General features: G+C 47.5%; 6 protein-coding genes and 2 non-coding genes across 13 annotated transcripts; 3 read left to right on the top strand and 5 right to left on the bottom strand.

Moving 5' to 3' along the window:
• Positions 1–16,757: 16,757 nt before the first annotated feature.
• On the bottom strand, positions 16,758–46,154 carry Rnf41 (ring finger protein 41). Of its 2 annotated transcripts, XM_021174484.3 has the most exons (8): positions 45,973–46,154; positions 42,514–42,696; positions 29,731–29,843; positions 22,569–22,840; positions 21,548–21,683; positions 20,961–21,064; positions 19,910–20,286; positions 16,758–17,136 (listed from the first exon to the last, which is right to left on the bottom strand). In XM_021174484.3, the coding sequence occupies exons 3-7, from the start codon at positions 29,818–29,820 to the stop codon at positions 19,935–19,937; spliced, it is 954 nt and encodes a 317-aa protein (XP_021030143.1). In that variant the 5' UTR covers positions 29,821–29,843; positions 42,514–42,696; positions 45,973–46,154; the 3' UTR covers positions 16,758–17,136; positions 19,910–19,934. The 2 variants fall into 2 exon arrangements, with proteins under 2 accessions (XP_021030143.1, XP_021030141.1); XM_021174482.2 differs by lacking the exon at positions 16,758–17,136 and having other exon boundaries at positions 18,945–20,286.
• Positions 22,113–22,211, bottom strand: LOC115032257 (small Cajal body-specific RNA 11). Its single transcript, XR_003837903.1, has one exon.
• Positions 46,155–47,932: 1,778 nt separating the features above from the next.
• Nabp2 (nucleic acid binding protein 2) lies at positions 47,933–56,025 on the top strand. Its single transcript, XM_021174387.3, has 7 exons — positions 47,933–48,062; positions 48,450–48,551; positions 48,962–49,100; positions 49,192–49,263; positions 49,401–49,482; positions 49,578–49,644; positions 55,495–56,025. The coding sequence occupies exons 2-7, from the start codon at positions 48,473–48,475 to the stop codon at positions 55,692–55,694; spliced, it is 639 nt and encodes a 212-aa protein (XP_021030046.1). The 5' UTR covers positions 47,933–48,062; positions 48,450–48,472; the 3' UTR covers positions 55,695–56,025.
• Positions 56,026–56,193: 168 nt separating this feature from the next.
• On the top strand, positions 56,194–61,560 carry Slc39a5 (solute carrier family 39 member 5). 4 transcript variants are annotated; one of them, XM_021174804.3, is made up of 12 exons: positions 56,194–56,250; positions 56,893–56,986; positions 57,267–57,619; positions 57,971–58,151; positions 58,872–59,034; positions 59,201–59,370; positions 59,604–59,744; positions 60,111–60,204; positions 60,288–60,446; positions 60,602–60,682; positions 60,777–60,967; positions 61,244–61,560. In XM_021174804.3, the coding sequence occupies exons 3-12, from the start codon at positions 57,336–57,338 to the stop codon at positions 61,385–61,387; spliced, it is 1,608 nt and encodes a 535-aa protein (XP_021030463.1). In that variant the 5' UTR covers positions 56,194–56,250; positions 56,893–56,986; positions 57,267–57,335; the 3' UTR covers positions 61,388–61,560. The 4 variants fall into 4 exon arrangements, with proteins under 4 accessions (XP_021030463.1, XP_021030465.1, XP_029338158.1 ...); XM_021174806.2 differs by having other exon boundaries at positions 56,893–57,013; XM_085843270.1 differs by lacking the exon at positions 56,194–56,250 and adding an exon at positions 56,480–56,620.
• Positions 61,561–64,184: 2,624 nt separating this feature from the next.
• Positions 64,185–79,988, bottom strand: Ankrd52 (ankyrin repeat domain 52). Its single transcript, XM_021173927.3, has 28 exons — positions 79,857–79,988; positions 79,454–79,537; positions 78,935–79,013; positions 78,678–78,748; positions 77,510–77,710; positions 76,391–76,478; positions 75,995–76,137; positions 75,530–75,742; positions 75,198–75,276; positions 74,847–74,961; positions 74,610–74,692; positions 74,416–74,533; positions 74,170–74,238; positions 73,884–74,024; positions 73,721–73,801; positions 71,198–71,309; positions 70,930–71,001; positions 70,257–70,458; positions 69,949–70,036; positions 69,704–69,821; positions 68,660–68,879; positions 68,430–68,517; positions 68,247–68,330; positions 68,024–68,169; positions 67,854–67,936; positions 67,565–67,647; positions 67,294–67,385; positions 64,185–66,947 (listed from the first exon to the last, which is right to left on the bottom strand). The coding sequence occupies exons 1-28, from the start codon at positions 79,881–79,883 to the stop codon at positions 66,697–66,699; spliced, it is 3,231 nt and encodes a 1,076-aa protein (XP_021029586.1). The 5' UTR covers positions 79,884–79,988; the 3' UTR covers positions 64,185–66,696.
• Positions 79,989–86,410: 6,422 nt separating this feature from the next.
• Coq10a (coenzyme Q10A) lies at positions 86,411–92,491 on the top strand. Of its 2 annotated transcripts, none has more exons than XM_085843268.1 (5): positions 86,411–86,893; positions 87,438–87,584; positions 90,320–90,512; positions 91,046–91,147; positions 91,791–92,491. In XM_085843268.1, exons 1-5 carry the CDS (start codon positions 86,754–86,756, stop codon positions 91,956–91,958), a joined length of 750 nt encoding a protein of 249 aa, XP_085699394.1. In that variant the 5' UTR covers positions 86,411–86,753; the 3' UTR covers positions 91,959–92,491. The 2 variants fall into 2 exon arrangements, with proteins under 2 accessions (XP_085699394.1, XP_085699395.1); XM_085843269.1 differs by lacking the exon at positions 86,411–86,893 and adding an exon at positions 86,917–87,072.
• A 1,861-nt stretch (positions 92,492–94,352) lies between these two features.
• On the bottom strand, positions 94,353–117,635 carry Cs (citrate synthase). The gene is made up of 11 exons (XM_021173680.3): positions 117,421–117,635; positions 106,003–106,053; positions 105,272–105,379; positions 104,524–104,589; positions 102,818–102,949; positions 102,422–102,610; positions 97,021–97,220; positions 96,259–96,388; positions 96,023–96,124; positions 95,416–95,625; positions 94,353–94,599 (listed from the first exon to the last, which is right to left on the bottom strand). Exons 1-11 carry the CDS (start codon positions 117,460–117,462, stop codon positions 94,435–94,437), a joined length of 1,395 nt encoding a protein of 464 aa, XP_021029339.1. The 5' UTR covers positions 117,463–117,635; the 3' UTR covers positions 94,353–94,434.
• Positions 106,442–106,579, bottom strand: LOC115032192 (U8 small nucleolar RNA). Its single transcript, XR_003837850.1, has one exon. It is a non-coding gene; the product is annotated as a U8 small nucleolar RNA (small nucleolar RNA).
• Positions 117,636–127,019: the final 9,384 nt, after the last annotated feature.

Here is a 127,019-nt window from a genome sequence, read left to right as displayed (position 1 = left end):
GACAGGGTTTCTCTGTGTAGTACTGGCTGTCCTGGAACTCACTCTGTAGACCAGGCTGGCCTCGAACTCAGAAATCCACCTGCCTCTGCCTCCCGAGTGCTGGGATTAAAGGCGTGCACCACCACGCCTGGCTTTGTTTTGTTTTTTAAGACAGGGTTTTTCTGTATAGCTCTGGCCATCCTGGAACTCAGAAATCTGCCGGCCTCTGCCTCCCAAGTGCTGGGATTAAAGGCGTTGCACCACCACCATCCGGCTCTGTTTTTGGTTTTTGTTTTTGTTTATTTTTACCTTATTTCCCACCTTCATATGACTGCTTATGGCTTCCTGAGAGTCCTTCCTACCCTCTGTGCAGCCACCATCACTAAGGAATCCTATGCATTCCCCAAGCTATTCCTCTTTAAGGTGCTTGATCACTGTCACGCCAGCTGGAACCTGTCACCCTTCCATGACCATTCAGTGAGTTTCCTGCAAGGAGTCCTCTCGTTTGTCTGCTGTCTTAGTTAGGATTGCACTGCTGTGAACATCCACCGTGACCAAGGCAACTCTTAGAAGGACAGCATTTAATTAGGGCTGGCTTACAGGTTCAGAGGTTCATTCCATTATCATCAAGGTGGGAACATGGCAGCATCTGGGCAGGCCTGGTGCAGGAGGAGCTGAGAGTTCTACATCTTCATCTGAGGACTGCTAGCAGAATACTGGCTTCCAAGCAGCTAGAATGAGGGTCTTAAAGCCCACACCCACAGTGACATACTTCCTCCAACAGGGCCACACCTTCTAATCCTGCCAATTCCTGGGTAGAGTATACACAAACCATCACATCTCCTTTCTGAGACAGTTTCACTGTAGCCCAGGGTGGCCTGCTCAGCTCATGGCAATCCCTCTGTCTCTGTCCCCGAGTGCTGAGATTACATGGATGGGCCACCACACCCACTTTGCAAGGAATCTCTTCCTCCATTAAAAAAAAAAAAAGTTCTATCCATTCTGCCTTCTGCCTTCTAAATATGTTTTAAAACATACCATGATTTAAAGGGGATGAGTGTGTAGTGGACCTACCACTTGTCAGAGAGAGCCTTTTTTGTTTTGGTTTTGTTTTCGAGACAGGGTTTCTCTGTATAGCCCTGGCTGTCCTGGAACTCACTTTGGAGACCAGGCTGGTCTCGAACTCAGAAATTCTCTGCCTCCCGAGTGCTGGGATTAAAGGCGTGCGCCACCATGCCCGGCCAGAGAGAGCTTTTATCTGAAAAGCTGCAGTAGGCTTGGTCAGGTGGTACCTGTCTTTAATGCCACACTCAGGAGATGGAGGCAGGTGAATCTCTGGGATTTCAAGACCAGCCTCTCTACTTATATAGTGTTTTCAAACAGCCAGGGCTACCTGTGAGGATTACACGAATTCATATATGTTTGGATGTACTGAGGCAGCCATACAACCAACCACAAACCCTAAGCCCTACGAAGGCTGTGTGTGTGGACGACCTGAGTCTCAGCCAGTTTTCACAACATTCCATCTCGGGGTTATCTGACCTTGTCTGGGCTGTTCCTCCGAGGCTGACAGGACCTCTCTCATCCTTACCTCCTCAGCTCCATGTAAACGTTGTGCAGTCTCCTGTGGCTGGATGCGATGTCCCATGTCTACAACCCCAGCCCTTGGGAAGCTGCAGCAGAAGCACTGCTATTAGTTCCAGTTAAGGCTGAGAGCTTAACAGCGACAGCTTCTTTGAGAAAGGACTGGAGATGCAGCGCAGCTGCTGGAGTGTTCCTGTATACGAAACCTTGGGCTCAATCCCTAGAACTGGGTCTGACGGGTGCACGCACACCTCTAATCCCAGCAGTTGGAAGCAGGACGATCAGAAATTCAAAATCTTGTGCTGCTACTGCTACGTGGTGAGTTTAAGCTAGCCTGTGCTACATGAAGCCCTGTCTCAAAAAGAAAAAGAAAAAAATCTGATCACCTGTTGCCCTAATCTTACGGGAAGTCATTGTTAACACAGACAAGCCACTCAAATCTTTTACCTTGCTATGTGAATGCACACACATGGGGTTGTGTGTGTGTGTGTGCACGCACACGCGCGTGTTTTGGCATCTTTTCAAGGCTTTAAAATCAGTTGTGATCAAAGATGTATTACAGTAACTAACAGAATCCCTTTTTTTTTTTTTTTTTTTGGCTTCCAATTAAACTATCTGAAGAACCAGGAATCAACCAGCAGAGGGCAGTCAACAACCATGTTGTGAAGAAAAGAAGCGTGCCCTTCCATCCCCCAACACACACACACACACACACACACACACACACACACGCCCACGCACGTTTACAAAATGGAGGCTGCAGACGGTGGGGACACTGACAAGCCTGAAGATCATTCCTTCCACTCTTAGATGCTTACGTGTGAAACACCAAACTTCCCATCCCATAGATACTCTGCATGCTGGCACATTCTTGTGATCCCAGGAAGGACAAGGCTGAGGCAGGAGGACCATGAGTTAGAGGTCAACTTGGGCTATATATCAAGTTCAAAGCCAGTCTGGGCTGTAATGAGACCCTGTCTCAAAATCAATTTTAAAAGAATTATATATCAATCCCCACCATCACCTTCACCGCCACCACCGCCATCGTCGTCATCGTCATTTTGCCTCTCTAGGCTTCCTCTAACTCCTTAGTTTGTTTTCCACCTCGGCAGATGGCATCTGTCCCTTTGACCTCGTGTTGCATGAGCTGTTGTCCTGTTCCACTCAGGAGTTTTGGTTCTCCCTCTGGTATTTGGCCTTGCTCACCCTCCCTGATCCTGCTAATTCCAGCTTCCCCTGTAATCTATCCTTTCTTTGTCTTGGTTAAGGTTACTATAGCTGTGACGAAACTCCAAAGTATGAGGAAAGGGTTTACTTGGCTTACACTTCCACACTGTAGTCCACTGAAGGAGGTCAGGACAGGGCAGGAACCTGGAGGCGGGAGCTGATGCAGAGGCCGTGGAGGGCGCTGCTTACTGGCTTGCTCAGCCTGCTTTCTTATAGAACTCTAGCTCACCAGCCCAGGGATGGCACCACCCACAATGGGCTGGGCCCTTCCCCATCAATCACTAATTAAGAAAATGTCCCACAAGCTTACCTATAGCCTGATCTCATGGAGGCATTGTTTTAAATTACAGTTCCCTCCTCTCAGATGACCCTAGCCTGTGTCGAGTTAACATAAAATTAGCCAGCACAACCTTGGACTTCTCCTGTTCCTCTGAGTCAGCACTTCATGAATTCAGGAAGGACAAAGCCACACACCTTCACTTGACAATCCCTAGCCACTATTTTCTTATTTTAGACAGGGTCTTGTTTTTGTTTTTCGAGTCAGTGTTTCTCTATGTAGCCCTAGCTGCCCTAGAACTCACTCTGTAGATCAGGCTGACCAGACTGGATCTTACTAGGTACTGGCCTAGAATTGGCTATGCAACCCAGCCTAGTCAAACCTCTTGTCTTTCCTCAACCTCTTCAGTGCTGGAATTATAGGCAAGCTCTACCATTCCTGGGTGTTTTGTATTTTCAAGATAGGGCTTCTCTGTGTAGCCCTGGCTGTCGTGGAACTAACTTGCTCTGTAGGCCATGCTGGCCTCTGTCTCCTGAGTGCTGGCATTAAAGATGAGCACTACCATACCCAGCCTGTTATGATTTACAGCGTCTTACTATATAGTCAGGCTGGCCTGGAACTTGCTGAGTAGTCTAAGATGGACTCCAACTCCTGTCCCATCTTGGTACTGGGGTACTGAACCTGGGACGCTGGCTTGCAAGTCCACTGAACTCCACCTTTAGCCTGGACTTGAGTTCTCAGTCTTCTTGCTTCAGCCTTCTAGTACGTGGGCGTACAGAGGAGGGACACCGCCGTGTCCTTGAACAGCTTCAGAGACAGACCTGACTGGGGCATTCAGGAATGAAGAAATGACAATTCTTATGGACAGAAACACGGACACAGGAGAGTTGGGATCAGGTGGTCCAGGGCTCTCTGATGAGGAAGCTACACCACCCGGAAGGAAGCTCAGTGTGTTCACCCTGCTCAGTCACACAGAGGTGAGAAGCAGATTATTACAGACATCTGAACAAGGAGCCAGGATTCTTATATACAGCTGAAAAGGAGGTAGGTTTAGTTGTTCTCAGTAGAGGCAATTAATGAGGAACGAGGGAGAAAGCTAGGCTGGACACCAGCTTCTGCACGTGGATGAGAGGAAGGCTTTGCCGTCCTGAGCCTCCTGGGGGCAAGGGGCTTTGCCCGTTTCCCATGGGTCTGAAGTTATGATACTTGACAATGCTGTGTCCAGGTCACGGCACACATTCACGCAGGACTTCCTGCACTTCCCACGCATTAAAGGTTTAGTGTGTGTCCTTCCACCATGTGGCCTGGACTGAGAGATCAAACTCAGACCTTTAGGACTGGTGGCAAGTGCCTTTAATTGTTGAACCATCTCACTATTGCTGGCTTTCATTTTTGTTTTTCCAAATAAAATGTTTGTCTTTCTGCCTCTAGTTTCCTACCACCTAGATACTTTTTGGTCTGGTTACATTTAAATTTCATATATGTGTGCTGTATTTACAACATTTTCCCCTTTCTCTCAGCAGCTCAACCCATGTTTCCCCCAACCCCCAAATTCATGGCTTTTTTTTGTTTTTGGTTGGTTGGTTGGTTGGTTTTTCGAGACAGGGTTTCTCTGTATAGCTCTGGCTGTCCTGGAACTCACCTTGTAGACCAGGCTGGCCTTGAACTCAGAAATCCGCCTGCCTCTGCCTCCCGAGTGCTGGGATTAAAGGCCTGCGCCACCACACCTGGCTCTTTTCTTTGTTTTTTGAGGCATGGTTTCACTATGCAGCCAGGCTGGCCTTGAACTTGCAGAGATTCAAGGGGGCTCAATCCTGAGACTAACCCTTCCTCTCTCAGGTGTCATTACTTGCTTGTAGCTTTCCATCGAGAGGTGGGGCTCCATGAGGTTTCCCTCATCCACACTGGCCTGTCAGCTGGTGCTAGAACCGTTCACATCTTCTTCGATGATGTTGCTGGAGATTTGTGGGTGCAGTTCCCTGCTGTATATAGAAAACAGTCTCACCGCAAATGTGCTCTGGCCCTTCCAATCTTTCTGCCCCCTCTTCCTCGACGTACCCTGAAACTTAGATGTAGGGATTGTGATGGAGATGGATCAGTTGGTACTGGACATCCCGTCGTCAGTTGCCTCTGCATTTTTGGTCAGCCGTGGCTTTCTGTAATGGTCTCATGTCTGCATCAAAATGAAGCTTCTCTTGTGAGGGGTGAAAGCTACACTTCTCCATGGGTATTAGGATAAGTATTTAGGATGTTATTGCACTGGTTCAAGAAAGTGGCACTAAGACTCGAGACCGCACTAGCTACAACAGTCGGCTAGGTTTACCAGGCATGCATTCTACTGAGTGGTCCTTATATCCAGTTGAAGCCGCTATTGCATGCTTAGGGTTATCTTGCCATGCTGGCTGTCCTTTTGGTTCACAGACTTTATGGGCACATAGGATTCTTGATTAGTTTTCTCCTGTTGAAGATGCACAAGGCCTCCAGGCACGATGGCAGCCTGTCCTTGGAAGAAACTTCCTGGTGAGATCCAGCTTAATTCCTCTGAGTTCTGTCAGACCCGTTCCTTCTAACATTCTGTTCTTCCCAGGAGATATCAGACATCTAAACAGATTGATCATCTCCATATGATGGCCTAATTCCTGCTTGTTATCACTGTTCTTGTTATAAACAGCAGCGGACTAATACCACTCTGTAATGACCTCAGCTACAAAAATCTTAGATTTTCATCAAAATAGTTTTACATATATGTGTGTGTGTGTGTGTATGTATATAAATGTATATTTATATATGTAATTTTTTTAAAAAGGTTTATTTATTTATTATATGTAAGTACACTGTAGCTGTCCTCAGACACTCCAGAAGAGGGAGTCAGATTTCGTTACGGATGGTTGTGAGCCACCATGTGGTTGCTGGGATTTGAACTCCTGACCTTTGGAAGAGCAGTCAGGTGCTCCTACCCACTGAGCCATCTCACCAGCTCTATATGTAAGTTTTTTTGAGGCAGGGTTTCCATGTCTAAGAGCCCTGGCAGTCCTGGGAACTTGCTGTGTAGACTAGGCTGGCCCTTCACTCACAGAGATTCACTTGCCTCTGCCTCCTCCATGCTGGGATTAAGTTCGTTCATATGTATATATGTATGTATGTGTCAGGACCCATAGAGGTAAGGAATCGGATCTCCTGGGCTGGAATCATAGTCAGTCTTGAGCTATGATGGGTCCTGAGAACTGAACTCAGATGCTATACAAAAACAGCAAATGCTCTTAACCCACTGAATCATACTCCTGCTCTAATTTCACACACACACACACACACACACACACACACACACACACACACACACGAGGTAGGGGGACTATAGGAAGAACCCAACACTTCATAGCATAATACCCTCTTCCAAATTAATGACTTGATCCACAATTTAAAAGGCTTGGTTAAGCTTCAGGCTTGGGCAAAACCTACCTTAACCTAAAACTGTTAGAAAGGATGTTTCTCTCTCACAAACACTTCAGGGATTCCTTACAGCCGGTTTATGAGCCACTTTCAAATGACTACTTCAGAATTACTTGAAAAAAAGTCAACTATATCATGTCTTCTCTTTTTTTTTTTTTTTTTTTTTTTTTTTTTTTGGTTTTTCGAGACAGGGTTTCTCTGTATAGCCTTGGCTGTCCTGGAACTCACTTTGTAGACCAGGCTGGCCTCGAACTCAGAAATCCGCCTGCCTCTGCCTCCCGAGTGCTGGGATTAAAGGCGTGCGCCACCACGCCCGGCTTCATGTCTTCTCTTTTGTTATTTCCTCTGTAACTTACCTAGGTCCTATTCATTGTCTTCCGTTTCTTTGTGTGTCTTCTCTATGTGCAGTTTTTTGAGACAAGTTTCATGCAGCTTCAGAATGCAGTATATTGCAAGATGTTAATTTCCTATCCCTCTTGCATTTACCGCCCACAAACTGGGATTATAGGTATGTGTCACCACACGTAGTTTTATTATTCATGAGACGGCTTGGTACTTAATATACAGTCTGTGCTTGCCTTGTACACATGGCAGGCTTCCTCCTGCCAATCCCTGAGTGCTAGGATTGCAGGCACGCACCACCTCACCAAATGATTTGCAGTAATTCCTAGAATTTCTTGATCACCCTGAATAAATAGCCCCCGAATCCATCTTTTCTGAAAAATTCCTTTCATTTGTGTCTGTGTGCATGTGTACATGTGAGCAGGTGCCAAAGAAGCTGTAAGACAGCAGTGGATCTTCTGAGCTGGTGTCATAGGTGAACTCTGTGACATGGGTGTTGAACTCAGGTCCTCTGGTAGAGCAGGCAAGTGCTCTTAACTGTTGAGCTATCTCTCCTGCCCCAAATCCATTCATCCACCCACCTACACACACACACACACACACACACACACACACACACACACACACACATGCCCGCACACATTACTTTGTGTTTGTAAGGAAAAAAAAATATAGAAGTCAAAGGACAATCTTTAGTTCTTCTTCCCTCCTTCATGTTGGTCCGGAGGATCGAACCAGGCCATCAAGCTCAGGAGCAGGAACCTTTACCTCCTAAACAATGGTCCCAGCCCTGTCTTTTTGTTTTGTCTCATATTATGCAGCCCTGACTGTCCTAGAACTCACTATGTAGGCTAGGAAAGCCTTGAATTCAGAGATCTGCCTGCCCCTGCCTCCCCAGCACTGGGATTAAAGGGGGCACCACTTGGCTCAGCTTATCCTTTATTTATTTTGGTTTTTCAAGACAGGGTTTCCCTGTGTCGCCCTGGCTGTCCTGGCCACTGCAGACCAGGTTGACTTCAAACTCACATAGATCTTCCTGCCTTTGCCTCCTCCCAAGAGCTTGGATTAAAGGCGTGCACCACCCCCACCTGATCTTATGTTGTATATTTTTAATATTTAAAAGAATATTTATATATTTTATGTATATAAGTACACTGTAGGTTTAAATTATTTAACCTATTTAAAAGAATATTAATATTTAAAAGAATATTTATATATTTTATGTATATGAGTACACTGTAGGTGTCTTCAGACACACGAGAAGAGGGCATCAGATCCCATTACAGATGGTTGTGAGCCACCATGTGGTTGCTGGGAATTGAACTCAAGACCTCTGGAAGAGCAGTCACTGCTCTCAACTACTGAGCCATCTCTCCAGCCCCCACCCCTTTGTTGTATTATTTATTTATTTTCATGAGTGTTGTTGCCTGTGTGTATGAATAGGAAGCCCTTGCATGCCTGATGCCTGTGGATGTCAAAAGGAGTCAGATTCTCTGGAACTGGAATTGAAGATGGTTGTGAGCCAATGTGTAGGTGCTGGGAGTCACATCTAGGTCCTCCGCAAGAACAAGAAGTGTTCTTAAACCCCAATCCATCTCTTCAAAGGTATCTTTTAAAAAGTCTTCTAAGGGACTGGTGAGATGGCTCAGTAGGTAAGAGCACCCAACTGCTCTTCCGAAGGCAGGCAGTCCTCTTGAGTTTGAGGCCGGCCTGCTCTACGGACTGAGCTCTAGGACAGCAAGGCTACACAGAGAAATGTGTATGCATGACTGTTTTGTCTGCATGAATGTGTGCACCATGTGCCTACCTTTTGGGTTCCCTAGAACTGGGGTTACAGATGGTTGTGAACCGCCATGTGGGAGCTGAGTCTGGAACCTGAGTCCTCTGCAAGAGCAGTAAGTGCTCTTAACCACTGCGCCATCTCTCTAGCTCCCTTTATGTGTGTAGTTGAACATACATGTGAATATGTATGGGGGTACCCACGGATCCTCTGGAACTGGAATTACAGGCAGTTGTGAGCTGCCCACGGTGAATTCTGGCTCAGGTTCTCTGGAAGAACATGGAGTGCTATTAACCACTGAATCATCTCTACAACCCCCCAGCCCCCACTCTTTCAGACTTGCTGTGTAGTCAGGTTGGCCTTACAGTCGTGTGTCAGCCTACAAAATGCTAGGATTGTAGGTGTGGGGCAGTGAGTTGTGGGTGATAGCCAGGGCTTTCAGAACTGGGTGAGCACCTTACCTATCCAGCTGCACCTCTAGCCGTCCAAACCCATGGTTTTGGTTTTGTTCTTTTTGGGGGGCGGGGGGACAGACAGAATCTCACTATGTAGACCAGGGGGCATCTGCTGGGATTGGAGGAGTACACACCACCACACCTGGCTGACATCATTTTCTTGCTTTCTTTCCATGGCCACCAAAGTTGGAAGTTACTCAAAACTCATCAATAGAAACCCATTCACTAAAAGGATGGACCATCTAGAGACTGCCGTATCCAGGGATCCATCCCATAATCAGCTTCCAAACGCTGACACCATTGCATACACTAGCAAGATTTTGCTGATAGGACCCTGATATAGCTGTCTCTTGTGACACTACGCCAGGGCCTAGCAAACACATAAGTGGATGCTCACAGTCAGCTAGTGGATGAATCACAGGGCCCCCAATGGAGGAGCTAGAGAAAATACCCAAGGAGCTAAAGGGGTCTGCAACCCTATAGGAGAAACAACATTATGAACTAACCAGTACCTCCCGGAGCTCTTGACTCTAGCTGCATATATATCAAAAGATGGCCTAGTCGGCCATCACTGGAAAGAGAGGCCCATTGGACATGCAAACTTTATATGCCCCAGTACAGGGGAACGCCAGGGCCAAAAAGTGGGAGTAGGGGGGAGGGTATGGGGGACTTTTGGGATAGCATTGGAAATGTAAATGAGGAAAATACCTAATTAAAAAAAAAACATATTGAAAAAAAAAAAAAACATTCACTATCATGACTTCCAAGACTGGTCCTCTACTTCTAGCTCTTCATTAGCTCCTTCAATAAACTATTCAGCAGTCAGTCCCCGAGACAGGAAGAGGCTGGAACAGGAAGATCACATGAGAAGAGAGAAAAAAGGTTTTGTTTTTTTTTTTTTTTTTTTTAATCTAGGCAATTTAAAAAGAGGAGGGAGAGGGAGAGAGAGATTGGTGTAGTGGTGGGACAGTTGAGCATATACTGATGTCCCCAAAATGAAGCTCTCTCCTGATGTTTTCTATTCTCAGAACTCGTTAACCTCAATCAAAACTCTTGCTTAGTAAAACAGAACTAGTTAAAGGACACTACTGGGCCAGGCCTCCTCAGAGGCTAAAGGGGTGGGTGGGATCACAAGTTCAAGGCCTGCCCAGGTAACTTTTAAAGGGGGCCCAGGGACACAGCTCAGTTGTGAAGCTGCTTTCCCAATATGTGCAAGGCCTAGCCTCCACTCCCACCACTGCATAAACAGTACAAGCTTTGTAAAGCAAAAGTCATGTGCGTGTCATGGAGGCTGAGGCAGGGTGACCCCAAGTAGATGCCAGCTTCACTTCAAAGCAAGACCCTGTCTAAACAAAAGAACAAAAATTAAAACTGTGGTACACACTTGCCACTCCAGAACTGGAATATAAAGGTAGCAGAATGAGGGATTCAAGAACAGCCTGGGCCACACAAAAAACTGTCAAAAAAAGAAAAAAATAAATAAAAGGATGGGGGGCCTGTAGAATGGCTTGGGGCAAAAGTGACTGCCACTAGGCCTGGTGATTTCAGTTCAATCCCATAATTCCCCCAAGAAGTTGTCATCTGATCATGTTGCACGTGGAGAAAGCTAACCAACAAAATTTCAAAGTTTACCCTTTAGGAATCCAAATGAGGAAGGGAGAAACAATAACAATGCGGTCTTGGGTTGAATCCAGGTTTAGATGTAAATTAGCTAGGAGACACCTTTATCTGTGCAGAGATCCACCCACACACACACCTGCACCTGTGTACAGACCCACACACACCTGCACTTGTGAACAGACCCACCCAGACACTCACATAGAGACCCACACTCAAAGACACCTGCACCTGTGCACAGACCAACACCCAGATACCTACACCTATGCAGAGACCCACAGACACCTAAAGCTGTGTACAGACTCCCACACACACATGTACTTGTGTACTGACCCACCAGACACTCACACAGAGACCCACACACCAACACCTAGACACAAATCCTTTTTATAAAAGCATTTTCTTGGGAAAATGAGGGAAATGTAAATTAGAGATGGATTTATTTGGATAATACAAAAGTGTTGTGATTTTTCAGATAATACACTGAAGTGGATGTTTTATTATTATTTGTGTGTATGACCTGTAGTTCAGAGGACAACTTTATGGAGCTGTTTTTCTCCTTTCACCTTTACGCTTCTGGGGATCAAACCCAGGCCAGGGTCAGTGGCAGACACTTGCAGGACCACCTCACTGGGTTAAAAATTTAAAACCACCAACCCTATTCCCTTCCTTTCTTGTTCTCCCACCTTTACATTCAGTAAAAGATTTAAGGTTTGTTTGTTTTTTTTTTTTTTTTTTTTTGGTTTTGGTTTTTCGAGACAGGGTTTCTCTGTATAGCCCTGGCTGTCCTGGAACTTACTCTGTAGACCAGGCTGGCCTCGAACTCAGAAACCCACCTGCCTCTGCCTCCCAAGTGCTAGGATTAAAGGCGTGTGCCACCACCACCTGGCTAGATTTAAGTATTTTCAACTTTGCTGATGTAATGCCTTGATATGCAAGACTACATCCCTTCCTCATCACTGGAAGCCACCAAGGGGCAAGACTGCACTTCACTGTCGTAAAGCAACAGCAGGCAACAGGATGTAGATTTCAAATCACTCTGATGTACAAAGAACACTTCTCAAAAAAGCCCTTCCTGATTCCCAGAGCCTAGGGCTTTCCCATCCTGTGTCCATCTATTGTTGCATCTTAGCATATTCTCTCCTATTATAATTACATACTCATCTCTATTAAGTCGGGTACTATTTTGCCACATCAATCTTCCCTTATACTAATGAGTACTTTTTAGGTTAGACTAATGAGTATTTGTCCCATTCCTCAAGTCTCCCAAAAATCTATGAAGCTGATGAAAACCTCAGATGATGGAATCAACTTGCCTATCACACAGGATGGTTCTATCCTCCAGGTCTGAATAAACCAGGTGGTGGTTGACATCTGTAATCTCAGCTCTCAGGAGGCAGAGGGCAGGAGGACCAGAAGTTCAAGGTCATCTCATTAAGAAAGAAGGGATTTTTGGCTTTTTGTTTTTGTTTCGAGACAGGGTTTCTCTGTGTAGCCCTGGCTGTCCTGGAACTCACTTTGTAGACCAGACTGGCCTTGAACTCAGAAATCCTCCTGCCTCTGCCTCCCGAGTGCTGGGATTAAAGGCGTGCGCCACCATGCCAGGCTGGGATTTTTTAAAAGATTTATGGCCAGGCGTGGTGGCGCACGCCTTTAATCCAAAAAAAAAAAAAAAAAAAAAAAAAAGATTTATGTGTGTGTCTGTCTGTATGTACCCACAAAGACCAGAAGAGGGCATTAAGATCCTCTGAAGCTGTTGTTACAGGTGTTTGTCAGTTGCCTACTCCAGGTGCTGGGAACTAAACTCCAGTCTTCCAGTATGGGCACTGACCTGCTGAGCTATCTTCCCAGCTCTGGCACAGCAATGATGTCAGTATGGGTTATAAGAGAGCTGTGATGGCGCTTCTTGGTTGTCAACTTGACCAAATCTGTAATTAAAACTAAAGCAGCTGTGTGCACGTGTCCCTCACACTGTTTTAATTCGTTTGAGGTGGGAAGAGCCACCTTTGATCCGGATCTTTTGAGGAGAGGAGACTCATTCTGGGACCACATTTCCTGTTGACAGCCTGGATAAAGAACATGGAGGAAAGAAGTCCTCACTCTCAGTGGCAAGCCCATCCCCTCACTGGCATTAGAGCCTACTTCGTCAGGATTTCAGCCTATACAGAAGGCCGGCTGAGACATGCAGACCTGTGAACTAAACAAATGCTGGATTTGTGGACCTTCTGTTGATAGGCAGCCATTGCTGGACTTGCTGGACCATAGCCTGTGAGCCTCTTTTTTTTTTTTTTTTTTTTTTTTTTTTTTTTGGTTTTTCGAGACAGGGTTTCTCTGTGTAGCCCTGGCTGTCCTGGAACTCACTCTGTAGACCAGGCTGGCCTCGAACTCAGAAATCCACCTGCCTCTGCCTCCCGAGTGCTGGGATTAAAGGCGTGCGCCACCACGCCCGGCTGAGCCTCTTTAATACATCCTCTTTACACACACACACACATATATATATACACATATAACACACACACCATTAGTTCTGCTACTCTAAAGAACCCTAATACACATTTTGGTACCAGAAGCGGTTCTAGGGCAATAGAAGGATGAATTTCCTTAGGTATCTAGAATAGGCTTTCCAATTTGCCAACACCTACAGTTACCGAAATCTCTCCACCTGATGATGCCTCTCCTGGGAGCCAGGAGAGTACTGAAAGCCTGTGGTGTGAACTATTTGACAAAGGTGACAAATGCATTTGATCATCCTGATTCACCAATTGTGAGAGACAATGGATTTGGCGACTATATAAAACTTCTAGACGACTTGTGAGGAGGAAAAAATAATTCTAGTTGGTTGCTTCTTATCTCTGAATAAACTGGCAAAGGAAAAGAAGGCACTCTGCGATAAAAAATTAACCAACTTCTAACATCTCAGAATACGGCGAAGGGCAACACTGAACTTAGTGATGCACTTGACCGCGCCCCATGTGTGCATAGACAGCCTAAAAGGTTTCTAAGTGTGCCCTGGAAGGAAGGCAATCTCTCCAGCAGCCACGGAGTTCAAGTTGCAGGAAATCAAAGGAAGCACTCATTATAAGACTGGCTGAATTACAAAAAATAAAAGCCCCAGCCCCAGAGGGTGTTGGCAGTTAAAGGGCATTAGTTTAATTGTTAAGGACTGGGATCCTGTAACTTGGGATGGAGGTGTGTGGGAGGACCCTACTGAGGCTGAGAACTTTGAGGCCTCAGATTCTCACGGTTTCCCTCACCTGAGGAGGAGCTCTCCCCTTCAGCAGGTGTCTGTCTACCTTTGCCGCCTGGAATATCCTCTCCAAATGGGTGAAGGACGTGAAGATACTTGTCTCAAACAAACAAAAACAAAAAATCCGAAGAGGTGACTTTCGAAGAGAAGACATTCAACCATCAAGTAGAGAATGGTCTGCTGTTTCCCAGACATCCCTGTCATTGCTCACTGGGCATATGAACAAGGAGGCCATGGTGGCAGAGGTTCTGTCTGGACTCCACCACATGCACTGACACTCACCAAAGCTGACATGGTTATGGCTGCGACCTGGTGGCAGGGTGGCTACATTGGACCTCTTCCTCCATGGAAAGGACGACGCTTTGTCCTTACTGCAGTAGATGCTTATTCTTTATAGCTTTGCATTTCCTGCACATAATGCTTTTGCCTAAACCACCATCCCCTGGACTTACCACGATGTCTTATTTAACATCATGGTGTCCCACAGTTTCATTTATGACCTAGGAACTCACTTCACGGCTGGAGAAGTGTGACCTTGGGTCCACGATCATGGAACCCACTGAGACCATGTTTCCCACGGTCCCGAGCAAGCTAGTTTGTCAGACCGATGGAATGGCCAAGGGGTTCACAGCAGTCTGAGACAGACTTTTCCAGAAGGCTGAATATGTTTTGAATCAGCCTCCAATCCATGGTTCCGTTTCTCCTGCCGGCCCAGGGATTGAGGGGTGGAAAAGGGAGTAGTTCCCGTCACTCCTGCTGACCCAAGAAAGGTTTTGTTTCCTAGTCCTGTGACCTTCAGGTCTACTGGAACTAAAGTTTTGGTTTTAGAGATGGCAGGAGCCACAACAAAATTTCCATTGAATTGGATGCTCAAGAGTTCTCCCTGGTCACTTTAGGCATCTGATGCCCTTAAGCCGTCAGGCTCAGGGGTGTTGGAAGGGCTGGAGAAACTGGATTGCCTCTCCACAATGGAGGGAAGAGAGATTATGTCTGGAGTGAAGTAGATCTTTTAGGGTATGATATCTTGGTGCTACCATGTCCTGTATTAAAGACAATGGAAAACGTACAACAGCCTAATCTAGGCCTGATGACAAAGGGCACAGACCCATCAGGAACAAAAACACAAATCCCTTCTCCAGGAAAGAATCAAGACTTGCTGAAGCGCTCACTCAGGGTAGAGGGAACACAGAATGGGTAGCCAAGGTAGGTGGTAATAAATACTAGCTTTGGCTACATTGACCAGTTGTAGAAATGAGGAATATAACCGACAAGTTTCTGTTCTATTTTGTTAAGAACATGTGTGCTGGCTAGTTTTATGTCAACTTGACACAAAGTAGCATTATTGGAGCTGAGGGAGCCTCAGTTGAGAAAATGCCTCCATAAGATTGGGCCTATAGCCTGTAGGGCATTTCCTTAGTGATTGATGTGGGAGGACCAAGCCTATTGTGGGTGAGGCCACCCCAGGGTTCTTTAAGAAAACAGGCTGAGCAAGTCATGGGAAGCAAGCCAATAAGCCATGGCCTCTGCCTCCAGGTTCCTGTCCTGATTTCCACTGATGATGAACAGTGATATGGAAATATAAGCAAAATAAGCCTTTTCTTTCCCAAGTTGCTTTAGACATGGTGTTTCATCAGTGGTAACCTTAACTAAGGCAATGTGTTTGTACAGATATTAGTGTTTTCTATTTGTTTTTTTAAATGTGCTTCTCCAGACAAGGGTTTCTCTGTGTAGCCCTGGCTGTCATGGACCAGACTGGCTTTGAACTCAAAAGCTCTGCCCGCCTCTACAAGTATTGGGATTAAAGGTGTGTCATTTCATATGCTCACTTTATCATGTACTGTAGCACCAATGAGGAGATCAGTGGTTCTCCTATTTGAGTTTCCATGAGAAATGTCCCTCAAGGGACACTGCACTTATCTAGAATTTTATTTGTTTGTTTATTTATTTATTTAATGTATATGAGTATACCATTGCTCTCTTCAGACACACCAGAAGAGGGCATCAGATCCCATTATAGATGGCTGTGAGTCACCATGTGGTTGCTGGGAATTGAACTCAGGACCACTGGAAGAACGGTCAGTGCTCTTAACTGCTAAGCCATCTCTCCAGACCTAGAATTTATAATGTGTTGTATGAAAAATAATTCTATCATGTTAGGCATAATAATGAGCTGGTTATTGTTTTCATTTGGAAATTAAGCAAAACATGATTGTGTATAGATCTGACATACAATGGTTAGTCTTGGTTGTCAACTTGACTCTATCTGGAATTAAGAGGCCAGACACACCTGTGAGGGATTTTTTTTTTTCTTAAATCATTTGATTTGGGAAGACCCACCTTTAATTTGGGCCATATCTCCTGGAGGTAGCCTATAGAAAGGATATGGAAAAAGGAAGCTCTCACTCTCTGCCTGCTTGCTCTTGCCAGCAAGTTCATTCCTTCACTGCCATTACAGCCTATGCTTTCAGGATCCCACACTGAAAACCATCTGAGACATCCAGTCTCATGGACTGAACATGGATGAACTGAGCTGGATTCCTGGACTTTCCATTGGTAGACAGCTGTTGTTGGACTCGCTGGACCACAGCCTGTAATACCAGCTCAACACCAGGCATGTATGTATGTGGTACACAAACATATATACAGGTAAAATACTTAAACACATAAAATTTAAAAAACAAAAAACTGATTCAAGGGGAAAGGAGGGTCCCAGCATTTCTGACAGGCTCATGTCTCATTTCCCAGTGCTCCACTGTGACTGCCAATCATTCTCATACCCCCCCCCCCACCCCCTGCCCTCAGTACGAAGCCCAGACTGGTCTGGAACTCACTACGCAAAACAAATGGCCTCTGACTCAACAATCTCGAGTGCCAGAACTATAGTGTGCATCACAGCAGATGGCTCCACTGTGCGATCAGTGACTGTGCATGAAAGGGAAGACTCAGAGAGACAAGAATGTCCTTTCCCTCAACTTAAGAGTCAGGAGAGTTCCATTATATTTACATTCGGTGCACAATAAAGGTCAACAAATTCAACATACAGTTGGGAGCTGGAGAGATGGCTCAGTGGTTAAGAGCACTGGCTGTTCTTCTATAGCACCTAGTTTCAAACTCAACATGGTGGCTCACAACCTTCTGTGACTCCAGTTCTAGGAGATCCAGTGCTCTTTTCTAGACTCTGTGGGCAACAGACATACATGTGGTACACAGACAGAAATATAGGCAAAATATTAATATACATAAATATCTTAAGCCACACATGCATGCACACATGCGCGCGCGCACACACACACACACACACACACACACAGTTTCTCACAGGAGGAATAAGGTAGTAACAAAAGTGTTCAGCAAAAATGTGTGAGCATGTTGGACATGTATGTGCATACTCATGCTTTCAAGGTGTTTGAAAGAGGATGTTGGGTGTCCTGTTTTATTACTATGCCATATTCCTTTAAACTTGCAGGCCCCTCACTGACATCTGCCGGCTGGCTCCAAAGCACTGGGATTAAAGGCGTGTTCCACCATACCTGGCTTCACTCTTTGAGACACTGTCAGTCACTGAACTTAGAGCTCAAATAGGGACCAGCAAGCTCCAGTAAGCCTTCCACCTCTGCCCCACACAATGAGGGAGTTATCTCTTGACCATGCTCAGTTTTTTATGCAAGTGCTGGGAATTTGAACTCACATCCTCATGTGCAGTTAGAGCTCTTACCTCTCCCTAGCCAGGCAAGTCCTTGTCAAGGTTTGAACAGCAGGAGAGCTGTTTCAGGTTTCCTCCCTACATTAATATTAGGAGCCCCTAGGGGGCAGAAGCTTCCCCACTTGCTGGAGAGAGGTGCTAAAGTCTTCTGTAGTGTCCTCCAAATGCAAGAACATTTAGGAAAACAGAATTCCGGCTAAAGGGACACTCTGAAGAGAATGCAGTTAGGCTTACGAGAGCAGTAGAGCACAGAACTCGAAGTGTGTGAAGTGTATGCAGTTTCCAGACAGACGTCTCTCAAGGCAGAGGTCAGTGGAAGGTGCATTACCAAGCTAGGAAGAATCCTTCATAAGGGGGGGTGACTAAGAATTTAGAGTTGAGTGAGAGATTTATTAGTGCAGTGAACACCATGTACAGCACACAGCACAACAGAAGAGCTGCAGATACTGGTGCAAAGGACACACAAACTTCAGCCTCCTCCATCATTCATCTCAGAGTAAGGAATAGACAGAGTGGGCTTGGGCAAGGCAGGCAGGCGCAAAGAGGAACAAGAAATGCAGTAACCCGACTGAGCATAGCAGCCTTTTTCAAACTCCCGAGCACAATGCCCTGGAGCTGTAACACCCAACTTTTCCTTACGGTCCTCAAGCTATATCCTTCTATCCCAACCCCACAGGAGGCACATGACTCAACCAGTGAGACCAACAGCAGGCTAGCCTGGAGTGGAACTCCCAGAGAGAAGCTAGAGTATGGTGAAGGAGTGCCCTCTGACCTCTCCAATCACACTCCCACCTGTGCTTTTAAAATAATCACACCACTCTTTCTCCTTGCTCACTCTACTGGCCACCACGGGGGACCCTGCAGCCACCCAGAGAGCTTTGAATGGCCCCAAGTCCTCGGGTGGACTTGACTGAGGCAGTGTAGTCAGCCTGGCTTTGGAGACATCTGATTTGTATCCCACTTGGCTGGTGAAGGTTAGAACCCAGATAAACAGGAAGTTTCCTCAGGAAACATGGAAGAGTCACCTTCAAAACACATGTGCCAGCCAGTTAATTCTAGGGTTTCACAAGGAGACCTAAAGGGTCAGGGAACAAATTTCTTCATGGGTTACAGGCATCAATGCTGGACTGCCACAGCCAAAACTCCTGCAGGGTGATGGAGGGGAGGGTCAGAGCAGGTATCAGACCAGAGCTCATGCTGAAAAGGAAACATATGAAACAGACCTTACCAGCCCCACCCTACCCAAACCCCACAATGGGAACAACCAAAGAAAGGGCATAAGAAAGGTTTTAAGTTTTCTTGATGTTTTTTTCTTTTCTCCTTTCTTTAAAAAAAAGTAAATAAATTAATTTGCCAACAATGTGGCTGGGCTAGATCAGAGAGACACAGCCAGTCCATCCTATGAAAACAAGACTGGGTAACAGATGGGGTTTGTGACCTGGAAATATAAACAAACAACACCAAAGGAAATCAAGCTAACTGCAATCACAGGGCTGAAGAGGGGCCACCGAGCCAACACAGACACCCTCTTGAGGCAGTGCCGTCCTGGATCAGCAGAGCCAGACAGCAGCTTCCTGCTGAGTGTATGAACACCAGTGCTCTCACGCCCACCCCTTCCTTCCCTTCCCTAATTATGAAACGTGTAGGAAAGAGTTCAGCAACATTTCAGCAACCCACCCTGTGCTCCCTCACAGGGGCCACCCTGCACACCCAGCAAGGCCTGCACCTTCACAGCGGCCTGGACAGGGATGCGTGTGAGGACCAGGCTTTGGCCTCACTGGTTAGAGGGTTTGGGCTACACCCTCAGCCCTTCTGCCAGGTGCTGGCTCCTCAGAGCAGCTCTCAATGCTGCGTGACTTCAGCAAGCCTGCCTGCTGGGACTCCTGCCTGCTGGGACTCCCTGGTTTTAGAAGAGATAGACAATTAGAAATGCCTCACTCCACCCTGATCCTCTAGGGAAAACAAATTTCTTTGTGCTTTCTGAAAATATTTGGGAACCAGGGGATCTTAGTCAGGAAAATACAGAAGTGGGGATTTCTCCACCCTGACTGAAAATTTACAGACATTGTGGGGGAAAGAATATAGCAAAAGGCAGGAATCTGGGTTCTCCACTGAAAGGCTGAGCTAAGTGCCCCAAAGTCCTTCATGCCAGAAGCAGGGAGTACGTGGCTCAGGTACAAGCCGTGGCATAAGGGCTGTGGGAGAAGTCAGGGCTCAGCTGCTGGAGCAATGGGTTTTCCAACTCTACCTCTTCCTGATAGCCAGTTACGCTCTTATATCTCCTCCACACCATGCGCAAATATCATGACGAGCCCTGGCTCCTGCACCATGTCGTCCCCCATGTGCTGGTTCTCACAGGCCATCACCACTACAGCCTGCTTGCCAGGGATGCGCTTGGCCACGTAGTTCTCATAGTAGCGCCGGTTCATCTGTCTTGTCTCTAGTGTGGCCAGACCCTGGGGCCAGCTGCGTTCATGGGCATTTTCAATCAGCTCGTTGACGATGGAGGCCGGGCAGCCACTTTCCACGAGGGAGCGCTTGATGACAGCCTGGAGCACAGCATCAGGAGTGGAGATCATGCCCCCCCAACGGGTCACCCTTGCCGGCTGCAGGGAGTTCACCCACCTGTGGAGGGGTTGGGATGGTCACGCCAGCTCCTGCCTTTCTCTGCTTTGGCTTTTTCTCCTCAGAGATGACCTCCACTCTGCAGGCCACCTGACTTTCTTTCCAGCATTGGTCCAGAAAACCCAAATCCTCCTCTAGTTGGGCCTGCTATTCACTTCACGTCACATCACTCACCATCCTCAATCCCTGAGTCTAGGCTGTTATTCTTTGAAGTCCCAATGCATGCATGGTGCCTACCACACAGCAACTGCCAGACTTTCCTGAAGGAAGAAATGCCTTCTACACTGTGGTCCTCGGGCCTATTCCTCTCCACTCCACACTCACTGTCTGGTCTACCAACTACACAGGCCTCCAAATGGACAGGGTCTTACATGGTCTTACACTTCCCTTGCTCACTTGCTTGGTCTTGCTGGATTTTACAGACTTTCCTGGATGTACACTCTGCCCTCTCCTCCGAGTGCTAAGCTACCCCTGTTTGCTCCTGAGTACCCCTAAGCTCTCAGTACATGCTAGGAGCATGGTGGTCCCCAGCTAGTTCTGGACAAACTCCATCTTCAGCCAGGACTCCCCGCCATCCACCCCAGTGAAGAGCAAGCCTGGTTGGAGTGAGGGTCTCTCTTGCTCTTCTCTCTGGCCCTGCCCCCACCCCTGACTCCACACCGAGTGACACTCACTCGAGGATCTCGTTGTATTCGATTGTCTCCTCCAGGTTCTGAAGGTTGGGGTTGACACTGCGAATGGCTCGCATATATGCCTTCAGCAGCTGAATGTCTCGCTTCTGTGGGGTGGAAAGAGAACCAGAGAGGACACTTTAGCCAAACAGTAGGCCTGAGAATGAGAGATCTGAGGAACAGCACACTACAAGCTTCTTCAGGAACACAGGGGAAAGACAGCAAAATGGTTTCATGAAGAAGGCACTCCACGCTGGGCAGTGGTGGCACACAACTTTAATCCTAGTACTTGGGAGGCAGAGACAGGTGGATTTCAGAATACAAGGCCAGATTGGACTGCAGAGTGAGTTCCAAGACAGCCAAAACTATACAGAGAAACCCTGTCTTGGAAAAATAAACAAACAAACAAGAGAAGGCAGTCCATATGTCAGGTGACTGAATGGGTGAAGGACATGAAGGGAAGTGAGGGCAGACAGGTCCAACGGGCTCCCTACTAAACTGCAGACGGAGCAGGACACAGGCTGTGGTGTCTGGCACTGGCGGAGATTCTTCACCAGGAGAACATGCCCCCCTCATTTCCCGGGCCCCACCTGCTCTGCCAGCTGGTGCTTGTGTTCAGCCGAGGTCTTCTCCAGCTCTGCGATGCGCGTCTGCTGCTGCTGGACCACCGAGCGCAGGTGCTTAATGCAATTGTGGTTTGGCAGTTCATCTTTGGGCATCTCCAGGCTGCAGTCCAGAATGAGACAAGAGCAGAACAGGCTATTCGAGGGGACATTATAAGCTCATGGCTTATTCTGTGACAGAAAACTGCTGAGTGAGCTTTCTGCAACTCATACTCTAACAATCTTTCCAGGCCTCCCTTTCTTCAATTTTTCCAAACATTCTCTTTGCCCTTATATAGAACTTTTACCCACAAAACAGCATGGGGGGGGGGCACTGATAAAGGCCTTACTTAGGCCAGGCTGTCCTCTAACGTGTGCTAAGAATGACTTTGAATGTCTGCTCTCCTTCCTCCACCTTCCAGTGCTGGGGTTATGGGTGTGATCACCATGCTGGCTGCTCCCGAGGTGCTCAAGACAGAGCCAGCTATGCAGACTAGGAAAGCACTCTGCCAACTGAGCTGGCAGCACATGCCCAGCACACACCCTGCCACGGATTCTCCTCTTGTGCCTTTAAGAGCCAGCCCTCATCTTAGGAGCCATCCTGAATTAAGAGGGAAATTGCTGTGTGTCTCTCAGGCTCCTCTTTTGACGTCTACCTGCACACATTCCTTTATGAGGAGGCCTACATCGCTGCTCAAAGGATCAGTGTTTAATTTAATACTTCCCACTTCACAGACAGAAAATAGGGCACAAGGGAACACGAGAGGCGCAAGACTGGTGTAGGCAGCCCGACAGTGTATGGGCCTGGAGAAATAAAGCACCGCGGCCTTCAGTGCTAGCAGAGGTCACTGCACTGCTGTCCTCTTTCTGCTAACAAGAGAGCAAAATGATCGTAGTTGGAAAGTGGAGATCTGTGGGCAGGGAGCCAAGAAGGTCAGGAGTGTTCCTTGCCTACAGGAGTGCAGCCAGGAAGGCCCATGTCTGAACAGAGTGGAAGGAGGAATCTCACCCACAGCCCTGCTCACAGGTCACAGGCCGCTTCGGGTTGTGCTCACAGTCACTGAGGTGGGACATGAGGTTGTCAAGCCTGACAACAGCACTGCAGCCAAACACAGCGTTGTCACAGGCAATCTGTAGCTTTGACAACATGTTCCGCATGATCCGAGGTACTGGGCGCAGGTGGGCAACCGTGACAACGCTACGGTCTACCGGACACGTCTGCTGCTGAGAGAACCATTGGGTGATGCAGGCGTTGCAGAAGGCATGCTCACAATGAGGCGCCTAGAAGGGACAGTAGGGGCAAAAGGGACACAAGGGGATTAGCAAGAGCTGAGAGCCTGGATCCAGTAATTATGAAGCCAATGAAACCTGCAAGCAGATTCTAGGAGCAGAGATCCAGGGCTCACAATCAAGGATAGATCTTTTTGGGCAGAGCATTTTCAGGTCAGGTGTAAGACTCACTTCCTGTGCTCAGGAGTGGAAATGAGTTGAGAGACAAGATAAACAAGCAAACGATTCTGTAACAGTAAGAGACTCACAGGACACTCCAGGGGTGGAGAGGACGACACAAGGCCATCCTTCACTCACAGCCAGCAGGATCTCACTCACACACAGTAACTGCCAAGTAAGGCCAGAGGAAGGTGAGCCCTGCCGGCAAGGGCGACCACAGCAGATCCTTATGGGGAAAGGTGTGTTCTGTACACAGGGCTTCATGAATGACTCAGACACAGCGTAGGGACGATGGCAGAGACTCACTAACCACCACAGAAGTGAGAGAGTACGAGGGCTGCATGTGGCCGTTCCCAGCTCACAGGCCGAGGAGGAAGTCTACATGGCAAGAGCTGCCTCAGAAAACAAATGGAGCTGGAGAGGGGACTTCCAGGTAAAAGTGCTTGCCACCAAACCTGAGGTGAGTCTGATCCCTGGGATCTACATGGTAAAAGGAGAGAACTGGCTGCAAACTACTGAGTTCCATATGTTCCATGGACTGTGTGTGTATTCATGAGAGCACATGCGCGTGCGCGCACACACACACACACACACACACACAAAATAAGCAAACGTAAGAAGAAAAATCCAGGCACATGCACACGCACACGCACACACACACACACACACACACACAAAATAAGCAAACGTAAGAAGAAAAATCCAGGCAGGCTGGTGCACACCTCTAATCCCAGCACTTGGGAGGCAGAGTCAGGTGGGTCTCTAAGTTCCATGCCAGCATGGTCTACATAGTAAGACCTTGTCTCAACAAAAGAACAGTCCCTCCAAACTCCCAGACAGACAAACAGGGGCTGGCGAGACAGTTAACAGAACTTGCTAGTCTTCCAGAGGACCCAAGTTCAGGTCCCAGCACACACACAGCAGCTGATAACTACCTCTAACTTCAGTTTCAGAGGATCCGAGAGTCCTTTGGACATCCTCAGGAACCTACACACATGGCATGTCTACCCGCCCCCCACACACATACAAAAATAAAATATTTTAAATATATTTTTAAAAGGAAAGAAAAAAAAAAGGCCCAACAACAAATCATGTAGGAAAAGGTAAGGGAAACTCTCGTGAGATTTCTCTGTGCAGACTCAAGGTCTTTCTCCATGAGGCCGGTCATGACCTTTCAATGAGGTATGGCCGTGAGATTTCTCTGTGCAGACTCAAGGTCTTTCTCCATGAGGCCGGTCATGACCTTTCAATGAGGTATGGCCCCTGAGTCACAAATGCTACACCTGGGCTCCTACATAGGACTAGCATTTTCTTTTTTTTTTTTGTAGAATGACACTGTTCTCTGTTTCATAAATATCATGGCAGGGTGGGGGTGGGGAGTTCCAGCACTTAGGATGCTAAAGAGAGGCAGGAGGATCCCAAGTTCCAGGCTAGTTGGAATATATAGCCATACCCTATTTCAAAAACCCTAGTAACCCCTCCCCATTCCCATCATATATAAAGATGTCTCTTATTTCTTTGAGAAGGCTCCCTGGTTCCCTGGTTCCTGGGAAGATACTACCTAGCATTCAGCAATGGGCAATGAACGGTACCTGAGTCAGGTGAACTTTGCATTTATTACGTTGTGCCCAGAACTGGGAGTGTGTATAAGTGCAAGTCACACGCACCATGGAGCACACATGGCTGTGAGGCCCCTTTCCACAGTAGGTTCCAGTGATCGCTCTTAGATCATTAGGCTAGTACAGATTGCACTTCAAACCCCTGTGCAGTCACATGTGCTCAGAGTTCACTTCTAAGAAGCTCAAAAGCCAGGTTGGAGACATGGTATGGCAGGTAAAGATGTCTGCTACCAAGCCTGGTAGAAGCAGAGAATCAACTCCCACAGAGTATCATCTGATTCCATATGTGTCACAACCCACTGTGAACACACACACACACACACAACACACAAGAATAAATATGTGATAAATGTAATTTAAAGTGTTAACTAAAAGAGTATCTAATTAAAAAGCTAACTCTTAATATATATATTCATATATATAGATATGTATATATATATACACATACATATATATACACATCTATATATGAAACCCTTAACATATGACTCATCTCAAAACCTTTTCTTTCTCTTTCTTTTCTTTTCTTTTCTTCTTTCCTTTTCTTTTCTTTTCTTTTCTTTTCTTTTCTTTTCTTTTCTTTTCTTTTCTTTTCTTTTCTTTTCTTTTCTTTTCTTTTCTTTTCTTTTCTTTTCTTTTCTTTTCTTTTCTTTTCTTTTCTTTCTTTCTTTCTTTCTTTCTTTCTTTCTTTCTTTCTTTCTTTTTTTGAGACAGGGTTTCTCTGTGTAGCTGTGTAGCCCTGGCTGTCCTGGAGTCAATTTGTAGATGGCCTCGAACTCACAGAGATCCGCTTGCCTCCCAAGTGCTAGGACTATAAAGGCATATGCTATCAAACCTAGCCCTCCATGTTTTTTGAAAGTCACATGCAGGCTATCCTGTCCTTGAAGTAGCTATATAGAGAAGGCTTACCTTGAAGCCCTGAGTGCTGGGTTTTTTGGCAGGTGTCACTATATCCTGGGTAATCTTAAAGAATAAACATACTATTTAAGAAAAAAGAAAAAAAAAATCAGGCTGGAGAGATGGCTTAGAGGTTAAGAGCACTGACTGCTCTTCCAGAGGTCCTGAGTTCAATTCCCAGCGACCACATGGTGGCTCACAACCATCAGTAATAGGATCTGATGTCCTCTTCTGGTGTGTCTGAAGACAGTAATGATGTACTCACATACATAAAATAAGTAAATCTTAAAAAAAAAAACCCAATGTGTCTACTTTTCTCCATCTCTATTGATTCAAGCTCCTATGGTATCATCTCTTACCTGAATTGTCAAGTATGACTTCCAACTGGTTTCTCTTGCCTCTTAGTCTACATTTACCAGTCAGAGTGACCACCTCAAGCACAGCAGGGCTGGGGACACAGCTCAGTGATACTCAGAGATCCTGCCTACAAAGAACAAGGCCCTGGGATTCATCTAGCACAAGAGAACGAGAGAGAGAGAGAGAGAGAGAGAGACAGAGACAGACAGAGACACAGAGAGACAGAGAGAGGGAGAGACAGAGAGAGACACAGAGACACAGAGAGACAGAGAGACAGAGAGACAGAGAGAGGTGAGCTACCTTCCTTCTTTTCCTCCCTCTAGACACTTGCTTTCATCTACAGGAGACTACTAGAGAGGGACTGGTGGAGACGGCTGGAGGATAGGGGTGTCATGTGAATAACCTGAGTTCCACACCCAGGACTCATGTTGTGAAAGAAGAGAACTGATTTCCACTAGTTGTTCTCTGACCTATGTGGGCATGTGTGTACATACACTCTAAATGTAATTTTAAAATTACACTTTTAAAAATGTGATTAAATTTTAAAAATAATTAAGTTACATTTTGAAGCTGGGTGTGGTGTCATACAAGTTTAATCCTAGCACTCAGTGAGGCAGAGACAGGTAGATCTCTAACAGTTCAAGGCTAGCCTGACCTACAGAGCAAGTTCCAGGACAGCCAGAGCTACATAGAGCACTGTCGCCAAGTGGGAGTAAAAAAAAGATGCTCACTAAAGGGATACCAAATGGGCTGGCAAGAGCACTGACTGCTTCTCCGAAGGTCCTGAGTTCAAATCCCAGCAGCCACATGGTGGCTCACAACCACCCATGAGATCTGACGCCCTCTTCTGACTAGAGAGGGACTGGTGGAGACGGCTGGAGGATACGGGTGTCTGAAGTCAGCTACAGTGTACTTATATGTAATAATAATTAATTCTTTGGGCTGGAGCAAGCAGGGACTCAGCGAGCAGAGTTGACCAGATCAAGCAGAGGTCCTAGAAATTCAGTTCCCAACAACCACATGAAGGCTCACAACCATCTGTGCAGCTACAGTGTACTCACATACATAAAATAACTAAATAAATCTTTAAAAAAAAAAAAGGATACCAAATGAACTAATAAAAAGATATCTATAAGCCGGGCGTGGTGGCGCACGCCCTTAATCCCAGCACTCGGGAGGCAGAGGCAGGTGGATTTCTGAGTTGGAGGCCAGTCTGGTCTACAGAATGAGTTCCAGGACAGCCAGGGATACACAGAGAAACCCTGTCTCGAAAAACAAAACAAACAAACAAAAAAAAAACAAAAAGATATCTATAGCTCTATAGGCTGGGCATGGTAGCATATATGTATAGTCTTCAAGGTAGGGAGGCTGTGACAGCAGATCAGGTATTGAGGTCAGAACTGATCGAGATTGGCTCAGGAGGTTAGTGCAGCTGCTGCTATGCTCATGTCCTGAGCTCAATCCTCAGGACTCACTGGAATGAGAGAAGAAGTAACTCCAAGTCTTGACCTGACTTCATGAGCACATCATGGCACACGTACACACACACACACACACACACACACACAAATTTTAGAAAAAAATCTGAGACTTCCTGGGCTACACAGCAAAGCTCTGTCTGTCAGTCACAAAGCAAAGAAGCTCCCTCTGAGGAGCTGACCAGGAGGCAGGGCGCAGGAGTGTTTTCAGTGTATCTTTTTATACTATTTTGATTTATGTTAAAAGTTATTATGTATGTGTATAGGGGGGAAAAGACAAAGGGGTGGACAGGGGCTTTTTTCTACCATGGAATCCAGCAGAGACTGAACCAGAGTCACAGGCTTGCCTGACAAGAGCTTTGAGCAATCCGGTCATCTCACCTGCATACAGAGGTGAGTCCAGGTTAACCTTGAACTTGAGATCCTCTTCCTTAGCCTCGTCAGAACATCTAACTTTAAGAGCCAGCACAACCAGCCTGATTTTTTTAAATTCATTTTTATTTTCTCTGATAAGTGTTTTGCCAGCATGTTTTATCTCTGTCTATACATGTCTGATACCATGAGAGGGCAGAAGAGGGCCCTGGAACCAGAGTAACAGAACTGTCTGCAGAAGCTGGGACTCCAACCCTGATTCTCTTAAGTTAATGATCTTAACCACTATATCAGCTCTCTGCTACTCCCTTCCCCCCTTTTATTTTTACTGGAAAAATACAATGTATTCTGAGACCCACAAGTGGACGATGTGCAGAGAGTGAGACCCCAGAGCCCTTGGAGCCCTCAGTCCTAAAAGGGACGTTGTCATCAAACCCCTCCACTCAGTGCTTAGTAGGTCCTGCAGAAGAGGAGGAGGAGGAAAACCTGTAAGATCCAGTAGGGATGGAAGATATCAACGTTCAAGTGACAACATGAACTCACAGAGACTCTAGCAGAAAACACAGGTCCAAGCAGATGGGGGTTTCCCAGAACTTCATGGATAAAGAGAACATAAGCCCCACCCCTAACCTAGAAGCTATCTTTGATTGGTAACCATTACAAAGAAAACATTAAGTTTTTCCCTTCACCTTAAAAAATGTATTTATTATCTTTAATCATGTATAGGAGTGAGCTCCTGTATGGGGTAAGTGTTTATAAGCCTAGGTGCCCGAGGCTTTGGATCTCCTTAAAGCTGCAGTTACTGAGAGCCACTGTAGCATAGATGGGGTTGCTGTGAATTAACCTTGGGTTCTTTGGGACATTAGCAAGTACTCTTAACCATGAGCCGTCTGTCCAGCTGCAGCTTGATTTCTTAATCATTTCAATCTATCACCCATTCCTAAGTAAGCAAACAGCGGTAGGACAAGAGCTCACAGGCCCTTGGGATTACGCCAAGGATCAAAAAAGCCGCCTGCCTGCCTTCTCCCTGAGGAGGTAAAGGCTGGAGATGGGTGGGTGGCTTCTGACTTAGGCTCAATAACAACCATTCATCTCTCTACATGTGACTTGCCTTAAATGACAGTGCCATAAAGCAGACAATACACTGCCAAGGCCTGAGGGAGCAGGACCTACCCAATGACCTCTCCACACCCATCTAATGTGCCATTGACAGCAATAGGTACAAAGACATAGAAAAGTTCCCAGATTGACAGCCCCTGGAGTGGAGTCTGAACCTTATTCTGCTCAAATCTCTGTTCCTTTTGATGGGCTGAAAACTGGAAAGAATCAAAGTCTCAAAGACACCCTGTCTAAAAGAAGCAAATGAGATGGCTTTGACTCGTGTCCTGGTTTGGAAATTACATTGCCTCAATTGGCCAAGTGTCAATGGACTGATTGGTATTTGCAAATAGAGGTAATAAGGTGCGGATAGGATGCTGTCCCATGAATGTTGCTGTCAGCGGTTTACCTTACAGCTTGCTTCACATTCCCAGAACACACGTGACTCTGGGCCTGGTCCAACCAGTAGAGGAAATGACATACTGACCTGGCAGTTTTCACATCAAAGTGCTAAGTGCATGGCTACATCGAACCTTTTCAATAGATCCCAGGAAGAAAGCAGAGTCCCCATCTGTTATGTTAGACTAGAGGCAGGCATAAGGGACACTGTCCATTACACAAAGCATCACACAGTTCAAGTGCAGTGAAAACTGATCCAGGTCTAGAAGGTCCGTCACAGACAGAGCACAGACCTTGAAATTCCTGCAAAAAAGCAACTACCAAGCCTGAGACCACTACAGATGTCTCAGTGACCTCAGGATCTGAAACAACTCTAGACAGACTCCAGAACGTCCCTTCTCCTCAGCACCAAAGGTCTACAGGGATCGGAGTGGGAGTTTCCCAGGAGCCCACTCCTCAAGAGTCCTTTCTGGTAGTTCTACCTGCCCGGAGGCCCACTTACCTGCACTGGCTCCTCCAAGACTCCACTGCAAATAGGGCAGATAAGGTCCTCGTCAACGTCCCCCTGGAAACGGGTCACATCATACCCCATGTCTCATCACTGAAACCCAGGTCCTGAAAGGAGTTGCAAGTAAAAGAGGTCACTTCAGAAAAAGCCAAGTCTATGTGGTCAAAGCATGAGCTTACTGCCAAAATCCATTCACTTATCCAACAGATATTGATTGAGAATCTAGTTGTGTGAGGAATACATCCAGTTGAGAGCAGACATCACATAAGCACACACACAAATTACAGTGCAGTCTGAGTTTCAATGGAGGCTTCTAAAGAGAAGACTCCTGATCCAGGCTGAAAGAACGGTGGTTCTGAGAAGTTTTCCAAAAATGTGTCCTTCAGTAAGAAGGGCTACAGTAAGAGCTAGTTACTCAGGAGGCCTGGGACAGAGCAGTAGGCCCAGGTGGGCTCAAAAAAAAAAAAAAAAAAAAAAAAAAAAGCTGGCCTGAGGGGATAAATAAGTGTCAAGACAAGCCAGGCAGTGGTGGTGCACGCTTTTAATCCCAGCACTTGGGAGGCAGAGGCAGGCGGATTTCTGAGTTTGAGGCCAGCCTGGTCTACAGAGTGAGTTCCAGGACAGCCAGGGCTACACAGAGAAACCCTGTCTCGAAAACAAACAAAAAACCAAAAACAAACAAACAAAAGTGTCAAGACACAGTCTCAACAGGCAAGCAATGGCCTGGCTACCAAGAATTTAGAATTTGGGGGCTGGAGGCTGGAGAGATGGCTTAGCGGGTAAGAGCACTGATTGCTCTTCCCAAGGTCCTGAATTCAAATCCCAGCAACCACATGGTGGCTCACAACCATCCGAAATGAGATCCGACGCTCTCTTCTGGTGTGTCTGAAGACAGATACGGTGTACTTATGTATAATAAATAAATCTTAAAAAAAAAAAAAAAAGAATTTAGAATTTGGACTTTTCACCCAGGCCATGGATATCACTGAACAGTTTAACAATGAGCTGATAACATTTCTCTTTTAAGATCAATGCGCTATGGTCACTGATACAGCTCAGTGGTAGATGCTTTCTGATAGTGTATGAGCCCTTGGGTTCAATCTACAGAACCAAAACCAAAGGAACAAACACCAGGTGTGGTGGCCCAAGCCTTTAATCCCTTTGACTTCAAGACCAGCTTGCCAGAGCAAGACAGTGAAGCCCTGCCTCAAATAAAAACAAAAGCAGGGACAGCCACAGCTCAGTAGTGAGACTCTGTAACAAAAGCCTGCACTCTGTCCACAAGGGAGGGATTGCAGCCAAAAGAAAACTGGACACAGGAAACAGATTCAGGAGAACAAGGGCCACAGAACCCCAGTGCTGCCAGGCCCTGGGTTCCACAGGTGAAACCCAGGAGTCAGAGAACGACATCTAAGACCTCTCTCTCCATCCAGCTGGTGGGCTAATAGCATCAGGAGTTGCTGATACTGGAACAGCCAACCCATCAACCTGTAATATTCTTGAAAAGGGTCAATTAGTTCTCTGGAGTTTAGAATCTGCCCACCTAATTTTATCTTTCTGAACGGGGGCCATGCTGGAGAGGTTCCCGCCAGCCAGCCTCACCAGCCGAGGATCACCAAGCTAAGGGAGAGATCCCATCTCAAAAATCAGGAAGGGAACAACTAGGGACAACACTGGACACTGGCCTCTACACACATGCTCAGACACATGCACATGCCGTCAGGGTTCATGCTCAGCTCAGTAGCAGTGTTTGTCAGGCACATGGGTGGCTGTTCAAGGCCTCAGCATCACAAACACAAACGTATTTTGTTTCTTTTTTACTTTTCAAGTGAGGGTTTCTCTGTTTAATAGTCCTGGCTGTCCTGAAACTCACTTTGTAGATCAGCCTGGCCTCAAACTCACAGAAATCCACCTGCCTCTGCCTCCCAAGTGCTGGGATCAAAGGCCTGTGAGACCAGACACACACAGAGACACACAGACACACAGACACACACACACACACACACACAATGAAAATAACAGTTTAAAAAAAAAATCTAGCTGCAGATTGGGGTGTTAGCCCCCTTGCCTAGAATGTTTAAGGCCCTGGACGGACTCAACCCCGACACTGAAAAAAAAAAATAAATAAAAAGAATCTCTCTAGCTAGTATATGGACACATGCCGTTATTCCTAGTACTAGACTGAGGGAGGGGGTTAGCCACAAGTTTAAGGCCAGCCTGAGCTACATTAGTAAGTTCTAGAGTACACTGAGCGCTCATCTCAGAAATGAGCAAACACAGCTCCCTAACCTATAACACACACAGTAAATATCTGCTGAGTACCAGCTATACATCAAGAAGCCTGGTAAATCTTAGCTTCTCTGAACTCACTGATGAGTCAACACAAGTGCAAGGCACATGGGTGCTTAGAAAAATGTCCCAAACCAATTCCTCTTATAAATTTCTCAGCCTTAGCAACACAGTAATTTGGATTCACAAATTCTTTTTTGTGGGTGGCTTCTCATACACTACTGATGATTCAGACTTATACCCTTCCTCTCCATCCTTCAAATATTTTTAACATTTAATTTTAATGATTAAATAATTAAATGTATTTAATATTTATTTTATTTATGTGTTTTGCCTACATGTATGTATGTGCACCACATGTATGTGTGTGCATGATGGCCATGGAGGTCAGAGAGGGCATTGGATCCTTTGGAACTGGAGTTATAGATGATTTTGAGCCACCTCTCCAGCCCCAATTCTCAAATTGTTAACATTTTATCACATTTATGAGTTCCTCTATAAAAACATATATCACAGCCATATAAACTGTGGGTATACTTTAGCTGTGCTTGCTGCCTCACACCAAAACAGGCAGGCAGAGCACAGTAAAGGCAGAGGCAGGCAGATCCATGAGTTTGAGGCCAGCCTGGTCTACAGAGCAAGTTCCAGGACAACCAGGCCTACACAGAGAAACCCTGTCTCAAAAAAACAAATTTGGCCAGTTAAAATGAGAGCGTCCCTAAGTTTGGTGGTTATTTAATGTCTTACGACTAAACTAAGGTTACTTTGGTAAAATGCCAGGGAAGTGGTCTGTCAACTGCGAGCAGAATTGCTAATCTGGACTGCCACTGGTGACCCTTAGCTCAAGGATAGCTGCTACATTTCTCTAGGGCAGGATTACTACTCTACTTTTTCCTTGGTAATGAATGACCCTACAAAGAGATATTCTGAGTGTGCACATACCTAAAGGATTCTATATAAGAAGTTGACATAAGCCAGGCATAGTATGCCCTTGAGTCCCAGTACTAAGGAAGCAAGAGGTAAGGAAGGGAGGGAGGCAGGGAGGGAGGGGAAAAGAAAAAGAACAAACAGGCATGATAAATTTCCTAAGTTTTGTATTTTACTGTTTTTAAGGGTCTCATATAATACACAGGATGGCCTTGAACTGGCTCTATAGGAGATCACCTTCAACTTCTGATTCTCTTGCTTCTGCCTCCCAAGTGCTAGGGGTATAGAATATGTCACCATGCCCAGTTAGTTTCCTGGTTTTGTTGTTTTTAATTTACAATTTTTTCATTTAATCATTTATTGATGTAGAGTGTGTGGTGTATCTGGAGATCAGAAGACAACCTGTGGGTTTTAGGGGCTGGTCTGGAGCTGCTAGGTATCCAAATGCTAAATACTGGTCCCCAAGATCTGGTTGCAGATCCTCACATGCAACAAGTAACGCTCCTCCGTAAACCTTGTTCCCCCATTTATCAGTTAAAACAAAGTAGCTACAGCCAATGACTGGGGAGAACAGAAGAGGCAGAGCTTCAGTTACGAGGTTGGAGGTCGCAGCAGGGACTCGGGAAGCAGAGTGGAGGAGGAGGAAGAGGAGGAGAACAGGAGGCCCTCATCAGACATAATGGACCAGGAGCATGTACCTGAGTGAGTCCCCGCCCCCCCCCCCCCACACACACACACATACACACAGACTGATGGAGGAGAAGTAACCCGAGAGATTCAAACAGCCAGTATTTGGGGAGCACAGCTGGAAATTAACAGTCTAGTGAATAGAAATATAGACTAGGGGTAATCTCCCAGTAATTGTGCAAGCAGCCGATTAAATCATCTATAGGACTCTACCTTGTTTATTGGGAGGCTGGTCCAATCATATTAATAATAAATAGTTTATTAAAATCCATGTACATGCAGGAGTTGGTTCTCTCCTTCCATTGCGTATGTCCCAGGGATTGAACTCAGACTTGGTAGTGTAGGGCTGGGCAGTGGTGGCGCACGCCTTTAATCCCAGCACTTGGGAGGCAGAGACAGGCGGATTTCTGAGTTCGAGGCCAGCCTGGTCTACAGAGTGAGTTCCAGGACAGCCAGGGCTATACAGAGAAACCCTGTCTCAAAAAACCAAAAAAAAAAAAAGTCCTCATGCTTATCTGGTGGGGCCTTTACTGACTGTAGCATCTCTCCAGACCCACATTTGGAAGACATTTTATTTATTTTGTGTGCATGTATGCTGATAGGCACACCCATGTATAGCTTGAGTGTGCAGGGCAGAAGACAGCTTGTGAAAGGAGGTTCTTTCCTTCCACCGTGTGGGGCTGGGATTAACCTCAGGGAGTCAGGTTTGGTGGTGGGTGCCTTTATAGACTAAGTCATTTCTTCAGCCCCAAAACTACTAATTTACTGGCTGAAGCAGTATAGACTCAGATCCTGCTTCAAAACATAAAAAGTATTCAAGGCTAGAGATATGGCTCAATTGGCAGATTGTCTGAGTGGTATGCATCACATTTGATCCCCAATACCACAGAAACCAGGTGTGGCAGTACACACCCGCATCCCAACTCTCAGGTAATGGACATAGGAGGATTAGATGTTCAAGGTCATTCTCAGTGACACAGAGTATGAAGGCAGCCTGGACTTCACGAGATGCAGTCTTAAACAAAATGAACAAACAAAAGAGGGTAGGGATCCTGGACAGATGATGGCTCATCCGGTAAGAGCACTGACTTCTTGTAGAGGACCCAGGTTCAAATCTCAACACCGACATGGCAGCTCACACCTGTGTATAATTCCAAGATCTGACACCCTCACACAGACACACATGTAGGCAAAACACCAATGCACATTAAATAAAAAAATTCAAAAGAAAAAGGGCATATTCCTTTAATTCCAGCACCCAGGAGGCAGATCTCTGTGAATTTGAGACAGTCTGATCTACATAGTGCATTTCAGACCAGCTAGGGCCACATAGTGACACCCTACCTGTAAACAAACAAAAAATAATAAAGTAAATAAATAGAATAACTGGGGCTGGAGATATAGCTCAGCACCTCATTCAGCTCTTGCAGAGGTCCAGAGTTCAATCCCCGGGGCCATCAGCAGACAACTCACAGATGCTCCAGAGGACCCACACCCATTTCTGGCATCCCTGGCAACGGATGTCCTGTGCACATACACACAGAACACGTTTACAGTTTTGTACTGGGGGAAGGGGTGCTGCTGAGAGGGGCGAGCAGGTGAGAGCTGCTCTTATGGAGGGCTCAGTTCTATCCCAGTACCCACAATGGTAACAACCAACCACTACTCCAGGGTCAGGGTCTCACATCCGTCTCTTACTTTCACTGACACTAACTATCTGCACACAGTGCAGAGAAAAGCCATAAATACAGCACTAAATTTTTAAGTGTATTTCATATATATTTTACATGTCCTTTATATGTGCACATTATAATAATATATTAAATGCTAACCACTGACATTTGTTTCATTGTTTGTTTTCCTACCTTCCCAACACTGAGTCATGGAGTTTGGGGTGGTTATTTTGGGGGGAGGGGCTTAGTGGGAGGGGAAGGGTCTCAGAGATCAAACACAGGGTGGTCATGTTTTGTTTATACTGATGGATGATGAAGCCAATGCACCCCATTGTTTGATGACTGAGCTTTACGATGTGCTTGTCAGATTTTCAGCACTCCTATAACCAAGCCTGGAACAGCTCTGCTGTTACTCACACCTTCCTGCTGAGTAACAGAGGCACAGACTTAGGAAGCTTGTCAAAATCACACGACAAACTATGTCAAAATCACACGACAAACTAGTGCTGGGCCAGATTCAATCAAAGCCCAACCTGTTAACCACCATGTCCTGGTGAAAAATGCAAGATAAAAATAGTACATGTACCACAGGTCCATCTTTATAAAGAAGATCTTTATAAGTAGCATGTACAGGGGTGTGGGAGGGCTCAGGGAGAAGGTGTCTGATGCTAAGCCTCAAGATCTGAGTTTATCCTTGGAACCAACATTGTGAACAGAGAAAACTAATTCTTGTCCTCTGATTTCACACATGTGCATGCCAGAGAGCTCTTGAGCACGCACACATACACACACATACACACACACACACACACACACACCTTTTTAGTATAATAATAAACCAATACAATTTAAAAGAAATCTAGGTATTAGAATTATTTTTTTAGGTCAAATGTTACATATTTTCAAGATTTACCTATTATCTTTTTCTGTCTTGCTCTTTTCCTCCATGTGTATAGGTATTTGTTGTGTCTATGTGTGTTTGCATGTGTGCTTAAGGAGTACAAATGTACCTGTGTATACAGGAGAGGCTCAAGGTTGACATCAAGAGTCTTCCTTGGCCAAAAACCAGTTCTCACAACCACCAATTATACACTGAATGGTTTAAGCACTGAGCCCCATGCCCTCTTTCTTGTTTTTAAGTAGCGACACAAATGGTGGTTCATTATACGAGCACTTGAGAGGTATAGGCAGGAAGTTCCAAGTTTAAGCTAAATTAGGCTACATAACAATTTCTGAGATGGTCAGTCTATACATTAAAAGGCCCCACAAAGCAAACATGGTGGCTCATACCTTTACTTCCAGCACTTAAGATGCAGAAGCTGTGGGATCTCTGTAAGCTTGAGGCCAGCCTGATCTATATAGAGAACCTATCTTTAAAAAATAAATATATATATATATTTATATATATATAAAACAAGCTGGGCAGTAATGGTACCCACCTTATATCTCAGCACCCGGGAGGCTGAGCCAGGTGGATCTCTGAGTTTGAGGCCAATCTGGTTTACAGAAAGAGTTCCAGGACAGCTGGCGCTACACAGAAAAACCCTGTCTCAAAAAGTCAAACAAGGGCTGGTGAGATGGCTCAGTGGGTAAGAGCACCCGACTGCTCTTCCGAAGGTCCAGAGTTCAAATCCCAGCAACCACATGGTGGCTCACAACCATCTGCAACGAGATCTGGCGCCCTCTTCTGGAATGTCTGAAGATAGCTACAGTGTACTTACATATAATAAATAAATAAATCTTAAAAAAAAAAAAAAAGAAAAAAAAGAAAAAGAAATCATTAAAAAAAAAAAAGTCAAACAAGTTGGGCGTGGTGGCGCATGCCTTTAATCCTAGCCCTCAAGAGGCAGAGGCAGGCAGATTTCTGAGTTCCAGGCCAGCCTGGTCTACAGAGTGAGTTCCAGGACAGCCAGGGCTAGTCTACAGAGTGAGTTCCAGGACAGCCAGGGCTATACAGAGAAACCCTGTCTCGAAAAACAAAACAAAACAAAAAAGTCTAACAAACAAAACGTAAAACAAAACAACCCGACCAACCAACCAAAAATCAAGGCAATGTAGAAAACATGCCTATAAAGCTGCACCACACCCTTGTCTGTCTGTTTGTTTGTTTGTCTGTCTAGAGCTCCCTTATGCAGTCGTAGCCAAGGATGAGTTTGAACTTGTGACCCTCCTACCTGTACCTCCCCTGCACTGAGGTCAGACATGTCCCAAGTCTGGTTTAATGTGATTCTGAGGATCAAACCTGGGGCATCATTCATGCTAGCAAGAACCCTAAACAGACTTCATTGCCAGTTCTCTGGCTCTGTATTTCATTTTTAAATCACTGCTGGGCTAGGATGTAGCTAAATGGTGGACTATTTACCTACTATATATAAAGCTCTGGGTTCAGTCTCTAGCATAAAAACATGCAAAGGAGGAAGGGGGGAGGGGAAGGAAACCATCTTATTTTTTGTTTTGTTTTGTTTTTTGAGACAGGGTTTCTCTGTTTAATAGCTTTGGCTGTTCTGGAACTTGCTTTTAAAGTTCCACTTACATTTTTTTGTTTGTTTTGTTTTTTTTGAGACAGGGTTTCTCTGTGTTGCCCTGGCTGTCCTGGAACTCACTCTGTAGACCAGGCTGGCCTCGAACTCAGAAATCTGCCTGTCTCTGCCTCCCAAGTGCTGGGATTAAAGGCGTGCGCCACCGTGCCCGGCCCACTTACATTCTTATCTTCTAAGCTCCCATAGAACAGCTCACAAAACTTTGAACACTCAATGGCTCTTTTATCCCAAAATTCCAAAGTCTTTCTATGATCCTCCAAAAACAACATGGTCACATATCCCACAATTCTGCTACCTATTTCTGTCTTGGTTACAGTTACTATTGCTGCAATGAAACACAATGACTAAAAGCAAGTTGGGGAGGAATGGGTTTATTTGGCTTACATCTCCACAGTACTCTCCATCATTAGGGGAAGTCAGAACAGGGATCCAAGCAGGAGGGCAGGATCCTGGAGGCAGGAGCTGATGCAGAGGCCATGGAGGGTGCTGCTTACTGGCCTGCTCCCCATGGCTTGCTCAGCTTGCTTTCTTATAGAACCCAGGACCACCAGCCCAGGGATGGCAACACCCACAATGGGCTGGGCTTTCCCCATCAATCACTAATTAAGAAAACGCCCTACTTAACTTGCCTACAACCTGATCTTATGGAGACATTTTCTCCCTCTCTGTTAACTCTAACTGTGTCAAGCTGACATAAAAGTAGCCAGCAAAATGTCTTTAAAAAAGAAATAAACATGCCCATGCTTCTGCTAGGTTTTTTTGGTTTGTTTTAGCCCTGGCTGCCCTGGAACTTCTTACATAGATCAAGCTAACATCAAAGTTAGAGAAGACCCACCTACCTCTGCCTGGGATTAAAGATGTGCACCAATATACCTAACTTTGCTGCTGAGTTTTAGACCTAAGACCGTGAGCATGCCAGGCAAGAGACACTCAGGACCCTACACCCAGCAATTCTACAGGGTATTATAAACTCTTACTGCAAAGTCCTTAGCCATTCCAAGCTTTCAGTTCCCATGGGGTCTGTGTAATCTCCGAGGACAGACCATGCTATTTATTTTGGGAGCATAGGAGTTTCTTGTAATTTGTGTTTTTAAAATGTTATTTGAGAGCCGGCGTGGTGGTGCACGCCTTTAATCCCAGCACTTGGGAGGCAGAGGCCGGCAGATTTCTGAGTTCGAGGCCAGCCTGGTCTACAAAGTAAGCTCCAGAACAACCAGGGCTATAAAGAGAAATCCTGTCTCAAAAAACAAAAAAAAAAAAACAAACAAAAAAAAAGATGTTATTTGAGGCCAGTCTGGCTTGTGAAGTTCCAGAGGGTAGTTCGAGAGTTACTTAAAGACTTTATCAGGGCATTTGCATATTTTGAGTTGAATATCTGTGGTTTTGTTGAACCAGAGCTGAGACCAGAACCATTAAAGTAAAACCTTTGCTTTACTGGTACAATTGATGCTGGTCAGCTGGAGCTGAGAAATTAGCAGTGATTAAGAAGAGACCAGCATCTTGGAGGTTGAGTGAATCAGGTGCCCTTGAAGTCTCAGAAATTCACCTGCCTCTGTCTCTTTAGTACTTGGATTAAAGGTGTGTGTCACCAAGCCCAACCATTTAGGGGGTTCTTCAATCAATCTGCAGATATGAAAAGCATGTGCATTCATGCATATGCGCGTGCGCGCACACACACACACAGACACACACACACACACACACACACACACGCTAATCGAAGCATTAGAGCAGCCATTTAAATCAGGGTTTACAAGTCCCGGCAGGTAAAGGTAAATGGGCATGCTGCCACCATTCTTGACAAATGAATAAGGGCGAGTCAGGGGTAAATGATGTGGTCTCTCTTCTCCATACCCTTGTACAACCCAGCCTCAATTATTACAGAAAGATCAAACACACAGACAAATGGCTCTATAACCTGCTCCGCCTAAGGAGACAGACAACTTGTAGGAAATTTAACAAGGTAAGAAATTAGCTGGTGAAAGACCTCACATGTCCTTACAACACGTCATCATATCTTCTGGTCTCCTAATGAATAGATCTAAAAGAAAGAGAAGCGACATTCCCTTGCATTAATTTTTATATATGAAGAGTCATTTGAACTAATTCAGTGTTACTTAATCAGTTTAAAATAACCAGTCTGTATTTCATTTGTTTCTGTTTTCTTCAGTTTCTCAAAGCCAAACACTTTTATTCATGTATTTTATGTATATGAGTGCTCTGTCTTCATGCACACCACAAGAGGGAATCAGACATTGTATTCCTGGTTGTCAACTTAACTATATCTGGATTGAACTACAATCCAGAATTGGAAGACTCATCAGCCATCCTAATCTGGAGGCTGGGAGATACAAGTTTCTGACCTGGACCTTGGCATAGAGATCTTGAGGCACAGTGGCTATGAATTCCAGATTAAGACAGGGAGATCTCTGAGTTCAAGGTCATCTGGGATTAAAGGTATGGCGATACACACCTTTAATCTGGGCCACACCTTCTGCTGGAGACATATATAAGGACATTGGAAGAAGGAAGATTCACTCTCTCTTCTTAGCCTGCTTACTGTGTGGGACTGAGCAACTGCTAGATCCTTGGACTTCCATTCACAACTGCTGCTGACCATTGTTGGGAGTTGGACTACAGACTCTAAATCATCAACAAATTCCCTTACTATATAGAGACGACCCATCAGTTCTGTGACTCTAGAAAACCCTGACTAATACAGACCCCATTATAGATGATTATGAGCCACCATGTGGTTGCTGGGAATTGAACTCAGGAATCGTAGTCAAGTGTTCTGAACCTCTGAGTCATCTCTCTGGCCCTCAAAGCTAAACTTTTTTTTTTTTTTTGAGAGAGGGTTTCTCTATATCACCCTGGCTGTCCTGGAACTCACTCTGTAGACCAGGCTGACTTCGAACTCAGAAATCTGCCTGCCTCTGCCTCCCAACTGGCTCAGCGGTTGAAGGTGCTTGCTGTCCCTGGAGCTCATATAAAGGTGGGAGGAGGAAGGCAAGTGCACAAGTGTCCTCTGACTGCCGCACGTGCACCGAGGCCCAGGCCACCACGACATGTACAAACTAATGATGCAGTAAAAACTGTACAACACTTCTGAATCTGAGCCTTGGCGCTAACACTATCCCTGGCCAAGTGTGCACTCCAGGCCTTGGCTCTTACTCTGTGACAGGAACATCCTGGCTATGTAATTTCCAAAGGGACTACAATTTCTATGATTCAAAGATTAAGAATATAAAACAAAAATGGATATTAAATGACAAGTATATTACAGGAGGTGCCTAGCTTTCCCACCAACTAACCCCTATCTCACTAGCAACTCCCTTGAAAGGAAGGGGTTTCCTATTTTGACAGGAGAATTATTTTTTTTAAGATTTATTTATTATTAGATATAAAATAATTCTCCTGTCAGCTAGGCGTGCTGCACCTGCCCTACACGGCAAGAGCTGCCTCATTTACAGAGTGAGTTCCAGGACAGCCAGGGCTATACAGAGAAACCCTGTCTCGAAAAACCAAAAACCAAAACAAAAAAAAAACCCCAAAAACCTCAGTTTCATTTCTTAGGAGATAGAGGAGTAGAGCTACCTGACTTCTAAGTTCAGTTTAACTCCAGAATGCTGGAATCTCCATTTACCAGAGGATATTTATCTATAAATATAGACAGTAGTTTAACTCCAGAATGCTGGAATCTCCATTTACCAGAGGATATTTATCTATAAATATAGACAGTAGTTTTGAGGGGCATTTTTGTTTTTCAAAAGGGACCTCACTATGTAGGCCTGGCTGTCTTAGACCTCTCCCTGTGGACCAGGTTGGCCTTCAACTCACAGCAATCCACCTGCTCTGCCCCCCAAGTGTTGGAATTAAAGGTGTGAGGCGCTACAGCTGGCTCAGAGGATTTCAAAGGTTGAGTTTGTTTAGAATGTTTAATACTTTGAGTTCTTTGTGTGTAGGGCACGGGCATGGGCCTGCTGCCACTCTGGGAGCCACCTGTCTTTGAAGCACCATGCTTGGTTTGCAGGCTAATGGGAGCTGCAGCCAGGTCCTCTTGCTTTCACTGCAAGAGCTCTGACACACTGGACCATCTTTGGCTCTAAACTCAAATTCCTAAAGAACAATTCAGAGGACCTATAGTTCTTTAAGATCTGAGTGGTGGTAACGCATGACTTTTTGAGTCCAGCACTCAGGAAACAGAAGCAGGTAGATCTCTGTGAGTGTGAGGCCAACCTGGCTGGTCTACAGAGTTTCAGGACAGCCAGGGCTACATGGAGAAACCCTGTCCTGAAAAACAAGCAAGCAAGACCTCATCAAATGGCTACTGCAAGGTCTGCAGGGCTCCCAGCTGTCCACCAGCACACAGCTCTACTTGTGTGGTCAACACAGATCTCCTCTTCATCCTAACATACAATCTTCTTGCCAACAGAGAAAACGCAACCACCGTCTTCAAACGGTATAGGTATAGTCCAGTGAGTATACAAGATTTAAAAAAAAAAAATGGAAAAAACATAAAACTTACTACCAACAAGACAGCGATATAAGCAGGATAGCATGCATTACTTCTAGAAATCAGGGCACCAGATTTTCAAGGTCAGAAGGAACCCTGACCGGGGAATAGAGGTGGAGTGAGATTCCAAACCCAGGCTCTTTACCTTCTAAGTGGTGGGGGCAGGTTCCCTGTTCACAAGGTTCCGACCCCCTGGTGCCTCCGCTCGGTGCCGCTCAGGAGACGCTCTGAGTATCCCATCTTGTCGGCTATTCTCCAACTGAGTCTTTCTTCCTAGTGACAAGTCTCATGGCCCAGAGGTGGGTGTGATGTCACAATCAGGAACGCTCTATTAATAGGAACAGGGAGAGGAAAGAAAAGGTAAGGCAGGGCACCTGTCTCCACTTCGCAGTGAGACTGGACAGACTTGGATCGGATGGGTGGGGCATCCAGGCAGAGAGGAGGAGAGGAGGACTGCACTACCCTAGGAACAAACACGAGGGGAAGGAAAAGCCAAGGTGGAGAGGGAAGCCACTGGAGACAAAACTTGTTTGAACACATATAGAGAAGGGAAAAGAAGAGCTCAGGCTGTATCTCAGTGAGAGAGTGCTTGCCCGGCATCCACAACGTCTTGAATTTAATCCTATCACCACACAAACTAGGAGGGTAGGGACGACTGCCTATAATCTTAGTGCCTCAGAAGAGAGGCAAGAGGATCAAAGTTCAAGGCCATCCTGGGGTACATGGGATTCTGTTTCAAAATAAAAAGTGTGTGTGTGTGCACATATATACATACACATTAACTTTCAAAATTATCTTATCTCATTCTCTATATATGGGTATACTGCCTCCATAGATGTCTAAGTACCACATTTGTGCCTAATGCCAGAGGAGGCCAGAAGTGGATTCCCTGGTACTGGAGTTGGTTGTGAATTGCTTAGTGGGTGTTTGGAATCAAAGTCCCAGTTCTCTGAAAGGTCAGTCACTGCTCTTAACCATGGAGCCATCTCTCCAGCCCTGTATATATACTTCTTTATTCAGCACACATAACTACAAGCAATGCCAAAAATCCCACATCAGTGGCTATACAGAATACAAATCCATAGTGCTTGCCCTGTACAGTCCTTTAATGTTTCTGGGGTGACTTCACTTATATGATATCATGTAAAAACTGTATCTAGAGGCCAGGGAGAACAGCCCATGCCTGCATTCCCAGCACTCAGTAGGTGAAATAGGGAGAATTTGAGTTCAAGGCCAGCTCAGGCTACGTAGCAAGTTCCAAACTTTGTCTCAAACAAACCCAAAACTGGCCTGGGGATGCAGCTCAGCTTACAAAGCACTGGGACTCAGTCCCTGGCTCTGTACTTGAGAGTGCATGCCTATAGTGTCAGGACTGGAAAAAGATAGAAGACAGTGAGAAAGCAGGGCTTCAGATCATTGCCGGCAGGGATGTAAGCCTGGAGTACTCAGAGAGATCCCCAAACATCCAGACTCTCACAAGGGAAATGTTTTCTCACACAGAGAATAATCAGTAATGTCGCTATAGGTGTAAACTGAGACACCCCTGAAGGGATAAGGCTTTTAAAAAAAAACAAGAGGGGTGGGGACTGAGAGAGAGGGTTTACTCATAAACAGGAAGAACGAAGGCAGTAGCTCATGCCTGCAATCCCAACACTCAGGAGGCTGAGACAGGAAGATCATTGTGAACTCGGTCAGGAGAGGCTACCAGGCAGGACCTTTTCTCAACTGAGAAGGAGGAAGAAAAGCAGAGATAGTGTTGTTCTAGGTGGGCAACTTGGTCGACCAGGAAGCAAAAAACAAAACAAAACAAAACAAAAAATGAGGTTGACCAGGCTCATGCCTGAAAAGATGGGACTGAGGGCTATTCCAGGGCCCTAAGAATCGGAGTCAATGAGACACAGCACGACTAATTAAACTCCCCGGCTCGTTATCCTGTGTGTATCAACAGTGAAAGCGCTAAGGCAGGAGAGTACTTGATGATCTTTCATGCAGAACACAAAGGCTACTGGGTCTCCTGAATTGGGTACACGTGCTCCTAGTTCAGTGTGTCTTCTCAGTGAATGAGAGAGGTGTAAAGCCCGGCATTTTTCTTCACTGTGGTCCAGAGAGGAGAGAGTTGATGTTCCTCCCCACCGCACATAACACGGGATGAGGAATGCTTCCTTCCTTTGAACAACACCCCATTTCCCAACCATCTGGCACATGCACCTGTACCTCAGGAAAAAAAAAAAAAAAAAAGCTTCCAGGAACAGGTACTATATTGGCTGTGCTTGGTCTAGGGGCAAGAAATTCCAAACACAGAAACCAAAAAGCCTCCTGTACTGGGAAAACTAACCCTTAGGAAAACAGACCAGGAGTTGTCAGACAAGCAGTGAATCAGGAGAGAGGGGGTGGGAGGGTGGGCTTGGATTCCAGTCCTAGCTCTGCCATCCACTGACAGGACAGCTTCAAACAAGCCATGTAGCCAACTGTCAAACAGAGAAGGCACTTGCATTTTCTAACCTATTGTCCTGCAAATCAAATGAGATAAACTCTGAGAGCATGTGTAAGACTGCTCTTATTACTTGTTGCAACGGAATGGCAAAATAAACTCTCAGTGAGAACCAGAGGAAATGCTTGAAAATGCTTGTTCCTTCTTTTCAATCACTGGGAAGTAGGCACTGCCACAAGGTTTACCGAAGACACTGCATAACAAATGCACCCCCTCACCCTCCCTTGGCACTACCCACTCTTTCTTGGGGGAATACTAGCAGCCACCCATCCTGCTATTAGTTAAAACTACTGTATAAGAAGTACCTGCCAAGATTCTCATAGGTCAATCTCCCAAGAACAGTGGCCTTGGTAACCACCAAATTTGCTACCAGTTGAAATGAAGTTTCATGAAATGAAGTTAGTGTGCCAATCCAAAACACCCTCATCCTGCTTTTTCAGGTCTTTCTCCTGCCTCCACCCCCACCCCACCCCCTCACTCTCTAACCCACAAATGCCCTGCCTCCTGGGCTGGGGTGGGCTTTCCAGTGTATTAAACGAGTGGATGGATCGTGCGCATCAGAGAGCAGGGCTGCAAATCATTCAGGGTCAAAGATGTAAGGAATGTAAGAGTCCTCCACGGAGGGGCGGGAGGGGAGAGGAGCGGCGAAGGAATAAAAGAGAAAGACAAGGCTGCCAAAGACAAGGCATGGGAAAGAAGCCAAGCTATGGCGCTTGGAGGGCGGAGGTTTGAAGGTTCCGCGGTCCCTGCCAAGGCTAGCCCCCAGAACGTTCCCTTCTTCGCCTCCAGGCCTGTCAATCATTGCCATTTAAACTCCATGTTGTCCCTCAGCCCCAGCGGTCAGCTCCTCCCGGGTCCTCAGGCCGGCTCAAGGCCACTCCCGCACTTCCCGAGGCTCTCCCTACTCCAGAGGACCTTCCCAAGCTCCAGAGCCCCCAGCTAGCTCACCTCCCGACTCCTCCCAGCTGAGCTCCCTTCCTCCATTTTCCTCCTCCTCTCCACCCTTCCTCCCGACCCCCGGCACTTCGGACCCAGGCACCAATCCAAAGGGACCTCGCCCCCTCTTCCCCCCCCCCCCCCAGGGTTAGAAGCTCGCCCAGGCGCATTACGCACCGCCCCGAACGCAGCCTGGTTTCTTCAGACGCGGGGCCTGGCTGCAGCTGAGGACACGGTGGCCGCGTAGCACCCTGTGTGCCCGGTCTCAGCCTTTCCCGTAGGGGAAGGGGAAGGCAAGGATGGGGAAGAAGGTTCCGACCACTCCTCGCTGTCTCGGGTTAGATCTTGGCCACGCCCACTGCTGCTACGCAACGGGGCGGAAGCTCGTCACCAAGCCCCGCCTCTCTATTTAACTCGGCGGCGCCTGGACGCTCCTAGCGAACGGCCTACGAGAAGCGAGGGCTAGCTCGGCCTCCGCTCTGGGCCGGAAGTTCTTAGGACGGACAGTGTAGCCTTTTGGGAGGGAGGGCTCTATGTGCTTCAGGTGTGAAGCTCGGGGGCGACCCTGGGTGTTCCGCCCTGCAGTCACTTCGTGCTGGGTGGTGCACGGCTCGGGTGCCAGACCCGATGCAGCGCTGGGACGAGGTCGCTGCGGGGCAGCTGGTCTGCAGCGTGGCCTGCTGTCCTCCCAGCCCTTCAGTTTCCAGAGCTGTGGTCAGCACCTCGGAGCCTCCCGACCTGTGACTCACAGTCATGGGGATGGATGCTGCTGTTAACTTAGGAGGCGCAGGATGGAGAGGGAGGGAGTGTCTCACCGCAAAGCTTTGATCTAGGGTGCTACAGGGGTCGTCCGCCTCCCAGCCACACACTCTTGTAGTATTCGTGATGGCTCTTCAAAAACTCAGACCCCCCGAAACATTAATGGATTTGATTTCCTAAGGCTGCAACGCTGTGGTTGGGGGAATGGGTGGGAGAGAACCCGAGGATAGTCGTGGTGGAGTTTAAAGCGCTCTGTGTTAGGTAAGCGGTGAAGCAAAACAAGGAATGCAATTACATTACCTCTTAGGCTAATCTGGTGTCAAATAGTATTTGTTGTAGATACTCTCTTTTTTTTAAGGGCAATTCACATTAGTGCATATGTAACTAGCTTATTCGTGAGAATACAGAGCTAGCTGCTTCCTTTGAAGACAATCTGACGAGTACCGGAGGAAACTTAAGCTTCTAGGTGTCTCTGAGATACAATAAAATAGGGAAACAGGAATCGGATGTGCCTTTGTGAACCAAGTCAAACTTGCTTCCCTCTCCTCCTTCTCCCCTAGTCAGGGTTTCTCTTTGTTGCCCTTGCTGTCCTGGAATTCACTATGTAGGATAGGCTGGCCTTAAACTCAATAGATCCGCCTGCCTCTTGCCTCCCCAGAGTCCACCTGGCTTGAGGCTTGCTTTTTATGTTCCGGGTTCAACGTCTTTCAAAGGAGGCTGAATCTGCCTATTATCTTTCTATGGCGAAAATGCCGCTTGTCCCAGAGCCCTGAGCCGAACCGTTTGGTATATTAAAGATGATGTGTAAGCTCCTGCCATGTCCAAAGTACTGGCTTTTAACTAACTTTCCATTTTCATGTGTAAAATGGGCAGTGGTGGCGCACACCTTTATCCCAGTACTTGGGAGGCAGAGACAGGTGGGTTTCTAAGTTCGAGGCCAGCCTGGTCTACAGAGTGAGTTCCAGGACAACCAGGGCTACATAGAGAAACCCTGTCTCAAACTCATTCCCTCCGCCGCCGGCAAAAAAAAAAAAAAAAAAAAAATGCCGAGAAAACAAGCAAAGAAACAGACTGGAACTAAAACGTTTTCCTGCTGCATTCCATCGCCCTTGGATTTTTTTTCCATTGTGACACTAGTTGAAGAGAAAATGAAATGTTTAAGAGCCCAAAGTGCATTCTTTGGGAGGAAGGGAGGATTGGTATCTGGGGCGCCCCCTGGTGGTCCATCCATCTTTCCCCCTACGGAACTAATACACTGCAAAGTTCCTTTAAAACCTAAAACTGCCCCCTTCGCGGCGAGTGAATCTCGGAGCCTGATTGGATGGGTGGTGGCCGGAGGTGGGGCGCTTTCGGCGGCAGATCGGACCTTATTGGCTGGAGGAGGTCAGGGGACGTTTCCGGGAATGTACGCGCTCCGGCGTTCCTCTCCACAGCATCCGGCGGCAGCCAGCCCCCTGGCTCCCCCTGCGGGTGGCTCGGCGGTGTGCACAGTCCGGCCTGCTGGCTGGGTGGGTGGTGGGCTGCGAGTCGGGGAGGGGATGGACCGAGTTCTGGGTTGTGGGGATGCGGGTTCAGGAAGATCTGCCGAGTGAGATTCTGTTTCCTGGAGCTGCATCGGGTTCCCTCCGAGTCTCCTTCAGCCTCCCGGCTTCGGAGCGTGAGACTGAAAGCATCCTGACATAGGGCCTTCCAGCCCCTAAGCATCTTACCCAGAGATCTATAAGTTCTGATCTTGAAGTACGAGGCCCCCAGGGAAGTTCGTTTCTAACCTTCCAGAAGGGTTAGAGGGGGACCGAGGCTGCCAGATTCCCGCCTGCTGTGGTGGGTAGGCCGAGCGGGAGCATGGGGGCAAAGGCTCCGAGCCTTGAACCTTCCTCTCCCATTTCCGCTTCCAGCGGGGTGCCACGGCTCGGGAAGCATGACGACCGAGACCTTCGTGAAGGATATCAAGCCCGGGCTCAAGAATCTGAATCTTATCTTCATTGTACTGGAGACAGGTGGCTATGCATGCGCAGTGGACTCGTGGGAGCAAAGTGGGAGGAGCATGGAGAGTGGGAGCACACGGGACCACCGCTTGCATTCTTAACTTGCCTGGACAAGGAGGAGGCTCCCCCTCCATGCTCATTCTAATCACTTAGAGCGCTGGCATAGGGAGCTGCTGACAGGTATAAAATAGGTAAAACTAAATGGCCTGATGCCACGCGGGCCTTTTTCCCACTCGGGGCTCTCTCCATGGTGCTGGATCTTCACTACCGCCCCATACACCCACCCACGCATAACCCGCCATCAAGGAGGAACGTGGGCTTTGCTTCTGTTCCTTTACCTAACTCAGCCAATACCCAGATTCTCACCATCACCACGATCTGTATGACTTCATTTCCATTCTCATATCTTTCTTCCCTTAAAGGCCGGGTGACCAAGACAAAGGACGGACACGAGGTTCGGACCTGTAAAGTGGCAGACAAAACGGGCAGCATCAACATCTCAGTATGGGACGATGTGGGCAACCTGATCCAACCTGGGGACATTATCCGACTCACTAAAGGGTAAGGCAGGGCTCCTAGCGGCAACAGCGGTAGGGTGTAGTTAAAAGTCCCTACAACTTTTCTGAAGACTGAATCCTGCTTCATCCCACAGGTATGCTTCAGTGTTCAAAGGTTGTCTGACACTGTACACTGGACGTGGGGGCGATCTGCAGAAGATTGGAGAGTAAGTTGTCTCGGCAGTTGAGATAAGCGCCAGGAACCCAAAGTGGAAAAGTTAGGGTTTACAAGGAAGCAACACAGACTGTGCCGTCCACATCTCCTGGCTGGACAGGTCCAAGGCTTCCGCTTCTTTCTTTGCAGATTCTGTATGGTTTATTCCGAAGTCCCTAATTTCAGCGAGCCCAATCCAGAGTATAACACGCAGCAGGCGCCCAACAAATCGGTGAGTCTCTGGGCCTAGCGTTAGAGAAAATGGCAGACCAGGCCCGGCAGCACGATGTTGAGGAGGGTCTGATTATATCTCATCTGTGCCTGCAGGTGCAGAACAATGACAACAGCCCTACTGCCCCACAAGCGACCACGGGACCCCCTGCTGCCTCTCCAGGTAAGAATCCATTTCTTTCCTTCCACTGGCCCCCATTCTGTCCAACCAGGAAAGATGCGGTTTCTTCATCCCTTTTCCAAGTGCCTCTCTCAGGATGTTCCCCCTCCACCCAGTTCTCCTTCATTTTCCACACCTTCTGCAAGTGTCAGTGGCGAAAAGACTTGAAGACCTGAGCTACTCTCTCCTTTCCAGTCAAACAAAGGAGAGTAGAGTAGTTCCTCCACATGTGCCAAACAGGATCACACGGACCACACTTAAAGTATCATTGTAAATTCTTTGTAATATAAATCACTAAGTGATGGGAATACATTCTGAGAAGTAGGTACACACACACATACACACATACCTCGATTGTGTGGACTACTTGATTCCTAAGCTCTGTGGCATAATCTGTATTATATTTTTCTTTTTTTTTAAATTTATTTATTTTATGTATTGGCAGGGGGCGGGGAGGGTCATACACTGTCGCTCTCTTCAGACGCACCAGAAAAGGGAATTGGATCCCATTACAGATGGTTGTGAGCCACCATGTGGTTGCTGGGAACTGAACTCAGGACCTCTGGAGGAGCAGCCAATGCTGTTACCAGTGAGCCATCTCTCCAGCCCCTGTATTTTTCTTTTTAATTTCTTTTCTTTTTCTTATGTTTTTCTTTCTTTTCTTTCCTCCCCTTCTTTTCTTTTGATACACCTTCTCACTATGTTGTACAGACTGATCTCAGGCTCACAAATATCCCCCTGCTTAGGCCTAACTAATTCTGGAATATGCTACATTTTAAAAAATCATTTTATTGTTATTTAGGTTAAATTTCACAACCCTAATTCCAGCACTGGGGAGGAGATGAGGCAAAAGAATTGTCACAAGTTCCTATCTAGTCTAGGTTTTAAAGTTAGACCTTGTCTCAAACAAACAACAACAACAACAAATTTTTATTTCCTTTTCTGAAATAATAATAGCAAATATAGTATAGCAAGGTGTAGTGGCACACATCCCAGTACTGGAGAGGTAGAGGCAGAAGAATCACTGTAAATTTAAGGTTAGCCTAGTCTACATGGAAAATTCCAAGCCACATACATAGTAAAACCTTGTCTCAAAAAACAAAAAAGAAAAAATTTTAAATACAAAAGCTGGCAACATATGACCATGTGGTCATTTATTATGAATTACATTGTAACTGCTGTGGCTACAGAGTCAGTAGACAGTGGGAAGTTTCTGGATTTGCTGTTTTCTCTCTCTCTCTCTCTCTCTCAGATTTTATCTATTTTTACCTTATATGTATGTGTCTTAGTCAGGGTTTCTATTCCTGCACAAACACCATGACCAGAGAGCATCTTGAGGAGGAAAGGGTTTATTCAGCTCACACTTCCACACTGCTGTTCATCACCAAAGGAAGTCAGAACAGGAACTCACACACAGGGCAGGAACCTGGAGGCAGGAGCTGATGCAGAGGCCATGGGGGGATGTTTCTTACTGGCTTGCTTTCTTATAGAACCCAAGACTCCCAGCCCAGAGATGGCACCACCCACAATGGGCCCTCCCCCCTTGATCACTAGTTGAGAAAATGCCTTACAGCTGCATCTCATGGAGGCATTTCCTCAAGGGAGGCCTCTTTCTCTGTGATAACTCCAGCTTGTGTTTTGTGTTTTGTCTACATGTATGACTGTGCCACATGCATACAGTGCCCAAGGAAGCCACAGGAGAGTAGCAGACCCTCCAGAATTGGAGTTGCAGATGGTTGTTCCTGCAGTGTAGGTGCTGGGGGCCAAATCTGGGTCAGCTGGAAGAGCAGCCAGTATTTTTAACCACTGAGCCACCAAGACCTTCCTAGTAGTCTTGGGCCTCTGTCCAATGCTTACAGAAACCATTATTCACATCATCTCCACAGTCACCAGCAGAGAGGAGGCTGCATGCGTGCTTACACCTCTGTATGCTTGTGTTCCTCCCAGTTTCTCCACTCAGAATGCGCCACCCAACCTCGGTGTGACAGCCACACACCTTTAATCCCAGCACTTTGGAGTCATTGACAGGTGTATCTCTGTGAGTCTGAGGCCAGCCTGGTGTATTTAGTGTGTTCCAGGATAGTCAGGACTACAGAGATAGACCCTGTCTCAAAACAAGAAACAGAATCAGCCACCCACAGTGTTCTGGGTGGCTTAACATAATTAAGTTAATTACAGTTCCCATCTGAGGTGTGCACGGGACCACCAATGGAGACAATCTCTCATATATGATCTATGACTGCATTTTTCCCCCTCTGCTTCTGGCTTTGTGGAGAACCTCCAATATTGTAATCAAAATTTAATTCCACCATAAAAGGTGCCATATATTTTCAATTGAAGAAGACTTAAGGGATGGGGAGATGGTTTGCAGTTAAGAACAGTGGGCTGCTGTTGTAGAAGACCTAGTGTGGTTCTCAGCACCCTCATGGCAGCTCACGGTGATCTGAAACTCCAGTTCCAGGGCGTCCAGGGCTGTGTTCATATGCCCTCTTCAGGCAATGTGGTGCCCACACATACACATACAGGCAAAATACTCTTACACATAAAAAATAAGTGTTTAAAAAAAAAAGAAAGAAAGAAAAATGCTGGTATGACACTTCACGTCTATAATCCTCATAAGTTACAGGCTGAGGTGGGAGGGTCACTCCATGGGGGTGGCTAGCCTGAAGTGTCAGAGCATCAGGCCAGTCAGGGAGACCCTGCTTCAAAGGAAGGAAAGGGGAGGGAGGGAGGGAGGGAGAGAGAGAGAGAGAGAGAGAGAGAGAGAAGCAAGGTAGATAGGTAGATGTGACGTGACTGTTGGACCTAAAAGTAGTTCACTGGCACGGCCTTGGGTTCATTCCCCAGGATAAAAAAAAAAAAAAAAAAAATAGAAGAAGAAAAGGAGAGCGTAAAGTAGGATAATAGTTTTCCATGACTGTATTTTTAGTTTTTTATTTACTTTGTTTTAAGAGACAGTCTCATGTAAGGCTGGCCTCAAACTTACTATGTAGCCAAACCTGGCCCAGCATCTCTATTCCTCCTACACCTTCCAAGTGCTGGACCATGGGTGTGTGGCCATCATGTCTAGCTACCAAAATATTTCTAATAAGGTACAACCAAGAGCCAGGCACGGTTGCTGTCTAGCATTCGAGCAACAGAGGCAACTAGGGTTACTGCAAGTTCTGAGGACATTCTGGGATCCAGAGAATGAGTTCTAGGCCAGCCTGGTCTCCATAGCAAGGCTCTGTCTCAAAAAACAAAACAAAGAAAAAGAACACCTGCTGGGTGTGTTGGTGCACCCCTTTAATCCCAGTGCTCAGGAAGCAGAGGCAGATGGATCTCTGAGTTTGAGTCTAGCCTGGTCTACAGAGCAAGTTCCATTACAGTCAGGACTACACAGAGAAACAGGAAAAAGAGGGAAGGGATCCCTAAGACCATGTGCTCCTTCCTAAAACTCACTTGCCAAGTGTTTACTCCCTCTTGTCACCTGCTAATAGAAATGAGAGGGGTTCTGGGGTTTGGTTTTGTTTTTCTTTTTGTGGCTTTGTAAATCTTCTGTTGTGTATATATTTTCTCTATATGTATGTGTTTAATTTGGGAGAGAGCTTTCATGTGCCACAGTGGGCATGTGAAAGTCAAAGGACAGTGGCAGTCTGTGGGTGTCAGTCCTTGCACCATAGGGGTTCCAGGAATTGAATCCAAGTCACCAGGCTTGGCAGCAAACATGCTTGTCTGCCGAGCCATCTCGCCAGCTATGTGAGGGTGTTGTGTCTACCTTGTTGTTGCCTTATCTTGACAGCAAGCAGTGTAGGGGAGAAGGGTTCACCTAGCTGACAGTTCTGGGTTACATGCAGCCCATCCCTGCGGTGGACAGAGCTGGTCACAGCGCAAGCACAGTCAGGAGCAGAGAAAACGAATTCACGCTTGCTTGTGCTCAGCTCAGTTTCTCACTGAGTGATGCTACCCAGTGTGCTGGGTCTTCCCGCATAATTAATTACAATCCCCCATAGATAAGCCCACAGACCAACCAACTCAGCAGTCCTTCCTGCCTCTTCCCAGGTGATTCTAGTCTGTGTCAAGGTGACAAGGTGACAGACCTAACTAACCACCACTCAATATGATCCTTAGCCCCCAGATTTTTTTTTTTTTTTTTTTTTTTTTTTTTTTGAGACAGGGTTTCTCTGTATAGCCTTGGCTGCCCTGCCTCTGCAGACCAGGCTGCCCTGGAACTCAGAGATCCACCTGCCTCTGCCTCCTGAGTGCTGGGATTAAAGGCATGTGTCACCACCCTACGCAAAATAAAAATGTGTAGGTGCCTGAATATATGCATGTCTGTGCACCGTCTGTTTCCCTGGGACCTGTGAAGGCTAGAGGAGGATGCTGGGTCCCACGGAACTAGTGTTAACAGATGTGTGAACTGCTATGTGGGTGCTGGGAACTGAACCTGGATCATCTGCAAGAGCAGCCAGTGCTCCTCACTGCTGAGCCATCTCCCCAGCCCCCAAAAGTTGTCTGTCTTTTTTTTTTTTTTTTTTTTTTTTTAATATGTAGCACAAAATCTTAACATTTCTCTATGAACTGAGGAAAGGGCTTTTTCCTTCCGTCTAGGCTACAGATAGCTTAGACCAGGAGAACAGAGAATTGAGTAGGAATATGGTTTGAGAACCAGTCTCCACATCACTGACGGTCGGCAATGCCTTTGTACGCCAGAGACAGTCCTGTTTCTGTCTACTAGGATTCAGTAGAGCACCTACTCTATGTATATGTCAAGGAATAAAACACAGCACCTGCCTTTCAGTACCTGCAGTCTCTGCAGGAGTAAGGATTATAATACACTGCAATAGGTGTGTGTGTGTGTGTGTGGGGTGTAATCCTAGCATACAGTTGCCAGAGTGAAGGCATCTCACATTTCCAGCTCCTTTAAAATGTTTAAAATATACGGGTGTAGGGATTGGCAAGGTGGTTCAGCAGGAACGGGTATTTGACAGCAAGCCTGACAACCTGAGTTCAATTCCCAGAACATCCACGTGGCGGAAGGAGACAACCAACTCCTGAAGGTTATATACGTGTGTGTATGTGTGTGTGTGTGCGCACACACACACGAGTAAATACAAAATATACACAGTTGGGGGGTGGGTGATGTGTAGCTAAGTGGCTCAGTCAGTGGCAGAGGGGTTCAGTTCCCCGGGTGTATTTTCCATTTTATTATAGTGCTGGGTATCTAACCCAAGCACTAACTTCCCACATGATAGATTCAGCCCCTTTCCATTTAAAGAGAAACGTATGGCTCTTCTTCCTGTGCTTCTCCAGCTTTCCAGTCATCTTGGGCCATAGGACATTTTTTTCAGAGAGCCTTGAGCCTTGAACTAAATCTGGGTCTGATTTCCAATGACATAGAGATATGTAAGATAAATATGTCATATTTATATAATATAAAATTATACACACACACATATGTGGTTCATGGAGCAACTTCCAAAATTATTGAGGGGCCCCATTCATACTTGTAGCCCATAGCTTTTTGTACTCTATTCAGGACCACCTGCCTAGGGAATAGGGCCACCTACAGTTGGGCTAGGTCTTCCTGCAAAATTAAGTTAATTACAATTCCCTACAGACCAGCCAATGTAGACAAGCCCCTCACTGGCTCTCCCTAGCAGACTCTAGATTGTACCAAATTGACAGTTAAAATTATCAGTGCTAGGGTCCCATTCTTATTCAAAACCCATAGTCTTTTTGTACCTGGTCAGCATTCATGCAGTTGTGCTTGGTGAAGACTCATCCACTCTCTGGGGCATGGGAGTGGGCTTTGAGGACAGACCCTTTCTTACCTTAACTGCCTAACTCTGTTTCTTCCTCTCCCACAACCAGCTTCCGAGAACCAGAACGGGAATGGACTGAGCACCCAGCCAGGTCCTGTGGGTGGCCCCCATCCTTCTCACACCCCCTCACATCCCCCCAGCACCCGAATCACTCGAAGTCAACCCAACCACACGCCTTCCGGCCCTCCTGGCCCCTCCAGCAACCCTGTCAGCAACGGCAAAGAAACCCGAAGAAGCAGCAAGAGATAGCAAGAGATGAGTCCTCTCCTTCCTTCCACCACAACCATGATCCAGGCGTCTCTGCCAGAGAACAAGACAGTCTTCTATCAGGCTGCTGGCTTTGGGATTAGAGGATAAAGTAGCTGTGTTTTAGCCACTAAATTTCCCTGGAGGGGTTGTAAGCAGCAGCGTTATCCACCTCAAACTCATGCCCCACCCCACCCCCGTCCTGCTGATGCTGTCTGTCCCCTGGGATCCAGGGTCCTCTGCCTGCCCTCCTTTGGAAAAGACAGTGTTGTTTTTTGTGTAGGAAATGAGGGTCTAACTGAAATCCCTCCTTCCTAATAAATGTTCCCACTCATTCTGGAGTCTGTGTTTCTCTCATAGGAAAGAGGTTAGCAGGTGTGCACTTAAGGAATTGTAGTGCCCAGGCAAGGAGGCCTTGGGCAAAGCAAGCCTGCCCCTTTAAGGTAGTGTCCCTCCCCTACCCCCTCCCTCCAGGTGACCCTTGTCCAGCCTGCCTCCCACAAGAAGGCTGGGTCCCCCTTCCTCTTGGTGTCTTTTGTGTCTCCTGTCCTGCCGTCAGGTAATGCTAACCCCAACCCCCTGGGCCACTCACTCTGACCCCCTGATTGTAAGCCAGGTCAGATGTCGAGGGGAGCCCTGTTCTGGCTTCTTTTCCTCAACAGGGCTTCCTCTTTCTTGTTCATTGATTATAGAGCTGGGGGTGCTGGCGGTTAGTGCTTGCTGGAGTCGGGGAATCACAGCTCTTTTCTTACACTTCCCAGGGTGGGCATCACTGAAGTCTCTTTCCTAAATGCATCTGGGATTGCCACTTATCTGCCTCTCCCTCTAACTCCCAGTTTAGGGGCACCTTGGCTCAACTCTCCAGGGAATGTGGGGATGGGGTTGGAAACAGATGCAGCTCAGGACCAGATGTAAGGAACGTGGGGAGGGTACGTTCAGGAAAAGGCTTGGGTGGTGCTGAATGGGTTATGGGCTATAAAATATTTAAGAGGAAAAAACTGAGCACAGGTTCTTAACCATGTGGCTTCCTCAGGGCAGAGGGTGGCCCCTCCCCAGTCAGGGCCCTGCAGAGACTGACTTTTGACCCCCCCCATCCCAGAGACCAGTGAACCATTAACTCCTATATGAACCTTCCCACACTTGCCCCACCCCTGACTCCGCCCCAGAGCAGGTGGGCTAAGGGGAAACCTATCCATTTCAGCCCTCCTTGTGACGTGGCTTCCACTGCATCTGAAGGCTGAGCTCCTTCCCTCTGATCTCCGAAGGTCCACAGTGAGGCCTTCCAGGGACCTGAGGTGACAGCTCTCACACTGCCAGTAGGGGTGAGGCCCTGAATATGGAGAGGGAATAGGGAGGTGGAACAAGCTTGAGAGGTGGGTCGTCTCAGGACCAGGTGTAAGGAGAGTTCTGGGGTCAGGAGGCTGCTTCTGAAGGCAGAAGGGAGGGGCAGAGGACGCCCGAGCCTGCAGAGGCTGCAGACGACAGACTCAGTAAGCGGTGGTAAGTGTAAGAACACCTCCCTAGCTCTCCGCTGAGGAACAGCAGCTCTGACCCTACCCCTCCTCCTTGTTCTAGGGTACAGTCCTCAGGATGTCTCAAAGGAAATAGAAGTCAGAAACAGAGCCTCTAACCATAGACCTAGTGATGGGGCCCCCAGTACATCATCTGCTGACTGGCCTGTGCATGGGGGTGGCCTTGGGCTGGGTAGGAGGCTCCGTCCCAAACCTGGGCCCAGCCGAACAAGAACAGAACCACTACCTGGCCCAGTTGTTTGGCCTATATGGAGAGAACGGGACACTGACTGCAGGGGGCCTGGCGCGGCTTCTACACAGCCTAGGACTAGGCCGAGTCCAGGGGCTCCGTCTGGGACACCATGAGCCTCCAACTGGGCGGACTGCACCCACAAGTGGAGACAATTTCACACACAGGTATTAATCTCTCTCCCAAACACAAAATGTGGCGTCTCCTGGTTCCGCTCAGTGCCTGCTTAGGCTCCAGCTGCCCAGTGCATGAATCCCCAGAGTTACAAATCCTCTCACACCAACTGCTCACGTCTACTAGCTTCAATTCTCCAGAAGTCCTTGCTCTCGGTACTTCCAGGCTTTCCCTGTCGAGCCCACAGCTACCCACTTTAGGTTCTCCTATAAATGACAGCTCTCAGGTCTTCCCAGGACTGACTGTGGTTGTCTCTCCTTCGCCAAACCTCCCAGGTGACAGCTCAGGGCAGGTGTCAGGGAACTTGAATCAGTCTGACTTGCTTGCTAATCCATCTAATATAGGCTGCAAGAGCCAGAGCTGAGTGTGGACGTCTGGGCAGGAATGCCTCTGGACCCTTCAGGTTGGGGTGACCAGGAGGAATCAAAGGCTCCTGACCTGCACGGGTCAGGGCCCTCGGGCCTAGACCTCTTCCAGAGGCTTCTGCTGTTGGACCATTCGTTGGCTGACCATCTGAACGAGGATGTAAGTCTGAGTCTCTAGACAGGGAGAAGGAACCATGGGAGTAGGTGGCCTGAAGTATTTGGCCCTTTAGGGGGTTTGAAGTACGTGAAGAGTCAGTAAGCGAATAGCTACTCGGTGTTCCCTTTGACCTTAGCGCAGGCTGACCAAATTCAGGGGTGTCACTTAGCAAACGCACAATCCAGGGAAGTATCTCAGGGTTAGGCTGTGGGGATGGTTATGTGGAAAAGTGTCCTGGAGATGATGGTATATCCATCTGAAACAGTCCGTCTGTTCCTTGCTCTACACACACAAGGTGGCAGACAAAGCTGCTGGACCCTGTGATCAGGTGGCATGCCCTATCAAAAGAAGCACTCCAGCCTAGGCTGGATCAACCCATGGTGGGGTGTTGACTAAAGATGGACGGCACTGTCAGGTTCCTTGTCCAGTGGCCAAAGTAGCTCATCGCTAACACAAGGAAATTCTTAGGGCATAAGAGGGAGATAACAGCAGCGTTCTCTAGCAAATTAAGAAATATATGTCGAATACTTACATTGGATTGGATAATCATCAGGAATTAACACACATTAAGTCCCCTGTCCCCAGTCTCTGATGCATATGCCAGTATGAGCCAATGGGACCCTGAGAAAGACCTGGGACTTGATGGAAGAACAGATGTCAAGACGGGTGGGTTGTAGTTCACAGTGACTCCCTAATACATGACCCTCCCCTCAAAATCTCCAGTGTCTGAATGGCTCCCAGCTGCTGGTCAATTTTGGACTGAGCCCTGTTGCTCCTCTGACTCCTCGTCAGTTCGCTCTGCTGTGCCCAGCCCTGCTTTATCAGATTGACAGCCGTGTTTGCATCAAAACCCCAGCTCCAGCACCTCCGGGGGATGTACTGTCTGGTCAGTGGATGAGTGGGGTGGGCAACACCCTGCATCATGGTAGGGAGTGGGTCCCTTACTAAGGGGGGGGTTGGTTGCTGATAGGGGTCCAACCTCCTGTGAAGGTATCTGTGTCCACGTTGTGCCTCTGGACCAGCCCTGCCCTAACAGACCCAATTCTCCCCAGCCCTGCTTCACAGTGGCCTGGCAGTCCTGTTCCTCAGCCTCCCTGCTCCCCTCTCCCTGCTGTTGCTGCGGCTCCTGGGACCTCGTCTGTTGCAACCAGTGCTGGGCTTCCTGGGGGCCCTGGCCGTGGGTACTCTCTGTGGGGATGCCCTGCTACACCTGCTCCCACATGTATGTGAACCTCCATCCTCACAGCCTGACCCCGTGGTAACTGGCCATGGGGCCCTGTGTTTCCAGCCACAGCCCTTTTCCCTCTGTCAGCTCCCACATCCTGACCCCTCACCCCCAGGCTTTAGCCACAGCTGTCTTCTTCTAGGATGCATGAGTAAAAAGCTTGCTGGGAGGAGGGGATGCTATTGGGTTGTAGGAGTTTCCAGGGCCTGCCCTGATCTATTCTCTGACAGGCACAAGGAGGGCGGCACACAGGACCTAGTGAGCAATCAGAGGAGGACCTGGGTCCGGGGCTGTCGGTGCTTGGTGGCCTCTTCCTGCTCTTCATGCTAGAGAACACGCTAGGACTTGTGCGGCACAGAGGGCTCAGGCCAGTGAGTGACACCCTTTTCTTCTCCTCCTGCCAAACCCAGAAGTCCTAGCCAAGCCAGGAGGGAGGGGCAGCACGAGCTTCTGGTCCTTGGCCGGTTGGCCAATCGCATAGGACCTGTCCACCTCTGCGAGGGGACGGGCCCCTTAGGATAGACCTGGGACTTCTGGCCAAATGGTTTGTTCTCTGCAGTTCCTATCAACATTAAACAGAGAGAGATGCCAACCTGGGAAAGGGGTGTAGGTCAGAAAACACTGTCCAGGTGCTAGCAGTGGAACCAGGTGTTCATCTTCCCAGCTGCTGGACTGGTCTTCCCTTAGCCCCTGGGCCCGCTACCTCCTCCACCAGGAGGGATACCCTCCCATTTCAGAGATGCTGCAGGAACAAAAGGGATCTTGGAGAACCAAACCCTGACCCAGAGGATGGCAGTGGGATGGTCCTTCGACCCCTACAGGCAGCTTCAGGTGACTAGCAGAGACAATGAGCTCACCAGCCTGCAGCTCCCACTTAAAGTTACCAACACTTGACCTGGGTCTTCTTGCTGCAGAGCCAGAGGTTCAGGGCCAGAGGGAGAACAGACAGTCCCCACCATCTCTAGCCCCTCCTGGGCACCAAGGCCACAGCCATGAGTACCGGGGTGGCAGTATCGCATGGATGGTCCTCCTGGGAGATTGCCTGCACAACCTCACCGACGGGCTCGCATTAGGTCTGAGGCTACAGACATGGAGGTGGGAGGCAGGGCTCTGGAGCCAGCAGGGGTAGGAGAGCTCCCAGGGAGGTGGGAGGGATGAGAACCAGGGGGAGCTGAGACAGCAGCTCCTAACTTTCTTCACGAACACCCTTTGACCCTGCTGCTGATAGGTGCTGCTTTCTCAGATGGCTTCTCCAGTGGCCTCAGCACTACCCTAGCAGTCTTCTGCCACGAGCTGCCCCATGAACTGGGTAGGGATGGCACCAGTGGGGTAGGTGGGCTCAGGGGGTGGGCATCTCCGAGAGATCCGACTTACCCCTCCTTTCTGTGTTCTCCCCACAACAGGTGACTTTGCCATGCTGCTTCGGGAAGGGTTGTCCTTTCGGAAGCTGCTGCTGCTGAGCCTCGTTTCTGGAGCCCTGGGACTGGGGGGTGCAGCCCTGGGGGTGGGGCTCAGCTTGGGCCCTGTGCCCCTCACCCCCTGGGTGTTTGGGACCACGGCTGGGGTTTTCCTCTATGTGGCCCTAGTGGATATGGTGAGATGTGGGGTAGAATGGACAGTGGGCAGGTGGCATGGAGAGGGATGACCCAGTCTGATACTGCATGACACCCTTTCTCGTGTGTCAAGGGGGCATTGCATGGGTGTGTCCTGTTAATCCCATCACTCAGGAGGCAGTGAGTTCGAGGTCAGTCTGGTCTACAAATGTCCCAGACTAGCAGAGCTAGACAGTGAGGTCTTGCCTCAAACGTAGGTAAATAGATAAGTAGGTCATAGGTCAGAGCAGAGTCCTGACAGTCTTCCTTCCTTGCAGCTGCCAACCCTGCTTCGTCCTCCTGAGCCCCTGCCCGTGTTCTATGTGCTTCTGCAGGGGCTGGGGCTGCTACTGGGGGGCAGCCTCATGTTTACCATAGCCCTATTGGAGGAGCAGCTACTGCCCACGGTTCCTGACGGCTGATGTGGACCAGTGGCAGAGGATCCAGGTTGCCCTTCCTTCCCCCCACCACAGGAATGGAGGCGGGACACAGGGCCAGTAGGAGCAATAGGATTTTAATAAACAGAACCCATCCCAAAGCCATGACTACGACAGTTGTACTTGCACCAAAACAGCATAGAAAACCGGGGTGTGGTGGGAGGGCTCAAAGCAGGTTTGGGGAGGACAAGCGTGGGGGCCTGGAGGATGTGGGGTGCATCAGTCTTCAGGGATAGCATTGTGCTTTAGCCCAGGTGGGGGAGGGGCAGGGCAAATGCACCAAGGTCCCCATTTTTTTCTGCTGCCCTCAGCACCCTGGGGATGCAGGTATCTGGCTTTATTGCTGCCCACCAGCATTAAACACCCCTGACCCCAACACTAGCACCACAGGTGGATCCAGGACAGGGAGAGGAAGGGCAGGAATGAGGAAATTGCTTAGAGAAAGATTCAACTAGAATCCAGTGAATTGTGCTCAGTTCTCTTTACTTCCTACAACCGAGTACATGGGTCACAGGGTGGGGGGTGCAACAGGACAGGGACATGCCCCTCCGTGCCCCCCAGCACGCCTGCACACAGGATGGTGGTGTCTGCAGCATCACAGGTCATGCAGGGCATGGGGAAGGGGTTCACACACACATGATGCCCACAGCGGGTACCAGACAGAGAACACCCCTGAATATACACAGCTGTACATGGGGAACCCCAGGTCCCCACCCAACCCTCTCCCCTGTCTTGCTGTTCCCCAGCAGGAGAACTGTATTGCTTTGAGAGAGCCACCCTGGGGCTGCTCTGCCAGGCACCCTCCCCTCCCACCCACCCCTATTTTGGCACATCTGCAAGACACACGGCAGCGAGAGTAGGCACCCTCCCTCCCAGGCTTCTGTGGCTTGAAGTTGGGGAAGGGGGTAGGAGATACCATCCTCCATCTTTCCCCTTCCCAAACCCCTGCCAGAGCCACTCCAGCCAAACCCACCCCCACCCCCGAAACACACACACACACAAAGCTGAGCTATCCAGGAATACGAGTGAACAAGATTGTCCAGGATGGGAGCAGAGGCGGGAGGAAGGACTGGAAGCAGAGACCCCACCCTGGCACCTGGCGTGGGTAAGACTGGCACAACAGCTACTTTAGTGCAACTGGAGGGGCGCCCAGAGTGAGGGTGGGGACAGGAGGGCCCAGGGAAAGGGCCTAGCAGGAGTGAGCGAGGGCCAAGGTAGATCCTCTCGTCACCCGCCGTCCTCGGCCCTCCCAAACGCAGTGACAGTGTCCCCCTCACACCTACGTGGGCAACAGCAGCCTCGGAGTCAGTACCTTCAAGTAATTCAAGGAGCAGACCCTCCCCACCCCAACTCCCTTCTATCTCTGGGAATTTGGTCGCTTCTCTAGAGGGGTTGGGTTGGGAGGAGGGAGCCCCCAAGTCAGACCCTTCTTCCTCTACCTCCCTCTTCCCAGACCACGGGGCTTGGTCCTCAAAGATTCCTCACCTCTGTCCTCACCCAAGCTAGGCTAAGGCCCCCGAGGGCGGAGCCACCACGGAAGGGAAGAGGCTGCTCTGCTCCCTGCCTTCCCCAACAGGCAGGGTTCAAACTTGGCGGGCAGGATGGGGCCACACTGGCTCGCCCCTGGAGTAGGGTTTCTGGGCTAGGGTCTGTAAGGCTATTTTCCTTTGCGGTGGGAAGGGGAGGCAGGGAATGAACATTGGGTGTGGGGAGAGGGTGAGAAACGGCTGAGAGGGAAAGAGGAAGGGGCCTCCCGCTGGAGCAATTACTGGAGTCATTGACAAAGAAACACTCGTGTGCATAACATACACAGTGTGCGTACTCCAGCCCGGCAGCCTGGCCTCACCCCGCCTCTCGGGACCCCTTCCAAGACCACAGAGAGGGTTTTGGGGGTACAGTTGTAGAACCATTCACTCAGGCCCCACCATCCCCACCCCCAGCCTCTTCTCCCCTTCTAATCCAGGGAGGAAGAAGGTGCTTGGGTGGGCAGACAGCGGTGGAGACAGTGTTGAGTTTTCCTTTGGTTACATATTGAAGGCAAAGGTGAGCTGGACTTACAGTCAGAACGGATAGGGGTGAGGAAGGAGGAGGGGCCATGGCTGGGGTTAGAGAGGGAGGCGGCCCTCCTCAGCCCCTCCACCCCAAGGAACACATGTCTACGTGGGGTGGCAGTCCCTCAGTCTCATGTTTCCCACCCCCCACAGCACCAAACAAAAGGAGAAGCCCCCTCCCCCAGGGGCAACTCCCCACCCCAACCTGGGCTGTACATTCAGTGGTTTTCAGCAGTCCTATGGCTCAGGGGGCCACGGGTGGGGGAGGTAGCCCGTCAGTCTCAGAGTCTCAGATGGACAGTGGCAGTGACCCGGGTCTGTTGGTCCATTCTGGGACCCACAGTTTGTGCCATTTGTTTTTCTGAAGTACACAAACCTAGCAAAGCCACCGCCCAATCAGAAACATCCCCCCAAAATCAGAAACTAAAAACTGGCTCTTTTCATGTCGCCCTCTGATTCCCATGTCTGTTTCCCTGTCTCCTATGTAGCCCTCGCTCTGTCTCCTTTGCTGGGACCTGGGGCTGTCCCCAGGGTCCTCACGTAAATAGGCCTTTTCACAAAAGTGCTTATTACTTGAAGCAAGTGCTTTAGAGCTGCGGTGGGGAGAGGGGAGGGGGAGGAGAGGGAGAGGGAAGGAGATGTTCCCTCCCCACCCAACCCCTAAGATTGGGGGGCATTCTGCCTGTTTTACTTCTCCACACCCGTTTAAGTCAGAGAGGTTTTTTTTAAAAAAAAAAAAAATCTTAACATTAAAATAAATATGCAGTGGCCATGAGAATGGTCAAAATGCTTCAAAAACACTAGGGGCTGGGAAGCCCGGGTGGGGTGGGGTGCGGGGTTTCCTTTGGCATAAGGAGAGGAGGCTGCTTGTCCTCCAGGCCTCCTCACAGCCACATGAGGAGGGACAGAGGACCCCCTGCCATCTTCCCAGCATTGCTGACAGTGTGCCCAGGACAGCAGGGAACAGACAGCCACCCGAAATCTCATCTAGCAAAACAAAACGGGGCTCCCGATAAATCCTCAGACTCTCCTCTGTCATCACCAAGCATTGATAAAGGAGAACACGACCGATGCCCCAGTCGTCCTGGGGAAAACTTCCCTGCTCCCCAGCCCCCACCACCTCATTCCCAGCACCAAGATGAGAGGAGAGGGGGTGAAATGGGAAGATTTTAGGAGAGAGAATTGAAGTTAGGGGACAAGCTTTGCAGAACCAGCAGGGTGGGGGTGGGGGCGGCAGCCCTTAAGAGAGGTCACATTGATTGTCGTATAGGGAAGGAGAGGGCATGAAGGGATGTGGGCAAGAGGGGCATTGCAAGGCCCTTTGGCTTTAAAAACAAAAATAAAAACTAAAAGCTGCACAATCCTTCTCACCAATAATGGTCATTTGGAAGCCTTGAAATGGTTTAGGATCTGAGGGTTGGGGGCAAGCAAGACACAAAGATAAACAGGGACCATGAAAAGGAAAGATTCGGACAAACACCCTGGGCTTCTGGGACCAGCATGAGGTATGGTGCAGGGTATCTGTCGGGAGGAAGGGCTCCCTGGGATGGCCCCTCTCCCCTCAGCTCACCCCTGGCAAGGGTGGCAAGACATTCAAGGGACACAACTGAAAAAATGGGTAAAAATGAGGGTGACGCAAGCGTGGGTGGGAAGGAGGTGGAGGGGTCTCCAGGGGAGACCCCTGTACTGTGTAAACGAAGCCCATCCAGTTCTCAGTTCTCAGGGGGCAATACTGATGGCAGCCAAACTGGGCAAGGATGCACTGTGGGGTGGAGGGGCAGGACCTCTATTCAAGTTCTGTGTCTTGGCCCCTGGCTGAGGTATTGCGTGTGAGGAAGGGACACTGGGTTATGGGATTGGGTCCAACCGTGCAGAGGCTCACCAAGGAGATGGACAGGGCATCTGAAGGGACCAGGGCCAGATGCAATGCTACATTTGAAGAGAACACTGCCCTCCCCATTCCAGCCCAGTTTGGCTTCTCGGGTACATTCCAGAACCTTATCAGTGCAGAGTCTACTCAACCATCTCTCCATGCTGGGAGGGCAGGGGACTGAACTGAGCCACAGTGTCTGTCTGTCGCTCCCTTGACCAGTGCTCCTCCTCCCACGGAGGAAAGCCTGCTTCCCTAACAAGAGGTCCCCACACTGCCCCTGCCCTTCCTACCATCTTTGGCTTCATATCAGGAGTGACTGGGGCAGTGGGTACTCTCAGACATGACAGAAGGTAGAGACAGACACAGGGCATGGAAAACTCTGGGGTTGGGAAACACAGGAGGAAGAACATGGTCCCTACCTCCAATCACATGCAAACACATGCCTGAAACACAGGACATATACTAGGGCTGTAGTTTTGAAATGGGCAGGATATTAATTTGTTTCTTCCCCTAAAGAATAAAATGCTTACTTAAAAATTCATGACAAGCCTCAAAAGTTCAAGGAGAAGAGAGCCAAGGAGGGAATGGCCACAGGCTCCCCTCTCCCAAAAGAAGTTAAAAGAAAGAAGCAAGGTTAAAGTGCGTGGTGAGGGGGCCAGGCCAGAAGTGGGAAACAGGAGCAGGCTGTGGGGGCAGAAGCAGCCCTTGGTTTGCACATGAGGAGCCGGGGGAGAGCGCAAGTTCTGGGCCGGGTTCAGTAGTTGCTGCTTCAAGTGTTTGCATTTGGATTTTAGGGGTGATAGGATATGGGGGGGAAGCTCTAGGCCCCAGTGCTAAATACCCTCCCCCCTCATCCTCTAGCTGCCCCTGAAGGGGAAGGGGGGACACCCCCAGAGTGCTCACACAGTACCAGAAATTAAGGCTTCTCACTGCTGCAGGGATGGAGGGCCAAGCAGGGAGGCAGTGATGGGTATGGAGGAAGAGGAGGGGTCTGCCTGGCAGCAGAGGAGAGGGGAGTAGGGGCACAGAGGAGAGTCGGAAGGAAAAGTTGGGGGAGCTGGCAGCAAACAGGGGAAACAGAGATGGAGTCAAAGGGGGGAGCCAGGCATTTAGCAATCATTTTGGGACACTTGGCAGAAGGGATTGCCCTGGGGGTACCAAGAGCCTAGGGTGCTCCCTGTAGGTCCCAGACCTCTGCCAGGCCAGGATGGTATGGCAAAGGGTAAGCAGCTGCTCCCCAGTGCATCCTTCCCTCTGCCCCACCACCCAGTCGTGTTCTCCTTTAAAGTGCCCTAAATGTTTAGACTTTTTTTCTAAATAAATAGAATAAGATATCAAGCCACCGGCAGGGAGAGGGACATTGGAGGGGGCTACTCTGAGTAGCAGCCATCTAACCCAATGGCGCCGTGCCGCTCCTGGCTGTAGGGACAAGAGGCCCCGTGAGGCAGGGCGCCACAGCCACCCACCGTCTTGGCGGCTGCGATGCCGCAGTTCTTGAGCAGGCTGAAGCTGAAAGGACTGACGGCGTCCTTGGGTGGGAAAGGCTTCATGGTGGAAAGGATCAAGGCCAGGCAGTCTGCCACATCTTTGTTAGGAGCACAGGCCAGTGCTGGGGTGTGACCTGTGGGACCAAGGTGGAGAACTGAGGCTCAGGGTCCTGGAGTCCAGTCCCCACCCACCCTTCCAGGCCCTGAGCTCTAGGCTGTGGAGGGGAACCAAAGGAGGCACCCACCCACTGTAGCCAGAAAACCAGGCGGCAAGGACCCAGTGGGACCCAGGGTAAAGGGTAGCACACTGGGGTGTGTGGGAAGTCTTCCTGACCCTACCAGATCCACCTAGCTCCATCAGACGCCCCTGTGAGACCTAGAACACTGGTGATGTGTCCCTGCTCTCACCGTTTCCCCTGGGAAGAAAATCTCATGTATAACAAGGTTAACCTCCTGAAGAAAGTCCCTGACCCCACCCACCTTCTTCATCCACAGCCAGCACTGTGGCCCCACGACTCAGCAGGGCCTGCACCACAGAAGCCAGACCGTTGCGGGCAGCAATGTGGAGAGGCCTTAGAAGAGAAAAGCAAAGAAGTACACTGAGTAGGGTGCCAGGCTGTCTTGTCAACCCAAGGTGGGTGACAAGGACACTGAACAAATACTGTGAGCTCTAGCGAGCACCTGGAGGGCAGGTTGCTTTCTTCACCCACCTGCCTCCCCCAGCCAGGAGCCCCCTTCCCCGGGCACTCACATCTGCAGCGCACTGTTGGTAGCATTGATAAGGCCAAGGTCTTGGGTTTCTGCCAGGATCATGAGGGCACATTTCTCATGGCCCTGAGGAAGAGGAACAGAAAGGAGGTACTTGGAACAGAAGCCTAACAGGCAACAGGGTAGGAACTGGGAGGGAGGTGAGCAGAGACATGCTTCACCAGTCAGGTCGCCTAGTTAGCCCTGGTTTCTGTCACAGTCTATCCTGCACCAGGAGTCCCGCACTGTACTGAGTTCTGGCCTCCACCGGCACTCCCTACTCTGCGCAGTACCTTGCTACAAGCCAAGTGAAGGGCAGTGTTCTTGTTCTCATCCAGCACAGTCAGGTCTGCCTTCCCTCGGTACAGCAGAAATTCTACAAAGGAGACAACAGAGACTGAAGTCTCCCTGCAGAGCGGCAGCCATGTCTCCCCACCTTCCTGCTGTGGCAGACGCTACGCACCCACAGCAGCAGTCTGTCCGCTCTCAGCGGCCGTCATAAGCGCAGTGCGGCCAGTGTGGTCGGTGGCATTCACTTCGGCTTGGTGCTGCAACAGCATCCGGAGCCCAGAGACGTTGTCCGCAAAGGCAGCGGCGTGAAGGGGAGTCCTGGGGGCCAGAGTAGAATGAAACAGGGCTGCTCCTCTGCGTGGGCAGAAGCCAGAAGCAGAGGGCTTGGCACTCACCGTCCTTTGGCGTCTCGGCTGTTCACAATCTTGGCACCCAGAGCCCCCAGCAGCATCTCTGTGGTGCTGTCCTGGTTATTAATTCTGGAGTGGGGGAGGGGATCATCAGAGGCAGGAAACCAGAGGGACTCCCCACCCTCAGCCCAGGCCAGCACCCCAAGAGTATGTGATTCAGATGCTTACACTGCACAGTGCAAAGGAGTGAAGGGGTTTCCCTCCAAGTATGAGAACGGGCTGTGTTCAAGTAACAACTCCAGACAATCTTCATGTCCTGGGCACAAGGAAGGAAGTCGGTGAGGGTGAGAAATACCACGAGCCTCCATCTGCTCCGACCTGTCTTTGGCCCTCCAATCCACTTCCAGATCCCCTCCTACAGCACACATCCCTATGCCTATCAAAGGCCCCATTAGTACCAGTGTAGGAGGCCCAGTGCATGGGCGAGTATCCGCTGTAATCGACACCAGCATCTAAGGGGTCTGTGGAAAGGGCAGCCTGCAGCAGAGTCCGCAGTACTGCAGTGTGGCCACAGGCTGAGGCCAGGTGAATGGGTGTGCGGCCCTTAAAGTCTCGGCACAGTACAAATGCATCGTGGTCCAGCAGGGCAGCCAGGCAGTCCTCACAGCCAGTCACTGCCTGCAGGGCACACAGAGGTGAAAGTGGTAAGAAGCCACTCCTTTTCCAGTGCCTAGCTGCTGGGGGCTAGCCTCGGAGCAAGAATTACTTCCAGGAATCCATCCTTATCTCTACAATATTCTGGTGTTGGGGGCCAGCAGCTATATTCCTGACAGTCTGAATAGCCTCAGCCAATCCTGAGGTCTTGGAACAAAAGACCAGAGAGCAAGAAACAAGTCATCAAAGGGTCCTGTGGTTGGAAGCCAGGCACACCAGTGGTCTCGGCTATTCAGGAGGCTGAGGCTGGAGGATCGCCTGAGCTTGGGTGGAGGACTAGCCTGGGAGATATAGTGAGACCCCTAAAATAAAAGATCTGCTGGGAACAGTGGGATAGTACACCTTTAACCCCAGCACTTGGAACCTATGTGAGTTTAAAGCCATCTTGACCTACCAACTTAGTTCAGAGTCTGCCAGGACTCTGTAGTGAGATCCTATCAATAAAAGGGGGCAGTGAAGGAAGGAAGAAAGGAAAGGAGGAAAGGAAAGGAGGAAGGAAGAAAAAAAGAAAAAGAGACTAAGAGACCAGTCCTTTCAGGATAGTAGCAACAGGACATGTATGTAGGTAGAAAGCACATTCTCAAAGGGATGAACTGAGTGAGAGGAAAAAACGAGTCATCAGGAAGGGGCGGGAGATATGATCCCAGAGCAGGCAGGCGCAGGCCCAGTAAGACCGAGATAAAATCCTACTCTACTCACTAGACCTCCTGATGGCCTGCCACTGGTGGGCCCTATGCTTCTACCGGAGACCTGCCTGTGAGCCACCCCATTCCCAGCAGCCGACTCACCCCACGGTGAAGGGCAGTGCGGCCCCGGAGGTCAGCAGCATCAGCCGTGGATCCCTTCTCTAGCAGCAGATGTACACAGTCCACATGGCCATTCATAATGGCCAGCATCAGTGGGGTTCTACAGAGCAAACAGGACAAAGGGTTGAGGGGGTTCCTCACTTCTCAGCTGTTTGGCAAGGACCGAGTAATGAAAGGATGAGGGTCTGGAAGAGGGGAAAAACATTCCATTCCTGGCCCACACTCACTGTCCATAGGCATCCATGACATCTGTGATGTCAGCTCGCTCCCCACTGTCAATCAGCAAGTGCAGGGAATCGGTGTGGCCAGAGGCAGCTGAAAGAAAAGGGAACCTCAGTCAGGACAGTGCCAGGAGGGCAGGAGGCAGGAGGAGGTTAAATCTGCTCAAGGGTTGGAGTTCTGAGAAACCCTAGGGCAAAGAGAGAGCTGCAGGTAGGAAGCTGTTAATCAGGCTTGAAGTTTCCATCCCCCTTGCCCTAGTCCACTCCCAGCTTAACTGCTCGGGGATTCGGCATGGTTTAAAGGGACCACTAACCAGCAGCATGTAAAGGTGTCCACTTGCGTTTTCGCTCCTTAATGAGGGCAGAGGCACCGTGGGCCGTCAGTACCTCCACACACTCAGTGGAGCCTCGCTCAGTGGCCAGAAAGAGCGCGGTCCGGCCCTTGTGGTCCCTTACATCCAGGTTCACCAGCGTCTCAGCCAGTGTCTTCAGGGCTTCACAGTGACCGTTGTAGGCCTGCAGGCAAACAAGAAATACACAGCTAAGGACATTCCTCTTCCTACTCTGCTGTTGGGACCCAAGGGAAAGGTCCAGGTCCCACAGGTTGTCCTTGGGCTCCTTCCAGACAACCTCCCTGTCACATCCCAAGAATGTAGAAACAGGGCTGGCAAGATGGCTCAGTGGGTAAAGAGCTTGCTCTGCCAGTCAGATGGCCTGAGAGCTCTATCCCTGGAACCCACATGAAGGCAGAAGGGATCAGCTCCATCAAGTTGTCCTCAGATCTTCACACGACACATGGTACTCACCTGCCCTCACACACATCATTACAGTACACACAATCATACTAAAAAACAAAAACAAAAAAACCCAAAAAACACGAAAACTATTCTTTTAAAAGAGCAGATGCAAAGACAGGGTCACAGCACCAGCATGCCTGGCGAGTGTCAAGGTAGAACAAAAAGGAAGAGGAAAAGACGCTAAACTCACAGCTAAGTGCAAAGGGCTGACTGGAACTGTACTCTCCACATCCTCCAGGCAGTTAAAGGACATTTCTAAGAGCTGCAATGAACAGGAAAGTACATGTTGAGGTTCCGGAACTTCTAAGACATGGGCCCCCGCCACACTCACAGTAATCCCTTAATCACCCAATTCGACCGTACCCACCCGACTTAGTGATCACAAACCTGAAGGTTGTGATCCCACCTCCAGCCCTATCCTTGCTCCATAACCCCCAGGCCAAGTCCCTCGTACATACCAGTTCGAGGTTCTGTCTGTTGCCATAGGCGGCTGCATAGTGCACGGCTGTGTAGCCCTGCCTGTCCCGCAGGGAGGGGTCTGCACCATTATCCAATAAGAACTCCAGACAGCTGGGGAGTCAGGGATAGACTGTGAGGCTGGGATAGGCCCAGCCCAGCGAAGGTGCAGCTCTGGGAGGGGCAGAGGACAGGGACAAGGGAGGCCCGTGGGCCACCTTCTGCTCTCTGTAGGCTAAATTCTATTCTCCAACCCTAGCTCTGACCACACCTGGGCCACCATCCCCAACGCCATCGTCCATCCTCTGGACTCTGGTAGTTCCCAGCCTTGCTGGTAGGTGGATATGCTCGCTCCTGCCTCCAAGCCCAGCAAGCTTTGCCTAGCAGGCCAGGCTCTCCTCTCCAGGGCCCTCCTGACCACCTGCCTGCCCTGCTGGTTCTCTTCTCAGCACCTCAGTGTTCTTTGTATGCCTTGTCATAGCACAGGATCCCATGACATCCAGCATTTACCATGTACTGATGCTGTGTGCTAAGCATCTCATATGTGTCTGTTTAACTATAATTATTCTCAGAGCTAGATGTAGTTTGATCCCTACTAGCACTGAGAAAATTGAAGCAGAGGGCATAAAGAACCTTTCCAAAGTCACAGAGTTGAGCCTTTTTGAAGATTTTTCTTTTGGTTTGTGCAGCCCTCACCCTCATACGGTTCTTAACTATTCTCCCAATGGATGACTCGGGGTTGCTCCTGTGTCTGTGTGTGTGTGTTCACTTGAGTGTGTGCACGTATGCTTGCATGTATGTCAACTCTTAGCACTCAGTCCTCTCCTTCCATCACTTGGGTCCCAGGGGTGGAACTCAGGCCATGAGGTTCAGAAGCAAGCATCCCTCCCTGCTGAGCTATCTGAAGGCATGATGATTGCTTTTAAGAAGGAAAAGAATTAATTGTTAATTCATCTTGATGTATCTGAGATATGCTCTTGCTGTGTATTCCAGGCCTAGAGCTTCCTGTCCCAGCCCCATATATACAGCTGATGGGGGTGGGGGTGTTCTTTATTTTTAGGTGAGTTTTTTGCTGTTTGTGACAAAATCTTACCCACATAGCGTAAGATGTACTGGAATTCAATCCTCCTGCTTCAGATTCTCAAGTGCTAGAGGCTACAGGTAGAAATCAACACAACTAGGTGCTTTTATTTTAAAAAAAAAAAAGGGTGGGGTGGGGTGGGGAGGTCTCAGGTAACTCAGGCTGGCCTCAAATTATACGACCAAGGCTGTCCTTGAATCCTGGTCTCTACCTATCCTTTGTTACTTATTCTCACCTCCCAAGGTCTGGGCTTACAGATGTGTGCCCACCAACCACACACAGCTCGTGTTTCAAAATTTTTTTGTTTGTTTTTTTTGAGACAGGGTTTCTCTGTAAAGCCCTGGCTGTCCTGGAACTCACTTTGTAGACCAGGCTGGCCTCGAACTCAGAAATCTGCCTGCCTCTGCCTCCTGAATACTGGGATTAAAGATGTGAGCCACCACACCCGGCTGTGTTTCATATTTCTTGAGATAGGAATTTACTATGTAGTTGATGTCCTAGAACTCACAGAAAAGATCCTTCTTCCTCTGCCTCTCAAGTGTTGGGGTTGAAGGTATGCAGTTCACCTGGCTGTTTGAGATTGTTTAATAAAGTTGACTAAAGCACAATTTTAGTCATAGCAGTCTTTTTTTTTTTTTTTGGTTTTTCGAGACAGGGTTTCTCTGTGTAGCCCTGGCTGTCCTGGCACTCACTTTGTAGACCAGGCTGGCCTCGAACTCAGAAATCCGCCTGCCTCTGCCTCCCGAGTGCTGGGATTAAAGGCGTGCGCCACCACGCCCGGCTAGTCATAGCAGTCTTATCAGTGGTTTGCTCTCTAGGGAAATATTCCTGAAGACGTTTGGTTGTCATGTCTTGATGTTGGGAACGGTTTTAACATTGTACTCTACAGTGAAATCCCCACCAGCAAAGCCCCAGGGTAATTCATCTGTAGTTTTGTTTTGTTTTGAGAGAGAGTCTGACTGTATAACCCTGGCAGACCAGTAACTCACTGTGTAGACCAGGACTCAAACTCTTCTTCCTGAGTGCTAAAATGAAGGGCTGCACCACTACACCCGGCTTAATTCATCTTTTCTCCTTAGTACCAGCTAAAAGGAGGCTCAGTGGTGTCCTGCCTGCCCCGAATGAACCAAGGTCATCCCAGGGCTTACACCCAGCATCCAGGGCTTAATGCCCAGCACCTTAGCACCTAGAACACCTGGAACATGAAAGATAAGCGCTCAGTTAAAGCAGCCCGTGCGTGTTGATGTCCCAACCTCCTAGGCAGCTCCCTGTTCCTTGAGAGGAGCTGCACCTCATATTTGTCCTTCCCTACGCATTCCCCACACTGCAGGCTAACTGACGAGGCAGCGGTGGCATGGAGATTCAGGATGGGAGGAAGGATAAAAGAGAGGGCCAGGGTGGCTCTGTGGGGAAGGCACATCCCAGCAGCCTCTTCAATACTCACAAGAAGGCCTCCTTCCTACGAGACTCCTTCAGTAGCTCATCCTCTTCAGCATCATGGCTGGAAGCAGTGTGGGGTTCCGCTCTGGCAGAACACAGGAGAAGAGGTTAGGACAGCTCAAGGAGGTGCGAGGGATGAGAAGCACCAAGGTAGGAAGGAGCCTCACCTCCGGTAGGTGTCAGAGGCAGCAGCATAGTGAAGCGGCGAACAGCCCTTACAGTCGGCCTCATTGACGCCGGCCCCGGCTGTCACCAGTGTCACTGCGCACTGGTAGCTACCATTGGCAGCTGCATAGTGCAGTGGGGTCCTGGAGAGTGTGTTGAGGGACAGATCAAAGAGTCAGGGACAGATATGAACATCAGATGAGCAGCATATAGGTACACATAACATGCTCCTTGCTTATGCCCCTCCTCCCACAGCGTTCTCTCTGACACCCCAGCATACTAACCTACCTTCCAAATTTGTCTCTCCTTCTCAGGTCAGCTCCACTGCTCAACAGCAAATTAAGACACTCAACATTCCTAAAAGACAGACAAGGGGTTAATGTAAAAGCCTTGAAGCACGGCCACCAATCCCGGTAGAGGCTGAGAGTAGACACTCTGACAGTGACTATTTTCATTGTTCAAGGGAAAGAAGCCAGGCAGACAGTGGGGACCCACACCCTTGCTCTGCTCTCAAGGCCGAGGGAGAAGACGCACCCTCCTGAAGCAGCAGCATGAAGACAGGTGCGGCCAAGGCTGTCCGGTGTGTTGATGTCAAACCCAGCAGAAAGCACGTGCTCGTTGCTGAGTGAAGACACGATGCTATACAGCTGACCTGGAGGGGCACACCAGCCACATTGCATCCAGGATCCCTGCGCCACCGCCCCATCACCCAACCCATTAGCAAGTACCTGAGGAGAGAAGCTTCCGGCAACAGTCAGAGAATCCAAAGAGAACGGCTAAGTGCAGGGGGAACATGTCATGGATACCGCGCCTGGGAAGAGGTGGACAGAGTTACAGAGCTCGTTTCTATGGCCACCACCACCCTAGGAGTCAGGGTTAAGAGGGGCCCCAGCTGTGCCTTCAGCAAGCATCTCTGGACCTCTGTGTTTGATGTGGACAGTGTGGGGTCAAAGGTCCTGACTCACCGGGCAGTATCTGCGCCATTGGTCATGAGAGTGCTGATGAGTAGCTCGTGTCCATAGCGAGCAGCCACATGTAGGGGCGTGTTTCCAAACTTGTCAGCACAGTCAATCTCGCTACCTGAGGCAAGGATACACAAACAGCCCAGACTCGTCCCAGGCCTAAGTCCATTCACACCAGTTAAGGATACTCAAGTGCTATTCTATGTTGAATTGATGCAAGCATTCTGCATGCAGTATTTAGAAGCCTTAGACTGAGAAAGGCAGAGAGTTCCAAATGCCTGTCCTAAGCTGGAGAAGGGGTAGGGAAGGGGATTTCTAGGGGGGAAGAAAGCACGATGCGTCTTGAGTCCTTACCATTCTGGATGAGGATCTGGGAACGCGTGAAACGCCCGTGGATGGCAGCCATGTGCAGGGGACTTTTCCCTTCTTTACTCTGTGGGAACATGGCGGTAGTTATTAAATGTAAAGCACGATCTTTACATACATGTATGTATGTGTACACACTTTACATACATACATGTAAAGTGCCTTTTAAGAACACGTCAGTGAGGATGGAAATGTTATATGGATGCCCTGGCCACATTCTCAAGTCCCTGATAAGACCTAATTACCCACAAGACCAATGGGTAATCCCCCCAGGGAAGGTTATCTACACATGCTAGTGTGTATATCACCCTCTCAGGTACCTGGTAGTTGACGTCAGCCCCATTATTAACTAACAGTTCCAGACAGAGCGCGCCGTTGGTAGAGACAGCCGCCACATGCAGTGGAGTGAAGCCCTTGTCATTCGGCTGGTTCACATTGGCTCCTGCGTTCACGAGCTCTATAGCCACAGCATCCTGGCCCAGGTAGCAAGCGATGTGCAAAGCTGTGTTTCCAAAAGCATTGGGCTCATCGATCTGCATTTCCAGGAGTGAGGGCACAGAGTCAGAAGCAGCCAGCTAGCCTATGGGTCCTAGAAATCCGACTGCCTCAGCCCCTTCAGGCTTCTAATCCAAAACAATAACTGCACTATTATATAAGCCTTATTCAGACCCTTTCCCCATGCCCGTCTAGCCTCCCAAAAGCCCCAGCAGTCTCAACCTCTATAACAGACTTTAACTTCCAACCCCCTGTCCTAAGCCCCCAGACCCAGAGTATACTGCTCTGACCTCGGCCCCCATCCGAAGCAAGTGCTTCACCACTTCAATCTGGCCACTGGCTGCAGCTGTGTGGAGCAGCCCGTAGCCCTTTCGATCTTTACAGCTGAGGTCTGCTCCACGTGCCACCAGCAGTTTCAGGACCTCTAAATGCCCTGTGAAGAAAAAAAGTAAGGAAGGAAGAGAGACGGAAGGAGGGAGGAAAGGAAAGGAAGGAAGGAGAGAAGCAAGCAGGTGGAGGGTAAATCCAAAGGCCTTAAGCTCCACCCCCAAAGGCCCCAGGCTCTGCTCCCTCCCCAAAGGCTCTAGGCTCCTCCCCCAAAGGCTCCAGGCTCCACCCCCAAAGGGTGAAACTTGCCCTGAGGATCCTAACAATCAAATTCTCCCTTTTCCTACAGTGTCTCTCACCTAGAAAAGCTGCCCAGTGCAGCGGCTGCCGCTCCTTTTTATCGCAGACATTCAGGCTGGCTCCCTTATTCAGGAGCAGGTTCACTGTCTATATGAGGATATAAAAGACACGGGACAGGTTCATGCCCACAACCTACCAAAGTACAGATGCCTCTGACCTCCTGAAAAGAGATGTGCACTCAGAATCTTACCCCTTTGTGTTTGCAACATTGGGGGTGACAGCTGTCAGCTAATACCTCTGTTCTTTTGTTTGTTCGTTTGTTTGTTTTTTGTTTTTTTTCAAGACAGAGTTTCTCTATGTAGCCCTGACTGTCCTGGAACTCACTTTGTAGACCAGGCTAGCCTCGAACTCAGAAATCCACCTGTCTCTGCCTCCCAAGTGCTGGGATTAAAGGCGTGAGCCACCACCGCCCAGCTAATACCTCTGTTCTTGAGCAGAACAATCTGGAGAACCAGAATTGTGGGGTCAGGTACCAATGAGATGCCACTGGATAAAAGAAATTCAAGGGTTTCTTCAGGTGTTTGCAGACTCTCAAAATCGTATGAGTCTATAATAGTGTCACTTGGGCAGGACAACTATCAGGATTAATTGGGCTACAGAGTAAGTTCAAGGCTATTTAAGGTAAAATGTAAAAGGCGGGATGGAGATACAGGTGAACAGTCTATCGCTTGCCTACCATTGCCAACACTAGAACAAAAGAATTTCAATCTATGGGTTCAAAGTGTAGCTCAGTGACACAGCCTTTACCAAGCACATGTAACACACTGCTTAAAATAAATATAAAATAAATCAATTAAAAACTCAATATAAGCTGTGGATGCTAGTGTACCTTTAACCTGAGCACTCAGAAAGCAGAGGCAAGTTCAATCTTCAAGTTCAAGGCTGGCCTAGTCTACATAGCAAGCTCCAGGCCAGACAAGCATGCGTAGTAAGACTCTATCTCAAAACAAATACCCCCCCCCCCCACAAAACCCTCTGGTTAACACAATCATTCCTCTGGGGCAGGGCCCCAGTATCTGAATAACTATCTGAGCCACTCCTGCCCGTCGGGTCTGGAAGCACATCAGTTATGAGAAGGAACAGAGAGAAGACTGTGTCTAGACTGCAAGGCTCCTCACCTCGAGATGCCCACTGTGTACTGCATGGTGTAGAGCGCTGCGCCCGCTCCTGTCAGCCACATTGAGGCTGCTCAACAGGGGTGCCAGAGCCTCTGCACACTTGGTGGCCCGGTTGGCAGCAGCCACATGCAGTGGTGTCTGCCACAGCTTGTCCCGGGCATTCACATCCGCTGAGTGTGCCAACAGCAGCCCCAGCACCTTCTGTGGTGGAGCAAGGGACAAGAGAAGACAGAGGGGAGCAGGAAGTGACATAGGAGGACAGAAGGAAGAGGCTGGTATGGTGACTAGTCATCCATCGTCCTAGCATGGCATCTCTTCCTTTCCTTTACACACCTAGCCACTCCAGACCTGAGGTTGTTGGAGCTTAAACTTCTTTGTTTTGATGATGAAAACAGGGGTCTCTTCTCCAAGCCACTTAGCATCTACCACCCTCCAACCCAGGTCCCCGAAAATCTCCACTCACACCCACCCTGGGCAAATCCACACACCCCAAGCCTACTTCCAGGAAAAACAAATGGCTCCCACTGTATTAATGGCAAAAACATCCTTTCCCTTAGCCCTTCCACAGACACCAAAATCATATCATCTATAACCCCAATAAACAAACATAACTGGATCCCCTTCGAAATTCAATGTTCCTGTTAAACATGTCCCACACCATTCTCACTGGCCTTAAGCTCTCTCCCCCTGGGGGCTGGAGCCAAGGAAGTGATGGGAGATCAAAGAGGCCTTCCCTTCCTCTTCAGGGTTGATAACACCATAGTACAGGACTCAGTATGAGTTTGGGCCCTTAGGCAGTCAACTTAAATGTTGCTCGAGGGGCAAGGACACACAATCGCTACTCCCCACCCCATCACAAGGAGAGAAATCTCAGTGCCCAGAGGGGGATCAGACTTAAGGTGGCCCCCAGGGAGGGATGAGTCACTCAGGCCTGGCAGCAGGGCCCCCACAGTCTGCCAGCCCAGTGTTAAGCTCTCTCCCTGACGTCACATCAGCTGGCAGCACTCAGCCCCCCCCCCCCCAGCCAGTTCTAGGGGCAGGAAGGAGAGGCCAAACTCTGGTCTCCTCCCTGTGTGGGGCAGAAGAGTCTGTAGGGCAGAGAACTGAGTTTCTCTAGCCCTCAGCCCATCCTTTTTGAAAGGGAGAAAAGAGGTAGTAGGGTCTGTACCTCGTTTCGGGAGGCAGCGGCACGATGAAGAGGGGTCAGCCACAGTGTGTCCTTAGCGTTGACATTAGCACCTGTGTGGACACAATTTGCTATTTTGTTGGGATTTGAGGAGGGGGAGGGAAGGAAACCAATGATCAGAGTGGGTAACCTGAACGGACAGAAAGCCATTCTTGGACCAAGCACCAGCAATCAATCCTCGGATCTAAAAAGATTTCTCCCCTCCCTAAGTGCCGCACCTCCCTGCTCCCCACTTTCACCTGACATCAGTAGCAACTGGAGGATGGGGACATCGCCTACGTAGGCAGCAGCATGCAATGGGGTTCGCCTCTCTTGGTCCTGGAAAGGCAGAAAAGAGAAGCAGCTGTAGAGAGAAATTTATCCTGAACGCCAGTTCTAGTATGAGAACTCCAAGCCCTTCCCTTCCTCTAGGTTCTTCTGCAGGGTCTTAAATCCCAATATCGGGCTTCAAAAGCCAGCATCCTGGGAGGGTGGAGTCAGGGCTACCGACCAAGAAACCTACTCCTTCCCGGAGGGGTGGGGGCGCTGCAGACCCCGATGGTTGAGAAGAGAACACGGTTTTCTGGGCATCCCCAGAACCCATGGTCGGTGCTCCATGCCTGACCAACCTTAAATGCGGAGCAGGCTCCCATTTCTGGGTAGAAAGAGCTGCAGTTTCATCAGAGTAGAGGAGAAACGGAGCCGCCCCACTTGTGGGGAGGGGTCCCGAACACCGGAGCCCGGATTCCGGCTCGCCATCCTCCCTGCTCCCAACTCACCAGTACATTGATGTTCTCCTTCTGCGAGAGGAGGGAACGCACTTCCTCCACATCTCGGCTAAAGATGGCCTGGACCAGGGGCGGCTGCAGGGAGAACCAGCTTTCAGGGAGCGGGCCCGAGCCACGGCGTTACCGGGAGGTGGGGGAGCACACAGGTTGGAGGGGGGCGTCGCTGGAGGGGCTCCGCTACAGGGGTCCTGGCTGCAGCGGATTCCCGCCGTACCCCCACCGGTCGCCAGGCCCCCAAGGACACCCGCTCCACGGAGTGGAGCACGGCGTGGGGCGCGGCGGGAGCCGCGGGAACCCCGGGCTCGGGCCCAGCCTAGGCCGCACATCCCCGGGCTCGCGTGGCGGCGGTGCCCGGGCCTGGAAAGAGGAAGTGGGGAAGTGCGGGAGGGCTGACCTGGTCCGTGATGCTGAGGATCCCCATGGCCCGGCCCAGGCTCCGTCCGCATCGAGCTCGCGGCAGCGGCGGCAGCGGCGGCGGCGGCGGCGGCTCCACCGGGGACACGGGGCGGCCCAGGCGGCGGCTGCGGCGGCGGCTGCGGGGAGAGGGCGGCCCCGCCTACCGGGGGGCGGGCGAGCGGGAGCCCGCAGCGCTCCCTGGCGGCGAGCCTTGGCCGGGCCTCGGGGTGCTCACTGTCCGCGCAGGCTGCCCAGGCCTCGGCGCCCTCGCCCCGCGCCAGGACGGCCAGGACGGCCAGGGCGGCCCCGGTTCGCCCTACCCCGCGCGCGGGTTCCGCAGCTCCGCCAGCGGACCACGCTGTGCCCTCCGTTGCAGTCGGGCGGCCCGAGGGGTCTCTCGCAGGCCCATGGCACGGAGTCGGGTCTCGCTCCCCCAGTGACTCCCGAGCCCAGGACCAAACAGCGGGCGAGAGCTCACCCAGCCCACAATGCTCTGGTAGAGCGGACGCCTCCGACCGTACTCACACCCCCAAGTCCCCCAGAGATAGTGGAAACTTGGAGTGTGGCGACCCGAAACTTATAGATGGCCCCAGAGCCAGTCTCCACTGGGTAGAAAGAAAATAGCAAGATTGCTAAGCTGCAGAAAAATCTCAAGAAGCCTCCGTGAAGAGCAGGACACTTGGCAGCTGGAGAAAGGCCTCTAAACCCGACAACTCCATAATTACCCTGCCAGATTAGGGTAATAACTGTTTCTCACGGTAAAAAGGCAGTAGAGAGGAACTTCCCCTCACCCATTGGAGAGGTCAAAAGAGGCAGCCAATCAGGGACAGTTGGCCGAGGGAAAAAGAAAAGTCGAGACTGATAGATGGGTACAATTTTTAAAAGATGCTTTACAGCCAGGTGTGAATCATGTATAAGATTCCTGCGCTCTGGAACCTGAGGCAGGAGGATTGTGTATTCAAGAACTGTCCTGGCTACGTCATGAGCCCCAGTTTATCCTAGCTTCCTTTGTGTTGCTACAATAACAATGACCAAAACCACCTAAGAGAAAGAAAGGGTTTAGTCCATCTTTGAGAAAACTTAGGGCAGAAACTCAGCCTTGAACTTGAACGAAGAACCCAGTGAGGAATGCAGCTTGCTGGCTCAAGCTTAACCAGATCTCTTATCTAATTTAGGACCACCTGCCTAGGGATGGTACCACCCACAGTGGACACTGGACACGGGGTCCTCCTATATCCATTAGCCAACAAGAAAGTGTTGGGGCTGGGTGGTTGGTTCAGCTAGTTAAAGGGCCCAAGTTTAATCCCCAGCAGCCACTTAGCAACTGATAGCGGATTGTAACTCCAATTGCAGAAATTTTTGGTGGGTAAAACATTCATACGTGTGAGATAAATAAAAAAGTAGTTTATAAGTTAAATTGAAAAGAAAACACTCTGTCTCAAATCTCACCGCCAAACAACAATAACAATAATAATATATAATAATAAGTTTGGGAGAGAGCCTGGAAAAATAGCTCAGCAGTTAAAAGTGCTTGCTGTGCCGGGCGTGGTGGCGCACACCTTTAATCCCAGCACTCGGGAGGCAGAGGCAGGCAGATTTCTGAGTTCGAGGCCAGCCTGGTCTACAAAGTGAGTTCCAGGACAGCCAGGGCTATACAGAGAAACCCTGTCTTGAAAAACAAAAACCAAAAAACAAAACAACAACAAAAAAAAGTGCTTGCTGTTTATACAGAGGGCCAGAGTTTAGTTCCCAGCATGCTGGGAATATAGACAACTATCTGTAACTCCTGATTTTTGGATGTCCAACGCCTTTTGGCCTCTCCAGGTACTACGCACACTTGGTGTACTTATACACATGCACAGAAATATTCAAACGTAAGAAATAAAAATAAATGTTTTTTATTTTTTTATTATTATTTTTTTTTTGTGTGGTTTTTCGAGACAGGGTTTCTCTGTGTAGCTCTGGCTGTCCTGGAACTCACTTTGTAGACCAGGCTGGCCTCGAACTCAGAAATCCGCCTGCCTCTGCCTCCCGAGTGCTGGGATTAAAGGCGTGCGCCACCACGCCCGGCTTTAAATTATTTTTAATTAAAAATAAAAGAGGCTAGGGTTCTAGAGCCGAGCATGCATGAAAGTTCAGGCTCCACCTTTCACACCACGCGGGGCCAACTGGTTGTGGAGATATACACCTGTCATCTCAGCCATTCAGGAGGCTGAGGCACCGGAGCTCAAGTTTAAGTTCTGACTGAGCTGTAGACTGAGTTCAGGGTCAATCTGGGCAACTTAGTGAGCTCCTGTCTCACAAACTCAAATGAAAGCTAAGAGGGCTGGAAGGAGAGCTTATCCAGAAAGAGCACTCGAGGCTCTGCATTGGGTGGCTAACAACCGCCTGTAATTCCAAGGGAACTGATGCCCTCTTCTGGCCACCTCAGGCACCTACACTCAGGTGCTACACCTCCCTCCAACTCCCCCCAAACACACACATACATAAATAAAAATATTTATGTGTATCCCTGGCTGTCCTGGATCTCACTTTGTAGACCAGGCTGACCTCGAACTCAGAAATCCACCTGCCTCTGCCTCCCGAGTGCTGGGATTAAAGGTGTGCATCAACACACCCAATGCCTAGCATGTTTGAAGCCTTACGTTTGATCCATAGAATTACAAATTGAAAAAAATAAAAGTGCCTCACACAGAGGGTTAGTTTTTATTGTTACTGTTTGTTGGTCAATTGGGTTTCTGAGACTAGGAAATCAGCGTCAGGAACTGGCACTTTATATCTGAGGATGAAGAGAAGGAGGAGAAGGCAGGAGGAGGAGGAGGAGGAAGAGAAGGAGGAGCGAAGAGATAGGAACTGAATGTAGCTGAGGGTCACATGGATGCTTGCTTGGCCATTGGGTGTGATGGCCTAAGCTAGGATATGGCCCAAGAAGAGGAGGGTAGCACACACCCTCTAGTGCTCAAAATAGCTCTTAGTAACCTGAGGATTCAGAGTCAGGGGTGGAGCTGGAGTCATGTGCTGAGGCCTGGCTCACAAGTGGGGTGAACCAGGGAGAGAGTCAGACTGAATCTCTGGGCAGATGGGAAGAGGAAGGACTAGAGGTTACTTTCTAATATTATGTAGAGCAAGAAAGAGGATGTCCTAGGTAAGAAAGAGAGGAAATGATTTAGTAACATTGACACATCTGAAGTTCTGAAGGAATGTGTGGAGAAAGATGGAACTGTTGACAAAGGCCGGCTATGAGGACAGTCCTGAGTTCAACTTCTGAACGGGATATTTGTGGAACTTGCTGGGGATCATAACATGTACCTGTAATCTAAACCCTTGGGAGGTAGAGATGGGAGTGTCAGAAGTTCAAGGTCAGCCTTGACATTCAGGTCATCTTGGACTACTAAGACCTGACCTTAAAAATCAAAAATTGCTGGGTGTGGAGGCTCAGCATTTGGGAATACTGCCTGTTTTTCCAGAGGACCTGGGTTCAAGTCCCAGTATCCACACAGAGGCTTAAAACATAACAGGCCTTCCAGACCTTAGCACAACCAACTCCATGATGGACGTATCATTCAAGCCAGAAAATCTGGCACACAGAGAGTTTACTTGCCAAAATGAAAATAAAGGGCCTAATCCGTCAAAGTCCATAGTTCTGGGCAAGTCCCTAAATGTGCTAACTTTGCTTCTGTAGTTCCTGCTACCTTTTCTGGTTACCTGAAGCATGTCAACCAGGACATGGTTTCTATGTTTTAAAAGATCACCCTGAGGGCTGGAGAGATGGCTCAGTGGTTAAGAGCACCAACTGCTCTTCAGAAGGTCCTGAGTTCAAATCCCACAACCACATGATGGCTCACAGCCATCTGTAATGGGATCTGACACCCTCTTCTGGTGTGTCTGAATACAGCTACAGTGTACTTATTTGTAATAATAAATAACTCTTTGGGCCACAGTCCACCATATACATAAAAATAAATAAATCTTTTTCTAAAAATCACCCTGAGAAAGACTAGGAATAACACTGGAACCCCAGACACCCAGTGTAGCTGCCAACAGGCTAATAAAGACTTTCTGTTGGCTTAGAGTAGTCTAACTGGTTGGTAGATAGAAACTTAGAAGTGTCCGCTTAACTGTGTGTGGTGGCAAATACCCTTAGCCCCAGCACTTGGGAGGCAAAGGCAGGCAGATCTCTTGAGGGTTTGAGGCCACCCTGGCCTATGTAGGAAGTTCCTGGACAGCCAGGGCTAAGTAGAGAAACCCTGACTCAAAACGAACAAATAAGTTATAGTCAAGTATGGCAACACAAGCCAGTAACCTCAGCACTCGTGAAGCGGGATATCAGGAGTTCAAGGTCAGCCTTGCTTAGTTAAATTATGAGTTTGAAGAAAGCCTGGCCTCTATGAGACCCTTATCTCAAAACCAAACAAAAGGTTTTATGTTACTTTTTATGTATATGAGTGCTCTACCTGTAGGTATGCCTACATACCAGAAAAGAGCATCAGATCCCATTACAGATGGTTGTGAGCCACTATGTGGTTGCTGGGAACTGAACTCCGGACCTCTGGAAGAGCAGTCAGTGCTCTTAACCTCTGAGTCATCTCTCCAGCTCCCAAACAAAAGTTTCTTGTTTGTGTTTTTAAAGAAAAAGTTATGGCAAGTGTCTCTTTTTGAAATGTTTACAGCGCAGGAAGTATAACACAATACATAAAACTAGGAGAAAATATACGATACATGCTTATTTTTATGAAATCCAGTATTCAGAGCAGTACTGATATGGGTTCAGTCAAGAGAGTCTTCCTGGAGGAGGTGTTCTGAAGTCAGTACTTAAAAGAAGTTATTGGTATAAAATGTCAGGAGGACGACAAGAGGTAAGGGGAATGAACTAGGAAAGGATTAAATGGGAGTAATTAGCTATTTAATTACTTGGAGAACAGCAAGCACATTGGTTTTGTAGGGCTCCTGGGCCTTAGGGATTCTGAGGCCGTTAACTCTGTTAAGGCGGTGTTAATGAGGTCACAGTTCAGTCATGTATCCCAGTTAATTCCCTCTTTTGCCCAACCTTACTCCTCACTCCAAGCAGCTGTCTCAGACGTCAGAGGAGGTGGGTTCAGACCAGAGACTGAAGCTGGAAGGAGTAGGCTGCCCTTCAAGGTCATACGAAGAAGGAACACCACCTTTGAACTGGAAGGAAGGGAAGGGGCGTGGGAATGAGGACACAGCAGGCTCTCTCTGAAGAGCTTGGAAGGAAAAGTGTTAGAAATGCACTCATTCTGCATCTGGAGGATTCATGCTCTCCTCTGTGTGTGTGTGTGTGTTGTGTGTGTGTGTGTGTGCATGAGAATGTGTGTGTTTATGGTGTGTGTGTGTGTGAGACGCACATGTGTGTTGTGTGATGTGTGTTTAGCTGGTTCTCTCCAAGGTGGGGGGGGGCGGTTCTGGGGATTAAATTCAGAGCAGAATGGGTGGCAAGCACCCCTACCCACTGAGCCATCTGGCTAGCCTCGTCTTGACTCTGAGTCTATGACCTTATTTGTGTAAAGCATTTGACTTGTATCACAATGTAGCTTTGATTGCCTGTCTTCTTCCTGCCAGCACATTTCCTTTGTCAGGCAAAGCTCGAATCAATGTAGGGAGCTTTAACCCAGAGTAGGGAAAGCAGAGCTTGCTCTGTGACAGTCGGGAGAATTTTGCTTGCTCTTGCACCCGTCTAGGCTAATCTCTTTCTAATTTGTAGTTTCTTTCTCTTCTCTCTTTTTCCTTTGGTCGTACTTTTCCCAAGAGCGCTTGTTTTCTCCTTGAATCCTGGGACGTAGTATTCACCTTTGGGCTTTCTGCCTGTGATTTACTTTTCTCTAAAAGTAAATTTGGGCTAGTAGTAGCTCACACCTGTAATTCCAGCAACTGGGAAGTGGCGGCAAGAAGGTGCATATGAGTTCAAGGTCAGTGCAGGTTACAGAACAAGATCATGACACCCCAAAGCCCTCCTGGGGCGCATGCATGTCTGTAATCTCAGCAGCTAAGAGGCAGGACGATATCCAAGAGTTCCAGGGCAACCAAGCTTATATAGGGAGGGCGTCTCAAAGAACAAACAAACCATGTCTTATGTTTGGTTTGGTCTGAGAGTAGGGCTTGCTTCATGTATAGAGCTGGCTACTCTAAAACTGGGTAGGTAGCCCAGGCTGGCCTGGAACTCGTGGCAATCCTCCTGCTTCTGCCTCAGACTTCTTTCCATAAATATTAGGGAGGAAATTCTGCTCTTAGGGACGTTCATGAAGGAGCACTGCAAATTCAAGGCCTGAATTGTCTTGTCTCGAATAACGAGAAGGGGAGGAAAGAGGAGGGCGTGTAGATCTAGGAGAGATTATGCAAGTCAGCCCAGAACTTGCAACGTTAATATCCTTTTCCAAAGACATAAACCGGCATCAGGCACTGCAAAGGCCAGTAGGATGAAAAGAGCCTCTCCTTCTAAAAGGCTCTGAGAAACGTTCCTCTGGACATCGACAGCCATCTGCCGTTGACACGCCCACGACGTCGCCTCTGCGTCTACGTATCAGGTCCTGTGACCACAGACTCGCCAAGTAGTTTGTGCCAAGCGATCTCGCTCCCCCGAGCCTTCTCTGCAGCTCCTCCGACACGCACCCAGAACCCTTTCTTTCACGCCAGAGGTGTCAAAGAAACTACATCTCCCGACAGGCAGCGTTGTCCCTTCCTTCCTCGCGCTCCCTCCTCCCGATCCCTGGCAACGGCGTGACGTGAGGGGACCCGGAGCTGCGGTCACCGCTTCAGTGACAGCCTATCCGGCGCGCGGGCCGGAGCAGGGCGAAGGCAGCCGGAGCTCGCGCCGCCCTTTCTGCCCGGCCTCCCCTACAGCTCGCCGCCGCCCGGAGTGCCAGGCAGGGGCGCGCGCATGGCCTCTGCGGGCGCGCGGAGGCTCCCGGCCCCGACGCGCGCGGCCGCGCGGAGCTGCTGCGGCTTCTCGCTCTGCCGGGGCGCGCGCTCCGTCCCGACCCCGCCCCCGGGCCCTCCGCGGCCGCCGCGGCCAATGAGGTGAGAGGCAGGCACAGACGTCCGCTCAGGACCGGAGGGGGTCGCCCGGCACCCCGAAGTTCAGCGGTGGAGGGTGGCAGCCCTTAGACGGCAGGCTGGAGAAGGGCTGGCATTGGTGGTGCCCTGGGAGTTCGAATGGAGTTCTGGAGATACGCGTACAAGCTAGATGCTCGGGGCGGGTGCGTGCCAGCCACTTCTTGGCCTTCGCCGGCGTTCTGGCTTTGATGTGCCTGGCCTGACCCTGGCGTCAGAGATGCTTCAGTTTGCTTGCAGCAGTAGTGTTGCCTCAAAGGCAGCTGGCACTTCGGACGTGCCCTTCTTTTTCCCATCCCCACCCCTGGCCCTGTCCTCAGCCGCCCTCGACCTTTCGCACTCGTGACTGCCTGGCCAGCCAGCCCAGCTAGCTGTAGCAGGTGCTAGGGGGAGAAAAGCTTGCCCGAACCAACGACCTTCCTCTGTGATGCATCCCTCTTCGCCTTCACCTGAAGTGGTTGAATACAAAAAAAGAATCGTGACGCTGCCTCTCCTTTCTTTTTGGCGCTAGGTTTCTGATTTCCTGTAACCTCTTCTTGCCTCGCGCTGCCCAGGCCTTGGCAGCAGAGGCTGGCCTACCTCCTAGTCGTTCCTTCATGGGCTTTGCTGCCCCCTTTACCAACAAGCGAAAGGCTTACTCGGAGCGTAGGATCATGGGGTGAGCATTCCTTTTTTTCCCCTTCAAATAAATAACCATGTACCAGTAGTGGGTAAGATTCATATTGGGCCACTCATCTCCCCAGCAACGTTTTAGCTGCCAGCCTTTCAACCTAAATTTCCCACCTTAGTTGTTCTGCACGTGTATTAGTCTAGAATTGTGTTACATCATAGAAAGGTAGCCGACTAGGTATTACAGCCTATAATCTAAGCTTGAAGCTTCCACGGACTACATAGCCAGAGCTGCATAAGTATCTCACACACACACACACACACACACACATTTTGAGACAGGCTCTCACATAGCCTAGGGTTGGCCTTGAACTTGGTATACAGCCAAGAAGACTTTGAACTTATATCTTGCCTCCACCTACCACCCTAGAGCTGGGATTATATTATGTGCCACCATGCTCCAGTGCTGGGGATTGAACATGCTAAGAAACCACTCTATTACAGGACTTAATTAAATCACAGCTTTTTGTTATTGTTGTTTGAGCCAAGGTCTCAAGATATACCTCTGGCTAACTACCTTGGAACTATGTAGTCTAGGCTGGGCTAAAACTCAGAGATCTGCCTGCTTCTGCCTCCTAAGCACTGGGACTAAATGGACTTTACCAGCTACTAGGATGTCAGGCTTTTGTTTTGTTTTGATACACGGTATCATTATTTAGACTTGGCTGGCCAGACTCCCAAGTGCTGAGATTAAAGGCATGCACCACCATGTCCAGCTATAGCAAAAATGCTTTAAAAATTTTAAACTATAAGGGACTGGAGAGTTGGCTCAGTGATAAAGAACACTCGTTGCTGCAAAGGGTCGAGTTCGTTTCCCGGCCCCACCTGGAGGCTTAAATATTTTTTTAACTATAAAAATATTGGGGCGGGAGGTTGGAGAAATGGGTTAATGTCTAGGAGCCTGCACTGCTGAGTTCAGTTCCTAGCACCTACACTAGGCAGCCTGTGACTTCAGCTCTGGAGGATCTCGTGTCCTGTTCTGGATTCTGTGGGCACCTGCACTCATGTCTACATCCCCTCCCCAAAACATACACATTCATTTTTTAAAATTTGGTGGTGGTGGAAGCTTACAACTTTAGCAGCCCTAGGCAGGAGGATCCTTATCAGTTTCAGCCCACTAACCTGCACTGCAGGCTATAAAGTTAGATTTATCTAAAAAGGAGATGGTGGTGGTGAAATGGCATTTGAGGTGAGGATACTTATGGCCAAGGTTCACGACCTGAGTTTCACCCCTCTGGATCTGCACGGTGGAAGGGGAGAGCCAATTGCTGGGGGTTGGTTTCTGACTTCCAGTACAAACTGGCATACATGTTCCCATACACAAATAGATGTAAAATACTCAAGTTGAGATTTTTCTATGTAGCCTTGGCTGTCTTGGAACTCACTGTTTAGCTATCTTTCCTATGATTGCCACCTATATAAGTAAATAACAGAGATTGGTTTTGGTGTTTGTCAAGACAGGGTTTCTTTATGTAGCCCTGGCTGTCCTTGAATTTAGAAATCCACCTGCCTCTCTAGTACTGGGATTAAAGGCTTGTGGATACCATGCTGGGAGTAACATATTTTTTAAAAAAAAGTCAGCAGGGCTTTCCTGAGCTCTCCAGTGTGGGTGCTGGGGATCAAACCTGGGTCCTCTGCAAGAACAGCCATTGCTCTAGCACCACACATGTAATGTGGCACTGGGGACTGAACCTAAGGCTTCCCATATGCCAAATAAGCATCTACCATTGATGCTAAGCTCCATCTCCAGTCCATGCACCTAGGCATTTTACCCAGATTGTCTCATTCAGGCCTCATGAGCACATGAACCAAGTATTACCAGCTCCACTGTGGTATAGGCAAGATTGGAGGCACAGGTAGTTTCTAGGAAGCTGTAGAGGTATGTTCGTTCCTAGCACTCATGATGTTGAGCGAGGAGGATCAGGAATTTGAAGCCAACTTGGGCTCCACAGTTTAAAGTCAGCCTGGGCTATATAAGACTTTTTTTGAAACAGGGTTTCTCTGTATAGCCCTGGCTGTCCTGGAACTCACTTTGTAGACCAGGCTGGCCTCAAACTCAGAAATCGGCTTGCCTCTGCCTCCTGAGTGCTGGGATTAAAGGTGTGTGCCACAACGCCCGGCTTATATAAGACTTTTAAAAACTCCAGTGGCTCAGCATGTAAAGGCACCTGCCAGTAAGCCTGAAGGCCTGATAGAGATTCCACAAATCCACACAATGGAGAACTGTCTGCTGCAAGTTGTTCTCTGATCTGTACATGTTCCATACAAAACAGGACAATTTGAGATCTGACTACCAACAAAACTGGCAACCTGTTGTGTACAGTCTGTATTGGGATAAAATAATATAAAAGCATTGTGGTCTGAAGATGTGTCTTGGTCGGCAGAATGATTGCTTGCTTAGCATGCAGGAGGCTGTGGTCCCTAACAACACAAACCAGGTGTGGTGCGCATATCTGTAATCTCAGCTCTCTCACAGGAAGTAGAGGCAGGAACACCAGAAGTTCAAGGTCACCTCAACTCTACAGAGTTTAAAGCTAGCCAGGGCTACGTGAGACCTCGCCAGCTTGGGGTGGGAAGCTTCCATTCTAATTGTAAAATACGTCATATCTGGGTTTGTCTGTGTTCCTTGGTTAATGGGCAAAGGTCTTACTTCAAGACCAATCAATGGTAAGGAAGCCCTGACTCGAAAGGCAGTTCCTCGGCCTCCGATTCCTCTTGCTGTAGGTACTCAATGCAGGAGATGTTTGAGGTGGTGTCCAACGTCCAGGAGTACCGAGAGTTCGTGCCGTGGTGTAAGAAGTCACTGGTAGTATCCAGCCGTAAGGGTCACCTGAAAGCCCAGTTGGAGGTTGGGTTTCCACCGGTCTTGGAACGTTACACCTCTGCCGTCTCCATGGTCAAACCACACATGGTCAAGGTGAGGCCTGCCTGGGAGGGATTCCCCAGCAAGTTCTAGGCTCCTTACCAGTTTCATGGTCAAAGACTACTTGGCTTTTCCTGTAATTACTTGATGTCTACCCGTTAAACTTTTTTTTTTTTTTTTTTTTTTTACCAAATATAACACTAAAGGGAAGAAAACGACTTTTCCTTATTTTGAGTGATGCTGGGCCAACCTAGGATATCACATATGCTGTGTAAATGGTTCCACTGAGCTGAACCCTCTAGCTTAGTGGTTCTTGACCTTCCTAATGCTAAGACCCATTAATACAGTTCCTCATATTGTGGTGAGCCCCCAACCATAAAACTATTTCTGTTGCTACTTCATAACTGTCATTTTGCTGCTGTTACAAATCATAATGTAAATTTTTCCTTGATGGTTTTAGGTGACCTGTGAAAGGGTCATTTGATAAACCCTTAAGGGTTGTGACCCACAGGTTAGCAACTGTTGCTCTAACACTAACCCTCTTCCTTAACAATGGGAGTTAACTAGACGAATGTACTTTATTCCAGGCTGTTTGCACTGATGGCAAGCTCTTCAACCACTTAGAGACTATTTGGAGATTCAGCCCTGGTATTCCCTCCTACCCTCGAACCTGCACTGTGGACTTCTCGGTGAGTCAGGTTTTGTGACACAGGCCTGGGACTGAGGCCTGTGTCACAACTGAACACTTAACACTTCAAGTCATCAAGTACCCAGAGATCGAAGTCCATATTAGATTTACATTTTGCTCAGTTCTAAGTTAGGATTTTTTTTAAAAGATTTATTTATTTATTTATTTATTTATTTATTTATTTATTTATTTATTTATTTATTAAGTGTTCTGCCTGCCTACAAGCCAGGAGAGGGCACTAGTCCTCATTACAGATGGTTGTGAGCCACCATGTGGTTGCTGGGAATTGAACTCATGACCTCTGGAAGAGCAGACAGTGCTCTTAATCTCTGAGCCATCTCTCCAGCCCCCTAAGTTAGTTTTTTTTTTTTTTTTTTGTTTTTCGAGACAGGGTTTCTCTGTGTAGCCCTGGCTGTCCTGGCACTCACTTTGTAGACCAGGCTGGCCTCGAACTCAGAAATCCACCTGCCTCTGCCTCCCGAGTGCTGGGATTAAAGGCGTGCGCCACCACGCCCGGCTTAAGTTAGTATTCTTAAGTGATGTCTGGAGGGAAAGAGGAGAAGAAGGGACCACAGATAAGTGTCCTTGATTTGGCCAGGAGCTACCCACCATGGTCTTGATGTTTCTGTCTCTTGTGTTTCCAGATTTCCTTTGAGTTTCGCTCTCTGCTCCACTCCCAGCTGGCGACCATGTTTTTTGATGAGGTTGTAAAACAGAATGTTGCTGCCTTTGAGCGCCGGGCAGCAACCAAGTTTGGTCCAGAAACAGCCATCCCCCGTGAACTCATGTTTCATGAAGTGCACCAAACTTGAGATGAGGGATTGTTCCTGGCCTCTAGCCCTCCTCACACCCAGTTTTATTTATTGGTTTGGCTCTTGCTCTGAGAGGTCTAATCTCCTCTCAATTCTTCCTAAACTGGGCTGCATGCTGTCTGAGCACAGGAAAGATAGCAGGTACGGAAGTTAGACAGATACACAAGAAAGTGTCAGGTACATTCTGAAAGCCTCACACGCCCAAGGCCTTTGCACACCAAATGAAAACCAGGGCGGTCGCCATCTCTATGCCTGGTTGGGGGAATACAGTAGTAACTTCCTGACACAGAGATACTGGCTAGCAAGAAACCTTTACCCTGCTAAGCTTCTCAGGAGAAAAGGCAGCTTGCCTCAGTTTAGGAACACGTCCATGCTGTCTGACAGGTAGAAGGTGAGGAGCTGCTTTACCACAGCGCCACTGAGCAGAGGAGGAGAAAGCACTCAACAGCGTGGTCCATGTTGTTGGGATGCACTTTTTTTCTTCCATGTGGCCTGAGTTTTTATAAAACTTCAATAAATGGTGACAGAGTGAATTTGTCATTTTTTGAGGGGGAGTGGGGGGGATAACATAGTAAGTAGAAGTCACAGCTTCCTTTCCTGCATGAGTCAAGGTGTAAGACAGCCTCTTGGACAGTGTCCCTGCTAACTATAGTAGCACATCCTGTATGCCAGGACTACCTACCCTCTCGCCTATTTATAGACATTTCCATAAAGTCACCTATAGCAGGAGTTTCAGGACAGATTCCCATATATCTAGTGCCTCTGAGGACCACCCTTATTTGGGGGCCTCCTTAAGGAAAAGGACAAGGAGACACACTAACCACAAGTGCCCTCTAGTGTCCTTCTAATTTGTCCTTGGTAGGCTTCTTGTTCCTTTCACCCACTGGGCTAGACCAGCTCCTGGCCTAGTCCAGGCAAGCACTTGTGAGGTCTCTGTCCAAATTAGGAGGGAAGAGGGTTAAAGGTAAAGACTTCTTAACCTTGGGGAGAGACTCGAGGTCTTTGGAAATCAGCCTCTCTCTGAAATGTCCAGCTTGCCTGAGGAGGAATGCTCAGAATCACTGCTTCAGACCTTGCTAACCAGACCCCTTCCTCACAATGAGTCTTTCAGGCCTTACGTAAGAGCAAGCTCAAACATTGTTAATAAAAACATTTATTATTTTTCATTTTATACAGAACAACCTGAAGTCTGCATCATGACTTTAACAGTTACCCAGGGGTTTACAGTGTGTCCATCTCAACAGTGTGGTGGTGCTGGAGTTGGGTTCTATACAAACACAGGCAGGAGCTTTGGGATGAGGAAGGGGCAGGACAGGAGTGTATCTCAACCCTTTCTCAAAGAAAAGGCGGTAGAGCATTCTGAGTCACTGAAAATCTGTGCAAATGGGGCTGCTAAAATAAGTGCTGTGCTATGGGCTCTTACTTAAGGGAAGAGCAAAAGACACTGATAAATAAAGGACCGTTTCCTTGACACGGGATGAGAAGAAGGCCCCCAGCCCTAGGTCCATCCATCTGATATTCAATGGGAACTGTGTGTAACTGCTGTTCAAAAAGAAAAGGTAGAACCCCTGGGACCAGGCCCCGAAGAGGCTGGTCATTCCTGAGCCCTTGTTCCGTGCCAGAGCATATTAACAGGAGAAACCAAGGTCAGAAGATAGTGGCTTATGTTCCATGGAAGTAAAAGACCTAGTTCACATTAAGTACTGATAAAGCCAAACGACCGGGAAGACCACAGGTCGGACAGACCTGCTGAGAGAGAACCCTAGTTGAGTTCGGGACAGGGAGACCCCCAGCATCCTCAGCTTGAGGCACAGCAGGTAGAGAGGCCTGGAAGGAAACATAACTCCCCAGACCTTAACTTTAATGGTATAAATTTAAAAGGAGAAATAACTCAAATGCTGGGTGCCAGTCACAATAAATACTACGCCATTTATGATCATCTGATACCATAAAAAGTTGCCAAAGCGTCTCCAGCTAACCAAGAGATCTTGCTAGGTAGGAGGTGTTTGTGTACATTGGGAAAGGCCCTAGTGTTGGACACAGCTGGCATCCAACATGATTTCTATGGAAAGAAAGGGGCCTGTCCCTGGCGTAGATAACTTGGGGGTGGCAGCGTAGAAACAAAGCTCCATGAGTGACTGCAGCTTGTCTGTAACCTGCTCTGACCTAAAGAGGAGGAGCCTGAGTCTTGCTCTAGAGATGGTGGTAGGCAGATCCAACCCTGACCACATGCTTCAGTCCCGGTCATCCTACAGCTGCTGGGCACCAGGAGGGGGAGGTGAGCTGGTGAGGGGAGAAGGGGTCACTTTGTCTTTCAAGTCTTAATTTATATTTTAACTTCAAATGTATTTTCAGTGCCTCAGATACAGTTTAATCTTAAGTCTTAAAGGCCCCTGAAACAAAACAAAATTACACTTTATTTTTAAGCTTCCTCGTTTTCTTATAGTCAGTTTCCCCCCAGTCTCCCATTTTACCCTTACTTAGAGTCCACAAACTTCATCAGGCCATCCGTGCTCATGGACTTGGGCCTTTCCAGGGGGAAGCCTAGGGCTCTGCTCCAGATGAGCTGGGCCAGCACACCCAGTGCCCGCGACACTCCGAACAGGACTGTGTAGTAGTTCATCTCCGTCATGCCATAGTACTGTCAAGGTAAAAGGGAAGCCTTGTGTGAGAGTGGTACATGCACATACACAGTAACATGGGAACACCCCTCCTCCTCAGTCTTAGCCCAGTCAGCCTTAAATAAAAAGAACACCAAGGAAAGTAGTGACAGGTCAGTCAAGGGCTCAACCCTAGCCCCTGCCACAGCAAGTACATCAAAGGGCTCTGTGAGGATGGATGCAGAAGAGTCCTTGCTCTGGTGGAGCCTGGTAGAGTAGACCTCAAAATCCATGTATTTAAAGCCAGAGGCCAAGGAAACAGCACAGTTGGTAGAATGTTTGCCAGTTAAGGCTGAGGGCCCAAGTTCAGATTCCTAACTTGTACATAAGTCAGGGTTGTGACATGTGCCCGAAATCCTGGAGACAAGAGGACCTCTTGAAGCTTGTCACCACAGAGTGGCATCAATGACCTCCAGGTTCAATAAGAGCCCTCTCATCTCCAAACATAGGATGGAAAGCAACAGAGGGAGACACTTGACAGCACCCCAGGAATCCTTATGCACTCACATGTGACAAACACATGAAAACATTCACCACCAACTAAGTACAAAAGTGCCTGATGAGTGCCTTCATCCCCAACCCTTGGGGACAGAGGCAGCGAATCTCTGGGTTCAAAGCCAGACTGGTCTATGTAGAGTTCTAAGTCAGTCAAGGCTACTGAGTGAGACCTGTCTCAACTAGGGGCACATGTGAGGCTCGGGGGTCCAAGCCCCCTGCTCTGATTAGGGAGCTGATTTTGTGCTTGGCAGAGAACAATGGGTACAAGGGAGAGAGAAAATAGGGAGGAGAGGACTCACCTGGAGCAGCACCCCACTGTGAGCATCTACGTTGGGCCAAGGGTTCTTAGCCTTCCCTTGCTCTAAGAGGATATTGGGCACAATCTTGTATAGCTGAGCAACCAACTTAAACATGGGATCCTTAGGCAGATGTTTCAGAGCAAACTCTCGCTGACAGGAATATCGTGGATCAGTCTTCCTTAGTACTGCATGACCGTATCCTGGGACAACCTGTAAAGAATGGGAAAAATAACCGAATTGGCATGTTCAGGTAGAAGGTCCTCTTCATTCTCAGGGTGATTTGGTCCTGGTGCTCAGGCAGGACTGTAAATCAAAGTCAATCTGGTAACTCAGTGAGACATGTCTAAGAATAAATGAAGTAAGGGCTGGAAATACAGCTCAGTGGTGGGATACTTGCCTAGCCATAAAATGCTGGGTTCAAGCCCTAGCATCATAAAAAAAAAAACTAAATTCACAAGGAAAACATATGGAGAAACTATAGAAAAAAAGCCCCTTCTTGGCTAATGCAGGAACTGCTTTTATTTTCTGTATTTTTTCCTTGAGACAGTGGTCTGGAGTTTCCTTTCAGACTGCAGTGTTTGGGTCTGAGTCTCTCCTGGCTGCTTACCCGTCCTGAGTTGAGTGTGTTCCAGATGTAGTCTCGTAACTTCTCATCTGACACGTCTTTGCCAACTTCCTTCTGTAGCTGTGTCAGCCAGACAAGCACCTCCTACATGTTAAGTTCAAGGGTGGGCAAAGAGAAATGTGAATGCGCATGCCAAGGGAAGCATGTCAAGATAAGAGATAGCGTTTGTGAGTAAAAAGAAAATACGGAACAGAAACAAAGAGAAAGGCCAGTCTCACCTGATTTGCTAGTCCATGTAGAGGCCCCGCCAGCCCATTCATGGCTGCTGCAAAGGACAGGTAAGGGTCTGAAAGGGCGCTGCCCACCAAATGGCTTGTGTGGGCACTTACATTACCACCCTCATGGTCACTGTGGGGATGTAAGGGAGAGCCAAAGGGAGAAAGAGAAGGGCTGATTATGACACAGACATTTCTTTTGTCATCTTGGCCTCATGGGCTCACAACACCCTAGAGCCCAGTCAGCGGATGCCCACTCCCCACGCCTACTTCCACTGATAGGGATATCAAATACACAGCTCACACACATTCTCAGCTACCCATCCCAGTTTAGTAATGATGACCAGAAGAGGGCGCTCCTGGGAAGTTGAACTCCCTTATGTGAGGCAATTTTCCTAGGCTTTTCAGCTTTCTTTCCTTATTTCTTGCCTAGTTTCAACCCTTACGAGATGTTTCTTCCTGTTTGCTATAGACCCCGTGTTCCCAGACAAAATAACTTTAAGAAGTTGTTTTGTTTTTGTTTTTTTTGAAACATACCCCAATACCTAGCTCCCATTGCTGGGCACAGTGGCACATGCCTTTAATCCTAGCACTTGGGAAGCAGAGGCAGGCAGTTCTTTATGAGTCTGAGGCCAGCGTCTACAGAGTGAATTCCAGGACAGCCAGGGCTACATAGACAGATCCTGTCTCAAGAAACAAAAATAAAAACAAAACAAACTTTCCCATCAATCCAGGCCCTGGGGCATAACACCAGCTGGAGCTCACCTATGGATGGTGAGGTACAAACGCATGAGCTCGGTGAACTGAGGGTCCGTGTAGCCTAACATGTTGGTAAAATTGTGGGACCAGTCTAGCTTAGAGTCAATGGCTCCGATACTGCTGCCCTCCCGGTACAGATTCCGGTAGATCTTGGCTGCGACGCACGGCAGCTTGGCAATGAGGTCCATGCAGTCCTCATAGATGAGCTGAAGAGAAGAAAGGTGGAGAGAAAGGAATTACCCACAGAGCATTAGGCTGTGATACTTACTGTCCTTTGCATTGATAGCTGTATGCTGAGTGGTTACATATTAAGTATACTTTGTGGTATGTAATAACAATAAGCATACACTGAGTAAACCACTATAATCCAGGTTTATAGCATCTGCAGTGTATTAGCACACAGTCCCCATTGTTTCCATCCCACTAAATACATGACTTCATATTCACAGATGAAGACCTGAGGTTCCCAGACCTTAGTTATTAAGCTAAAATATAAACCCTGGTGTGCTCAACTGTGGTCTTCTCCAGGATGCTGTAACTTTGGCACTACTGAACATGTGCTGAGATGTCACCTTTATGTGCACACAGAGGGAGGTGGAACATGGCACAGCACACAGAGAGATTCTCTCCCCTTCCATGGGGACTGAAGTTACAGATGCCTTTACATGTAAGCCACCTCACGGCCCACTGTTTAATATTAACTCTTTATTTCTTTATAATAATGTTTTAAAGTTAATTCTACATTTTTAGTGTCGACATCAAAGTGCTGACCAATTATTGACTAGCAAAAGCTTCGCTTCTGATACATGTATACTTTGATAGAAAACTTATGCAGCATTTAAGAAACCAGGCTCAATACCTGGCACTTAAATATTTTTTGTAAAATAAGGGGCTAGAGAGATGGCTCAGTGGTTAAGAGCACCTGCTCTTGCATAGGATCCAGGTTCAGTTCCCAGTTCCCAACATGCTGCCTAACAATGGTCTGTTAACTCCATCTCAGAGGATCAGAGCCCTCTTGTGGTATGTATGTGGGGCACAGATATACATGCAGACAAAACACCCATATATGTAAATCAATCAATCAATCTTGAAAACGAGGCCCCAAGAAGAGCATACTCTTTATGAAATACCAAATGCTCAGCAGTGAAAACATACACATTTACATTTTACAGATTATTATGCAAACCAAGCAGGTTATATTTATGTATTTAGAAAAATACATGCGGATGTACACATAAACACAGATTAATGAAAAATAGAAGCCAAGCCGGGCGTGGTGGCGCACGCCTTTGATCCCAGCACTCGGGAGGCAGAGGCAGACAGATTTCTGAGTTCGAGGCCAGCCTGGTCTACAAAGTGAGTTCCAGGACAGCCAGGGCTATACAGAGAAACCCTGTCTCAAAAAACCAAAAAAAAAAGAAAAGAAAAATAGAAGCCATGAATTTGAACGAGAGCAAAGAGAGGTATAAGGGAGGGTTTAGAGGGAGAAAAGGTAAGGGAGAATGTTATAATTATAATATAATCTCAAAAATAAAAGAAAATTTAAAAAATTCCCCCAAAGCAATACCATGCCACTACTACAACTGTGTTGTAGGAATGTAACTGACCACAATTCTCATGCCTCACTAGCTCCACTGCTATAAAATTCTGGCCAAGATTATTGTATTAGCTATCACTTATCAGTCATAAGATGCAGAAAAAAAAGGACATTTTAAAAAAATAAATGGGTCTTGCATGTGTACAAAAAATAAATCCAAACCAACAAAGCCACATGAAATGTTTGGATACCTCTAAAATATCTTATAGGCATTATTATAAAATATGATTTGCTGGGTAGTGCTGGCATACCCCAGGTGGATCTCTGCAGTCCAGGACAGTCAAGGCACTCATTGCTATACCTAGCTGACTAGTCTATTTCTTTTTTCCTTTTTTCCCTCAAAGATTTATTTATTATATATAAGTACACTATAGCTGTCTTCAGACACACCAGAAGAGGGCATCAGATCCCATTACAGATGGTTGTGAGCCACCAGGTGGTTGCAGGGATTTGAACTTATGACCTGTGGAAGAGCAGTCAGTGCTCTTCTATTTCTTACTACTTCTTTTTTTTTTTTTTTTTGGTTTTTCGAGACAGGGTTTCTCTGTGTAGCCCTGGCTGTCCCAAAGCTCACTCTGTAAACCAGGCTGGCTTCAAACTCAGAAATCTGCCCGCTTCTGTCTCCCAACTACTAGGATTAATGGCATGCGCCACCACTGCCCAGAAACTAGTCTATTTCTTTGTTTGTTTGGTTGGTTTTTTGTTTTGTTTTGTTTTTTTTCGAGACAGGGTTTCTCTGTGTAGCCCTGGCTGTCCTGGAGCTCACTCTGTAGACCAGGCTGGCCTCAAACTAAGAAATCCGCCTGCCTCTGCCTCCCGAGTGCTGGGATTAAAGACGTGCGCCACCACGCCCGGCGACTAGTCTATTTCTAAAAGATGAATTTTAGGGCCTACTGAGAGAAGAGAAACAACTGATACTGGATCCTTTTTTTTTTTTTTTTTCCCTAGAGCTGAGGACCGAACCCAGGGCCTCTACCACTGAGTTAAATCCCCAATCCCCTGATACTGGATCTTAAGAGCATCACGCCAATATCATAGGGCAAGTGATAACTAGAGGTCTCAGATATCAAAATACCCAGGGCTTTAGGGACAGTGAATTTGGCCATTTACAAAGAAATTGTGAAGCTAAAAATACACTTCAGCAGATAAAAGCACTAGCAGCTCTTGCAGAGGACCTGGGTTCAGTTCCCAGCCCCCAAATGGTAGCTCTCAACGATCTGTAACTCTAGATCCAGGTGATCTGATGCCCTCTTCCAACCATAAGCACTGTACACACGTGGTACACATACATATATGCATGCAGGCAAAACACTCATACACATAAGATAATCCACTCCCAAAGGATGAAACTTATAGTTAAATCACTGACTTCATGGCAATCTTTCCTATGATTGTAACCTACACAGTAAATAATTATTGTTTTGTTTCCCAAGACAGGTTTCTTTGTGTAGCCCTGGCCGTTTTCAAACTCTGCCCCTCTCTAGGGATTAAAGGTGTGTGCTACCGATGCCCAGCTGCACTGGCTAGTTTTGTGTCAACTTGACACAGCTGGAGTTATCACAGAGAAAGGAGCTTCAGTTGAGGAAATGCCTCCATGAGATACAACTCTAAGACATTTTCTCAATTAGTGATCAAGGGGGAAAGGCCAACTGTGGGTGGGACCATCTCTGGGCTGGTAGTCTTGGGTTCTATAAGAGAGCAGGCTGAGCAAGCCAGAGGAAGCAAGCCAGTAAAGAACATCCCGGGCTGGTGAGATGGCTCAGTGGGTAAGAGCACCCGACTGCTCTTCCGAAGGTCCAGAGTTCAAATCCCAGCAACCACATGGTGGCTCACAACCATCCGTAACGAGATCTGACTCCCTTTTCTGGAGTGTCTGAAGAAAGCTACAGTGTACTTACATATAATAAATAAATAAATCCCTCCATGGCCTCTGCATCAGCTCCTGCTCCCTGACCTGCTTGAGTTCCAGTCCTGACTTATTTCAGTGATGAACAGCAGTGTGGAAGTGTAAGCCGAATGAACCCTTTCCTCCCCATCACTTCTTGGTCATGATGTTTGTGCAGGCATGGAAACCCTGACTAAGACAGTAGCTATAACAGTTATTTGAACAGCAGGTAAAGGTACTTGTTATGAAGCCTAAGGACCTGAGTTCAGCTCCTGGGCTCCACATGGTAGGACCTTCACATGCATGCTTTGACACACAAGCACCCCCTATTTCCTCCAGTCCCAGGGGATTTAACATCTGGTCTTCATGGGTTCTCACACACATATGTTGCACATAAACTCACAATGGCTCATATATAAACACATAAGTGAATCTTTAAGAGTGTTTGCCTAGGATACATAGTCTTCCACCCCCAGCATCTCATAAAATGGTGTAGTGGCAAATGCCCATAATCCAACATTCAGAAGGCTAACGGAAGGCTCAAGGCCAGTCTGGATTATACAGTGAGTTCAAAGACAGTAACTGCTACATAGCAAGATTCTTCCAACACCTCTGTTTAATAAAGTGGTATGGGATATTTGCGTATGTGTATGTATGTCTGTGTGTCTGTATGTACGTGTCTGACCTATATGTGTGTATGTATGTGTGTGTATGTATGTAGGTATGTGTCTATATGTGTGTATGTGTGTATCTGTGTGTATGTGTCATTTACTTTCCCTAAACTACCTATTTCCAAATAAACAAAAGGAGCTGAGAAGATGGCATTGTCGGTTGAGCGCTCACTCCACAAGCAACTATGTAGATCTCCAGCACCCACGTGAAAACCCAAGCACAGCAATAGTGTCTGTAACCACAGCGTCGGGAAGGCCGAGACTGCTGGATCCCTGGAGTTTACTGGCCAGGCAAGCAAGCCAATTTAATGAGCTCATTTCAGTGAAAGATCTGTCTCAAAAAACAAAGTAGATAAAATGGAAAGGATAATAAAGACACCTGATGTTGACCCCTGGCCTCTACACACACCAACTCCACACTCAACAAAGAAAACAGGTGTCTTCTTGTAAACATAGAGCTACATAATCAGCACTTCTGTGGTCTGTGTAGAGTTAGAAAAGGACGGAAGCAGTGTGTGCTTATATTACGCACTTGGATAGCACACTATGGCCTTTCCGTATCCAATAGCAGAGTTTCAATGGTTTAGTCACTTTCCATTTTCAGTAAATAAAGCTTGTTGTGGGATCCTATTAGCAGGATGCTGGTCACCTTTCTAGCCCTGACAGTGCCTTGGGTTGTCTGCAGAAAGTGACTGGCATTAGTCCTCCTGGACTGTAGTTGATTAGCTATCATTCACTCAGACCTAAGGCATCATAAGAGCTCTCCTTGGGGCTGGAGAGATGGCTCAGTGGGGAAGAGCACTGACTGCTCTTCCGAAGGTCCTGAATTCAAATCCCAGCAACCACATGGTGGCGCAAAACCATCCGTAATGAGATCTGATGCCCTCTTTTGGTGTGCCTAAAAGACAGGTAAAGTGTACTTACATATAATAATAAATAAATCTTTAAAAAAAAAAGTGGGGGCTCTCCTTATTTGGGCTGGTGAGATGGCTCACTGGATAATGGCACCTAACAAACTGGGTTTGTCTTCAGACCTTCACATCGCTATGTGAGTGCTCAAATAAATAGGATGATAGGGGAAAAAATAGGAGACCCCACACCCTATTTTCTTTATGACTTCAACAGAAAACAAGTGGACTATCTTACAGTGAATTCTTACGTTTTGGGGACTGAACTTGGGGCCTCACTCATGGTAAGCGTGTGTGTGCTCTCTGATTCCAGTTCCTAACAGTTCACCCGACTCAAATCTCCTACCTCCCAGTACTTAGCTCGGTTCATTCCCTCTGCATATGCCCGGGCGAAGTTGCTTTCACTGTTGAGGGCTGTGATGGCTGCACTGAGCTGAGACATGGGGTGCAGATTGGTTGGAAAATTGTCCAGCATGGTGACCACATGAGAAGGCAGAGCTGCCCTTTTTGCCCATTCTCGTGAGAGCCAAGACACCTGTGAAAAAGGAGACATGCTCAGAAAAATAGAACAGTACTGAGTAAAGATAATGCAACAGGGTTCAGTACAATCCACTCAGGATCGGTCAGACTCTGCTGATACTTCTCAAAGCACACTCTTTAAACTTTAGCTATGGGCAGGTGGAGAGTACATTTTGACTAGAGACAAGCAAGGAAGGGGAAGGGCCAATATTCTTGGCTGTACCTGTTCCTCTGTGGGCATCTGTCCAGTTACCAGCAGCCAAAATAAGCCCTCAGGCAGGGGTTCTTCCCCACCCTTAGCCTTCGGCAGCATTTTCTGGCACTCGGGGATGCTGTAACCTCGGAAACGGATGCCCTTGAGAAAGAAGAGTGAGAATTACAACCAAATTTATTTAATCTGTCAGTCATAGAATTACACCAGACACACACTGGCCACTACGGCGGACAGGCAGCCTGAGTGAGTTTGATCCTTGGGATCTACAGCGTGGTGTGAGAGGATGGACTCCTAAGTTGTCTTCTGATGTTCAGGCTTACAGTGTGGCACTTGTACCTGGGCACATGCACCAAGGCACATACAAAGTAAAAGTATCTATTTACTTAGCAATATATTTATGGGGCCAGGTGTGCTGGTCTATAACTTTAATCCCAGCACTCAGGAGGTAGAGGCAGAGGCAGGAGAATCTCTTGTTTAGAGGCCAGCCTGTGTCTGAAGAGTGAGTTCAAGGATAGCACTACATGAAAAAAACCCTATCTCAAACAAACAAACAAAATGTGTACTTTTAAAATATTCATTTGCTTAAATTTTATTTTACTTTTTTTTTTTTTTTTTGGTTTTTCGAGACAGGGTTTCTCTGTATAGCCCTGGCTGTCCTGGAACTCACTTTGTAGACCAGGCTGGCCTCGAACTCAGAAATCTGCCTGCCTCTGCCTCCCGAGTGCTGGGATTAAAGACGTGCGCCACCACGCCCAGCTATTTTACTTTATTAAAAAAAAAAAAAAATGGAGCATCACTGTACTCCTGGCATATACTATGTAGACCAGGGTGGCCTTGAACTCAAAGAGCTGTGCACCAGCACACCTGGCTATTCATGTTACTTTTCACTGTGTGTGTGTGTGTGGGGGGGGGGGTGTACAGGTGAGTGCAGGTTCATGGTCTCCACAGAACAGGAGTAACAATTGTTTGTGAGCCAACTGATGTGAGTGCTGAGAGTTGAACTTGGTATCTATCGACAAGTGTAGTATGTGGGGCTGGAGAGATGGCTCAGGGGTTAAGAGCACTGACTTCCATTCCCAGCAACCAGATGGTGGCTCACAACCATCTGTAATGAAATTCGATGCCCTCTTCTGGTGTGTCTGAAGACAGCTACAGTGTATTCATGTACATTAAATAAATAAATCTTAAAAAAAAAAAATAGTATGAGTTCTTAACTGCTAAGCTACCTCTCTAGTCCCATAAATGTGGTTTTGTTTGTTTTTCAAGACAGGGTTTCTCTGTATAGTCCTGACCGTCCTGGAACTTACTCTGTAGACCAGGCTGGTCTCAAAACTCAGAAGATCTGGCTATCTCTGTCTCCTGAGTGCTGGCATTAAAGATGTGCAATTAAAAAAAAAAAAGTTATGCTTGCACTAGACTGCCATGGGTTCAAGGCCAGTCTGGTGTACACAGTCGGTTCTAGGTCAGCCAAGGCTACAGAGTGAGACCTATCTCAAAAACCAAACAAAACCAAATCATCAAAAGAGAACCAAAACCAAACAAAACCCCAGTACTTTCAGACATTCACTCTCCACATACTTACTGTGCTCTTACTCTGTACTGTGATGTACTAGAGCGAAAGCACGCTCTTCAGCTCCTATTCATACCTAGTCTGCACTGTGCTGCCCAGTTTCCAAATGCGTTTGTATGGTCACTGGTGGACAATGGAGTCTTACCTCGTCAGGATCAAGAACCGAAGTCTCATACACAAGTCCCTTCATGCCTCTCATGCCACCGTACATCTGAAGGAAGGAAGTTGTAACCAATCATCAGTGAGCAGACTAAAGCTGGGTGGAGCTTCATGGAGCCCAGAGAAGACATTTACTCTCTTTCTTGCAAGACTACACTTAGGAGGCAGCTTCTGGGGCTGAATTTCTAGAACTGACCAGCCTGTTATAAGACTGCCATGCTGGGATGCATGTTCATGCCGAGGTATTACTGTCTCTTTAATGTGTCTGCCTTTGTTTGCTTCCTTTTCTTAACTGTATTTTATTTTTCCTCCACACTTATTGCTAGGTTAGATGGAATTAGATCTATTATGGGCAGAGGGAGGGAAGGAGGCAATGATTGGACACTGGTAGCTAAGTGGCCCAAACTCTTAAGGCTGAGGAAGCTACCGTAAGGCTAGAGGACTTGCTGGAGTGCAGTCTAACTGGATGGCGGGCACAGGATCAATCAGAAAACAGTGCAGCCAAAAGTTCAAGAGTTGTGAGCTCAACTTCATTCATCTTTGTCAGAGGCGAATGAGGATAGGCGTAACTATTAAATTTACAGAAAAGAAGAAGTGCTCTCTAATGAATACCACAAACCCCAACATTTCACTGCACAGAACAGAATGCTTCTGAACCACCAAGAGAGAAAACGGTGCCTTCGGGGCACACATTACAGAGCTATCTTCCTCATCTAAGTCATCAAAGCTCTTACCATGTCCACAGTGATCTGGCCCACCACTGTCTTTCCATGTTGCTGTTTGAAGGTCTTAATTCTGGCCTGCTCCTTAGGTATCAGATTGCTCAGTACATCTTTCAAATTCTAGAAACAGAAATAGAAGAGTTAAGTGATGGAAGAAAAACCTATAGCGTTTCCTACTGTGGAGAAGGTATGTGCAGAATGTTTGTTAGCGTTTCTTGGTCTGCCAGGCATGGGGAGGAGGGAAAGGGGAGCTTCATTTTGTAGAGATGGAATGTCCTGGATATGGACAATGATGCTCACTTAATGATTAAAAAGTCAGAAATGGTGGGCGCATGTCTATAATCCTAACACTCAAGAGGCTGAGGCAGCAGGATTAGTAAAGTCACCCTGAACAGAAGGGCCACATATCAGGGCCTTGTACCAGGAATGAAAGCAAACAAAAACTGTAAATTTTACTTCATTCAGGGGTTATGAGTATGACTTAGTGGAAAACTGCTTTCTTAGCACGTTCGAGGCCTTAGCTTTAATGCTCAGCATTACAAACACAAAAAGGAGAGGGAACATTTACTATTTCCACAGTATATTCCACTGAATAAATTTCTTTAAATAGTGTTATACTAATCACAACAATAATAATTACTGCCTAATTCCTTCAGTCTTAGGATAACCAGGTAAGTAGTTGCCAAGACCCTATCCTGAGGTCAGACTGCGGCAAGGACTCTGTGATCCTTGCCAGATCTTACCGTGGAAGAAGCACTAGCATGCCGGGCGGCAAGGACGAGGCAGGATGAGTTCTGCAAAGAGACAAAGACAAAATCCTTACTAATGCCTTTCTATCAAGGAGTTGCAGTGATTCATTCTCCCACTCCATTTTCACCTTTTAGGACATTTTGGCATAAAGCTGAACAGCTGGCTGGTAATTCTGCTTCTCATTCCCACAGTGTCACTGATGTTCCTGTGAGAACTGTCCTGTCCTTCACACTGTTGAGTTTCTGGGCAACAGTTGTTAAAGTGTCTAGTGCATCCACATTTAATTGTCAACATGTCTGAGTGGCCCCACTGGCAATTGCTCCTGCTGCTGCTAGGATGTCTGCATCATTAAAGTCTCCTTATTCAATTAACCTGTCCAATCCTTTCACAACAGCATTCCTAACTCTCACGGTTTATTTTATTTTCTAGAGAACCAGACAGGAGCAACCAGGGTGTTGCATATCTGATTATACAAAGATGTTAATTACAACTGATGCAAACTACAATTGTCATGTTCTGTCTTGCCCCTTAAAAGGAGAAGTAGGAAAGGATTATACCCCTTTCTGGTTTTAAAAGCACATAGAATATCTACAAAGAAGCAACTGACAGACAACTACTTAAGATGATCAGCAGAGGGGCTAGAGAGATGGCTCAAACCTGCTCATGCAGAAGACTCAGGTTTCAACCCCAGCACCCACATGGTGACTCACAGCCAGCCTATGATTTCAGTTCTGGGGAACCCAGGGCCCATTTATGGGTCCTGCAGACACCAGGCATGCAAGTGGTACACAGGCATACATGCAGGCAAAACATCCATACACATAAAAATTTCAATTATAAGAAAAATAAAAATAAAAGAATTAGAGGAATTTTAATGGTAGTAAATTACCCTATGTGTGACATTTGTTTTTAGGTGTCAACTTAAGAGTATTAAAAATACCTAAAAGAAGAAAAACTTAGAAAGAAACTCTGAGGGGGACTAAATGAGAAGAAAGTCACAAGGTCAATGTGGGTGTGGACTACCCCATCAGCAGGGGGCCTCACAGAAAGAAGGAAAAAAAACAAAAAGTAAAAACAAATCCAGAAGAGGTAAATCAGTCTCTTGTCTCTCCCAGCTTTTCTCCAAGCACACAGCAGGCCCTGCCTTTGAACACCATGAACACTTTGAACACTGGTACTTCCCAGGTTCTCAGGCTTATGAACTTGAGTGGAAACATACTATTATTCCAGGCGTCCTGTTTACCTCTTTAACTGTGTGAACATGCACTCACCTGTAAGTGTATCTGTATTATCTATATAGATATAGATACATATACAAATATAATTTTATTTCCCCCCCCCTTTTTTTTTGACAAGGTTTCTTTATATAGATCAGACTGGCCTCAGACTCAAAGATCGCTTGTTTCCACCTCCCAAGTGCTGGGATTAAAGGTGTGCCCTGTCCCTCCTAGCATTTTTATATATTATCTATGTGCACTGTACAGGCATGCACCCACGGGCACACACACACACACACACTCGCTCTTACTGACTCTAAAACCTTGATTAACAAACTACTCAAAATGATAAAGGAAAAAATTCAAGTTAGAACAATTTTAATTGCAAGGAATACAGAATACTTGATTTGAAAAGGAAAGCCCAGCATGGGATGGTGCACACCTTAGTCCTAGCACTTGGGACAGAGGCAATAGGATCACAACGTCTACAGAGTGAGACATGTCTAAACAACAAAATCAAACCAGAGGTGGCCAGAGAGCGAGCTCAGCAAATGGAAACACTGGCTGCTCTTCCAGAGGACCAGGGATTGCCAGCAGCCATGTGGCAGCTTACGACCATCTGTAACTCTAGTTCTAGGAAGTCCAATGCCCGCTTCCAGCACCCGCAGGTACCAGGCACAGATGGTACACAGAAGAACTTGTCTAACATGCACAAGGCCTTGGATTCCCGCTCTGCTCCCTCAAAGAACTCCATAAACTTTACGTATGTAGTGATACAGCCAATAGTCTCAGCACTCAGGAGGCAGAGGCACTAGAAACCGAGTAAGATAACCCTCAGCTGCATGAGTTTGAGTCCAGCCTTGTACCATGTCTCAAAAGTAAATGAATTAATGGAAATGCAGACTTGGGTCTCAGACTTAATTTCAATCTGCAGTTTACATGAAAAATTGCAGCAAGTCCTAAATGCAGGTCTACACCTTCATTCTGTTATGTTGGCTATGAGACCTAACATAATAGTCTCACGTTTCAAATCTCTAAAATGATAATAATAATAAGCCAATTCTAGGGGTGTGGGAGATGGCTCAGTGGGCAAGAGTGTTTACTCTGCAAGCATGAAGACCAAGCCCAAATCTCTAATACCCTCATAAAAAGCAAGACATCAATACTAAATTGTAGCTGTTTTATTAAAATTACTAGGCATTTTGTTATTAAATAAATATAACGCTGGGCATGGTGGCGCATACCTTTAATCCCAGCACTCGGGAGGCAGAGGCAGCAGATTTCTGAGTTTGAGGCCAGCCTGGTCTACAAAGTGAGTTCCAGGACAGCCAGGGCTATACAGAGAAACCCTGTCTTGAAACAACAACAACAACAACAACAAAATATAACCTGTAAATTCTTTTCAGAATATTTTAACATATCTATTTTAAATGCATTTCTATCCATAATTAGCATCTTCTACATATGTAGGTTTAAAAAAACAAAGCAGTAAGATAATAGTCGTGCTGCTTGTACCTATATCTCAGAAACCGTGGGGCGGAGAAAGGGGGTCCTACGAGCCAGTCAGCCTAGCCTGAAAAGGGTAAGCATCCAGTCTCAAAGCAGTTGCAAACACTGACAGAAGACACCCAGCCTCGCACCTGGCTTCCACTCATACATGCACCTACACACTTATAATAGTATGCACCACACACAAGGAGCCACTTTCAGAAAGTTAAATAAACTACAGGAGATAATTTGTATGAAGGAATGCAGGAGGGCTGGAGAGGTGGCTCAGTAGTTAAGCACACTCGTTCTTGCAGAGGACCCAGCACCGACATGCTGGCTCACAATCATGGTAACTCCAGTACCAGAGGATCTAAGAACCAGGCAAGCAGGTGGTGTGCAGACATACATGCAGGCAAACCACATATATACATAACGTTAAAAAAAGAAAGAATCTTAAGTAAAAGCTGGGTGTGGTGGTGAAAATCTTTAATCTTAGCACTGCAGGTAGATAGATCTCTGCAGTTCAAGGTCAGCTGGTCTACAAACCAAGTTCTGGGGCACCTAAGGCTGTCCGTTACATAAAGGAACCCTTTCTGGAAAAACCAAAAGCCAAAAACCGGAAAGAAAAAAATTTAAAGCATGCAAGACACTGATTTGTGTATAAGTACTTGTCTGTATAATACTTGTTTCTTTAAGACTGCAGTGGCCTTGTGGCATGGTGGTGACAGGCCTGCAATCCAAGCACTACAAAAGCTGAAGCAGGAAGACTCGTGTGCTAGGCTAGCCTGGGCTACAGAGTGAACCCATGGATTTGAAAAAAGAAAAAAAGAGCCAGGTGTCATGGCCACGACCAGGTGGAAGGTATATTAGAGAGAGGGGTCGGGAATTTAACAGTCTCAGTTACAAACCACATCCCAGTTCGAGAGCTATGTGAGACCCTATCACAAAAGAAGGAAAAAAAGAAAAATGAAAAACAGAGAATTGTACTGGCTACCACAGGAGTCAGTTAAACTCTACTAGGAAAAAGTGAGTCTCTAATTCCCTTTGGCAACAAAACAGGAAATAATTCCTCGATTTCCTTTTTTTTTTTGTGAGGGGTGTTACTGAGACAGGGTTATTACTCTATAGCCAAGGGTATTCTGGGACTCAGTATATAACCACACTAACCTGGAACCTGTGCCTAATTCCTCCCTAAAACCTTCTAAAATGTCTGCAGCTCTGGAAAGGAGGTGCTTGGGGAGGGTCACATCCAAGCATCCAATGGAGGGCACACCTCCATTCAGATAAATGGTTGCCTCATAGAGCTGCAGAATGGCTTTGTACAGTACACACAAGTTATTCTCACTGATAGAACAGGCAGATTACAAACTTCTGAGTCACTCTTGAACTTCTATCTCCCAGCTCCTCCCCCACCCACCCTGGAGGCGTGGTACCAGGGATTTCAGTTTCTGGTTGCTTGCCACAAGCAGTCACCTCACAGAACAGCAGCTGTCAGGCGAATCAGGCAGCCACTTCACTCAATAGGTTAGTTCCTTCCTGGGAAGAGCTGCTACCACAGCTTGGTGAATAATGGCTGACAGCCAGGATTCCTTCCCTAAAGCATAAAAATGCAAGTACCACAACCATTAAGAAGTTTTTTCAAACCTCCTATCATATGCAGTTGCCTTGAGTTTGCTCATTGTATTTGAGGCAGGATCTCGAGTAACCCAGGCTGCTCCTGCTTGACTCCTGAGTGCTGGGGTTACAGGTTTGCCTGTTTTACACCTGACTGACTACTTCTGATCTCTTTCATTTCAGAGACAAGGTCTCACTATGTTGCCCAGGTTGCCATCAATGAGAGCTGGGACTGCAGGCACAAAGTACCTGGACCAGTGAGTTTGCAATTATTGATGGAAGTAGATTATGGTTCTCAAATGGGCTGATATCAAAAAATATATCACCTTTATTTTACAGGGCTAAGAGAGAAAAATGAGTTATGATAATGCTATAAATTTTTTTTCTTGGGCTGAAGAGATGGCTCAGAGGTCAAGAGCACTGACTACTTTTCCAGAGGTTCTGAGTTCAAATCTCAGCAACCATATGGTGGCTCACAACCATCTGTAATGAGATCTGATGCCCTCTTCTGGTGTGTCTGAAGACAGCTACAGTGTATACATAAAGTGAATAAATAAATCTGGTTTTTTTTTTGTTTTTTTCAATACAGGGTTTCTCTGTGTAGTCCTGGCTGACCTGGGACTCACTTTGTAGACCAGGCTGGCCTCAAACTCAGAAATCCACCTGCCTCTGCCTCCCAAGTGCTGGGATTAAAGGTGTGCGCCACCACCACCCAGCTTAAATAAATCTTAAAAAAAAAAAAAAAAAAAAAAAAAAAAAGAAAGAAAGAAAGAAAAGAAAGAGAAAAAAACTTTTCTTTGGCTCAGGAGTGGGGGTGGGGGTATTTGAAGCCACAATTCTCATACTCAGTGAACTAAATCAGGCAGGGTGCACTGGTGCCCACCCTTAATCATAGCACTAGAGACAGTGAGTTTGAGGAGAGCCTGGTCCACACACATTAAGTTCTACAACAGCCAGGGCTACATTGTGAGACTTAATTTCAAAAATAAATAGAAACACCTGCCTCCTTAGTGTATGACTCTCAAAAATAAACAAGACCCGAAGTTAACCCGAAGTAGTTAAGACTACTGCCACAGTTGTACACACCTATAACCTTAGAAGTTGGGAGGTAGATGCAGGATCAGTTTAAAACCAGCCTCAGATATATGGAACCCTGTCTCAGAGAAACTTGAAAAGGAAATTTAAAAAAAGAACCACCACCAACCAAAAAAGGAAAGAAAAACCAACCAACAAACAACAACAGTAAACTGGCCTAGGACAAAGACGCCTCTGTTTCCAGAATCAGGTCAGAGAACTAAAGCCATTACACCCTGTGTTTCACAATGGTCATGCTGGAAGCTAGCCTGCAGTGTTTGTCAGGCCACTTACAGACCCAGCAGAGTAGTCCAGACTTTATACTCTGACCTCCATAATACTAATAAGAATTCTCTTAATAATTCTACCTGTCAAGCCAGGCAGCAGTTGTATACTCCTGTGATCCTGGCACTGGGAGACAGAGGCAGGCAGATCTCTAAGTTTGAGGCCAGCTTGGTCTACAGAGAGAATTCCAGGATAGCCAGGGCTATAATACCTTGTTTGTTTGATTGTTTAAAATAAGATAAAATCTACATATCATTTTTCTTTTAAATTTTGTATTATATTACTACTTAAGTGCTTGAGTCACACATATACACCATGGCTTTGGTGTGGAGGTCAGAGGACAAATTACAGAAATTGGTTCTGTCTTTCCACCACGTGGGACCGGAGTGGTCATCAAGCTTAGCAGCCAAGTGCCTTTACCTGCTGAGCAATCTTGCTGAAAACCAACTCAGGTCTTCCACAAAAGTAGTTTATGCTCTTAACTAATGAGTCATCTCTCCAGATCCAATTTATTGTTTTTTAATGTATTAGCTTTTATTACTTTTAACTTGGAAATTCATCGCTGGGCTGGTGAGAACGCCCAGCAGTTAAAGGCACTTGCTGCCACACCAGATGATCTGAGTTTGTAGAAGGAGCAAAAAAATTAACTCATATAAACTGCCTTCTGACCATTTGTAAGTGCTGTATGACATGCGCCCAGACACAAATTATTACATATACATACACCAAATGTCACCTTAGCACTTTCTTTAAAATAATAAATTATTTCCTCACTTCTGCTAGGTTTTTTAAAAAACAAGTTTTAGCTACTAACACTTTGCTCTAGGTTTTACAAGATTCCTTTCTAAAGTCATGTAAAATAATAAATAAAGCTGGGTATGGTAGGTCATGCCTGTAATCCCAGCAACACATATCAGTTCAAATATATGATATATTCAAAAATATATCAGTTCAAAAAATATAAACATAAACTGTCAGATTCCATCCCGTTTCTTCAGGATCACAATCTCATCAAATCAGCAAGCATGCCAGATAATGGTGCCTACGAAAATCTGGGCAGTGGAAATAACTGGCAGATGCTAAGAAGATAGTGCTAAAGTTGCACAAGAAATTATGTGGCTTTAGTTGAGATCCAAGTCTGGTTTCCTATGCTGCATGCTTGGATTCTAAAAACCGAGAATGCCAATAGAGCTCTTCTCTACTTACTCACATACACTTCTGCCCTTTGCTGACTGACTGAGCCCATGAAGTCATATGCTACCAATTTAAAAGTTAGTAGGAACAAACAGACTTATCCCACAATTAACATTAAGTCCCACTTGGTCAAGGAAGGTAAATGTCCACAGATCAGAGTTTTGCCTTCAAAAGTTTTGGGTGTTAAGCCTATTTCACCCGAGAAGAATGACTCTGCTTTGTTGAGATTAATTTCAGATTAGGGCTTATAGAAAATGTGCAGTGAAGCTGGGCATGGTGGTGCACGCCTTTAATCCCAGCACTCGGGAGGCAGAGGCAGGCGGATTTCTGAGTTCAAGGCCAGCCTGGTCTACAAAGTGAGCTCCAGGACAGCCAGGGCTATACAGAGAAACCCTGTCTCGAAAAAACAAAACAAAAAACAAAAAAACAAAAAAAAAACAAAAAACAAAAAGTTCCAAACAGCCTAGCTTAGAGAAGTCATTCTCACTGACACAGAATTCCCCTTTAGGATGGGTATGAAGGTGAAGCCTTGAAGCAGACTTAACATGGGGGTTAAGAAAGAGTTCTTGGGGGCTGGCGAGATGGCTCAGTGGTTAAGAGCGCCGACTGCTCTTCCGAAGGGTCCCGAGTTCAAATCCCAGCAACCACATGGTGGCTCACAACCATCCATAATGAAATCTAATGCCCTCTTCTGGAGTATCTGAGGACAGCTACAGTGTACTTACATATAATAAATAAATAAATCTTTAAAAAAAAAATTAAAAAAAAAAAAAAAAAAGAAAGAGTTCTTGGCCAGACTTGGGTTACATGGTGAGATTCTTAAAATAATATTCCTTATAAATAAGGCTGATAAAGCATGTTGACTTCAAAAGCTTAAAGGTGACCGAAAAGACCAGGACAAAACCGAGCTCAAAAATGATAGGTATGAGCTACATACCTCCTGGCCAAGGTCTACTTATATATCTATAGGTCTTGAAAGATTTTATTTTTTGGTTAAAAAAAAATTTTTTTTAATTCCTTTTTCTAATTGTTTTTGTTTGTTTGTTTGCTTGCTTTCTTTAACAGGTTTCATGTAGCCCCAAGCTGGCCTGAAACTTTTGGAACTTGAGATCTTCCTCCCTTAGCTTCTTCAGTCCTGGAATTACAACCTTGCATTAGTGCAGGGGCACACACTGAAGGGTATAAACCCAGGGTCTTGCACATCACTGAGGCAAATCACTGACCTCCATCTCCATATTTTCAGCCTTTTCTTCTTCTTTTCTTTTCTTTTAAAGATTTATCTATTATATGTAAGCACTCTGTAGCTGTCTTCACACACTTTTTCTTCTCTGTCCTCCCCGCTTGCTCCGGGTCAAACATTTTTTAATCTATTATATGTAAGTACACTATCACTGTCTTTAGACACCCCAGAAGAGGGCATCAGATCTCATTAAGGATGGTTGTGAGCCACCATGTGGCTGCTGGGATTTGAACTCAGGACCTTGGGGAGAGCAATCAGTGCTCTTAACTGCTGAGTCATCTCTCCAGCCCCACTTTTTTTTCTTTCTGAGACAGGGTTTCTCTGTGTAGCTTCCTCCATCCTGGAACTCACTCTGTAGACCAGGCTGGCCTCAAACTCAGAGATCAGCCTGCCTCTACTCCCCCTTGTGCTGAGATTAAAGATGTGCACCACCACCAGTCTTTAAAGTCTCTTAGTATTAAAAAGTAAAACTGGTCACCAATGACTAAGGGAACGGAGCTAATTTAGAAAGCTTAGGCAGATAAGAGCAATGCTGATATGCTGAAAGGCTCCCCAGACTCCCAGTTATACTGCATGGCCCTCTCCAGGTTCTACCCCTTAACTTTGTTAGACTTTGACAGATTTGTGTGTTTTTGTTTTATTGTTGCTGTTCTCATTCCCTGTGTGTCTGTGACTTCGGGTGTCTTCCTCCACTGGTCTTCAACTTATTATTAACATCTGAATAGAAAATCTCCTTAAAACCTGGTTTCCTGGGCTGGCGAGATGGCTCAGTGGTTAAGAGTGCCGACTGCTCTTCCGAAGGTCCCAAGTTCAAATCCCAGCAACCACATGGTGGCTCAAAACCATCCATAACAAAATCTGATGCCCTCTTCTGGAGTGTCTGAGGACAGCTACAGGGTACTTACATATAATAAATAAATAAATCTTAAAAAAACAAAAAACCAAAAACCTGGTTCCTGACAGACTGACTGGCAAAGGATACCCTGAGGTTCCATCTGACTCCATTCTTCCCTCGACCGCAGCACAATAAGGGTCATAGGTGATGTAACTAAACGTGGCCTTTAGGTGGAGATAGGGATTTGAACTCAATCCTTATACTTACACATCAATCACTCACACTTGTGCAGTCTGTGCATCTGTGAAACCCAGAATGTCCTTGAATTTGTAATGATCCTCCTGTCTAAGCCTCCCAGTGTTTGTTTTACAGTTGAGAGTCCCCTTGCCCTGTTTCTGGGCTTTGCTGATTTTTTTGTTGTTTTGTTTTGGTTTTTGATACAAAGTTTCTCTGTGTAGTCTTAGCTGTCCTGGAACTCACTCTGTAGACCAGGCTGGCCTCCAGCTCCAGATCACAGTGATCCACCTGCCTCTGGGATTGCAGGCAAAGGTGTGTGTCATCACCACCTGGCTGCCCTTGCTGATTTATTAACATCTGAATAATAGAGTAAGCCTCGGGGCTGGTGAGATGGCTCAGTGGGTAAGAGCACCCGACTGCTCTTCCAAAGGACAGGAGTTCAAATCCCAGCAACCACATGGTGGCTCACAACCATCCTTAACGAGATCTGGCTCCCTCTTCTGGAGTGTCTGAGGACAGCTACAGTGTACTTACATATAATAAATAAATAAGATTAAAAAAAAATAATTAAAAAAAAAAAAAGAGTAAGCCTCACCTCTTTACTTGGGAGAAGCAGGTAGCTCAGGATGGCCTCAAACTTACTATGTACCCACTGTCTCCGTTTCCCCAGTGTTGGGATTACAGCCACGTACCATCGCGCTCAGTGCAAGGCACACTGAGATTCAAGCAACTTGACCAACCAAGTACAAAAGACTAGCAAAGTTTCTGGGATCCTCCACTTCTAACATAAAAGTAAAGAATGACAACACAAATGTGGCCCAGTCACCCTCCCAAAGCATTATGAAATTTCCTAGGGCTTTATGAAGCAAGATAAACTCAAAAAAAGTAAACCCAAAAGCTTTTTCAAGTTCACTGTTGTGTTAGACTATCTGGTCTGGGCTAGCAGCTCCTGAACCGATCTAATTATAGGTCCACCATTCTGCCAAACACCGTCTAGAACTTGCTTTATTTCCCAAGAGGTTTCCTTACCCAGTTCCCTGGCAGCAGCAGTAGCAACAGCCAAGTAAGACAAGTGTCTACCAAATAACCAGTCTCTACCTTGTTGCCGGACACAGAAAAGCCCCAAGATAAACCCTACAAGTTTTGTGGTACATCTGATAACCATGCATCTCACACAGAAAGTCAAAACCATCCTAAGTCTTTTCTTTCCTCCAGGTGTACTCTACTTCAAACTACCTACTGATGAGAAAAACCTATTAGTTCCTTTAAAACTAAAACAGAAGCCAAGGTCATTTGTGGGACTGTCCCCACTTGGGATAGAGCTGAAATTCCCTCAGCAGAGCTGGGTCTCTGTTTAAAGGCCCACGTTATGCTGAGCCCAAAGTAGTGATAACGTGAAATTAAGAGTTATCCCTACTTGGACTTGAACTTCAGAATTCAAAAGGCAAACCATCAAATAAATTAAAGGGCCCCAGGGAATAAGGGGAAGTACTCCTGGTAGGTAGTAGAATTGAGTCATGTGACCTTGGTGTTACTACCTCACGCCTTGTCTTCATTTATTGGCCTGTAGCTTGGAGGAACAACCTTTCTGGTTCTTGCTAGAGCCTTATGTGATACATAATCAGCAGGTTTAACAGAAATGCCCCACCCTATCCAAGCTCCTCCTATATACATTAAGTGCAGAAGTCCCAAGGACAAAGAGGAGCTGGGGGGCTCTAGTCCCCTAACAAAACTAAAACGGCGGGGTCACTTACAGGCTTCAATTACACTAAGGAAAGAAACAGGTCCTGACAGGACTCACCCTACAAAGCAGAGCCCAAATTAGCCCCAGTGACCAAGTGAGCATATTTATACATCCCCCACTCCTCCTCCAACAGTTCTCTCCCTAATTCGGGGGGCCACGCCACACATCTGCTCTCTGGCCTTGCAGCCTGGGCCCTGCATCCCTCGCTTGCATCTTGGATGCTTGAAATGACAGAAGGCGGGCCTCCGGGGCTCGGGGCCGCCGGGGGCTGCAGGCCGGCGCCGGCAGCGTTCACCTTAGCCGGAAGGGCACGCAGCACATGGCCTAGGAGCTCCGGGAAGGGCTGGCGGCTCGCCAGGGCCGGGCCCCTTTAAGGCGCGGAGGGCTGCGCTCCGGTGTGGGAGGGAGAGCCGGTGCCGGAGGCCCTGCGGTCGCCTCAGCCCCACCCCGCGCGCCACGGCGCGCTCCCTCCTTTAAGCTCACCTTGGCTCCCAAGAGCCGGGTTGCTGCAGTGAGTAGAGCCATGGCGGGCGAAACTCCGGGACCTGGCGGGAAGGGACCGAAGGGAGAGAGCTGCAGCTTCAACAGGAGCGGTCGCCGCTGTGATGGAGACCGCGCCAACCGGCCGACAAGGTTGAAAGGAGGCGGCTGAGGGGAAGGGTAGACAAACCGGCACAGGCGCCCAGCCCAGGGTCCTCGGCGAGGCCCCGCCCTCTGCCCGAAACTTGAGCCCGCCCCCCTCCGGGGACCCACCCCGGCCTCGGCCATTGGCCCAAAATGGAAGAGGGGCGGGATCTGAGCCGTTGACAGATGTTCTAGCGGGGAGGATTGGACCGTACGGATTAGGCTAATTAGGAGTGGGTGGGAAAGGGATTGTAGGTGTCTAAGGATGTGCCTGAGAACTCAGTTAACTTCCTTCTTTGGCTTTTCCCTTTGCCCTTAACACATTTCGGGTTCTCCGGAGAATGCTGAAGATAAAGCTCCAGCACGCGACATTTGAAGGTCACAGAACACTGCAACTGACCATTGCACTTCCTCTACCTGCTTGGCATGCTTTCTTAAAGAATGTCTTTGGTTAATGACTTCATGGCCGTGGAGGTGACATCACACAGAAAGCCCGCTATGATGCCAGAGTTGGTTGCTTGATGGTCATTTGTGAACAGAAGAAATCTTGAAATTACAGATACTGACCCCGTTATGTGGAGAAGAGCAAAACCAGAAGCCTGAATGTTTAGTGATGTTTGTGAACTATATGTAATATAAGTCTTACAAAAGCCCTCTTAATATGAAGGAACCTTTCAGTCTTTGGGTCCTGGGCCTTATGATTCTGACATTCTTCATAAAACCCCATAGAGCCAGCCCACCTCAGACACAGGATCAGGAGCTGCAACTGTCCACTCAAGATCAGGCGTTAGACACTCTCTCTTTTCGTCCCATCATTCACAGTATTTCCAAAGGACTCGAGGACGTTTATCCTACTTGGCTCTCTCTCTCTTATTTCTCCCTCAGAAAACATTGCAGTGAATGACACAAGGATTTAATGATCTTACACATCACTCTTAAATGCCCTGGGGTAGAACACCTCAGAACTTCTGTACTTTCCTGTGCCTACTGTGTAATTGGCCTAAGGGTGAAGAGAAGCTGACCCAATGATCAGAGCACCTTATCTGTAAACGCCAAGCCTCAAAATGTACAATCCTTTTATCTCACCACATGACAGTAACAAAGTGCAGAGGTCTCAGTATCCATGTAAGCCAAGTTCAGATAGTCCTTGTTTATAGACGATGTAGTTTGTGGCTTAGACTTGGAAAAGAGAAAGAAAACCCCTATTTCCTCAAGTTTTCTCATATACATATTCATACCTGCCCAGCAGTGTTGTTCTGGCTTGGAAGTCAGGTAGTTCTTATGAGAGAACTTTATCAAGAGAAGCTGCACTTCTTGAGAAGCAATAACCTTAGACTACCTCCCCGGGGACTTCAAAGCTTCACTGATCAATATTGGCTCCCAATTTAGCATCTCACATGGGGTTTCCTCATAACCCCAGAATAGTCTGACCTGGTTCCTTCCCCCATAGTTAATTATCCACAGAGACTAGCTAATAGATCAGAGGCCTGAACTCCAGTGCCGTAAGTAACCAGAGGCTGTCCCCATCAGGTGAGGCTGCTGAAGGGACAATTATTGGGTGGCCATAATGGTAACTGGAGTTTTAATAACTGCGGGGAGAATGCCATCCTCTTTAAGCCCCTTGATAGGATTCTGTATTTTAACATCAAAATTTTATTTATTTGAAGTTGTTTAATCCTGATGTTCATTGTTATACAATCAAAGTGAAAGCCCAGAGATGAAGGGGGTTAAGTGGTTTCACCCAAAAGCTGGGTCTGTATCAGTCTGTCCCTCATTGCTGGGAGTGAATGCAGTTTGTAACATGCTATTACTAATACTCAAACACCAAACCACACCCCTAGCCCGACAGTTTCTTTCTGGACATAGGTGGGAAAGTTAAGACCGGCATGAATATAACAGCTAAGGAAACTCTAGATCCAAATATACCTGCGTGAGAACAGGAAGGGGCCACAGAAAAGACTTGACATCATTGTGACCTTGGGAAGATTCAAAATGCTCAGGGACAACGGTGCCCCCTGGTGGTCAAGAACAAGTGGGAGAATGCAGGCTCTAGAATCGTCTTAACATTGTCTCCTATAGGTAAACAAACTTCCGTACTTAGTAGACAGTAATTTGCTCTCTCTCTCTCTCTCTCTCTCTCTCTCTCTCTCTCTCTCTCTCTGGGTGTGTGTGTGTATGTACAGGAACGTGTATATAGTTACATGAGTCTCACATATGCTGAGCCATGAGCTACATCAAAGCCCTGTTTTTAAAAATGGTGAGAAACCAGGAATGTCACGTGCATCTATAACCCCAACATTTGGGAGGTGGAAGCAGGAAACTCTGGAGTTCAAGGTCATCTTTGGCTACACAGTAAGTCCAAGGATGGCCTGGAGTATATAAAGAGACCCTATCTAAAAGAAAAATTAAAATTATTTTGAGGCAAAAAAAAAAAAAAAATCTCGCTAAATTGCTTGAGTTGGTGGAGAACTTGTGATCCTCCTGGATCCCGGGCATACACACACTGCCACGCTTAGCTGAACAAAGCTACAATGCAGTGCTTACTGTTCCAAGTCACTATCTAACTATAGTGCATGAGTCACCTTAATTAATCCTTGCAACTCTATAATATGTAGGTAATAGTACCTTTAAAGAGAAGGCAACTCAGATAAAATGTCCGGCCAAGGGCCATTGCTCAAAGCTGGCCTAGCTAGAATTCACAGCCTCATTCCAGAGCTCACGTCTCTCTGCCAAGCTCTGCCAAGCTTTACCATCTACTCCCTAGCTACCGGGAATCCAAGGCACCCTGCATACTGGGCAAATATCGTTCCACTAAACCACACCCTGGCCAGAGAGGATTTTTGAATCACTGTCTGCAGTCTCCTGGAGACATCAGCACAATGTATGGCTATAAAGGTACTTTAAAAGATAAGAACTATGCAGTTTCGCCCATCTGTAAAACCTTTGCACATCCATAACTGACGTATGGAACTGGAGACACCCACCCTAGAACATATACAGATAAGGAAGAGAGAGAGACACACACACACACACACAGAACGAATGGTGAAGCAGCTGAAATGACTTCGGTGAACAAGATAGCAGAGCTCATGAACACTAGGAGAGCATTAAACACGTGAACTACAGCCTCAACCCTAAAATATTTTTGAAGAAACAGAGTCTTAAACTATTGCCCAGGCTGACTTCAAATTCCTAAACCCAAGCAATCCTTCTGCCTCATCCTCTCGATGGCAACGGGCATGTACTACTGCACCCAGCTCTAAATCAGGCTGCTGCTTTTAGACAGTTCAGCCCTAACTGACTCTCCTCTTTCCTAACCCTCGAAATGGGCGTCTGATGAGAAACAGTCTGGAAAAGGGGACCAGAGGACGCAATGCTTCTTCAATGGTGATTGTTAGAACCCTGTACTCGCCGGGCGTGGTGGCACACGCCTTTAATCCCAGCACTCGGAAGGCAGAGGCAGGCGGATTTCTGAGTTCGAGGCCAGCCTGGTCTACAGAGTGAGTTCCAGGACAGCCAGGGCTGCTACACAGAGAAACCCTGTCTCAAAAAAAAAAAAAAGAACCCTGCACTTGCACATCCAAGCCCCCAAGGGGTTTGCAAACACATCTTAGAAAAACTACTTTTAGGAGTTACAGAGACAAAGTTTGGAGCTGAGACGAAAGGATGGACCATCTAGAGACTGCCATATCCAGGGATCCATCCCATAATCAGCCTCCAAACGCTGACACCATGGCATACACTAGCAAGATTTTGCTGAAAGGAGCCTGAAATAGCTGTCTCTTGTGAGACTACGCCGGGGCCTAGCAAACACAAAAGTGGATGCTCACAGTCAGCTATTGGATGGATCACAGGGCCCCCAATGGAGAAGCTAGAGAAAGTACCCAAGGAGCTAAAGGGATCTGCAACCCTATAGGTGGAACAACATGATGAACTAACCAGTACCCCGGAGCTCTTGACTCTAGCTGCATATGTATCAAAAGATGGCGTAGTCGACCATCACTGGAACGAGAGGCCCATTGGACACGCAAACTGTATATGCCCCAGTACAGGGGAACGCCAGGGCCAGAAAGTGGGAGTGGGTGGGTAGGGAAGTGGGTGGGAGGGTATGGGGGACTTTTGGGATAGCATTGGAAATATAAATGAGGAAAATACCTAATTAATAAAAAAAAAGAAAAAGAAATACTACTTTATACAACTACTAGAGAATACATGTAGACTGTACTTCCTAAAGTGAGGTGTAGCAGAAAGATCGCTGGCTAAGATGATCATAGATGGGTTCAGGGTTCCTTGTTGACTAGTAAGACCACTTAACCTCTCTGAGCTTGCTTCTTTATCTATAAAATAGAATAATGAGACCAGGTATGGAAAATGCTTTGAATCTCAGTATTCTTGAGGCAGGGGCGTGTCAATCTCTGAATTCAACGCCAGCATTGTAAACCAAGCAAGATCTAGGACAGACAGAGAAACCCTGTCTCACAAAAAGGGGTGGGAGGGCTGAAGAGATGTCTCAGCACTAGCTGTTCTTCCAAAGGCCCTGGGTTCAATTCCTAGCATCCACATGGCACCTTACAACTATCTCTAACTTCAGTTCCAGGAGATATGGCACCTTTACAAAGACATATATGTAAGCAAAATACCAATACACATAAAAAATAAACTAACTTTAAAAAATTTTTAAAGTAGAAATAAAACAAAGAATAATTTATCGGGCTGGTGAGATGGCTCAGTGGGTAAGAGCACCCGACTGCTCTTCCAAAGGTCCGGAGTTCAAATCCCAGCAACCACATGGTGGCTCACAACCATCCTTAACGAGATCTGACTCCCTCTTCTGGAGTGTCTGAAGACAGCTACAGTGTACTTACATATAATCAATAAATAAATCTTTAAAAAAAAAAGAATAATTTATCTCTGGGTGTGGGGGTACATGCTTGTAACTCTAGCAGTGCAGCTGAGGCAGGAGGATTGTGGGAAGTCAGCCAAGGATACTAAGCAAGACCCTATCTCAAAAGTCAAAACCAGAGCAGCCAAGTTGGCTCAGCTGGTAAGAGCACTGACTGGTCTTCTGAAGGTCCTGAGTTCAATTCCCAGCAGCCACATGGTGGCTCACAACCATCCGTAATGAGATCTGACGCACCTCTTCTGGTGCATCGGAAGACAGTGTACTTAGATATAATAATAAATAAATCTTTAATAAATAAATATCTTTAAAAAAAAAAGCCAAAACCAAAGCTGGGTGTGGTGACACACAGGCCAATCTGATCTACAGAGTGAGTTCCAGGACAGCCAGAGCTACACAGAGAAACCCTGTCTCAAAAAACAAACAAACAAACAAACAAATCAAAACCCAGCAATAAAGAGATCTGGTTCAGTCAGCTAGGAGACTACATGGTGAGATCCTGACTCAAAATAAGAAAAAGAAATAAAATCCATCAAAGAAATAACATCTATTTCAGTGTTTTCTTTCCATTATTGAGAATGAAATCCAGAGCCTTGCCCATGCTAGGTAAGTTCTTTAGCACTGAGCCACCGTAAAATAGGAATAACATCTCTCTTTTTTTTTTTTTAAGAGTTACAAAAAGGGCTTGGAGAGATGGCTCAGTGGGTAAGAGCACTGACTGTTCTTCCAGAGGTCCTAAGTTCAGTTCCCAGCAACCACATCATGGTGGCTCACAACCATCTGTTGTGGGATCTGATGACCTCTTCTGGTGTGTCTGAAGATAGCAACAATGTACTCATGTACATTAAATAAATAAATAAATCTTTAAAAAAAAAAAAGAAAAGAAAAAGTTACAAAGAGCAGGAGAAATGACTCAGCAGTTAAGACCTCTTGCAGCTCTTACAGAGGACCTGGGTCCCATTTTCAGCACCCACATCTAATGGTTCACAATCGCCTGTAACTCCAACTAGGAGATCTGATTCCCTCTTCTAGCCCCTGTGTGCATCACATCGGCATATATACGTTCATGTAAAAAACACTCACATATATGTATAAAATTTTAAAGAAATGTAGCACGGTGGCACACACCTTTAATCCCAGAACTCAGAAGACAGAAGCAGGTGGTTGTTGGTAAATTCAAGGCCACGGAGACCAGGGCTGCCAGGACTATGCAGAGAAACGCTGCCTCAAAAAGCAAGCAAACAACAGAAAAATAAACGAGGGGCTGAAGAGATGACTCAGCAGTTAAGACTATGTACTGCTCTTTCAGAGAACCCAAGTTCGATTTCTAGAACTACACCAGGAGGTTCACAACCACCTATAACTCCAACTCCTGGGGGCTCTGCCACTTCTATGGACACCCGTGCTCAGGTGCACATACTCACACAGAAACACATAAACTAAAAACATTATTTTTTAATATAAAATCAGAGTCGCAAAGGTCAAATGAAATCATGCTGCTCATGGTGGTATATATTTGTGATTTCATCATTTAGGAAGTTGAAGCAGAAAGTCCTCGAGTTGAACATCAGCTTGGGATTCACAGAATCCAGAACAGCTGGCACTATGTAGACACACTGTGTCAGCCTCACTGTATAGCAAGACCTTGCCTCAAACAAACAAAAATAATAGTAAAGAATTTTGTCTCTGCTCTTTCTCAACAGCAAAGAGTTCTAAGCTGGGTATACATAGCTTAAGGGTAGAACGCTTGCTTAGCATGAGCAAAGCTGTGGGTTTGACCTCCTTTAAAACAGCTGGGCATGGTGGCTCACATCTTTGATCCCAGCACTTAGGAGGCAGAGGCTGGTGGACCTCGAGTTTGAGGCCAGCTTGGTCTACAGAGTGAGTTCCAGGACAGCCATAGCTGTACAGAGAAACCCTGTTTAAAAAAAAAAAAAAAAAAAAGATATTACAGGTTGATTTTAAATTTGAGACCTTCCTGCCTCCACTGTCCCATGTGATTCAATAACAAAATCTAGTAGGCTTTTGTTTCATTGCATAGGTTGGTTTCCAACTCATAGTTTCTAGTATCCTCCTACCTCACCTCTAGCTTAGCTAGAACTACCTGCATGTGACACTGGGTGACACTGCATGTGACACTGGGTGATACTGCTGGTCTGCATTTTCTTTTCTAAAAAACATTTGTTTATGTGAGCCACATGAGTGTCCATTGCCCACGCAAGTCAGAAGAAGGTGTCAGATCATCTGAAACTGGAGTTACAGACAGCTGTGAGCCACCATGTGGGTGCTGGAGGCCAACCCCAGAGCCTCTGCAAGAGCAAATGTTCTAAACCTCGGGTCCGTCACTCCTGCCAGGACTACTTTTTCATGTAATAAAGTTTCCTGGTTGCATCCGGACGGTTATGGAAATGTTTGCTGAAACTTTACAACGTTACTGATAAATAAATAAGAAGGCATCCAATGCTTAAAATAGAACTTGATTTGCAAAGTTAGGAATATAGGCTCTGCCAGGCATGGTGGCGGCGCATGCCTGTAGTCCCAGCACTTGGGAGGCAGAGTCAGACAAATCTCCGAGTTTGAAATTAGCCTAGTCTATGGAGTGAATTCCAGAACAAACAGAAAATTAGTCTTTAAAAATAAAAAGGAAGAGGCTGGAGAGATGATTCAGCAGTTAAGAGCACTGACTGTTCTTCCAGAGGTCTCTAGTTCAATTCCCAGCAACCACATGGTGGCTCACAGCCATCTATAATGGGATCCGATGCCCTCCTCTGATGTGTCTGAAGACAGCTACAGTGTACTTAAAGTAAATAAATAAATATTTCAAAAAAAGAAAGAAAGAAAGAAAGAAAGAAAGAAAGAAAGAAAGAAAGAAAGAAAGGGAGGAAGGAAGGAAGGAAGGAAAAGGGGGAAAAAAGCATGGGGGTGGAGTGGGCAGAGGGTCTGGAGAGATGACTCAACAGTTAAGAGCACCAGCTGATCTTCCAGAGGACCCAGGTTCAATTCCCAGCCCCATATAACACATCACAACCGCCTGTAACTCAAGTTCCACAAGATTCAATACCATCACACAGACAAACAGGAAGACCAAACACCAATGCAAATGACATTTTTAAAAAATCAATAAAAAAAGAAAAAAAGGGGGTTGGTGAGATGGTTCAGTGGGTAAGAGCACCGACTGCTCTTCCAAAGGTACTGAGTTCAAATCCTAGCAACCACATGGTGGCTCACAACCACCCATAATGAGATCTGATACCCTCTTCTGGTGCATTTGAAGACAACTACAGTGAACTTATACTAATAAATAAATCTTTGGCCTGAGCAAGTGGGGTTGGCTAGAGCAAGCAGAGGTCCTAAGTTCAATTCCCAACAATCACATGAAGGCTCACAACCATCTGTACAACTAAAGTGTGTACTCATATACATAAAATAAATAAATCTTAAAAAAAAAAAAAGGAAAAAAGGACATGATGCACATGAAACACACACACACACTAAAACTCAGCTCTGTCCCCATAGTCATGTCTGTGAAAGTCAGGGTAACTGCTGCCTGTCTATCCTGCCATTTTGTGCTATTACTAATGTTACAAGGAAACTTTGTCATGTGCCATTACTGGGAAACTCTCTCATGCCTCAGTTGGTTGCATATTCGGTTATGTTCTGTGCTTTGGTGTTCTTGGAAACCAATTGTTGGAGTCTGGGAATCGCTGCTCAAATCACCCGAACACAGATCTCAGTCAAATAGGGATGGCTTATTGAATGCCTTACGCCAGGATGGATGGATGCATCAGGGCCACAGACCAGACTCAGGAGCTGATTGTGAAGTTAAGATCCTATAGGGCTTTTATGCCTAAAATCCACAAACATCTATGCCAAGTCATCCCACCAAACAGGATTTAGGGATAGGGGATTTCCTTAGAAACATGTCTCTTGTAGACGGATACCCATTGGTTGGGGTATTTCAACTGTAGTGGAAGACTTGCCTTGCCTAACATTCCTGTCTTAACTTGCCAACCAGGATGTCAGTTACCCACACAGGTGTCTCTTTCTGCCAGGCAGGATGTCAGTTTCCAAGGAGGTCTTGGGAACTTCAACTTTACTTGACCCCCTACTCAAAACAGAAGTCTTACTCAAAATAGCTTCTTATATTGGACTCTCTCTCTCTCTCTCTCTCTCTCTCTCTCTCTCTCTCTCTCTCTTTCGACAGGGTTTCTCTGTGTAGCCTTGGCTGTCCTGGAACTCACTCTGTAGACCAGGCTGGCCTCGAACTCAAAAATCCACCTACCTCTGCCTCCCAAGTGCTGGGATTAAAGGCGTGCGCCAACACTGCCAGGCTGCAGGTGTCTCTCTTATATTGGGGTCCATTGCTTATAAAGGCAAGAGACCATAAAAGCTCATACATACATAGGTACAGGAAGTTCTGCTGGGTGGCTGGTTCCGGTCCAAGCTTATTGCGGCTAACTGTACAAAGCAGTTCTGACTTCTATTATAATAGGTTTCCAAGAACACCAAAGCACAGAACATCCTGGTAAAGCAGCAACAGTGTATGAGAAATTTTCCT

Source organism: Mus caroli, unplaced genomic scaffold (genome assembly GCF_978045245.1).
Source record: "Mus caroli unplaced genomic scaffold, Mus_caroli_1 scaffold_9, whole genome shotgun sequence".
Lineage (NCBI taxonomy): Eukaryota > Metazoa > Chordata > Mammalia > Rodentia > Muridae > Mus > Mus caroli.
This window is presented reverse-complemented; position numbering and strand designations above follow the sequence as displayed.

What these genes read in the sequence shown, in the direction of transcription:
- Ankrd52 (XM_021173927.3), bottom strand. Translation starts at nt 79,883, where the DNA reads ATGGGGATCCTCAGCATCACGGACCAG. An exon ending in TGCTTCGGATGGGGGCCGAG is followed by an intron (nt 75,743 to 75,994) that starts GTCAGAGCAGTA and finishes CTGGAAATGCAG; the next exon opens with ATCGATGAGCCCAATGCTTT. An exon ending in GGGCTGACGTCAACTACCAG is followed by an intron (nt 75,277 to 75,529) that starts GTACCTGAGAGG and finishes ATGTTCCCACAG; the next exon opens with AGTAAAGAAGGGAAAAGTCC.
- Coq10a (XM_085843268.1), top strand. Translation starts at nt 86,754, where the DNA reads ATGGCCTCTGCGGGCGCGCGGAGGCTCCCGGCCCCGACGCGCGCGGCC. An exon ending in CGGCCGCCGCGGCCAATGAG is followed by an intron (nt 86,894 to 87,437) that starts GTGAGAGGCAGG and finishes TTTTGGCGCTAG; the next exon opens with GTTTCTGATTTCCTGTAACC. An exon ending in CCTGCACTGTGGACTTCTCG is followed by an intron (nt 91,148 to 91,790) that starts GTGAGTCAGGTT and finishes TTGTGTTTCCAG; the next exon opens with ATTTCCTTTGAGTTTCGCTC.
- Slc39a5 (XM_021174804.3), top strand. Translation starts at nt 57,336, where the DNA reads ATGGGGCCCCCAGTACATCATCTGCTGACTGGCCTGTGCATGGGGGTG. An exon ending in ACCCCTACAGGCAGCTTCAG is followed by an intron (nt 60,205 to 60,287) that starts GTGACTAGCAGA and finishes TTCTTGCTGCAG; the next exon opens with AGCCAGAGGTTCAGGGCCAG. An exon ending in CACCGACGGGCTCGCATTAG is followed by an intron (nt 60,447 to 60,601) that starts GTCTGAGGCTAC and finishes TGCTGCTGATAG; the next exon opens with GTGCTGCTTTCTCAGATGGC.
- Rnf41 (XM_021174484.3), bottom strand. Translation starts at nt 29,820, where the DNA reads ATGGGGTATGATGTGACCCGTTTCCAGGGGGACGTTGACGAGGACCTT. An exon ending in ACCTGTGAGCAGGGCTGTGG is followed by an intron (nt 21,684 to 22,568) that starts GTGAGATTCCTC and finishes TCTGGACTGCAG; the next exon opens with CCTGGAGATGCCCAAAGATG. An exon ending in GAATACAACGAGATCCTCGA is followed by an intron (nt 20,287 to 20,960) that starts GTGAGTGTCACT and finishes ACCCCTCCACAG; the next exon opens with GTGGGTGAACTCCCTGCAGC.
- Cs (XM_021173680.3), bottom strand. Translation starts at nt 117,462, where the DNA reads ATGGCTCTACTCACTGCAGCAACCCGGCTCTTGGGAGCCAAG. An exon ending in TTGTACCTCACCATCCATAG is followed by an intron (nt 96,389 to 97,020) that starts GTGAGCTCCAGC and finishes ACATCCCCACAG; the next exon opens with TGACCATGAGGGTGGTAATG. An exon ending in ACACACTCAACTCAGGACGG is followed by an intron (nt 95,626 to 96,022) that starts GTAAGCAGCCAG and finishes CATTCTTTACAG; the next exon opens with GTTGTCCCAGGATACGGTCA.
- Nabp2 (XM_021174387.3), top strand. Translation starts at nt 48,473, where the DNA reads ATGACGACCGAGACCTTCGTGAAGGATATCAAGCCCGGGCTCAAGAAT. An exon ending in CTTCATTGTACTGGAGACAG is followed by an intron (nt 48,552 to 48,961) that starts GTGGCTATGCAT and finishes CTTCCCTTAAAG; the next exon opens with GCCGGGTGACCAAGACAAAG. An exon ending in ATTATCCGACTCACTAAAGG is followed by an intron (nt 49,101 to 49,191) that starts GTAAGGCAGGGC and finishes TTCATCCCACAG; the next exon opens with GTATGCTTCAGTGTTCAAAG.